The sequence below is a fragment of the Arvicola amphibius genome, chromosome 12, assembly GCF_903992535.2.
Source record: "Arvicola amphibius chromosome 12, mArvAmp1.2, whole genome shotgun sequence".
Classification (NCBI taxonomy): Eukaryota; Metazoa; Chordata; class Mammalia; order Rodentia; family Cricetidae; genus Arvicola; species Arvicola amphibius.
The window spans coordinates 72,606,127-72,750,305 of NC_052058.2; positions in this window are offsets into that span (position 1 = coordinate 72,606,127).

Consider the following 144,179-nt stretch of genomic DNA (forward strand, 5'->3'; position numbering starts at 1 on the left):
AGCATGATCTCATTGGCATGGCTATGGCTTCAGGGATACTGTGAAAGAGAAAATCAGCAACATGAAAATGAACAAACGAGTCTGACATAAGACAACTTGACATAAGACAAAAAGACATAAATGACATATGACAACTTGAATGGTTAAGTTTTTTTTTTTTTTTTCTGAGAAGTACACTCTATATTGCAGTCATTACATTACGGACACATTTTCCCCACTGAACTGGAGGCCTCCTATATGCCTTAGGAGAGTAAATCTACCGATTGCTATTTCTTTATTAATATCTATTGCACAGTAGGGTTTCTTATGGGGGTTGATTTTTTCAATTAGTAAATAAAGGAAAATCTCCATATAAAGGTTGTACTTGTCCTTTATTATTTCATATTAGTCACATGTATAGTATGCATATAAAATTTTAGCTAATTTTAAAGAGCAAAAGAACTTAGAATTTAATGCTTTTTTCATTGCATGGAGATTTTCATTGTCTTCATTAGCTTACAGTCAGGAATTTAACTAGACATTAAAGAAATAAAGCTATACCATGGTCTTGCTTAAGTTTTCTGTAATTCCCAGTAAGTGAATTTGACTTTTTTTAAATTTTTTTTTTATTAACGATTTCAATCTCCTCCCGTTTCCCTCTCCTCCCTTCCACCCATACCCCCACTCCACCCCTCTCCAAGACAAAGAGCCATCAGGGTTCCCTTCACTATGTTAAGTCCAAGGTCCTCCCAGCTCCCCCTAAGTCCAGGAAGGTGAGCAACCAAACTGACAAGGCTCACAGTGAGCCCGTCCATGCTGTAGAGTTCATGTTCATTGCCGTTGTCCTTGGTTTCTCAGTCCTCCTCCACCGTCAGCCACATTCAGAGAGTCCGGTTTGGTCCCCTGTTCCATCAGTCCCATTCCAACTGGACTTGGTGGTCTCCCGTTAGATCTGTTCCACCGTCTCAATGGGTAAACGCACTCCTCACGGTCCTGACTTTCTTGCTCATGATCTCCCTCCTTTTGCTCCTCCAGGCCCAAAAAGATGAACATGGGATGTACTCACTCATAATTGGTTTCTAGCCATAAATAAAGGACATCGAGCCTATAATTCATAAAAAAATCCTAGAGAAGCTATATAAGAAGGTGAACCCAAAGAAAAACATAGTTATCCTCCTGGATACTGGAAGTAGACAAGATTGCCGGACAAAAAAATGGGAACATGGGGGTGGGGTGGGATGGGGGGAGGGGGGGATGGGGAGAGAAAAGTGTGAAGTGGAGGATGGGAAGAGCTTGGGGGAATAGGATGGTTGGGATATAGGAAAAGTGGATATGGGAACAAGGAATTATATATCTTAATTAAGGGAGCCATTCTATGGTTGGCAGAGACTTGAATTTGACTTTTTAATTTTGTTCTCTCACTTGATATTCTATGAATTATAAATGGGAGAAAAATCTTCCATTTGTAATATTTTATGTGATATTTAGCTCTGTTTTTATTAGCTTTACAGTTTAACCTAGTTAGTATTTTGAAATCCAACAATATTTTAGAGAGTATTCTGTTAAAAAAAAGTAATTTACAAACTGACTCAGAGTATATAACTGATATACATTGGTGTGTGTGTGTGTGTGTGTGTGTGTGTGTGTGTGTGTGTGTGTGTCAAATACCAAGTACTTCACCAGGGTCACAACTAGGATGTCAGGATGCTGTTTTCATTTTAACACTGTGACATAGCTGTTCACATAGGATATGGTGCAATTGTTCAAAGTTTTGTTTTGTTGCAAAGATTAAACCATTTTTCTTAAGTGTTTTGGGATTAATTTCAAGCTTCTGTTTAATTTTAAGAATTGTGAAGCAACCAATTCTCATTTTCCCCAGTTTTATCATTGTTTATGCAGAGAAAATAATTTTAAAGATATTTTATTTGGTTTATGTGTGTATTTAGGTTATGTGCATGTGTGTGTGTTAGAGAAAAGCCATCAGTAATGGATTACAAAGTATTTGTGAGCCACCTGACATGGGTGCTAGGACCTAAACTTAACTATGTAAATTCATCTTTAAAAAAATTAGAGTAAAATACATTAGAGCATTTTACAATAGTATATTTGTATATTTACTTGATCTTATTCTTCACTGATAAATCTGAGTGGAAAAGGCTCAATTAAGCACATAATGAGACATTATATAGAATAAGGATATGATATCAGTCCCTGAATAGGAGAAGACCTTTGAAAAGAATTAAATGAAATAGTGCTTAAATAATTTCATGGGGTGTAATGTTATAGCTAATTTTTATGGATATTGTGATATTTATTTTTAATACATTGGTGCAGGATAACTGTCATCGTAGTGGAGATTATGAGATCCCTCACACAGGAATGAATAGAGTTTTCTGATTAGTATTCTTCTTATCTTTTCTTAGGCAATATCATAATTGCAAGGATTAGTTGCAGTCCATTAGGCAAGATTATTTATCACTGTCATTCATAGGGGAGTAGTCAATGTAGACTTTAGCAGCTAACATGGTCACTCACAAAGTCTAAGCAGGAATCCTGGCATTGCTGTTTAAAAAATTCTTATAACATTTGGTAATGACTAAAATCATTTAAATAATGACTGTTTCCAGTAATGACTATCTCCAGTGACCATCTACTTTTACACACACACACACACACACACACACACACACACACACAAAGGAGTATTGCTAATTGTGGGTCAGGAGCTAAATTGTTTCTATTATTGAACATCGTTGTTATCACGTTGATTTACATTAAAGAAACAAGAGCATATCAGCAATAGACCTCAGAGAGATAGGTATGCCCCCTGATATTTTTGATTATTTTATATTTCTTGGAGATAAATAACAACAACAATATGATACTACATGAATTTCAGTCAGAGGGGAACATAACTAAATGTAGGCTACTTGGCATCGTTGCTGACTAATCTTGCATGACTAGCTTTCTCAGCTTTACATTATCTAGCCGAGATCTTCAAACATAAAAGCTTTCAGCCAAATCTGAGTGATGTCTGCTTGCTCTAGCATCTATCTTATGTGTTTATATTCCTCCTTGATCTTGTGAGTCTGTTTTTTGCATGGCAAAATTATGAATGTGGGAGGCATTCAAAATCCAAATTGTCTTCCAAGCTCTTTCTGTAAATATTTCCATAGGAACAGAAGTAAATAAACCAAACTTCTAAGAAATTTCTAAGTCGAACACAAACTCAGCACAGTCTAAGTGAATGTTCTATGAGGAAATGGCTGCATGGATGTCAGTGCTCTAACCAGGTCCCAAGAAACACACATAGTCAATGCAGGGGTCATTTACCTTACTCATAAGGAGCACTGCATACAAGCAACTGAGAGATGTCAGCAAAATGTTAGAAAAACAATGTATAATTAACATCTTTCATAGGAGACTTTGAAGAAGGTACAAGAAAGCAGGGCTTTTTTTCTGAGCTAGATATTGCCAGGAAACAGGCATGATTCTGTCTTTGTTTCTTTTTTTTTTTTTATCAATTCTTCACGAAAAGAGAAAGGGGAAATATGAGGCTATTCTTCAAAGCACCTGTCATTTGTATTAGTCACAAGAGGAACATGTTTGCCCATTTTCTGTGTTTGAACTATGTTGTTCTTGTCCAAATTGAATTCTGATCATGACAAAGTGATCTCGCTTTTGTCTTGATTTATCCCAATCACAAGTTATACTAGCCTGGTGTTAGTTTGTGAGGAGAATTTTGTTGTCTATCAGAAGGAAAGCAAGGCTCATTCATGCTGGGAGGGCTTGTAACAACATCAGGAGTTGATAGGACTAGGCTAGCTCCCCAGATGTCGAAGCTGCTATTCTTCACTCATTATAAACAGTAATTCAATATGTCACTGAGACGGAGTTTATCTCTGTCAGATGTTGGAGCAACTTTTAGCATCCTGTTTATCCCTGACATTCATTATGTCATGCTTCTAAGGGAGGAAAGGTTTCTTACTGCTTACAAGGATAAGCAATCATCTCATTATTGACACTTTAAATGCTGATTGATGAGTTTTATGTGTTCACAGTTTTATCGCTCAATCTCGATAAATATTTCCTCAGAGCAAACATATCTGCACATATTTTCACCCCTAGTACATTGACAAGGTAAACCTTTCTAAATAAACATCTCTCCCATGATGTCATGCCCATATTTGCCAGATTATTTGTTCTCTTCATGTTTGTCTCCAAAGTCTTTTCTATGATACTCTTTCGTATTGCTAAACTCTGTATATATTTATGCAAAGTCAGATATATCCTGAGGGGATGTATCTTAATATAATTAAATACACTGTGAATGGATCTTCTTGAGTGCATTTCAAGACTTCTTCTACCTCATTTGCAAGTCTTCACTAGATTTAAACCCTTTTCTTCAAATAATTTCCTTGGTTTTAAACATAACTCAGTTTTTTAAAGAGTAATTTTTAGACAAAAACTCTAGCTAATTACTATGTTTCTTTTAGTGTATGTGATTTCTTATGTGGATGGAGGACATTAGACCCTGGTGGGATTAATATGAAGCTTGCAATGATGGCTAAACTAGACTACAGGTTTTTTTAATTTGGTAAGTAGAGAAATTATAATTATGTGAGGAGAGTTACTCAAAAAAAGTTAAGTGAACCAATCAATAATACAACAAAAGCCACAGCAGAGCAGAAGCTGGCCCTTCTGTTTCAGAGAAGCTGTAGGAAAGTAACAAAGCTTAGGTGTCAGATTCTGCCAACTGTGTGGCTCTGTGTACACCTGTGCACTAACACTTCCCTCTCCCCCATAGACTTGATGAATCATCTACAAAAAACCATTAGAGAATATGTAGATCAGTAGAGCCTTCATTTAATATGAACTTACCTTACTTTGTCATTCTCTTCTAAAAAACTTATAATATCTTCCTAATTTTATTTAAGACATAGAAAACTGAAATGACTTGATTTTCACTTCTATAAACATAGTTTTATTTTGTAAAGATTTCTAATAAAAATATCCATTATATAATCTGTTCTTCCTAGGTTGCTATCATAACTATGTCTACAGACCTTGCAGGATTTTATTTGGGCTTTTTCTTTCCTATCTTTTGTTATGTTTTGCTTTAAAAGTGTTATTTCTGGGTAACACTAATTATATTCTTTGTTAAATTTTGAATCTTACCTTTGTAAGTATGTAGCAATTTTCAATGAAATAATTGTCCTTTAAAGAGAGTTCTCCTTATCTTTATGCAACTCAAATATGTATTAATGGATAGAAAAGATATTTTAAAAATCTTTTTCAATGATCATTGTACATACTATCTTAAAACTTTTCTTACTAATACTATGCTGTAGATGAAAAAACTTGGGGTCAGGACACTAAGTTCATTTGTTTCCTTACTTTTTCAGTGAGAAATATTTTGAGTAACTATTTTCTGCTAGAAAACTGTCCAGAAAATGTGATTCAAGTGAAAAGAGTTTCGCTATAGCTCGATAGCAGAGTTTGAAGATGGTGATAGCTCCAGAAATCCCTTTGTTGTACAGAATTGTTTTAGATATTCTGGATTTTTTGTTGTAGTTTCCATATGAAGTTGAGCATTGTTATTTCAGGGTCTATGAAGAAATGTCCTGGGATTTTGGTGGAGATTGCATTGAATTTGTAGATTGCTTTTGGTAAGATTCTCAAGATTCCAAGAGCATGCGAGATATTTACATTTTCTAATATCTTCTTTAATGTCTTTCTCTTGAGACTTAAAGTTCTTGTCATACAGGTTTTTCACTTGTTTGGTTAGAGTTATTCCAAGATATTTTATATCTGTGTCTATTGAAAAGGGTGATGTTTCTCTGGTTTTTCTTTTGTTGACCCATTTATCTTTTCTGTATAGGAAGGCTACTGATTTTCTTTTACATTAATCTTGAATCCTGCCATATTGCTGAAGGTGTTTAACAGTTTCCAGTAATAAAAGAAGCTTGATACTGGCATAAAAACAGACATGTGGACCAATGAAATTGAATTGAAGAACTGGACATTAATGCATACACCTATGAACACCTGATTTTTGACAAAGAAGACAAAATAGTACAATAGAATAAGGAAAGTATCTTTAACAAATGATACTGGCATGATTGTCAACATATAGACAATTGCAAATAAATCCATATTTATTTTTGTGCACAAAACTCAAGTCCGAATAGATCAAGGACCTCAACACAAATCTAATTATGTTGAACATGATAGAAGATAAAGTGGGAAGCAGTAGCTTTGAAATCATTGGCACAGGAGAATACTTCTTAAATATAACACCAGTAATAAACACACTGAGAACAACAATCTGCAAATGGGACTTCCTAAAACTGAAAAGCTTCCATAAAGCAAGGGACACAGTCAATAAGACAAAATGGCAGCCTACAGATTGGGAAAAGTTCTTTATCAATTTGACATCCAACAGAGGGCTGATCTCCCAAATATATAAAGAACTCAAGAAACTACCCATTAAAATTCCAAATAATCCAATTAAAAAAATGGGACACAGTGCTGAACAGAGAATTCTTAGCAGAAGAATCTCAAATGGCTGAAAGACATTTAAGGATTGTTCAACACTGTTAATTATCAGGGAAATGCAAATAAAAATGACTCCAAAATACCATCTTACACTTGTCAGAATGGCTAGGATAAAAAATACTGAGGACAACTTACATTGGAGAGTATGTGGAATCAGGGGATCACTCTTCTACTGCTGGAGAGTGCAAATTTGTTCAACCACTTTGGAAATCAGTATGGCATGTTCTTAGAAAATTGGTAATTAACCTATCCCAAGACACAGCAATATGACTCCTGGAACTAGACCCAAAGGATACTCAATCATATCACAAGAACACTTGCTTAACAATGTTCATAATGGCATTATTTGTAATAGCCATAACCTAGAAAAAAAAAACTAGATGCTTCTCGACTGAAAAATGGATAAACAAATGTGATATATATATATATATATATATATATATATATATAATATTCCACTAATGGAATATTACTCAGATGTAAAAAGAAAAGGAGGAAATAAAATTTGAAGGATGGAAATAGAAAAAAACATTCTGCATGAGATATCTCAGACTCAAAAAGACAAATATGGTATGTACTCATTCATAAGTGGATATTAGACTTAAAGCAAAGGATACCCAGACTAAAATCCACAGTTCCTGAGAAATTGGGCAGCAAGGAAGGCTCTAAGAGGGACACATGGATTAGATGAGATCTCCTGGATAAATTGGGGTGATGGCGATGCTAAAGAGTAGAGGATGGAAAATGAGAACATGAAGGAATGGAATGATTAAGGAGGGAGAAAGCAGAAGAGGGAGAGCAATGAAAGAGCGATCTTGACAGAGAAAGTCACTATGAGGATAGAGTAAAATCTGATGCTAGGGAAATTCCCAAGAATCTGCAAGAGTAACCCCCAGCTAACACTCCTAGCAATAGTGGAGATGCTACCTGAACTGGCCTTCCCTTTAATTACATAAGATTGGTGAATACCCCAACTGTCATCATAGAGTCTTCGTCCAATAACTGATGAAAAAAATGTAGAGATACGCAACCAAGGACAGGTAGATCTCCGGGAATTCAATCCAAGAGAGGGAGGAAGAAGTATAGGTTCAAGGAAAGTCAAGATTATGATGGAGAAATCTGCAGAGACAGCTGAATCAAGCTTGTGGACACTCATGAACTCTAGACCCACAGCTGTGAAGACTCAATGGGACCAAACTAGGCCCTCCATAAGTGGGCGATACGGTGGGCCATGGGCTATCTGAAAGACTCCAGGTAGCAGGAACAGAATCTATCCTTTGTACATGAGTTAGGTTATTGGATACCATTCCCTAAGGTGAGATGACTTGCCCAGCCTTAATGCAGTGGAGAGGGAATTGGTCCTTCCCCAATTTAATATACCAGACTCTGTACACTCTCCATGGGAGCCTTTCCCCATTGGGAGGAATGGATGGAATGGGCTGGTGGAGGGAAGGAGGGATAACAGGAGCAGTGGAAGGAAGAAATATGGTTGGAATGTAACATGAAAATAAATAATAGAAAAAAGGAAAAGAAAATAGTCTTATGTACAGGAGCTATGTGTAATCATTTACATGGTGTAAGAGGTCCTTCTGCTTGTGTGTTGCTTTCATTGGTTAATTAATAAAGAAATTGCTTGGCCTAATAGGGCAGACTTAGGTAGGCAGAGCAGACAGAACTGAATTCTGAGAGGAAGAAAGCAGAGAGAGAGAGAAAGAGAGCCACCGTGGAGCTGCCAGGTCAGACATGGTAAAACTTTCCTGGTAAGTTACAACCTCATGGTGAACACAGATTATTAGAAATGGGTTAAATCAAGATGTTAGAGTTAGCCAAAAAGAGGCTAGAGCTAATGGGCCAGGCAGTGATTTAATTAATACAACTTCTGGGTGGTTATTTGGGGGGTAAGCTAGCTGGGTGGCGGGGACCAAAATCAAGCTCTCTCCTCACTCCTTTAACATTTATGGACTATGATTAAGTTCACATGGGTCCTATTTTAATTTTATATGCATTCTTACTTGGCTCTCAATACCAGGCCAGCAGATAGAATTAAAATCATGGCCTTGCCTTTCATTGTCATTACATTCATGTATGTATATACATTTATATTACTAAGTATAACCTGTTCAGTATGTATGAGGCTACTTGTATGTAAGGTATGGCTGACTTTTTGGTATTGGATAACCCGCTTGTATACTATAAGGAAAATGATTTCTCTTACTCTTAGCATTCCTTATTTGACTATAATTTTTGTGTACTGTTGAGGCCTAGTGATCTTTCCTCCATTAGCTTTGGCATATCTATTACTATTGTCCTTGTTCAGCTCATATTTAAGCAATTTTTCTCAGCATTCCATTTCTTACAGCAAGTGGCATTTTCCCAATCCTTTGCTCTAACTACTAACAAATACAAAGGACGTTCTTCATACCTAAATAATGTAATGACATCCAGAGAGAAATTACTTCTCCTTTCCACTCCCCAATTCATCTTAAATTTAAAATTATACAAATACTTGTTAATATGTCCTATCCATGCTTCAGAGAGCACCATGGGCTTATATTGCCCATGACAGCTAGTCCAAGTTCCTCTTCGTAAACTCCAAGGCTTTTTCTTGGTATTCTTCTCTCAAACACTGCTACTCACTACATAGTCTGTGTAAACTCTTTGAAGACCAGTTAGGTCTTTTTCTATCTCATTAATTACATTTCTTCCTCTTCTCCATTTGTGCTTATGAGGGCCAATACATTGCTTCTCAAGACATGTCTAAATTATATATAACTACTATGAGTCTTATAAAAGTTATACTTTAAAATGTTTCTCTTAACTCGTCACATCCTAAAAGTTTGGAATTAAAAGCAATCATAAACTATCTATTCTACTTCTTAACTAAATGTATAATGTGATAACAAATAATTTCAGTGATTTCCGTTATCTATCTTCTTGGGGAGATCAGGTTCAATAAAGACTTCTTCATTTCCAGGATAGTTATTTCTCTAGTACCATCTTTTTTTCCCTCTGTGTTCATTAATGTTCTTTAATGATTCTGTTGTTAGTTTAAAAATTGGAGGTAACATACATGGATTATTTAAACATATTTCAAGATATCTGTTGATGTAAATTGAGGATGTGAATGTGATTTTTTGCATTTAGTGTACTTGTTTTCCAAATAGGGCTTAATACATATTCTAAGCTGGCCTTGAACTTAACATCAACTTGTCCTAGCACCTTTAAGAGTAGGATGAAAAACATGCTCCAACATCACCTACATTGTATTTGTTATAAATGATAATATGTGTTAAATTACTTTCAAAATTTGATTTTATATATGTGTGTGTGTGTGTGTGTGTGTGTGTGTGTGTGTGTATGCTTAAGATAAAAGACATCCCAGACACAGAAAGACAAGTATCACATGTCCTCACTCATAAGTGGTTTTTAAACATAAAGCAAAGAAAACCAGCTCACAAATCACAATCCCACAGAATTTACACAATGAGGCACTAAGAGAGACATACATAGATCTAATCTATATGGGACATAGAAAAAGTAAAGTTCTCCTGAGTAAGTTGGGAACATGAGGACCTTGGGGAAGGTTTGAAAGGGATGGAAGGGTCAGGGAGAAGAGCAAGGAAAAATGTAGAACTCAATAAAAATCAATCAATCAATAAATAAATAAATATATTAAAGACCTCAAATTATGTTAAGTAAAAAATACCCGTATGTAATTATTATATCAAACAACTATCTGAAAATAAAAGAAGGTGTTACTAAACTGTTTCTAAATAGATATTTTAGTGTGATTTTAGCAGCTACATCAAAATACTTTGAGTTATTTTGTCCACATGCTGTAATTTTCTTGATATATAAAATTATACTATTAATAGTTACTCATTAAAATGTGGCAGCATTTGACAAGTTTAATATTATCATGTTCATAATATTTATTGACACTGCATATATGAGTACACATATACACTTAGAAGTTAAAATTATATTAGTCATTATTGTTTTAAATATTAACAAGAATAAAAATACTTAATGTTTTCTTTAAAAGTTATTATCACACGGTAAACTCAACATTGATTACATATTCTCTTGGAAATTTGGAAACCATATCAAATTTCCTCCATACAATTTCTTCTTGTTTTGAATTCTTGATAAAGTCAAGAAATGAATTCCTTCCTATATCACTCCTTTTTTTCATTAGGAATTATTGAAATTGAAATTAAATGAATAATTTAGTGTATGAAATAAACACTGGAATATAACACGCTTAAATTTCACTGTGTGCCATTTGCTAAAAAACATTTATTTCAAGGCTATGATAAATGCTTCCACTGAATCTTTAAGCACTTTTTTTAAAAAGAGGGATTTGTGGCCTCCTGTGTGACAGATGATAAGGCATTTTATTGTTCTGACTTTCCTACTTAGCTTGACCTATTCATCCTCAACCAGCTAATCCAAGAGAGCATTTTCCTCAGAAATAAATTAATCAACAAAGGGGTAGAAAATAAATCTAACATGAAGTTGCAAAACTTGCTCTATGAGTTCAAAGGAATATTCATAATGTTCCAGATCATACCTCACTGAAAATCCAGTTGTCCACATGTTAGAAACTTTTTCATCATTCACAACAGCACGAACATCAAGAATTAATGTTTCTTTAACTTTGACATGGTCTTGCTAAATATTATGCAATTGTTGATAAAAAGGTTAAAATTAGACAACTTTACAATAACTTAGGCACTGTAGTTGTTATAAACAACCCATTAAACAAAGAGTTATAAATCGAGATATTTAAAATATTCTAATTTATTTTAGTTCTTATAAGCGAAAACAAGAGTGAATTTGGGGCATAAATGCCTTTTTCTGGTTAAAAGTAATGACAAATAAAGAAGTACTTTTTAACTCAGAACATTACCTTAACTTTGCTATTATTAGGTACTTACTTTCTGGTATGAAGCTTCCATTAAATTTTTTCTGGTTTACTAGTCAGAGGAATCAAAAGTCTACTTTGCTGAGATTATTTTGATCTAGAAATTTCCTGCTATAGAGTCCAGCAACTTTTCTGAAAGACAACATCTAATACCACAATCACACTCAATAGGGAGATGAGTCAAAGCAGGAATTCAATTTATTACTGTGAGCATCAGTTTATATAGGTCAAGTGACATGTTGTGATGTGGGTGTACTTCCAGCCAACAAGAGACAGCCAAGCCCTCCCTTTCGTTGGAGAGGCATCTACCTAGTTTTTGCTGTCTCATCCTCACCCAAACTCAAGCCAGACTTTTCTCTGTCCTACAGGCCTCAAAGTATAGGCCCTGAACTCAAGCCAGACTTTTTTTCTGTCCTATAGGCCTCAAGGTACAGGCCCTGAGATAATTTTGGCCCAACAACAAGGCTCTTTAATTCAACTGAGCAAAGCATATATGAACTCACAAAGACTGAAGCCACAAGCACAAAGTATACATTGGTCAACACCAGGTCCTCTGCATATTTATTATTGCTTTCTGTTAAGTAATTTTATGGGTCTTCTAAAGGTACAAGTGAGTGAGTCTCTCATCATAGTGACTTCTCATGGGGATCTATTCCTTCTGCTGGCTTGTCATGATCAGAGTCATTTTGATACCTTTAGTATTATCTTATTAATTTTTTGTTAAAAATAATAAAAAATTATCTTTAAAATGGAAAAATAACAACAGCAAAAAGATTTTTTTCTCATATAATATATCCTGATTAGAGTTTTATTTTACTGCTCTCGGTTCCTCACCATTGCCTCTTCTATCTGGATCTATCCCCTTTCATTCTCCGACTAGAAAATAAAAAACTTCTAAGAGATTAATATAATATAATACAATATGATATAATACAATGAGATAAAATAAAAATAAAATTGTCATAATATAACAACAATAAAAAAATCCAAACTTGAGGAAAAGAGCCTTAGGAAATGCACAAGAAATCACTGTAAATGAAAAGACCTACTTGTTCACACACTCTAGAATCTCAGAAAAGCATAAAACTGGAAGCCATAATAGATACACACCTGGAGACCTGGAGAGTAATTTAAAAAGAATAAATAAGTAAGTAAATAAGTAAATCTAAAGCTAATGTCTCATTTAACTATTAAAATAGGAATAAGGAGTTTAATCTTTAAGTAGAATGTATAAATCTATGAGTTATTGATATACAGATCATAGTATATAATTATTAATAATTTAATTTATACAATTATTCAAAAATTGTAAAGTCAAGTTTACATTCCCAAAATTCATACTTTCACATAGAACCACATTCTACAGTCTTATATTTTTTATGAGCATAAAATAAAAAGATGATGATTTAATGTTTTCAATTTTAGTAATAATTTTTTATCTTAACTTGTTCTTGAGACAAGGATCATTTGAGTGACTTATTACAAAGGAAATGCTATATTATTAATAACTACTTTTGAATAATTGGAACTGGATGCTTCTTCTATTGCACTTCTAGTATTTATGCAGAAGGAAATATATATGAACTGGAGACTTGGAGAAGAAGCATCCTGAATTTTAAGTTATCAGCTAATCCTTTCATTGTATCTGAAGGCTTTAACTCAGCTTTAATGAAGTCAAATATTTCATCTAAAAAAAGAAATGTTGTTTTTATTTATGATGATCCTAGCTTTATAAGGAATGTGCAGGTCAGCCATGAGTAAAACCATGAGTCTTTTCATCAAATGATGAACTCATGATGCTCTTCTCCTCTAGTGAGCATCAAGCTTCAGAGTTTTGCTCAGGAACATGTTTGCTCCCTGAATGAAGAAAGCTCCAGTAGATCACAGTTTTACTCTGTGAGAACAGCAACAACAAAAAGATCCAGAGGTTTAAATAGGTAATTTTCTAATAAGAATGGAATTACTAGTACAAAACACTAAGCACAATGTCTTCGTCCATAAGGAAGAACACAGCCCTGTAAAAACAACACTAATTACAGATATATGTCATTTAAATTTTCCCTGAATCAGGGAAAATGACATTGGAAGAAGCACTGAAATGATTGACTAGGTTATCTCCTTTTTTGACATTAACACATTTATAAATCTTAATATATAAATAAAATTTCTTCCATTAATATTATCTAGATGCTTAATGTTTAGCTGCCAAGGTGAAGAACACCAACAAAATTGAAGAAATGTTGAAATCATCTATCTATCTGCTTAATGTTTCACTGCCAAGGTAAAGAACACCAGCCAAATTGAAGAAATGTTGAAATCATCAAGAGGTGAACAGATAAAAAAAATACACTTAGTTATATTAGATAAAATGCCTAAGGAAAATATGTTTTATATAAAAAAATCAGTGGTCAGAATATTAAAAATCAGTACAAGTTAGTAGCTATTTGAAAGGATCTGATACTAAATTGCAAGAGAACCGAGCTTTACTAGGGAAATGGTATATGCAACCATAAGATTCTTAATTAGGACTGAGGTGGGAGAACATTAAAAGAACAGTACATTATATCAGAGATAATATGATAGTGTCCTAATGGGAAAGATATGTTTCCTCTCAAAACCTAGAGTGAAACTTCATTGAAAAAAGAAAGTTTAAAGTAAAACATAGAGAACCTTCATGGGTATGATGATGGTGGAAGTTCAGACTAGAACTTTCAGGAAAATAGCCTGACTTAAGACTATTTTCATAGAATTGTAGGAAATTCCACACCATGTGATCTAGTCTGGAAGTGCCTGAAGCACAAGAAGAATAGAATAGAATAGTCAATCTACTAGGTAGGATCACAAATTAGATTCTATGAAGCGACAGCACAGTATGACTTTTTAACTCTGCCCCAGATACAGAGAACTGAATGAGTAAGAGACTGGTATTTAAGGCTCTGGATCTGGCCACTTACAACAACGAATCACTTTAATGAGCTGGGCCATAGCCTAACAATGAAGAAATGAGATCCCATGGTAGTCTTTAAAAAGAAAAGGAAAAAAAGAATGATATAACATTTTAAATTTTAAAATAAAATGCAGTAACATAGTTATTTATCCAGACGAACATCATTGTATGTGTGTGTGTGGGTTTGTGTGTGTGTGTGTGTATGTTTGTGTGTGCATTTGGAACATAACATAATTTAGCACTGTATGACACCAAAGTAGGAGATACTAAACATACAAGGTGCAGTTACATTCTTAGACATACAAATCAATATGTATTCACCTCCATAAACATTTTTTGGGGAAGGAATTATACAAAGTCTGAAGAAGAAGTTAGTGAGAAAATGGCATTGACACTGAGGGAGTAAACATGAGGAATACCAGATTTCAGAGTTAAATGAGTATAAGTAGAAGCAGGTGACATTTTCACCAATTAAAATTGGCTTGTGTCCTTTAGAAGGTTGTTTATTCATGATGCAGTGCTTACAGCAGTTGAAAAAAATGTAAAGTTCTATCCTGCAGCCATCAAACCACACACAATAATAGTTGGGGACTTCAACACTCCTCTCTCACCAATGGACAGGTCAATCAGACAGAAACCTAACAGAGAATTAAAAGACTTAATGGAGGTAATGAACCAAATGGACTTAACAGACATCTATAGATCATTCCACCCAAATAGGAAAGAATATACCTTCTTCTCTGCAGCTCATGGAACCTTTTTGAACATTGACCATATACTTGGTAACAAAGCAAACTTCCACAGTTATAAAAAAAATATTAGTAACCAACTGTGTCTTATCGGATCACCATGGATTAAAATTAGAAATCAACAACAATGCTACCCCCAGAAAGCCCACAAACTCATGGAAACTGAACAGTCAACTACTGTTGAACCACACCTGGGTCAAGGAAGAAATAAAGAAAGAAATTAAAGTCTTTCTTGAATTTAATGAAAACAAAGATACAACATACTCAAACCTATAGGACACAATGAAAGCAGTGCTAAGAGGAAAGTTCATAGCACTAAGTGCCCACTTAAAGAAAACGGAGAAAGCACTCATTGGTGACTTAACAACACACCTGAAAGCTCTGGAAAAAAGAGAAGTAGACTCACCTATGAGGAGTAGAAGACTGGAAATAATCAAACTGAGGGCAGAAATCAACAAAATAGAAACACAGAAAACAATCCAAAGAATCAATGAAACAAAAAGATGGTTCTTGGAGAAAATCAACAAGATTGACAAACCCTTAGCCAAACTAATCAAACCGCAGAGAGAGAACACGCAAATTAATAAGATCAGAAATGAAAAGGGGGATATACCCACAGACACAGAGGAAATTCAGAAAATCATTAGATCTTACTACAAACGCCTGTATGCCACAAAATTGGAAAATGTAAAAGAAATGGACAGTTTTTTAGATAAATACCATATACCAAAGTTAAACCAGGACCAGGTAAATGCTCTAAATAGTCCTGTTAGTCGTGAAGAATTAGAAACTGTTATCCACCAACTATTAAAAATGAAGAATAAATTGACAACAAATATACTTAGGAAAAAGACAAAATACATGTTATGATAAAGGAAATTGTGAAAGAATGTATTAAAAATTCCCTCAACTAATCTATTATTAATTAAAAATGATCACATGCAGTGAGTAAACCAGGATAATAGATGTCTTTCAAAAGATGCCTTAAGAAGCCGGGCGGTGGTGGCGCACGCCTGTAGTCCCAGCACTCGGGAGGCAGAGGCAGGCGGATCTCTGCGAGTTCGAGGCCAGCCTGGTCTACAAGAGCTAGTTCCAGGACAGGCTCTAGAAACTACAGGGAAACCCTGTCTCGAAAAAACAAAACAAAACAAAACAAAACAAAACAAAAAAAAAAAGATGCCTTAAGAGGTGTGAGAGCTGCTAAGTTGTTTCTGAGTGATAATATTTGATGTAGTTTATAAGGTGAGAAGGTTGTATTACTTTATTTACTATTTACCTTTCTTTAAATAAGGGCTGAATTTAAAATAATCATAGAATTAAATGTTTTATGTGTGTAATACATAATCTCCATTATGTCCCAATTAAAAAGAAACTTTAATTACTAGTATCAGGAGGGATTTTCTGTGAGTACTGAAAATTCACCCTCATTTAACTTCCAACTGCTTAAAATACCCTTGACCCCAAATGGTAGAGAAGTAAGACAAAAAACTGCAGTAACATGATACAAAGAAATGAACATACCAATTGAAAGTCACAGGCTACATTCATAGTTAAACATTCTGTTGCTAGAACAAAACAAGTCACCAAGTGTAGTAGGAGCAGCAGGCCTGCTTTCCCACCCGGCTCCCGGCCACCTGGCTAGCTTATGCCCCGAAATAACAACACACAAACTGTATTAATTTAAACACTGCCTGGCCCATTAGTTTCAGCTTCTTATTAACTAATTATCACATCTTGCTTTAACCCATATTTAGTAATGTGTGTAGCACCACAAGGTGGTGGCTTACCGGGAAAGATTCAGCATGTCTGACCTGGTGGCTGGCTTCATGGCGACTGGCTCAGAGAGGAGAGGCATGGCATCTGCCTGAGTCATCTACCTCACTTCCTTCTTCCCAGCATTCTGTTCTGTCTACTCCGCCCACATAAGGCCTGGCCTATCAAATGGGCCAAGGCAGTTTCTTTATTAACCAATGAAATCAACTCAAACAGAAGACCCTCCCACATCAACCAAGTCAAGTCACCAAGTCAAGCTCACACTCTAGACCAAAACACTGTAAGCAAACCACTCCCTGGGTTGAATTCCAAGTTATCTCCATAAAGGGAGCTGGAACTTAGTTGGATCCTTAGACTTTTGCTTGAGGTAGAAACAGATCTACTTCTCTATTCCTGGGGCACAAGATCGGTCTGGCAATTAGCCACACCTGTTGACTATAACCTTGATAGAGCAGAACTCTCAAATCACTATCTAGGTGGGGCCTTTGTTTGACTAGAAACACTATAACCTTGTAAATTTCAACTCTCTGACCTGGTCAAAGTAGAAATAGGCTCATAATTTCAGGCCTCCACATCCCAGCCTCCATGTAAAATACTAGATGTGGTGTTCACCTAAAGTTTGAAAACTTATAAGGCAGAGACAGAAGAATCTTGAGATGTATTGGATCAGAAATCTAGACAAATCATTGCAGACAGGTTCAATGATACACGGTGTCTCAAAAAGTGGAAAAATGAAATGATTGAGAAAGCTACTTGAAATCATCTTCTAGACCCCCAAACATGCACACATACACACAGAGGACACATGTACAGTAGATATAAGATCTTTAAGGCTCTTAGGTTTTCTGATATACTGAATTCATTTTATTCTTGTGCATGTGTGTACATGCTTATTAAATATTTTTATGTGAGAGAATACTTGTTGAATGTCTGCTTTAATTGCTCTATGTTTTATTTATTGAGTATTTCATGTTGATATATGGACACTCAGTGAATCTGGGGTTTTACATTCTACTTACTATAGCTACTCACCTTATGCTGGGGGATTTCCTTGCCTCTGCCTCTAGAATGCGGATATTGTAAAGGATCAATTTGCTCTCCTGGCTTCATATGAGTCATGGGGAATTAAACTGCAGTCCTCATACTTATGTGACAACTGCTTTACTTACTTAACTATTTCACCAGCCCCTATATTCATTTTTAATTTCCAAAGAGTATAAATAAAGATGTCCTATAGGGTACTTACTACACAAATATAGAATCTATTATACAGAGATATATTTCATTAGTAACTTATAAATTAATGCGTGCATATTCAGGCCCTTTATAACTTTAATACTCTAATAGCAAGAAGTTTTTTTCTCTTATTGTTACTGTTTTCATCATACATTCCAAGTAATTGCTATTCAAAAGGGCTAATTTATAATCTTGATACCATTTTGCTAATAAACTTATTCCATAATTATTGTATGTTGTAAATATCATTGGTTAATAAATAAACTACTTTGGCCTGTTGATAGAAATTAGGTAGGTAGGGAAAAGAAAATGGAATGCTGGAAGAAAGGAGGCATTGTTAGGAGAAGCCATGTAGCCCTGCTGGAGACAGACACCTGACAGAACTTTACCTGGTAAGCCACAGCCTCGTGGTGATGCACAGATTAATGGAGTTGGGTTAAATTAAGATATAAAAGTTGGCCAATAAGAAGCTAGAGCTCATGGGCCAAGCAGTAATTTAAATAATATAGTTTCTGTGTGATTATTTAGGGGCTGAGTGGTCAGGAAACAAATAAGCAGGTCTCCTTACAACAGGAAATATTAGTAAGTATTGGGAATCTGCTAAATGACAGATTTTTTCCATATATTATGTAATATATGTTTCTATAAATTTATTACACTTATTTGCAAGTCAATACAATCCATCCAATCATATTAAGATAGTGTAGTGATATTTCATTTGTATTTTAATAAACAAAACTTGCCTGAAATTAAGAGAGTAAAATAGCTACACTGATCTGCCTTAGAAACCAGGCAGTGGTGACCATTAATCCCAGTAGCCACACTAGTTTGCCACAGAAACTAGGCAGTGAATATCTTTAATCCCAGCACAAGAGGAATATAATAAGGAAGGAGACATTTCACAAACAGCCTCATTCTGAGATTTTAGAAGCAGGATAGCCATTTCAGACTGAGATAGGTAAGAGCTGGTAGCTAGCTCTTTTGCTTTTCTGACCTTCAGATTGAATGCCAATTTTTGTCTATAGGTTTTTATTAATTGTGCTACAAGATAGAAAATTTAGTAATGAGGAAAATAAGTACTATATTTGTTACTTCTTAGATACATTGTTTTTCTTTCTAAATTGTGACTCAGTGATTTACCTCCAACTTTTTTCCTTTTATATGCAACTGTGTGTTACCGAAATTCACTATAAGTAGTTATATTGATACCTATTTTTTCCTGCTTAAAGATAATATACTACAGTATTTATTAAAGTAATGAACAAGTGTTGATCAGGGTAATCATGCAAATCATCTTGCATGGGTAAAGGAGGACTGGGAGAAAGTCCCTCTAGCTTGGTGTGTTTATGGTAGGCATCAGCAATCCCAGCAGAGGTACAGAAAAGGCTGGCTTCTTTGGTCCGTGCAATAGTATTATTTTGAATCCTATTTCTGTTGTCTTATTCCCACAAAGCTTTTAAAGGCTTATTTAGTTACCTGCCTGCAGATAAGACTTGTTTTCACAGGTGGGTGGTAGGCTTTCTTCATTACCAGTTTCAATTCAGACTTTGAAAGAAATCATACTGACTTTCTCACAAAGTCAGAGTTATAATCTTCACGTAATATGTTGGGGGCAATTTATGTATTTATTTGAGGGTTATCTTTGGTTCTATTAGAGCATAAGATTTAAGTGGATATTTATAGATGAACATTTTCCCCATTATTTAAATGCTACGTTTCAAAATACAAAAATATAGATAAGTGTACTGTTTATTGGTTCTTGATTTTAAGCCGGTTTCTGAAATCTTTCTATGGTACTCACCTTTGGAAGAAATTCAGTGTTAACAGCATATTTTTATATGCTATATTCTATACAGTTTAAACACTACACTGTAGAAATGGCTCTTAATGCTTTAAAATACATGGTGAGTAGATAGATGATAGACAGATAGATAAATAGATAGATAGATAGATAGATAGATAGATAGATAGATAGATAGATAGATGGTAGAGAGATTATTAAATAAATAGATTTCCTCAAAAACAGTGTTTATTTAAAGTATTTAAAAAATTTTGACAAAAGCTAAATAATAAAATTAACATAGATTTTGGCTGAGTGGTGGTTGCCCTCATCTTTAGTCCCAGCACTTTGAGGGCAGAGGCAGGTAAATCTCTGTGAGTTTCAAGGTCAGCCTGGTCTACAAAAGCTGGTTCTAGGACAAGATACAAAGCTACAGAGAAATCTTGTCTCAAAAAAAGTTACAAGTATTTTAAAGGGAAAATTACTTTCTAAATAGCACTTTCATGCATAAAATAAATGTTATGCTTTCAAAGTACTGAAGCAATACTGTGGAACACATGAAGGTTAGACATTGTCTGTATCATTCACCTACTTAAAAAGACATCGAAATAAATGTACAGATAAACATAGACAAAATGAATTTCAAATCATGCAGTCCAGAAAGAATAGGAAGGAATCTTCATCCCCATCCCTTATTTTTCAGAATAGTAACAGTTGCCATATCTACTTTATCTTTCTGAAACTGTTTCCAGCTATTGTATCCTGTTACACTCTCCATAGAAAGTTTTCTTAGATTACATCTTTTTACTCCTCTTGGTGCTTTTGAGGGAGCTTCTGCATCACTTTCCTGATGTGGGATTTCCCTCTGTATGCTGTGATTACCATTAATGAATAAGGAAACTGCTTTGGATCTATAGCAGAGCAGAACTTATCTAGGTGAGGGAAATTAAACTGAACGCTGAGAAAAGGGAGGTTGAGTCAGAGAGAAGCCATGTAGCTCCACTGGAGACAAATGCCGGAACTTTATCTGGTAAGCCACAACAACAATGTGATATACAAATCACTAGAAATTGGTTAAATTAATATGTAAGTGTTAGTCAATAAGAAGCTAGAGGTAATGAACCAATCAGTGTTTTAAACAATACAGTTTCTGTGCGATTATTTCGGGATTAAGGAGCTGGGAACTAACTAGCAGCCTCCTTAAAGCAAATTGGCCAACTAAAATCCACTTAAGACATGAGAGAGTTTGGGAAGAAATTATAGACATAAAAAACAAAACAAAACAAAACAAAACAAAACAGAGTTAAACATTGCTTCATGCTACAGCTCCTTTAAGAGAGGTTTTCCTGATTTAGCAATAGCAGAATAAAGCAGCATCATTTTGAAATGCCGGCTTTCTGGACCATGCTACCAGCATGAACTCTCACTCTTTCTGGAGGTCTAGCTATGGTGTATTTAAATGGGGTTTTATTAGCAAAGTGTGACAAGTTGCTGTGTGATTATTTTAGAGCTAAGTCACCTGGAACTAACTAGTAGCTCCTTACAACACTTTGCCTTAAAAGTGGGTATTGAACCTGGCTCCTGAGATACACTAGCACAAGAATCAACGTCTTCAGTGCTGCAAGTCCACTGCTTCTACTATAAACTATGCAACTTAAACTATAATACTGGTATGCATGCATTGTATACATCATGTATATTCTTGAACACACCATTTAATCTTACCAGTTTCAAGGAGCCATTAGTATCTAGACATGATCTTATAATGTAGTTATTTAAACATCTGAGATAAGATTGCAAAAATGAGCTCTGGTAAAATTTAAGGTTCTCAAAACTTCCCATTGAGATCCTGGAATAGAATCACATGATGCCAGAAAAATGAAGAGACTCATATACTAGACAGTATTTTTTTTCTTTTTTTTTCTTTTTTTTTTTTTTTTTTTTTTGAGACAAAGTTTCTCTGTGTAGCCCTAACTTTCCTGGAACTCACTCTTTATACCACCATTGCATTGAAATCAGAGACCTACTTGCCTCTGCATCTCAAATCAAGCCTAGCCTTGATTGTATTATAATTTGAATACTGCAGTGTTTATATGTCATTGGAGAAGTCTGGCTATACTTATTCATGGAATTGCCATATCTACTCATACACATTTTAAAATCATTGTATTAAGACAGCTTTAACACACACAAACACACACACACACACACACACACAAACTGGAATGGGGGACGAAGAGTGAAAGAGGGAGGGTTGTTATCAATTTCTTACGTAAATTACTTTGAAATCCTTTGTTTGCTCTGATTGTATCAGAAATACAAATTCTAGGAATTTTTAAAGTTTTTTGTTCAGTTTTACTTACATTATTATATATATTTAATGGGAAATAATTAATTAAAGTGAGATTAAATAAATAATTTTTCCTTCAAACTTCCACTTCCCATTTGTATTTCCAGTAGTAAAATTGTCATTTTAGATTTGTCTACATCTTTGCATGGAAAGCTCCCCCCCCCCACCGCCATGGTTCACATTTAATCCCTTAATTCTTTAATTATTTCCATGGTATTTATTAAGTTTACATATAATTATGTTCCTTGAGATAAACCCATAACTGCATACAGACCATTTTGTTCAAACTCAACACATACCTCCACAATTAGTATCCGTTTGTCTCAACTCCGGGCTTGACCACAATAGAGAAAATGTAATACTGGTCTTTATCTGGGTATCTCAGCCAATATAATGTTCTCCAGTTTCTTCCATGTTCTTTAGCATGTATACCTAAGAAAATTAATTTCTTCTTCAAGCTGTCAAGAGTTAACAACCATGACATTATAACAAAGTTTGTCACTTGTATTAGAGTTATTTATTGCCCATAAAATGTATTTACATAGATCAGATTGAAGATACTGAACACACCCAATAAATTTAATAGCTAAATAATGAAATTATATTCATCACAATCTTTTCAATGAAGCATTTTTTGTGAATGAAGTTCAATGAACTGCAATGAAGTATAATTTATCTGTTCTTCTTGTTAAACTAATTCATTTTGACCATGTACATATAAAATCATTACTGACATTAGGTAATAATATTTTCACCATCACTATAGAGATTTCTCCCTTAAATTACACTAAAGATGCTTTCTTCTCATCACAGCATTGCAAAGAAATAAATTAGCTGGAACAATTGTCTTCTATGTCATTGGTCAGGGATCCTGTCACTGTATGAACAACATACTATTAAATATGGTAGTTACCTAGTAATGCTTAAAATGTAGTGTAATTTTGATTGGCAGTTAATTTCACGTCTTGTGGAAAACAATATGACATTCCAATCATGGACAAAATCTGTTATGATCAGATAAGTGTAATTAGTGTGTCTATCACCTCAGCCATTTATGAATATTTCCTGTTCAACATGTTAAAAATTGTTCACACTTGATATTTTTTAAAACAATTATCATAGTCCAATAGTTGCTTTATTATAATAGACAATGTTTGGAGTACTTTTTATTTTTCACTATAGTTCTGAATCTGTTAGCATTCATGTCTACATTCTTGCCTCTTCCAACTTCTTCTGAGCCACTCCTAACAAGTATTCACTAATTTTTATGAGATCAAGTTTTTAGTTACTACAAATAAGTGAAAATTGTTTAATTGTGCTTTTCAAGACATGAGTAATGCACTGAAGCTTTTCTGGTTTTATTTGTTTTCTCTTTATTTAAGTGTATTTGTATGTCTCTGTATAAGTCCATGTATGCCACATGCATGCAGTCATCCAATAAGGTTATAAAAGAGCACTAGATCTACTTGAATTGGAGTTACAGGCAGTTTTTAGCCACTATGAAGATGTTGGGAAGTGAATCGGATTTCTGCAAGAATAATTAGTATTCTAAAACACTGAGCCATATCTTGAGTACTTCTAAAGTTTCTTTTGAAAATGAAGCAATTTTATACTTTATGGCAGAATAAAATTTAATTATTACAGTTTTGTGTGTGTGTATGTTTTAAGCTTAATCCTGTACATGTGTGCATATGTATAGAAGTATGTGCACGTGAATATATATTCATATGGAGTCTGATCCATTTTCATCTACTGATAAATATCATCCTGAGTAAGTTTTTCTCATTCTAATCATTTTTATTCACTTTTATTTATGTGTATTTGTATATTTTTACATGAGAATATTTGATCGCACTGTGAAGCCCAAGAATGCATTATTTACTGGAAAAAACCTGCTTCTACCTGTAGTGTGGCTCAGTCCTACCAGACTCCTTTAGTCCAAGAGTTTTCTGCTTGAATATTGTAAACAGGATTAAATAAAATCAACCACAGGTCAGGAGGCAGAGCAAGCAACCACTTGATAGGAGAAAACAATAGAGAGTAAGAGGAAGTCAGGAGGACAGAGAAAAAGACACACAGGAAGTAGAATGGAGGAACATCTGGTAGGAGGAGTTTTCTTTGAGATAGCACAGGAAAAAGTTTAGTTTCTGAGACAAAGGAGAAAAAGGAGAAAGCAGCTGAGTTGTTTCTCTGCCTCTCTGGCTTAGCAGATTTTCATCCCAACATCGGACTCCTGAGTCTTTATTGATAAAATTAAACATTAGAAACTTAGTTAAAAACAACATATATGTAGACATTTAAATTGATTCCTTGTCACAGCAATCAAAAACAATGGTGTGGTAAATATGTCTGTATAAATGTTTTTCTGACACACTGATTTTGTTGGCTTTTCTGTTTTCCCACTGTAAGCCTATATGATATGCATGAGTGTATGTATAGGTATGTATGTAGGATCTTTTCAATGAGCATGTAGCATCCAGAGGTTAACATTGAAAGACCTTTATTCATTTCTTTCTATGTACATTGAAGCAGGGTTCCTTCTTTTAACCCAGAATTTTCTGGTAAGACTGATCTAGCAAGAGAGCTTGCTGAAAGAATATCCTGTGTCAACCTAAGCTGTTTATGCTAGGATTAGGGTTAGGTGACCATCACTCATGCCTGCTTGGCAGAAATGTGATTTCATCTCTTGTCATCAAGCTTAGCAAAAGAAACACTTTTAACTTCTAAACTACTTTTTCTGCCCTGTATTTTCTTACACTTGGTACGGGGGAGTCGTGCCATATTGCACTATTATATTTCTTGAATAAACTACTGTTTTCCATTATGCTTGTAGTAATTTACATCCTCATCAGCAATAATTAAGCACTCCCCTTTCTATATCCTCATTAGAACTTGTGTGTATTTATGTGAGTGTTGATCATAGTCTTTCTAAGTGGGATGCGAATATAATTTATCATGATTGTTACTTGTAAAGGATAATTTGAATAACTAAGTTTAAGTACTTCAATCATATTTAAATATTTATAATCATATTCACAAGACTGCCTTTTAAAAATCACACAATTTGAAATGTAGGCTTGTCCGTTTCAGCTTAGGTAGCATCTTCCCAGGGCCCAGAGATATTACTCAGTGACTTAGAAAAACTACTCCTTTTTCAGAGGGATCAAATCTGGGTACAATGCGCCCTATCAAGGTACCATACGACTGTCCTGCAATACCAACTCTAGGAGATCCAGTAACTTCTTCCGGCCTCTGCAGGGCTACACATATACAACCTATACTTATAGAAACACACATATACATAGAAAAAATAACAAAAATAAAAATTTAAAAATCTGCCTATGTGTATTTTTTTAGATTCTATAGAACTACAGATGTGTTTAAATACAAGTATGTGAGGCTTTAATATGAACATATTGCATTTTTACTATATTTCAAAAGCATAGAATTTCTACCATTGAAATTTGTTATTTGGCTCATCAAGGATTTCACATTTTATTGATTGTCTTGGAGAACATTGGAGATACCTATTTCACCTTTTAGTGGCTTTCAGTAAATTAATTGTAAAGTGGTGAAGGATTATACTTTTAATGACCTATTGTCTTTGAAACAAAGCTTTATTTATGGTTTCAGTTAAACATTTACATGTTTCCACATGTAAGTATATTTCTAAATGGTTTGTTCTTTGCCTGTGTCAAATGCATGTATTTAATTGATCTTCATTTTAAGAAACCAGCATTGATTTTTCACAAAGTTCCCTGATAGTCTCCTGCAATGTTCTATATTTAAATATGTATATTTCTGGTATTAAAAGTCAGCCTCTACCTACCTTTTTGTTTTTCATTGTCTAACCTGACAATAAGTTTCTTTGGAGAAACATATAGTATATGTATGTTCTTCTTACCTACATATAATATAGGTAAGTCTCTGGTATCAACTTAATGACATAAAAGAGCTATTTTGGATTAGTTTTAAAAACTATTTTATACTTTAATTGATCATACCATTTACTCTTTATTTCCCCACAATTACTTGTTTGAATATTAGGAGGGACTTCACTTTTTGTACCGGTCGCATGCTGGGTGTATTTGTATTTCACTTTAAGAAAATTACATTGATTTCCCAATGTGACAATAACAAAAGTAACACACACACATTGTTCTCATTTTGACCATATAGCTTATGCCTTCATTGGCTTGTCTATCTCCTATTGTCAAATTATGGAACAAGGCACAGCAGCAAAGGACAATGGATGGTCATGGAAGTTTGTCGCTCAAATACTAAGTACCTGATTCTGCATATAGAATGTTGTTTACTGAGTTCTTGAGCTTTCTCTACCCAGAAGTGCAGGAAACACTGTTTTAACTAACTCATAACCAATTAATATAAGAACAATCACTAGTGGGCCAGTTGGATGACTCATCAGGTAAAGGCACTTAATATCAAGCATGGTGAAGTGAGTCACATGGTAAAAAAAACAAAAGTGTCACACATATTGTTTTCTCAACACACACACAGACACACACACACACACACACACACACACACAATGTTATATAATATGTTAAAAGAGGATCCAATGAGAAAATATTCAGAAAAGCTTGCTCCTTATTGGGACAATTCTGATTTCTGTATTAGATAGTTTCTATGCCCCCATATCCAAAGGAAGTAATTCTAATTTTCTAGACTCATCATCTTCCTAATTCTCAGACTGTCTCTTGGATTTCTCAGATTCCCTGCTTCCTTTTTACCCACAATCCCTCCTCTTATTCCTTCTGAAAAGAAAAGAGCTAAATAACTTCTTGGGTGGCCTTCTCTTGCCAAAAGCTACAAAACCATTACATGATCCTTCCAAAAAAGTAAATGGTTAGATTCATCAAAGCAATATTCCACTCCAATTCCAATTTTTCTCTTAGTTTTTTTGTTGTTGTTATGATAAATACCATAAGGAAGAACAGTTTGACATGGAAAGGACTTATTTCCCCAAACTTCTTATACCCCTTATTGCAGGAAAGCCAAGTAAGGAGCTCCAGACAAAAACTTAGAGACAAGAACTGAATCAGAGGCCATGAAAGAGTGAATGAATGCTACTTATATTGGTTGGTTCCCCAAAATGTCTTCACTGGGATCACAATACCTATAGTTGGCTAGGCCCTGTAACTACAATCACTAATAGAAAAAATATCCCTCACAGACATGCTCCCCCCAGATCTATAGAGGCAATTTCTCAATTGAATTTCCCTCTTCCTAGATGATCCTCTTTGTATTACATCGACAAAATTAACCAGCATACTTACTATGTAATGTTCTTTTATATGTCACATTTGACATGAAGTGAGTGTGTAAAATAGTTATTAAGAGGTACAATGAGGTTCATGTTTGTGTGGGTCAAGGTGTAGGGAGCAAGCTTCTGTAAAGAAAGAAGTAGATTAGACCTGAGTCGGGATATAAGCAAGAATGATGACTGTAGGTACTTGGATCCAGAGTGTTCCTTCAGAGTCATTCCAACATGGATGAAACAGCCAGTCATATATGCAGTTAAATGGGTGACTTGAACTAGATGAATCTCTATACTGGGAGTCATATCAGAAGAAGGAACAATTAAAAATTGCCAATAAAATTATCAAGTAAGAAATATATACTTTTTAAAACCAAATCTTGATGATATAACATGATAACTACTACAGTTTCCTTCCTTTAATTCATTTTGTTTTTCCCAACATTCCTATATTATTTTCTAGTCTATACTTTTGAATTTTTGGCTAATGCAGTATTTATTTGCTCTGTATTTTCAAGTGAGAGTGACCTCACAATTTTATACATCTTATTTTGAACTGTTAATTTTTCTTAATTTATTCATATGATTTATTAGGTATATATTAACTTCTAATTCTGTCACCATCACAGTATTGAAGAAATTGAATTGAATTGAATGCCACCAACCACTTTGCCCTAATTTCCTGACTTATTTTATATTTAATTGATTTTAAATTAGCTCTTTTAGTGCATTTTTAATGATCATTAGTAGATTTGTTTGTATGTGTTTTGTTCATAAAACATTTTCTTGGGGCGGTGGTGGCGCACGCCTTTAATCCCAGCACCTGGGAGGCAGAGGCAGGTGGATCTCTGTGAGTTCGAGACCAGCCAGGTCTGCAAGAGCTAGTTCCAGGACAGGCTCTAAAGCTGCAGAGAAACCCTGTCTCGAAAAACAAAGAAAAAAAAAAAGTGAATTTTGGCCGGGCGGTGGTGGTGCACGCCTTTAATCCCAGCACTCGGGAGGCAGAGGCAGATGGATCTCTGTGAGTTCGAGACCAGCCTGGTCTACAAGAGCTAGTTCCAGGACAGGCTCCAAAGCCACAGAGAAACTCTGTCTCGGAAAAAAAAAAAAAAAAAAAAAAAAAAAAAAAAAAAAAAAAAAAAACATTTTCTTGATTTTCTAAAAGAACCAGCTCTTTGTTTCACTGATTTTTTGGATTGTTTTCTATGTTTCTATTTTGTTGATTTCAGCCCTCAGTTTGATTATTTCCAATCTTTTACTCCTCCTGGGTGGTCTTCTTTTTTTTCTAGAGCTTTCAGCTGTACTGTTAAGCCTCTAATGTGAGCTTTCTCCATTTTTTTTTTAATGTGGGCACTTAGTGCTATGAACTTTCCTCTTAGCACAGCTTTCATAGTGTCCCATAGGTTTGGGTATGTTATGCCTTTATTTTTGTTGAATTCAAGGAAGACTTTAATTTCTTTATTTCTTCCCTGACCCAGAGTGGTTCAGGAGTTGACTGTTCAGTTTCCATGAGTTTGTAGACTTTCTGGGGGTGGAATTTTTGTTAAATACTAACTTTATTCCATGGTGATTCGATAAAACAAGGTGGTTACTATAATTTTTTGTATCTGTTGATGTTTGCTTTGTGGAACAATAATTTTTACTTTGATATGGTAATACAAATGGTGCTGATTTGTTCTCTATGGCTTTTGGCTATGAAATTGAAAAACAATTTTTTTTTATTTTTTTAGAATATCCTCCTTCTTCTCTCTGCTCCCTTCTCTCCTCTTCTCTCTTATTTTCCCTTCCTGCTCTAATGGGACCTCACCAAATTCAGATGGACCCGGACTGAAGGAGCATGAGATCAAACCAAACTTTCTGAATGTGGCTGACAATGGGGGCTGAGTGAGAAGCCATTGATAAAGGCACTGGGACTTGTTTCTACTGCATGTACTGGCTTTTTGGGACCCTAGTCTATTTGGATGCAAAGCTTCCTAGACTGGATGTGGTGGGGGGCAGCCTTGGACTTATCACAGGGCAGGGTTACCTGCCACCTCTTAAGCAGGGAGGGGGAGGGAGGAGGGTGAGTGGGGCAGCGGGAGGGGAATGGGAGGAGGGGAGGAAGTGTAAATTTTTGAATGGAAAAATAAAAAAAAAGACAAAAACCCCATTTTATTTCTTTACTACTTTTGCTTTGGCAAGAAATAACCCCAAGGTTTAAACTGGACACTTGGTGGACTTTGATATTTGGATTGTCTCAGTGGCTTTTTTAAATCATCTTTTTACTGTGTGATCTAAGGAAATAATATCTACCATTTGCATAGTTCTGCTTTTATGAAGTATATATGAAAAATGGCATGTCAATACTATCAACTTTCCCTAAAATATTGATACCCAATCCAAATTCTACTGGATGACGAAGGTCTGGTAGCAAAGACAAGTGACTAAAAAAGGCATGGTACCAAACATGGATAAAAATAGTCAAGAGAAAAAATTATTGAAATAATTCAACAAACCCATTCATTTATGATAGCATGTATCTGTCTTCCCTTCTCCCTTTTATATATACTTTCCCTTTCATAGAAACTCATCACAAATGTTTTGTACTTTCACAAACTCAGGTTTGATTTCTAGGAACTTGCAATCAACTGTTTATTTTTATGCCCATATGAAGATTCCCTGTAATTGGAAGCTTTCATATGGTATAGAAAAGCACCGTGTTCCACGGTGAAAGTAGGGAGAATCACTGCTCTGAACACTTCTATCTTGAAAGGAAATCAACAGATGATGGAAGTCTCAAAGCAGTTACAGGCACTAAAGCAATTCTGAAATAGTTGCAATAACCCAAATAGTCCCTGATTTTAAAAAGAAGACATTTTATTTGATTTGGTCCTAGTTCATGTAGTAAAACAAAATTTCAAGTCCTTCTGTATCAATGGTTCTGGGATATGTACCCTGTGGTCTTTTGTTTAATTATTTTCCTGTTCACATCTGCCTTTCAGCATCCTAATTTACAGGGCTATGATTGTACATGCGGTATCTCCTTATACTGTATTGACATAGACTTCACACATTCTTTTGTCTCTGCCGTTTACTGTTTGCTCTGAAGAAACAATCCACTCACCAAGCTGTTCTCTAATTCTTTTCAACACATTTAAAAACATTTAAAAACACATGTTGTTATGGAAAGAATTATTTGTCTTTCCCACTTGCTACTCATAATATCTTTAAATATGTTTTGTATCCATTATTTTTATCTTTATCACTTACATTGTGCATTGCTCTGTTCTTTTTTGCTGAACTTTTAAAAATTATCACATGAGAAATGAGTCATGAATATGCACAATTAAAAATTCTACTGAGATATAGCCAGAAATGTGTGTGTGTGTGTGTGTGTGTGTATGAGTACACATGTGTTAAATATTATCTGAAGTCTATGTAGCTTTTTCTGATCTTTTTTTTTTCAGTGGTGCCTAGGTTGGAAACTTCTCTTTTTATCTTTTTCAATTTTTGTAAAATTCCTGATAATTTAAAACTCAACAATAACAATTTGGGTATCCAAATGCCCTTGACGTATGTTTGAGTTTTCATGTTCCACATGACATCTTAATGATAATTGATGATGTTGATTTCAGGAAAAATACATTTGAGCCTTTGAGCCAAAATGACATCTTTTGTCTTGGATATTTCCTCTTAGTAGTTTTCTAAGTACTCAGTAGTTTTCTAAGTACTGTGTATCACCTTCTTCCACTTGCCCTTGCCATGTTCAGAACTTAGTCATTATGAACTTATCTTTTCTTTCCTCTGTGGAAATACTAAAATGGTCCTCAGTAGAATCTGTGTATACTACAACATAGTTTCATTTCTAAATTTGCCCAAAAACAATCTGTGCATTATCCAAGTAATGATAAATTTCTTTCAGGGACTGAGTTTATTCAAATGCTAATATCACATACTTATGGTTATACACCCTGCCAGAGTACTGGGTTTATTCTAGATAGAAAATATTTGTTATAAACCTATGTTTTTGTTGATGCTGTTGTCATCGTATTTTAACCAAAATTAATAACTGATTCTTAATAGTGTCCCTTAGGTTCTAGAAGACACTTTAAATGGTGTGTAAAAATTACTCACAGACAAATTGAATAGCTGCCATTGCTACTTCAATAGACATGTGAAAGTTTTATGCTCAGGGACATCAAGTAATCTGTCTTCATTCACAGCTCTCAAAGTTCTCTCTGGCAAAAAGCTGTCATTCAAAATAGTTTAGAACTATTTAAAATAGTTCTCTCCTATGGGAGAGAAGACAATAGATATTCGAGGGGATTTTATCTTCCTTTTAACAGCATTTTAGGAAGAAATCCCTCAGGTGTACAAGACTGCTTTGATTTCCTAAATATCTACACGTTTTTCGGGCTTCTATCAGGTTGATATTTCTTTTACAGAAACACTCTCAAAAGAACTCACTGTAAAGTAAAGGATAACAAGTTTATAGTCCATGATCCTAGAGAAGCTAAGTAACAAGTTGAACCCTAATAAAAGCATACATAGATCCACCTGGAAAGGGGAAATAGACAAGATTGCCTGAAAAATTGGGAGAATGGGAGTGGAGGAAGAAGGAAGAGCAGAAAAAGAAGTGGAGGGAAGAAGAAGGGGGAGAACTTGAGGGAACAGAATAGTCAAGATGGACGAAGGACAGAGATAAGAGCAAAAAAAGATATTTTGATTGAAGGGATCATTATGAGGCTAGCAAGAAACCTGGCGCCATTCCCAGGAATTCCCAGGAATTCACAATGATGACCTCAGCTAAGACACTGAACAACAGAGGAAAGGGTGCTCGAACTGGCCTTAACCTTGCCCTGTAGTCATCTTAAATATTACCATAGAACCTTCATATAGCAACTGATGGAAATAGAGGTAGAGACCCGCAACAGAGAACTTGGTTGAACTCCCGAAGTCCAGTTGAAGAGTAGGAGGAGAGAAAATACGAGCAAAGAGCTCAAGACCATGATGGGTTCAGCCACTGAAACAGTTTACCTGAGCTAATGGAAGCTCACCAACTCCAGCTGGACAGGGAAGGAACAAGCAGCATAGGATGAAACTCGACCATCTGAACATAGGTGACAGTTGTATGTCTGGGGAAGACTGCTGGGGCCAATGTCAATGGCACCAGGATTTATTATTCCTACTGCATGTACTGGCTTTTTGGGGACCTATTCTCTTTGGATGGATACCTTCCTGACTCAGACTAAATATAATAGGGAGGGCATTGGGCCTTCCCCTAAGCAATGTGCCTTACCCTTTCTGATGAGTGGGAGTGGGGAGATTACATGGAAGGAATTGGGGGGGGGGGATAGTTCAAACTGGGTTTGGTATGTAAAATGAAAAAAAAAGATGGTTTCTTTTCTTTTTATAAAAAATAAAATAAAAATTTTAAGACACAACTTAGTCAGAACAATGATACTGTGAGTAAGGGAGGGCATCAGAAGAAGTTAAGAGACAAAACTTTCCTGAGAAGTAACAAACACATCGACTCACCCCAGATAGGAAGTTCACTGCAAGACAAAGTACTAACATCACCAAAGCCTAACTTGGTAGACCACGAATTTTATTGGGGTTAGTTATAGGAATATAGTTGAGCATACATATACATATGGAGATATATGTATATATGTATATATATTTTCATAATTTAAATAGACCTCTTTTGATTTTTCAATACTTTCTACATTTTTATTTACCATCATAAGAAATTAACCTATCTCCTTTATAACAAAGTTAACCACAGAGAATGTGAGTTTATTGTACCCTATAAGAAACAAATTTTGGTATTCCACGTATTATGTTAAGGGCAGAGAGTATTGTTCCTATGATGTTTTGTTAAGTTTTTTATATAGAAATAGTAAGAATTAATATTCAAGTCCATTACGGTGTTCTTAAGTTTTTATTTTTATATATCTAATTGAAATAAAATTATATTACTTTGCCTTCTCTTTTTGCTTCCCCAATCTCTCCATCCCTTCTAATATCTTCTTTTAAATTCCTCTTTTGCTACCTCCCATTGTAAAGTTTATAGACTCTTTTTCTTTGATTATCATTGTTTCACACATGTAAGTACACACACAGATACACACACAAATGTAAAACCTACTGAGTCATTTTGGCTATTTGTGTGTATATGTTTTCAAGACTGACCACTCTGCAATAGACAATCAATTCGAGAGCCCATCTTTGGGAGGAGATTATCCTCCAAATCCCTGTAATCATTAGTTGCCTGTAGTTATCATTAAAGTATGAACTGGACCAATAGACAGATGACAATCGTTTATAGTCAATATGCAAAACAAAAACTGTTTTAAATTTTAAATAGCATGCATAAACAGCATTCACACATTTTTTTTTCTTATTCCCTTGGTTACAAATAAATATTAGTTTCTGGTTTCTAGGAAATATAAGCTCACTGAAAATCCAATTTTTTTCCTAACACTAAGTTTCTGTAGAAAGTATACCTCCTGGGCAACTCCCAAGTAGTAATTTGACACTATCATTTAAGCTGTTAAACAAGCACAAAGTGATCCATTTATACTTTTCTTGTAGTAAGAAATTGTTTCTAAGTGTGAAGAGCAAAAGAGTCACATCCTTAAGTTTTATAGCATGCATGAATTCCATGAGTTTATATGCTAATCCAACAGACCTTAGATAATACCTTATTCTTATGCTCGATAAAGCATATAAAAGGTAGAAGAAAAATACATATTCTTTAAATCTTAAAGAAAAGTAGGTCACACTAAGAGGTAAAATCTCCACATCTAATTAGCCAGAAAATGTATTGAATATTTTGTGATTTTGTTATCTCCACTGAAATAATGCTTACTTTTAAAATTAATTATTTCTAAATTGTAATTATCTGGTAATGTTCTAAATAGGATAAATACAATAGACTATGTTCACAGAAGTCTAATTTTATGAATTAACTAATATGAGTGGCTATTGAGTGTTTAGAACTTGATAAAATATTAACATTATTTAAAGCAGCATTGGCAATTTCTACTATTATTATTCTGCATTTCACTAAAAATTTGTAGATTTACAGCAGAGCCCTGTCAGTGATGTCTTATTCTGACAGAGACTGGGCCCTGGCGTTCTGTTAACATCAGAAAGTATACGAAAGCAGGGACTCATTTTTATCTCATTGAAATGTAACAGACTCCTTCTCAGTAAGCAATTACCCTGTGGTTCCCTCACCTTCCCCTTTTTCCAACAGACTGGCTGAGATCAGCTCTCTCCTTGTATGTAAGATGTATGTAACCGGGAGTTATTTCACCTTCATGATTTATTTACACTTGATTATCTATAGGACATCTCAATATAACAGGATGTAAAGGCAGATAGATCTTCACGGTCACCTCTCAGTTTTGTCTTGTCAGAGTAAGACTCATTCACATTTGTCAGTTGTTCATACTAGGAACAGTTTCGGTGTTTGTTTTCATTTTTCAAAGGTGATTCATTAAGAGTTGTTAAAACCACCTCCCTAAATTCTTCTCAAGGCTTTCCCAAGCTGAATCTAACACCCTTGCTCACAGACTTACCACTATTATAGGTATTTGACGATAGCCTTGGGCATTCAAAAGTGGACCTTACCATGGGTTTTCAGAAAATCAACTTAATTTGCTGCACTTTTCTTGGTTTGTTTCATTCCTACAAAGATTGTCTGATGCGTTGAAGATTAAGCCCATCCTCTTGGCAGTGATCTATATCCCTATAATTATACTAGTTAGCTTGTAATTTTACTTCACTTAACAACACCAGGTTTCCTTAATCTTTTTGGAATACTACAATCTAGTACCTCTTCCCAGTGTGTGGATATCTGCTCCCCACCCACACTTGGCATGGTTCCAACTTAATTGTTTGGATGTCTCAATCACATCTTTATGTAAAAGCCTGAATGTCATCTCTTTAGATAATCCTTCCTTGGTTATCTTATTAAAATATGCTTCCCTTTTAACTCTTTTCCCTGCAATTTATTGATTTTCTTGATAGAAAACAACATAATCTGCAAGTGATTCAACTTTGTTTTTAAAATGTGGTCATAATTTTATTTAAATATATACTCAATGAATGAAAGTCTTAATCTGTTTTTTTTCATTGCTAGTTTCTAGGTGATCTATATGGGATCAGGAAATATTTGCTGCATAACAGAGCTATTCATAATAGTCAAATTACTCTTAAAGCAATCTTTAGTGAATTACAAGATTATTATTAATATTTGTCTTCAATTTTTACATTTTATATTTTCCCTTGCTCAGCTTGCTCCTTTTCATTAGAAACCTTCATTTGACTTAATACTATTAACCATAAAACATAATCTATAGTAGGCTCTTTTGATACCTCCTCTACCAATGGAAATAATCCAAAACTCTTCACATTAGTCTCAGGCATACTCTTTAGATAAGGTCAAAAAGCATCCTTATTCTTCACCAAAATATTACAAAAAATAACTCTAGACCACATAATAAACTTCTTCTCTGAAGCCTCTTGAACCAGGCCCCTACAGCTCAAATCATCCTCAGAACGACTGTCTTCCATGCTCTTACTATTAAGGTTCATTATGCAATACTTAAAGCATTCCATTGCTTTTATTAATTTGGATATTCTCTCTCTGCCTTTTGGTTAGTATGGATAAAAATTTATCTATTTTGTTGATTTTCTTGAAGATCCAACTCTTTGTCTCATTGATTTTTTTGTATTGTTTTCTTTGTTTCTAATTTGTTGATTTCAGCTCTCAATTTAATTATTTCCTGCTCTCTAGTTGTCTTGGGTGATGTTGTTTCTTTTTGTTCTACAGTTTTCAAATGTTCTGTTAATTCACTAGTGTGGGATTTTTCCAGCTTCTATATGTATGCATTTAATGCTATGAACATGTGTTTTATAAGTTGTTTGCCATTTAATGGATTGATAGAGATGTTTGGTAAGAAAATATACCTGTACTCTATATTATCCAAAACTTTCAGGAACTGGAGATATGACTCAGCGATTAAATGTCTTCTGTTTTGGTAGAGAATCTGAGTTCAATTCCTAACATTCAAAGCAGGAGACTCACAGACACCTGTAACTCCAGCTCCAGTGTATCCAATATCCTCTTGTGGTTTCCATAGACACTGCAATCATGTGCACACACACACACACCAGCATGTATATATATACACATGCTACACCCTTGCTACAACCTTGCTTCTGTTAAATAAATTTATAAAGTCCTCAGAGAAAATATTTCATAATAACACTGGTCTATACACATGCACAAATCCAGTTCTAGACCTAAATTTTGAGCAAGACTTTTAGACTGTGTTAGGTAGTTGTATGTGTTATCTCAATTAATACAGAAACATCGTAAAGTAAACTTCTTTAACCTTATTTTACAAATGAGAAAATTGGGCCTTAGAAAAAAAATTCTGTATGGTAAAACTAAAGTAATTGAGAGTCTATCTCAACTAAGCTCAAATTCTATGTGATTACTTTTTAATATTTATGCTTGTCCACTTTATCATAATAAATTGCATATATATGTATAATATAGCATGACTGTATTGGAAAACATAATTACATGTGTATTATATAAAATGAAATACCTGTAAACAGACAAAATAAGATTTATTGGAAGAAATACTAAAAACACATCCTACTGTATTAGTAAAATACTGGATAACTTTGGACCTTGTTAAAACATCTATAAATAGCATCCTTTGTCCATTTCAGTTTTTATCTCAGGGAATAAATGCAGCCTCCACAGTGCTGTCCTTGGGCTTCAATTATTTTGCTCCTCAACAACTACACAAACTACTTTGAGCATGTCATGTGTCAGGATCATGCATAACAATTAGACCCTAAATGTGAATAAAATATTGCTTCTAGTTTTAGCCATATCACAAATACGTAGTGAAAATGGCAAATAGACATGCATTCACTGAAAAGAAGTATTAAGTAAATAATTGTATATGGTATTTGCTTCACTCCATGCTCCTCAACAAAAGAAGGAGAAAAAAGAAACCAAGGAGGGATGGAGGGGCAAATGAAGAGTAGAAGGAGGATAGAAGTCATAGAAAGCAAATAACAAGGATGTTACGGTCTAACATGCATTTGGTCTTCAAGTTAAAGAATTAATAGGATTAAGAAAATCTTAGGTTAACCCAGTAGCAGCAGTGGACATCCAGACATGAGAAAGAACCAACTGATGAAGAACAGAATTTAATAGTGGTGAGAAAACACACACAGGAAGATAGAGAGAAAAATCATCTTCAAAAAGAGTAGAGTAGGGGATTCAGTAGCCTGAAGACCAATTTTTCATAAAGGACTGGATATTTTAAGAGTGAGTGAGGAGTCTCCTTTCCCCAATTTAGAGCTAGCCACTTTGAACAAAGACTGGTAAACTGATAGACCCTCAGCTGGTACAAAGATTATATATATATATATATATATATATATATATATATATATATATATATATATGGCCTTAAATGTTAGCCCCAGCCCACCATCAGAAGGGCACTAATGGGTGGAGACAAAGCATACAGGCCCTTAGGCCTTTGTCTTAGGTCAGAATTGTGAGGAAAAGTTATAAGTTTGCCATCTATGGTATCTATTTATGGTTCTTTCTGTCTGTTGATCTGGGATCTATCTGATTCCTAGTTCTTAAGTGCATCTATATTATGAAATACCTTAAGGAGTATAGGTATTAGGTCTTCTTGGAAGTTCTGGTAGAACTCCGCATTGAAACCATCTGGTCCTGGGCTCTTTTTGGTAGGGAGGTTTCTGATAACAGTTTCTAATTCTTCGCGACTAACAGGACGATTTAGAGCATTTACCTGGTCCTGGTTTAACTTTGGTATATGGTATTTATCTAAAAAACTGTCCATTTCTTTTACATTTTCCAATTTTGTGGCATACAGGCTTTTGTAGTAAGATCTAATGATTTTCTGAATTTCCTCTGTGTCTGTGGTTATGTCCCCCTTTTCATTTCTGATCTTATTAATATGCGTGTTCTCCCTCTGCCGTTTGATTAGTTTGGCTAAGGGTTTGTCAATCTTGTTGATTTTCTCCAAGAACCAGCTTCTTGTTTCATTGATTCTTTGGATTGTTTTCTGTGTTTCTATTTTGTTGATTTCTGCCCTCAGTTTGATTATTTCCAGTCTTCTACTTCTCCTAGGTGAGTCTGCTTCTTTTTTTTTCAGAGCTTTCAGGTGTGCTGTTAAGTCACCAATGAGTGCTTTCTCCGTTTTTTTTAAGTGGGCACTTAGTGCTATGAACTTTCCTCTTAGCACTGCTTTCATTGTGTCCCATAGGTTTGAGTATGTTGTGTCTTTGTTTTAATTAAATTCAAGAAAGACTTTAATTTCTTTCTTTATTTCTTCCTTGACCCAGGTGTGGGTCAGTAGTTGACTGTTCAGTTTCCATGAGTTTGTGGGCTTTCTGGGGGTAGCATTGTTGTTGAATTCTAATTTTAATCCATGGTGATCCGATAAGACACAGGTGGTTACTAATATTTTTTTGTAACTGTGGAAGTTTGCTTTGTTACCAAGTATATGGTCAATGTTCAAAAAGGTTCCATGAGCTGCAGAGAAGAAGGTATATTCTTTCCTATTTGGGTGGAATGATCTATAGATGTCTGTTAAGTCCATTTGGTTCATTACCTCCATTAAGTCTTTTAATTCTCTGTTAGGTTTCTGTCTGATTGACCTGTCCATTGGTGAGAGAGGAGTGTTGATGAAAGAAACTGAAAAGAAAGAAAGAAGGCAAAGCCCTCACTCAGTCTCAAGCCATGTTCTAAAATGAAGGTTAAGTTCATCTCCCCAACAACATTTCTCTGGCCTCAGCAATTGGACATAAACATTCCTTTTCATACAATTTCCATATTGTGGAGTTTAAGTTGTGTCATTTCTATTTGAAATTATTTTCTCTTAATGATAACAAAATACATTATAAACAAAATAGGTTTCATAGTTAATTAACATAGCTGCCTTAATTCAACATGTTCAAAGTTTTGATAAGCTTAATATTTTTTTTTTTGGTTTTTTTCGAGACAGGGTTTCTCTGCAGCTTTAGAGCCTGTCCTGGAACTAGCTCTTGTAGACCAGGCTGGTCTCGAACTCACAGAGATCCGCCTGCCTCTGCCTCCCGAGTGCTGGGATTAAAGGCGTGCGCCACCACCGCCCGGCTAAGCTTAATATTTTTAAGAGTGGAAATACAGTAAAAAAAAACAATACCTTATTTTCTATCTGGTTCCTCAGCTGCCTACACTGAAGCATACTCCTTCCATTACTGAGACATTCTGTTTTCTTATCTTTTATCTATTTCCTTGTCTCCCCTTTCTGTCCTTATCAATGCATGTATATCCCTCTAAAGTCCCTCTATGATTTGGCTTGTTATATTCACCTTTAATAGATTTTTAAAGTATGTTTACGCTTAATATGAATCTGGATGGTACTTTGATCAAACATTTGTCACTGGTGATTGTAGTTGTGCTGGTTTTTAACCCTCTGGGAATCATGTCAGAGCTATGAAATGATAGGCTTGTAGTTGAGTAAAATCATTTTTCTTTCCCTAGAATAATGATGATAATAAAAGCCATAGCTTTCCTTTGATAGTTTTTAAATCATGTTTATGTTTATTTCTAGATTTACCCTAATGAATAGAACAAAGAAAATTGTTTCCAGATTGGCAAATAACAATAATGGTTTCCAACTCTATTTAATGTTTGCTACATATATTTATCATTTTATGTGTAACCCACACACTGTTTTACAGATCATTATTTAGAACAGTAGGTCGTTCCCTCCCTGAAACAGAATAAACTAATTTCAATTTGCCTTCTAACTAGAAACAACTGCTAATAATATGGAAACATAATGAGCAAAAGCCAAGAATCTTTCTCAGAAACTATTTCCATTAGATTCACATAATATTCTTTAAAAACTACTGCATTCCCGAGTTCTTTGGTAATGGAGGAAACAAGTTATTATAATTTTATATAATCATGCTGTTTTCCTAAATTGTGTTTTTTCTATGACAGGTCATTTTTAATCCAAGTAGCTTTTTATACGATATTAATGTGAAAAACCCAAACTGCAAATTTACAAGCTCTTGGTGTTGAAATAATGTCCTTAAATAGCTTGTTTCTTGATTCAGCAGTAAAACAATTTTAATCAGTTTACTGCCTACATCAATGGTAGTTAACAGCAGGACAGAGTTGGTCTTAACTTTTTCCAGTATGTTTCCTATTTTGATCCTGGGAAATGTAAAATTAATAACTGTACAACTGGAAAACTTGTCACAGCATTGCCTGATCAAGAAGGAGAAGAGAAAATACATATTATCTAAACAGGAACTAGTACAAGTTGAGAAAAAGAATTAGCAATTCATATAATACTTGGGAAATTGTATAGCCATACAGACTTCTAGGAACTTGGGTTTTTTTGTTGTTTTGTTTTGTTTTTTTTTAAATTGGTACCTGTTTAAGAAGGCCAGCAAGTGGATTACCTGTACCCACCTCCATGTTAGGAAACGAGCTCAGTCCTTCCTCAAGTTGGTGTGCCATGCTTTGTACAAACCCATGTTCTTTTTTGAATGGACATGGAGAAGTTGATGGGGATGGGGTAGATGGAAAATGAGGGGACAGGAGGAGAGGAGGGAGGTGAAAATGGTTGGTATATTAAAAAAAAAAAAGTCAGCAATTTTATGGAGAAATTCCAGCCACTGTTTTTTTTTTTTTTTTTTTTTTTTTTTTTTTTTTTTTTTTTTTTTTTTTTTTTGTAGGCACATGTCTTCACATTTTTAACTGGAGGTGGTAAACACAGCTGTGTGCATACACATATGCACAATTCAAATTCATCCTGCACTGCTAATATTGTTCATTTAGTCTTTCTCATTTGTGCACTGTAAAATTAAGATATAATCCCTACTATTGGTCATTGTTTTCTCTTCCCTCTCAACAGCTGGGCCCAACAAATATCTGGAAAAGAAAGTGAATTTGTATGACTAAGATAAACTGAATCAATATCTTAGCCTTCTTTCTGAGATTTTTATCACTGGAAATTTTTCAATAGTACTAGATTAAAAAGAATTACAAATATGAATTACACCATCTCAATAATAATCTTAATTCTATTACTTTCTTCTTTTCTCTTTCATGATGATATTACATTTCAAAATGTGATACCAATATATTGTTCTCTATAAAACTATGTATTCATACAAATGTAAATGTACAAGAGAGGTTCTAATACACTATGTAACTTAAAGCTGACATAATTGCTTAAGTTAGTTATCAATGTCTTAATAAAGCTACCTCTACCCCATAGCTTCAATTTGGAGAATTTAAGTCTGTCCATTAAAAAACTTGAGACTATCCTTGCAACGACTGAATATCTCAATAATAATATCTATTCTGAGAAACTATTACATATCAATAGCACAAATTGTAGTATTCAAATAATTTTGCTAGACATTACAGAATCCAGTAAAAATACGCATTTAGCTATATTCAAATTGCATGAGCATAAATAGATTTTAAAAATTAAAGAAAAATATTGCCCAATAGCACAGATGTTAGAGAAGTGGGGGAAGACCATGCTACTTAGATTGCATATAAATAACTGTTCTATTAGCTATATTGATTACTTGTCTTTGTACTATAATAAAACACCAAAAGAAAGCAATTTAAGACAAGGAAGCTTTATGTGGGTTATGCTATGCTTCCAGAAGAAAGTTGTGGCAGCAGAAAGAGAACATCTCATGTGTCATGGTCAGGATGTAGAGACGGCTGCTTCTGCTCCTCTGGGTGGCTTCATTTTATTCAACTTGCAAACCTAGCCCAAGGAACAGTGCTTACCACCAATGTGACTTTCTAACCTCAATTAACCTAATCTAGATATACCCCCTATGGATAGTCTCAGAGATTCTTTCCATGGTGATACTTAATCCCAACATTTCTAACCAAGTTTAAGCATCATAAGATGTAGTTTAAGCATCATAAAATGTCATTGGATAAGATTTGTCTTCACCACAGTTGCTGGATCTCAAAGAATCACTGAACTGAGTGAGGTGTGTAAGATTCCAAGATGCAGTGCTTAGAAAGAGCAGTTTGTATTAGTGATAGGATGGGATAGGTATGACAGAGATAGTGTTTCATGCTTTAAGACACCTGGGACTCAAGCTGGAAGTAGAAGCGTAGGGTCTCTGATGCCTGCAGAGTGAAATAATCTTGACACACCATATATTGTTGTGATTCTGATAATCAAATTTTAGCATGCTAAATCTTAGACATAAACCAGAATGCCCACATATGCTCAGTCCAGCTGTGTAGACTTCATCCCTGCATGGTAGTTGGCCATGAGGGCTTTTAGAGGGGGATGAACCCAATAACTTGTAACAATTTGATTCAATATTTACTATCTTTATCAAAGATAATAGTCAGATGGCCTTTGTTAGCATGTCAGTGATTGTCAAGTAGTGTTATTCTTACTGAGTTTTATTGGTCACAAGAGGGTTAAAATTCACAACAAATAAATACAGGCATTGCCTCAAAGGATCTGGGGTTATAATCTGGTTTCTGTAGTCAATTAAGCATAAACTAAAGGACTGGTGAGATGACTCCATGCTTAAGCGCACTAGCTGCTCTTTCAGAGGACCCAGTTTAGATTCCTTGCACTCACATGCAGTTCACAACCTGTAATAACCATCTGTAATTTCAACGCCCTCTTTTAGCTTCTATGGGCACTGAATACATGTGGTGCACAGACACACAAGCAAACAAAGCAAACAAAGAAAAACCATAAACTAAATAACCCAATATTTCTAAATTAAAGTTAACAGAGAAATTTATAACCATTAAGTGCACATTTTCTTTTTATATTATTCTCCTGGGAACTTTCTCAAGTGACCTTGCCTCAGTCCTGCTCTTAAGCGGCTCTTTACACTTTGATCCAGCACTTCCTATTAACTCTAAATCTGTGGGGCTATCTCAACGGTAGGATAAGCTTTTGAACAGGCTCATGGACTGCCCAATTCCTTGAACATTAATAAGCTTTATTCTCAGAGCTTACATTAACACTCTTTCTAACAGAGACGCACCTTTTCCTTACAGATTTGAAAAGCTCCAGTAATGTTTCTAGGATCTAAAAGTCAGGTGAGAAGAAATGTATCATCAGGCATTAGGCTGCCTTGAAATTGCCCAGTAGGATACAAGATTTCTGAGAAAATGTCTGAACTTAATTGCACATTTTTATCCCTCTTAACAAGGAAAGGTAGCAATACCTTAGGCAGGTTAATACTTTCACTTTAGAGCTAAATAAAAGGAAAATCTTTTTGAACTTGGCAAAGTACAGCAATTAATTTGGCCTGATAAGGTGTAAATCACATGCAGAGCTATGGTTACACATAGACTGCAGAAGGAAGTCAGTTGTAGACTGTGTAGGGCACATATTAAACTTCAAATAAAATTCCATTTTCTCATCTGAATTAAAACCCATTTCTAAATCTGTTCATAGTTTCAAAGTCCCATTTAAAAGTCAACTCCTATACAGCACCTTCCATATTAGCCTCAGTAGTCATTCTGAGTCATTTTCCTCATGGACATTTTTTTCTGCATCCCTGCTATGGTCCCAGGTAATGCCTTGCAACACATCTGTGATTGTTGTGCAGTTCCTCTTCATCACTGAACTCATTTTTATAGCTTTGGCCGTTTTGGGAGGTTAAAATATATTAATCAAATGAAAATCATTATAGAATATTTCCTCTTTGTGCAAGTCTGTATTTGATAATGTACTCTAGCATATTATTTATAATATCCCTTCAAATAAAAGTCACAAGGAAAATATAAATATTTGTAAGTGTATATCAAATACATCAGATAGCTTCTGGGATACAGGAACAATAGAAGATTTTTTTTAAATATTTTAAGTTTTAACTTAAAAATTATATAATTTTTCTCTTTGCCTCTTTTCCATTCGAGTTTCCTACTTGTTTATTCTAAATATCAAAATATCTTTTTCTTTCATTTTTTAAAATAGAAATACATTTTTTTCCAGAATATGAAGCTACCTACCTCTGCTAGAATCTTCTTAGGAAAAAAGTAAAGGTCATAGTAAAACCCACACCAATTCAATCTAACTCTCAATTATACATTTTGAATAAATATATAACAGAGATGTAAATACAAATCATAGAGATAGAGTCATTAACATGCAAAATTCATAATAAATATTACTATTTATTATGTGTCAAATTAACATAATTCTTAATACACATTTTAGTATTCTGCTGTCCACAACTGTTTGACTTGTTCAGATATATGATGTGTAATACAATTATGACATTAAATACTCATATTTCAAAGAGAATTTCTGTCTGAATTAATCACAAAGAACTCCCAAGGAAAGGGCCCTCACCTCACACCTTGGCTTGGAGGTTGGCAAGCCTGCACATCTTTTACCCACTGACTATGAAGTGGAGTAGGGATTTTCTCACCTTGTCCTTAGGTTTGACAATCTATTAGCACAACTGTGAACTCAGGTAAGCACTACGTTTAGTGATTAAGGTTCTCTTATAGCCAAAATAAAATAAAAGGTTAGCATTAAAATGAGAAGCATGAGCCGGCACGGTGATGATGCAAGCCTTTAATCTCAGCATTCAAGAGACAGAAGCAGGTGGATCTTTGTGACTTTGAGGTCATAGGGGTCTACAAAGCTAATTTCAGGACATCTAGGACTGTCTTGGAAAACAAAAACACAGAGAAAGAGATGGGGCGGGGAAAAGAGAGAGAGAAACCTAGAGTGGGTCTCATAGGGCTTCAAATTTGAATTCTATATCTGCTACTCATCACTTATGATGTGTCACTACCCAAACAAATCGATGTGGACCAAAAGAAATGAGTTTTGCTAACCAGGAACCCTACTTTGAATATTATTTACCAAAGACTTTAGTGAGAATTCATACAAAGAGTTGATCAGTTTATTCACTGGTCACTGGGATTGGACTCAGTCTCTAAACACTTTGCATCTTGAAGAACAAGATGATCCCACATGGTTCACAGCCTTCCCTTCTCATGGCATAGTTCATTACTCTGATGTTTACAGTCCTCATTCTGAGTCATTAGTTAGCAGAATTAGGAGCCCACGTTAAAGAACAAGAATTGTTTATGAATGTAGTTTTAAATTGAATACAAAAGCCAAAAGAAAAGCCGTTTCTTACATAACAATCACATATTTCTTTGATTTGTCCACATCTTCATCAATTTTCCCAGAATCTTCTTGATAACAATATACTTGAATGCGAAACCACCCATGTAAGTACCTGTCCCCGTTTTCAGGGTGTTCAGATTAAAGACATGTATCACAATGCCTGGCTACACTGATTGATTTTGACAGAATCTAGATTCGTTGGAGACAAATCTCTTAGCAGATCTGTGAGGAATTATTCAGATGAGGTCAATTGAGATGGAAAGATACATTCTCTTAGGAACTTCATTTCAAGTTATGAGGTCCCATAGTGCATTAAAAGATGTAGAAAGTAAGCTAAGCACCAGTATCTGTTCCTTTATGTTTAATGCATATGGATGTAGCATGATTACCTGCCTCATATACCTGCTGCCATGATTACCTAGATATGCTGGGATATACCCCCTCGAACTCTGATCCAAAATCAACCCTTTATTCCTTAAATTGCTTACATCACCTGTTTTGTCCAAATAATGAGATGGGTAACAATTATGACACTTAAAGATTAAAATGTATTTGTCACTTGCCATGATAGAAATCTGTTTGTTACTAAAGGGAAAGCAAGGAAGGGATGATTGTGATTCTTAGTGGCTTTTTTGAGCTCGTTGATTCATGCCACTACCTAACTACAGCATGAAACTGAAGATGCAAAGCCCATATTTTAATAAATTTCAATGATTCAACTTACAAAAAGACTTAATCAACACATATTTTAATACTCACCAAAATATAAATCTGCCTGCATTTTAGCTCAGCCATTTTCTTTCCAACTAACAGCTATGATCCAGCTGGCTTTTAACTGCTATATATAAAGTCAATGTTTCAGATTCTGCTTTACAAGAGTAAAACTGGAAAGTAGCATCTATAAAAGATTAAGCTTCTTTCCATGGAATATGAAAAATGGGCTGCTAGTTTATAGCTCTACTTATTGGATCTCTAGTTTCAAATCATAGAATTTGCCTCTATCTAATACAGAAGATTTTTTTCATATTAACTGTAGTATTTATATTCTTATCTGCAGTACATGTTATGAGGTATAAATGAAGATATGTTGTCTGTAAGTGACTTATGGAAGAAAAGATACTTCTGGAATAAGGATTTAAAGTAGATTTTGGGAGAAAGAACAGGATGAGGTAGGAGACTATTAGAACATTCTTGACTATCAATTGAATATCAATTGTAAAATTAGTTGCTTTCCACATCTCTGAACCACACCTATTTTCAATACTCCTCAATTTGTTTGATTTTAAGACTGTTTTATGGTATAAATGTCCCAGGCTGAATAAATTATTTACATGGCTTCTGAATTTTACATGCTTATTTTCTCCTTCATATAAGGTTAATTTGATGTCAACCTAACTAGCCCCATGTATGCAGATGTTATATAAATGCGGGTTTAGATTTCATTGCAGAGGTGTAGTTTGTGCGAGGATAACATTTAAATCCTCATATCTTTAGGAGCTATATATATTTATGGTCTCTTCCCTAATGAGGATTTAATTCATATAAGGACTTCTGAGCAAAGAATGAGGTCACCTGAAGGAGAAAGTATGCTTTTGGAGTGCTTTTGGACCTACACTGTCCCAGTACCCTTCCCTATGTCTTCAGCCTCTCATCCTGCCATGCCAACAGTGTATCTGCCAAATCCACAATCATGTGAGCCATTACTTAAAACAAATCTCTAAATGTGTGCACTGGCACATACTGTCACTCCATTTCTCTGTGTAACACAGGGCTCATGACAATGCCCCACTCATGAGCAGTGTCGTTAGACAACAGTCAGAGGCAAGGACCACATAAAACTGTAACATGTGTACAAGACAAACCTGTGTAGACAAAAGATCAAACTTCTGTCTTGCATGCAATACTCTTTTTGTATTTTTTTAAAGAGAAGAGTAAAATAAAGCATAAAATTCTGCAGAATAAATTCTATCTAAACTCAATGTAGCACAAATGTGTCACTAACAACTTATATAGAAATACGCAGTCTGTGGAGAGATATTTCTAAAACTGACCAGAAACATTCTACGAATCGTATAAATAGAACACACACAATTTTCTACCCTTGATCAGCTCCCTTGGATTATCTGAAACACCTCATTGTCTGCCAGCTGTCAGACATATTTTTAATTAGGCACTAATGCAGTAATATATGTGTGTAAACCATTTAAATCGTGTTCCCGTTTGCAAGGACATCTGTGAGGTGGGAAGGAAGAATCCTTGATCTTTGCCAGGCATTACAAATTATAAAACTATAAAACAGGAAACTCAGGTACTCAGAATGACTCAATTTAAAACAAGGGAGGGTGCTTTTAAGAAGGTTAAAAAGGACATTTTACCCTACTTAGTGAAAAATAAGTAATTTATTTCCCTCTTGTTATTCTCTGAGGTTATATTTTATGCTGACTTAATGTCATATATAAGTAAATGTCTCTAAATGTGCTGACATCTTCAAATTTATATTTAAAACTCAACACAAAATATCAATGAGAGAATTAGATGTTTTATTTAATATCAATATCAATTCAGTATGGATCTATCCTTTTATTTATAGCACTGAATATTTTTCTTGAACTTAGTTTTATGAATCTTAGTTTTTTTACATTCATTATCGCGTGTATTGGTGTTTATTGTTCAGATCACTGTAAGTTTTATAGTGAGTTTCTTAAAAAAATATTGACTTTGTTTTGTAAAAGAGGGCAGAAACGTTGTGCTACATTCTTTTTTGGTTTTTTGGTTTTTTTTCTCATTTTTTTATTAAAAATTTCAAGTACCTGTGTGTGGATAAGTGTATAACGTATATGTTTATGTGAGCATATGGACATGTGTATTCCTCTGTAAACTCTTATGCGTGGAGACCAGAAACTGACGTTGGATGCTGTTTTCTATGGCCCTTTACATTACTTTCTGAGACACAGCTCAGAGCCTGTCGATGATTCTTGGATGGGAGCTGGTGAATGAACTTTGGGTTTTCTTTTTTTTTTTTTTTTTCTCATGGTTTATTTTTATTTTTTTTTATATTTAAAAATTTCCATCTCCTTCCCTCCTCCTCCCCCCTCCCTCCCCTCCTCCTCCCCCTTCCCTCCCCTCCTTCTCCCCCTTCCCTCCCCTCCCCTCCACCCATACCTCCCCTCCCTCCCTCTCAAGGCCAAGGAGCCATCAGGGTTCCCCACTCTATGCTAAGACCAAGGTCCTCCCAACTCCCCCCAGGTCCAGGAAGGTGATCGACCAAGCTGAGAAGGCTCCCACAGAGCCCGTCCATGAAGAACAATCAGAGCCCAGAGCCATTGTCCTTTGCTTCTCAGTCAGCCCCCGCTGTTGGCCACACTCAGAGAGACGGGTTTGGTCGCATGATCCATCAGTCCCATTCCAACTGGAGTTGGTGATCTCCCATTAGTTCTGTCCTACCGTCTCCATGAGTGAACGCACCCCTCTCGTTCCTGACTTTCTCCCTCATGTTCTCGCTCCTTCTGCTCCTCATCAGGACCTTGGGAGCTCAGTCCAGTGCTCCAATGTGGGGCTCAGTCACCTTCCCCATCTGTCGCCAGCTGGAGGTTCCCTCACGGTCCTGACTTTCTTTCTCATGTTCTCTCTCCTTCTGCTCCTCATCAGGACCTTGGGAGCTCAGTCCGGTGCTCCAAGGTGGGGCTCTGTCATTTTCTTCATCTATCGTCAGGTGGAGGTTCTATGGTGATATGCAAGAAATTCATCAGTATGGCTATAGGAACTGGCCTTTTCAGGCTCCCTCTCCTCAGCTGCCCAAGGAACTAACTGGGGGCGTCTCCCTGGAAACCTGGGAACCCCTCTAGGGTCAAGTCTCTTGACAACCCTCAGGTAGCTCCTTAAATTAAGATATATGCTTCCCTGCTCTCATATCCACCCTTCCTATATCCCAAGCACCCCATTCCTCCGAGCTCCCCCCCGCTCTCCCCTTCACACTTTTCTCTCCCCATCTTCCCTTGGCCCAGTCTTGCCCAACCCTCAAGTTCCCAATTTTGCCTGGCGATCGTGTCTACTTCCAATATCCAGGAAGATTACTATATCTTTTTTTGGGAGTTCACCTTCTTATTATCTTCTCAAGGATCCCAAATTTATAGGCTCGATGTCCTTTAATTACGGCTAGAAACCGAATATGAGTGAGTACATCCCATGTTCATCTTTATGGGTCTGGGTTACCTCACTCAGAATAGTGTTTTCTATTTCCATCCATTTGCCTGCAAAATTCAAGATGTCATTGTTTTTTACCGCTGAGTAGTATTCTAGCATGTATATATTCCACAGTTTCTTCATCCATTCTTCCACTGAAGGGCATCTAGGCTGTCTCCAGGATCTGGCTATTACAAATAATGCTGCTATGAACATAGATGAGCATATGCTCTGTAACCCCAGTTCTGGGTGCTCAGCTTTTATGTGTTTTTTGGTGTTTTGTACTCAGACTCTCCTACTTGTTCTACTTGATCGTGGCTGTCTTTGAATGCCCTAAATTATCTCGATAAGACTGCATGCTTTCTCTGATACACAAATTAAGCAATTTTTATGTATTGTTATTGGTGTTATTTTATAATGATATCTATCTTTTTACACATGCATCACATATAAATGCATATTTTATGTAACAATAAAGTAAAATTTCAAATTGAATATACACAGGTATTTTAAAATAACAATGCATATCACAAAGCAATAGAAGTTTTGCAGTGATGCACTGAAACAACATTCCTATATTTTTATCTCATTAACTTTCATGTGATATTCTGACATTTAAAATGATCACCCTTTCCTAACCAAAAGAAGGAAAGAAAAAAAAAACTGGAGCTTACGCTTAACATATTCCTGAAGAGTTCTGAGTTTGATAGAGTAGAGTAAAATTCATGAAAAAAAAATCATTCAATAAAAGAGTAAGAATTGGTTTTTGAAAACTTCTTCAAATATTACGGTGTACATTATGGATTGATTGTTGCTAGATTTTTCTTTGGGCCTCCAACCAGCTCTCAAATAAAGTCATGGAGACCTCTTGTTAATTATGAATGATCGTCCTTAGCTTCGGCTTCCCCTGCTAGCTCTTTTAACTTAATTCAACCTGTTTCTGTTCATCTACATTTTGCCTTGGGGCTTTTTACCTTTCATTCTCTATGCCCTACTTTCCTGCTTCCTCTGTATCTGGCTGACTGGCTCCTGGGTCTCTCTTTTATTTTTTACTTCCCTCAAGTATAAATTCCTCCTGCAACTTACTCTCCCTACCCCAATTCCCACCACTACCTACTCCCTTGCTACTTGCCTTTCAGCTTCTTATTAGACTAATATCGGTGTCTTAGACATGCAAGGTAAAACACCAACGCATCTTTCCATACATAAAAAACATACACTACAACTTTACATTCCGAAACATCATATTTGACTGAATTGCACAACAATTGGAGAATATATATCAGGACCTGGATTTATTTTCTACATAATACAACCAAGTCCAACGTGAATATTTTGTTTCCTAAAGGGATAAATATTCTCTTGCAATCTACATGTGTCTACATTTGCATAATTGCTGTTTGAACTTCATTGTGCTGTCTTGATGACCATAAACTGGGGGAGGGGAGTTCTGTTCTCACAGACAATAGCTCTGCTGCAGCCACTAAAGGTAGTTCAGGCTAAATCTCTATCATTCTAATAAAACTTGAGATTCAGTTGCATGGATGAAAACCTTTGAGCTTAAAGATTTGGAAAAGCAACTGGCTAACTTTCTGTATTTGTTGGCATCCAGGATGGCACAAAAGTCCAAACCACTTCGACATTGTTCGGTTATACTTTCATGCTACTGTGAACACAAAAATTAGCTGAAACATAGAGGTGATCTTTATCCTGGCTTTACGTTCAGAAGGTATAGGACATCCTCATGCGACATGCATAATAAAGCAGTTCATCTGATGATGGCAAAAATATATGGTAGATCGTGTCTACTTCCAATATCCAGGAGGATTACTATATCTTTTTTTGGGGGGGGTTCACCTTCTTATTATCTTCTCAAGGATCCCAAATTATAGGCTCGATGTCCTTTATTTATGGCTAGAAACCGATTATGAGTGAGTATATCCCATGTTCATCTTTTTGGGTCTGGGTTACCTCACTCAGAATGGGAGATCACCAACTCCAGTTGGAATGGGATTGATGGAACATGCGACCAAACCGGACTCTCTGAATGTGGCCGACAATGGGGGCTGACTGAGAAGCAAAGGACAATGGCGCTGGGCTCTGATTCTTCTGCATGGATGGGCTCTCTGGGAGCCTTCTCAGCTTGGTCGATCACCTTCCTGGACCTGGGGGGAGTTGGAAGGACCTTGGTCTTAACATAGAGTAGGGAACCCTGATGGCTACTTGGCCTGGAGAGGGAGGGAGGGCAGATATGGGTAGAGGGGAGGGGAGGGAAGGGGGAGGAGGAGGGGATGAGATGGAAATTTTAAATATAAAAAAAATAAACCATGAAAAAAATATATGGTAGAGATTTTATATATCACGTTGGTTCAGGAATCATACACCGAGGGAGGGGCTAGTGTCTGTTTTTAACCTTTATAGGCATATAGCTAGGCTCAACATCCTAAATAGCATCACCAAAATAGTCTTTCCAGCTGTGGGGAAAGCATACAAAACAAGGGCCTGTGTGGGACATTTCAGAGTTAAGCCATAACGTTATGCTCCTGTGGCCATCTCATAGTGCGCAATGCATTCAGTCTAACTTAAAGACTCTCAATGGTCCCGTTCATTTCAACAGTGTAAGGAAGTCCAAATTTGAATGTCTTTTCTGAGACTCAAAGAGAGCTTTTAACAACTAGTTCCTGTAGATTAAAATAACAACAGCAAAGAAACAAATACAAAATTTTGAGTTTATATCGGCAGACTAAACACATTCTCATTTCAAATGAGAGTCATTCAATGGTTCAATAGGAGCCAATCAATACTGAAACACATTGGAAAGTTCTTAAGTCCTTTAGCTCCTTGACCAGCATCTAAAGTATATAGTGCTGCAATGTCGTCTTCAACTGGCTTTAAATTTCCTACTCTAACTTCATTGCCACATGTAGCACACATGACCCAGTTAGCTTAACACACTTAGTGCCTTTGGTTGTCACGAGCAGGTAGCTCATTTTTCTGTCTTCTCCATTATACTGATACTTCCACAGCAATGGGACTCTATCCAAAAAGATTCATACATTATTTCTCTAGGGGTTCCTAACAGAGAATCTGTACAGCTCTACATTGCTTGTTAGTCCTCCCATGTTTCTCTTAAGAAATGTTGTGGAGCCGGGCGGTGGTGGCGCACACCTTTAATCCCAGCACTCGGGAGGCAGAGGCAGGCGGATCTCTGTGAGTTCGAGACCAGCCTGGTCTACAAGAGCTAGTTCCAGGACAGGCTCCAAAGCTACAGAGAAACCCTGTCTCGAAAAACAAAAACAAAAAAAAAAAAAAAAAAAAAAAAACAAAAAAAAAAAAAAAAAAAAAAAAAAAGTTGTGGAAACTTTAATGATACTTTAATTCTGCATGGCTAGAGACAGTATTGCATGAGAAAAAGGTCAGCTGCTAGCTAGAGAAAAGAGACACTTCCTTCAACTTTTTCATTGTTGACTTCTGAGACTCTGGGTATCTGTGCCCAGATAAATACTTCTCTAGCTGGCCCTGCTGAAGCAGAGAACGTTTGAGGGAACTGTCTTTTAAAGAAAGTTAACTAAATATGTTTTCAATTTTGTAACATGACCATTTAGGGTGTGTTCTGGGAAGTTCCTGATATGCCCTCAAAGTATCTTTCCTACCGCTCTAGTGCAAAGTTCTTGATGTGTTCTTAATAGAGACATTCAATATTGCTAATAGTTGTTTTGTTCACAACTTTAGGCAAATTCCGGTTTTTGGCCAACTCAATGTTTTCTATACATTTCTGAGGCCCCCTCTGTTTGATCCTAATTCTAAAAAATTTCTAAAAGTAATCATTTATAACCATGTCACATCCTGAATGTCTGTTATTTTAAAATTTACCTTACCAAATTAATTTATGTGTTGCTCCAAAACTCACATCTTTAGGGTATGAGCAAATTAAATAGATGCGATAGATAGATAGATGATAGATAGATAGAGATATATAGATGATAGATAGATAGATACATAGATGATTGATAGATGATTGATAGGTAGATGATAGATAGATAGATAGATAGATGATAGATAGATAGATAGATAGATAGATAGATGATAGATAGATAGATGATAGATATCTAGATATAGATAGATAGATGATGATGATGATAGATAGATAGATAGATAGATAGATAGATAGATAGATAGATGATAGATATATATATAGATAGATAATAGATAGATAGATAGATAGATAAATTAAGAATATGCCAGAATGCAGCACAAAATGTCAATTAGCCAAAATTCATATGGAATTCTTTTTCTCATCTGAAACCTAATCAATGCAGGCTTTGTTAGCCATATATCTTCTGGAATTACTGCCTTCTGAACTCCCCTGCCCTGGGAAATCTTCACTGAGGTCTATTTATAGCATTCTAAGACGTCTATGCAAGGACTTTCCATGTTTAGGGGAATCATCCTTACAAGACCATTTCAAAGGCTTACACATACAGAGTTAGGTCTATTTGTCACACATTAGTTATTCCTACATCTCGGTGACAACAATACAAGCTCAGCGATTTAAGACAGGACTAACATATTTCTCCTTGTGCTTTTAGATAATCAATTATGGTGGGTTAGACAAAGCAAGACAGCTTGTTTCAGGGCAGCAGGGTGTGTGGCAGAGTTTGTTCTTGACGTAAGAAGGTAGGAATTGGAGACAGCTGGAGGAAACAGGAATCAGCTCTACCCTTTATAGGACCACTTGTAGTGACCAATTTGTGCCAATTAGTACCTACTTATTAAAGTTTTCTCAGCTTCTCAAAATAGTGTTGGCTGAAGAAAAGCAATTAAAGCATTAGCCTGTGGGGGACATTTTGGAATCAAACCATAACAGCTGTGGGAAAGCTGGATCATATGTTAATTTTGCTTTTATCATATTTAAGAGCCTCTGTGGTATATATCTATTTTTTTCACTGTGGCTAAGCAATTTATATTCTTGCCAAAATGTACAAGATTTCCTTCCTCTACAACATTCTTGGCAATGCTAGCTACATTCAAAAGTGACTTTGAATATGTGATCAAGTATAATAAACAAGAGGAGACTTTCTTGAATATTTCCTGTGATCAGAATGGGTACTGGACAATGTTAGGCCACAAACTAAGAAATGTTGTAAGTCACCAGAAGCCAGCATCAGCAAGGGAATAATTTTTTCCATAAAGTTTTTGGAAAAAGCTGGGTTTATGGATACCTAAACTGTGGTCCATAGACATTGATTTCTGACATCTAGATTCTAACTGTGAAAGTATTAATTTAATCTGAGTCCAGAGTTATTCTAATTATATATGGACAGTCTTACAATACAAATATAGTTCATATTTATCTGTTATTTTTGTCTTTTTGGTATTCTTTTGGTTTCATGATAATTTCTATTTTCATGTTCTGTGACTCTGAGGACTTAAAAAGTTTTCCAAACTATTTTTAAATTAAATTATTTTAAAAGTAAATCGTTACTAAGAAACTATATTGTTTTTGCAATTCAAAAAATAAAGAATAGTAGTTTTATCATGAAGAAAAAACAGTGTATGCCATTTATGTAATTGAATTTATATATACTAATATGAATTTTTTAAAGTACAAAATAAAAATTTAAAAAATAACTGAAAATATTTGATATAGCAAAATATTTTAGATTGAGTTATGTAACCTTCATAAAGCCAAATCATTTCATGGTTTATTTAAACATGTTATCTACAATATAATATAATTCACAATCCATAATGAAGTAAAATAAATTTAAACAATGACCATGTCTTGAAATTTGTTATCATCAAATTAAAATAAACATAACTTCATGTGGCTCTTTTGGGTACATATGGAGTCATACCAGTTATATTAATATTTGTTAGTACATAACTTGTAAATATTATGTTCAGCAACATGTAGAAATACATTGAATTATTAAACAGAGGGTCTAGAGAAATGACTGAGTGGATATTGGTGTCCAGATGATCTACGGTTCCTTTCTTGAGCTTAAACTGTGATGCAGATGTGATGGCAGACACAGGCATCAGATAAAGTCTAGAAGGAATGTCTTCCTGGGTGAAACAAGACCACAAGAATAAGGAATGTATAAGGAAGAACTCAGATAATGGTGACAAAAACATTGTTGGTTCAACCTCTGCTTGTAGTGCATTTCTAATAGCTACATAAACAACACTAGGAAAAACCAAAACAACAAAAAAGTTCATTTTTGAAATGAACACTGACTCTTGTGGATCTTATTACCCTTTTTTCCATGTCCCTGTCATTCCCACAACTGTCTTGGCCAAAGCAAGTTAAATGAAGAAGATTGACATGTAGATTCCCTTGACATCAGTAATCTCAATATGTCTGCAGCAAGATAGAGGCAGAAATGGGCTAATCCCCAGAATCTTGCAGAACAACTAGCCTCATGTGTCCAACAATGAACAAGACTCACATCTACAAATATGGTGGGCAATAAGGACCAACAGTTGAGGTTGTCTTTTTACCATTTTCACCAAAGAAATAAAGATACCTAGTGATGTACATTATTCTTTAATGTATAGAATAATTAAGACATACTTTGTTTATTTTTATATTTATTTTATTTTATCTATTGTTATGTATCTGTTTGTCTGGCAGAAGGTTGTGTGTGCTTGAGGCGGCCATAAAAGCTTTTTGTTTGATCACCTGTATCTGGAGTTATTGGTAGTTAAGAGTCATCTGACTTGGTGCAAGTAACCCACCTCAGGCCTTCTGGAAGAGTAAAAAGTGTTTGAAAACACTTAGTCATCTCTTGAATTCTTAACATTGAGTTTAATTGTGCATAAAATTTCCTTGCAAGCAACCATGGGATAAAAGGAATTAAACAGTCCTACCTAGCTGCAGTATTCATGAGCCATGATAATCATCAACATGGCAAAACATGCATAAAGGTGAAGTAAGTCACACTTATCAGTAACAGCTAAGGAACTATATAATTGGACTTAAGGACCACTCAACAGAAAGGAAATCCTGCCAGGTCCTTGCCAGCATAACCAGGTCATAGACCTTAAAAAAGAGTCTTCTACTGCCACTGGTTTGTTAGATCAGTGTGATTCCTTATTACATTCTAAATCTCATCCATTCTTGTACATTAAGTAGAAGAAAGTTAAAGTTGAGGGGGAATCCTTTACTGATGGGAACTTCAGCCAATCACATTCCATTTAGGGTGTGTCCCCCCTGTGGCCACAGAAAAACAGATAAAACATCCAGGTGGTGAGCTTGCCTCTGTCCTTTTGTTTTTTACTCTCCTGGATCGCCGGAAGCCTGGTTATGTAAGTTTTCCTTTCTTCTGTTTATTAAAGCTAAATATTTTATATTAAGCTAGTCTGGTTAATTCTAACTACTGATCGACCATGCCCCTTCACTTTACACACACAAAGGAAATTTTCGCTGTTGCCTATTTTTCTTTTCAAATTTTATTAGTTGGTATTCAGGAAACTTCATTTGACTTTGTTTCCTGACACTGTTGTTTATAAAGTAAGTAAGCATAGTCCTAAATTGTATTATAAAAAGATCTAGATAAAAATGAGGCCAGACCTGCATGAGTCAGAGTTCTTTAGGGGATCAGACCTGATAGGGTTAATTTTTCTGTATAAAAAGGGCCATTTACTATAGTGTCTTAAATGCTGTGGTATAGCTAGTCCAACAATGCCTATCTACCATTAGGAAGTCCAAGAATCCTGTTCAGTCCATGAGGCTGAATGTCTCAAATGGACTTCAGTATATGTGAGAATTCTGGAAGTAGGCTCTCATGTCCATGATGTGAGGGTGAGGGCAAGCAGGGAAGAGCAAAAGCTTCTTCCTTTTATGTCCTTTATGTAGGCTGCCATTACAAGATGTGATCCATTTCAGTTGGGTTTTCTGACCTCAAATGATCCAGTTAACTAAAAAATCCCTCACAAGTGTGACTAGGAGTTTGTGTTTTTTTTGTTTATTGCAGGGGTAGTCAAGTTGACAAAATCATAGTAGCAAAAGGAAAACCTCGGTCTTCATTGTTTTTCAGCATTGTTACTCATATATAAAATAAATTATCATAGTCTGAAATTGTGCTGTGAAAGACCTAGGTAAAAATGAGACTTGGTCTTGGTTGCAATTATGATGCTAATTATAGCATGTGAGCTTGCATAGTCATCTATCTGTTTTTAATCATAGTTTCCATCTTTAAGAAGATTTCCCTAGATATTCTATATGGTTGTCCTTACTTGTAACTAGTGAGGAATAAATTTGTACACTGAGTATAATTGGGTTTCCTAGCTTAATCTCTTTGTTTCAAAGCATGTAATTATCATATAGCTATGAAAGGCAATATACAGACACTTCTATAGGAAGCAGTTCAAATTGATTCTTTGCTTGCTTGCTGATAGAAAACTTTCTTGTTCCGGGTTAATGTGCCCATTAATGTTAGTGTGTTCGCAATGTTAATGTGTGTGTGTGTGCATGTGTGTGTGCGTGTGTGTGTGTATTAATAAAAATACAGTGCAGCACATTCTCCCTCTATTGGTAATGAAAATATTTTTCATGAGTCAAATGGATTTCAAAGTTATATCGCCTAATAAAACTATTAGATCTGAACAAAATATTTATAACCAGCAGAGATGGCAGTTAATGATTCTGGTCACTTAATGCTTCTTTTTTTCTTTCAAATTACAATGGTTTTGTGTTACACTTCCCATTTCTGATTATAAACACTACAGCTTGTAGACGATGTTAGGATATCACACAGATTGAAAATACTGTTGAAAAATCAGAGAGAATGTGATACAAATTGCAAGATTCTCCTTTTCAATTCTCCTTATTCATTTGAATTTTATTTTATTTAAAGGTTTTCTCTTTGTAGGACTGTGTTTGGCATTTTTATCACTTATTTATTTTCCTTTATAAGAACTATATTTTATGCACACATTTGGAAAACAGCAATTTTTGCTGTCATTTAATTACTTATTATCATATTGTGGATATGTCAATAAGCTTCATAGGTGTTATATCAAAAATCAAACTATAACCCATAAATTAATAAAAAACGCTTTTTGAGAGATACAAAGGAAAAGATGACATAATATCTTAAATTGATTGAAATTATTTGAGAATACTAAGAGCATACATACTATCTTGAAAATGCTTTAAAAATAAATCGGCTATGCAGACATTTAACTTCAAGCCCTACAATCCAGTATTTTTCTTTGTTTGAATTTTTAAAAAGACCATATATTAAGTTTAAAACTTGAAAAACATTATCTATGTGGACGTATTAAATAATCTATACATAACCTATGCTCGTAGATGGCAATTTTAAGTTGAATTTTATTATTAATAAACTTTGGGTATTACAGCATTACAGATTGACAGAGGACAAGTATGTATAGTAAAATGATAGCTGTATTTTTAATTTGTGTAGGACATATGAATAAAATCAATTAAAAGGTTCTACATATTCAATTGTTTGTTGTTACTGTGTATGTGCATGGCATGTGTATGGGGGCTTGTTCATGCCACAGTATAGACATGCATAAGTCAGAACACAACATTGTGAAGTAGGGTCCTTCCCCTCATTCCTCTGTTTTTCAGAGATGAAGTTCAGATCAGCAAGTATTCTGGGATAGCTCCTTCACTCACTTGTCTCTCCAGCCCTTTACTGTTTTAATATTGTTGCCAACTCCATAACTTCCCCAGGAAAGCATGTCGCTTATGCACAATTCTTTCCACTGGAGTGAATGCTTCACACTAAGATTACTGAAATCTGCCTCAGTTTGGTCAGTTATTCAACAACCTTCTGTTAACAGGATAATTTTGGTGAAATTTCCAAATTTTGTGGAACTTCCATGTTTCTAGTTATTTCAAACCACCGAAAGAGAATGGAGGTGTTCGTGTCGCTGTTGCTGCATTTACAGTTTGCTATATGATAGAAGCGACTGACACAGTAGGCTGGGAAAATCATGAGAGAGAGAGAAAGATAAAAAAATCTCCAGCATAATTAGGAAGCAATATGTTTTCCCTTGCCCTATTTTTTTCTTGTACTTTAAAATATCCTCTTGAGTTCAATTATACTCACCTAAGCTCACAGCAGGTTGAATCTTAGGAACATTTATAAAGGGAGAGTAAGCTTCATCAGAATCTCACAAAATTACAAACCGAAAAATTCAGCCAAGAATATAGAGGAGGATAGGAAATTAAAAGTAATTTGTTTAATTAAACACATTATTTGCTTTTTATATTAATACTGAAAGTGTTGTGCTATAAAAAAGTCATATATCAACACATTAAAATGGAGATTTTGAAGCTAACCAATAATTAAATTCAAATAGTTAAAGAAAGACACAATGTCAAAAATATGATACATTAATGTTGATGAATAATATAGCTTTCACTTTAAAATTTGGATCATATAAATTAATTAACACATTGAAATATCCAGAGCACTCCTATCAACAAAGATAATAGAAAATGGAGCAAATATTTAGGAAACCATTCCAAAATCAACTGGTAACTTTAATAAAAATAGATATTATTACCGGGCGGTGGTGGCGCACGCCTTTAATCCCAGCACTCGGGAGGCAGAGGCAGGCGGATCTCTGTGAGTTCGAGGCCAGCCTGGTCTACAAGAGCTAGTTCCAGGACAGGATCTAAAGCTGCAGAAAAACCCTGTCTCGAAAAACCAAAAAAAAAAAAAAAAAAAATAGATATTATTTTGAGAGATCATGCCTTCTTATATTATTCCAATAAATCTTGGTGATTTGTGGAAGATCTGTATTTTCTGATAGAATGTTTTAATTGAACTCTGGGGCTGTGTCTCCAATTATCGACTTAGTAAAATGCAATCACTCTTGAACAAAGTGATCTTTCATTGAAATAGTCTTCTGCCACAGCATCTTTTGCTTCATTACGTTCTATGTATTTCTCAGCTTTCTTCCTTTGCTTCTCCATTGGTAGGTAAGAAGTCATTTGTGTAAACTACTCTAGTGGTATCGCTGGTGTGAGACAGGCTTCCAAAATCCTTGTGCACCATGTTTTTTTTTGGTTCTTATGTGCCTAAAAATCAGTGAAAGCATCAAAATTCTCCAAATAGCATCTATGGGCTTACATCATGTCTTCCAATCCGACATTGGGAAAAATAGTTTTTCTTCCTAAGAGTTGAACAAGTTCTGATTCTAGGCAAGTATGACCTCTTCACTATTTAGCACTCCTAATGCACACCAATTTTCAAGAGAATCTTTACCCCTCCTTGAATTTTCAGACATTGTGTCAGAAAAAGCACGAATTTTCAACTACAAACATTTTATCCACTTTCAGAACAGGATTAGATACCAGAACCCTTTTAGAAAGTGCTCCTTACGCCTTCATTCAGTTTGTTTTTCTGTCATGTAGTCAACAAATATAAAATGACTGACTCCAGTGAACCAGGCTGCTTTGTTGTTGTCATGAGATATACTTATCATAGGGAATGAAAATTGTGTTTTAGCAACTGTCTTTGCTGACATAGATTTTTTTTTTTCCTTGCTGGAAACTGCTTAATATTCTAGAGTTTAGGATTTCCATTTCTTCTTACTTACTAATTACTTTAATGACTTCAAGCCCTTCTATAAGCATGGGATCTATGTACTGGAAGAGACCATATGACCTTCATATTTTATCTTCCCTCCAAAGCACAAAGCCTAGTACACTGCAAATATAGGGTAATGCCACAAATATTTCATGGCTAAATACTTAGTTACATTGCTAAGATATATTATGAAGAGAGTAAAACATTCTATCTTCTATAAGTTTCTATGGGCCAAAGGGATCTAATGGATCATGGAATACTTGTGTATCAGTTATTAACCCTGATTCAGGCTCAAGTGAGTAATCAGAACCACAGTTTAATTCCAGAAGGGTCAGTTGATGGAGTAAGAAGCAGATCTTTGGCAGCATAATGGTCTCACCAGAGGAGAGAAAAGTGCTTTGAAAGGATAATGGAGCATGAAAAATATCCCAAACCGAATGAAGGAATGAAATTGTCAAAAATTAAAATTAATTTGGTAAATTAGCTAATTAAATTTAAAGGAGTAGAAAATTTGTATTTAAAGTGTGATATAGGAATTGTCATTTCTAATTTCATCTGCATAAGGAACGCACTCAAAATTACAAATATTCTCATTATAAGTTAGAGAGGAGAAATGGAGTATTAGGGTTTTTTTTAATATATCTACGTGCATGTAAGGGATGCTCATTAAACGAACTCAGAGCTAAGTAAAAGCTAATTATCTGGATTTTAAAAATTACCAGAAGAAAATGGTAGCCATATGTAAAAGGGCAACTCAACACAACCACATGAGTGAAGTTTTACCTCTCATGAAGTATTTTTTAGGAAGTCTTTTTTATTAGCTCCTTCTAGTCTAAAACTCATAAATGGATGGGAACAATAGAGTCAATCTGCCTAAGTATCTATGTTTTGCATGATGATATTGCAGAGAGAAATGAAACCACGACAACAATATTTTGGCTCTCAAAGTCTCTCCAGGGACAGGTTAGAGAAACTGAAGATCACAGCAGATGCTTTCAGCTATCTAGTTAGCTAGGGTTATGATGCAAATAATTGTTACTGCCATTATCTTTGAAACCAGATGTTTGATGTCCCTGTGAGAGACAACGAAATAATAATGATAATGGTAGGGATGATTTTCAAGCCTATCTCTGTATTACAACTTCATACAGATTTGTCTACAGACTGCTGACAGGAATGTCAGAATGGTGAGATTATAAGAACCCCTAAACACACTCACACACATAGTAAATTTCAATGGAACTTCATTTACAAAGGAGATTCAATTTATTAGCAATAATTTTAATGTCACAATCTGCTAAAATGTTTATAGAAATAGGACTATGGACAAAGGAGTCTCTCCAGTAAACCCTGAAAAACTGATTTAAGCTTTAAAATCTGTTAATCATATGACAGGCTTTCCCTAAATTTCTCTTTATACACAGCATAGCTCTTTTTTTTTTTTTTTTAAAGATTTATTTATTTATTATGTATACAACATTCTGTCTCTATGTATGCCCGCATGCCAGAGGAGGGCGCCAGATCTCAGTACAGATGGGTTGTGAGCCACCATGTGGTTGCTGGGAATTGAACTCAGGACCTCCGGAAGAGCAGCCAGTGCTCTTAACCTCTGAGCCATCTCTCCAGCCCCACAGCATAGCTCTTGGCACTATGTATTAGACTCTGAATCTGTGGCAATCTCACTCACACGCCCAAACAAATGAATTAAAAAGAAAGCTTTGAGTAATGTTTCCTCAAGGACTGAATTTACTTAGGAATGACACCTAGTTTTCTACTTAGAATGTACTATCTGAGATGTAAAAAGATACATTTATCTGAGAAAGGACAAAAGATTCCAGTGGAGAAAAATGTCTTCAGAAATGGTTGACTGACAAATGACTGTCTAATGACATCACCTGGAAGACAGACTTGCACAATAAAGTTTACAAATATGATTATCATTTTACATGCCACAAATTAAAAACTTGTAGTGCAGGATTTTACATGTCCATTGTAAAGTGAATCTTATGTATGTTTACTTACGTTGTAAATAGAAAACAGGGCATGCAAACTTATTTTCAAATGAGTAAATATATGACTGCAATATTAATAAATGTCCAAAGTAATGTAGAAATGCTAAAGCCTGCCTTCTGGAAGCTACTGCTAATAATCACAAATATCTTACACCCCAAAGATGTCAATGTCAAAGCACAGAAAATTATCTATTTTTCAAAAATTTTAAAATGAACTAATGATGTCAGATAATTTATGGATTTATATTGCAACATGATGACAAGTACTGTCTCCCCTCTCAATGAAATGCCCCCTTAATAAGAGACACATTAAGAACCATACCCTTTTGCTGTGCTATTATTGGAGATGAGTTCTTACATATATTATTTATTTCACTTTTGCATAATTTCTGAAGCACATTCTTCACATCTAATTTTATGTGATATTACTGTTTACATTTAATGTCACGAACATAAATATATCAGACCGTTAAACAGCATGTGCTTACAAAGAATAAATGCCTGATTAAAAGTCTGGGTGTAGTGAGATTGCTCATCAGATAAAGACTTTCTGCCAAATGTGAATATGTCTGTTTGATCCCTGTGACTTGTAAGGTGGAAGAAGAGAACAGAGTATCTCTTACATTATCCTCTGATCTCCATTATGCAGTGACATGTACACGTGTGTATGCATGCACTCTCACAGATGATTAAATTAAAGTGTAATATTTTAAATTCTAATTATCTAACAGGTATGGGATCCCACCTGAAATCTGACAAATAGCCACATTTTGCAAATGAAAACTTGAACCTCTAAAAGGTTAATTATATGCAAACAAATTGACATTCTTCCACAAAAACTATGCAAAGAAACAACAGGTACATCAGGGAAAAAATAAAGCTCTGTAAAGTAAGCATAGTTCTGCTTCTAATGTTACTTTTAATATTGGTTAGTAGGCAATTATATGATTTGGACAAATAACGCATCTCATTGAAACTGTGTTTTCCTATTTATTTATTTATTTATTATTATTATTTTTTGTTTTCCTATTTAAACGGGAGGCTGAACTTCATATTCAAACATCAATGTGAAAGGAATTTAATGCCCTCATCATTGAAGATGAAGGTGAGAATAGATGACTCTGGAACTATAATGAGGCTCCTTGCACAGCCCTGTATGCGTATTGCCTGAAGCTTACTGAGATTTTATGATTACTTGTCTTAAATGTATTTAAGAATAAAAACCTTCTAACAGCTGTTGTCATGCAGGGGAGTAATTTCTCAGGAGTCTTCGAGTACTGAAGTAGTTAATTTGATTTAAAAAAATCTGTTCTGAGAGTAGCTTCATATATTTATTTATACCCTGCTTTAAATCCCAAACCACACACAACATTTCAGTGCTTTCCTTTACAAAATGGAAACATGGAGGATGGTGAAGCCTGTGGTGCTGCTGCAGCTTCTTCAATTAGGAAGCATCTTGATTCTAATAAATGTTAGAACAGAAGAGCCTTGCTAGCTGGATATTTTCCAAACTCATTTATACTCAATTAAGAACTTTATTTTTAATCTACAGAACCATTCAAATCAGTAATTAGAAAGCAGGGCTGTAAAAGAAAAAAGCCCACTTGCTTAGCTCTGTGAGAATCAACAAGAAAGGAATGAGCCGTTTCTTTTCTCCAGCTGGGCTTTATCTCCTCCCTCCCACATCTGAACACACTGAACAGAAATGAGCCATCAGGATCTGGTAATGCGTGTCGCATCACAACACTTATGATAAGAAAAACAATTATTCTTTCCCACTTAGAAACAATAGTGAGAATATATGATATTATGAAGTACATACAAACGCCTCCTTTACGTATTCTTTTCAATCATATTTTATCTGTGTGGAAGAGAAATCAAATCCCACGGTGCAGTCGTCCCCTCAAAAATCTCCAAAAAATATAAGGCAGCTGGGGAGATCTTTAAAATGGCTGACACATAAGTATGAAGCTGTGAGATCAGCATGTATGTCCCCAGATGAAAAGGCTAATCATGCTAGTGCGCTGTGCTGGGAGGTTAAAAAAAACAGGTGTCCCTAGACATCCAGGAACAACCAGCTCAAGAGTCACTGAGAGCTTATGTCTCTAAAAACAAAATAGAGTGCAATAGAAGGACATATCAGTTATTGATTTCTGGCCTCTACTTGTATGCACATGAACACTTTCCTGCACATTCATACATACACATACACACAAATACACAATCTGCATACACATGTACACTCCTGCCTTCTCTCCTTTTTTACACACATGCAAATTGTGAGAAAAAAGAAAAAAAGACTCTCAGTTTTTTAGTAAAAAATCATCTGATAGGTTTGCACTCCAAGCTGATAAACTATATTTATCATAATTTAGTTAAAGTATCACACTGTGAGGGCTTTCTTCAAGTTGTTCACATTATAAAAATAATTTTATTAATTCCTTGAGAATTTTATTCAAAATATTTATTCACCTTAGATCTGTTTACACATACCTATTGCCTCACCTTACACCTTCTTGTTTTATCTTTTTATTAAAATTCAATAGCCCACTAACTCCAGTTTGTGCAATCCATATGTTTGTGGGTGTGGAGACATTAACTACAATGTCGTTAATTTACAACATTGTCCAACTCGTTTTATAAGGCCATGGTTACCCTGATACCTAAATCACATAAACACACCACAAATACAGAGAATTGTAAATCAATTTCCCTTATAAACATAGATGAAAATTACTCATAAAAATATTTGCAAATTTAACTCAAGATGATATCAATAATAAAGTAGGCTTTATCTTAGCAATGTAGGGATGGTTCAAAATACATAAATCAATAAAATAATCAACCATATAAACAAACAGACATATAAAACATAATGCTATTAGATATAGAACACACCTTTGGAAAAAATAAACACTCTTTCATGAAGAAAATATTAAATTAATTAACATAAGAGAAACAAATTCCACTACAGCCAAAAACAATACAATGTTGTCTCCCCTTTCCATAACTGTTAAATATAGCACTCAAAATCTTAGAGCAATCAGATAACTGAAGAAGAAAATGGAGATACAAATTAAAAAGGAAGGAATCAAAGTGTCGTTATTTGTGATTATATGATAGTATGTGTGTGACCCTAAGAAGTCCACCAAGGGTATCTTAAAAATACCTATATCAAAGTAGCTAGATACAAAATAAGCTCAAAAAATAGAGTTAAAAAGACATCAGGAAAACACCTTTCATAATAGCTCTGAACTAAATAAAATATTATGGAATGTCTCTTATGAAACTAGTCAAAGTCTTGTATGATAAAAGCTCAAGACACTGAAGACATAAATTGAAGAAGATATCAGAAAATTGAAAGATTTCCCTATGCTCATAGATTGATAGGAATAATATAGTTTAAAATATGACCACTATGCCAAAACTAATCTACAGATTAAATATAGTCAACATCAGAATTCCAATAAAGTTTTTAATAGATCTTGAAAGGAAAACTTTCTGCTTCATATACAAACACAGCTACCCAGGAGAATTAAACAATTGTTGGAGGTATTATCATCCACAATTTCAGATTGTACTCCAAAGCTACAATAATAAAAACCACATGGTATTGGCACAAAAACAGACATGATGCACAATGGAATCAAATTGAAGAACAAGTCATAAATTCACACACATATGGATACCTGATTTTTGATAAATAAGCCAAAAATACATAAAAGTAAAAAATGGTGCTGATGAAATTGGATAGCTGTTTGTAGAAGAATCCAAATACACAGCACAAAACTCAACTCCATGTGGATTAAAGATTTCAACATAAACCAGATATGCTGAATATAATGGAAGAGAAAGTGGGGGAATAGCGTACTCACTAGCACAGGAAAAGACTTTCTGAACAGATCATCATTAGCACAGACAATAAAGTCAACAATTAATAAAATAGTACCTCGTGAATATGAAAATTTTTTTGCATGGCAAAGGACACTGTTACTTGGACAAACAGGCAGTCCATAGAATGCGGAAAGATTTTCACAAACTGCATACCTAATACAGTACTAGTATGCAAAATCTATAAAAAACTAAAGAAACTATATAAAAAACAATTTAGTTTAAAATAGAATATGTATCTAAACCAAAACTTCTCAGCAGAGAAAACTCACATGGTGGAGAAACACTTGGAGAAATTTTCAGCATCCTTAGCCACCAGGGAAATGCAATGAAAACATTTTGAGATTCCATCTTAAACCAATCAGAATCACTATGATCAATAAAACAAATGACAATTCATGCTGATGAAGATGTGATGTGCTCTGGGACAATAGTTTTACCCTGTAAACATTTGGTTTTTGTACTTGTTTAATAAAATGCTGATTGGCCGGTAGCCAGGCAGGAAGTATAGATGGGGTGACCAGGCAGAAAGTAGAGGCAGGGCAATGAAAACAGGAGAATTCTCAAAAGAGGATTCTGCATTCTGCAGTTGTGACCCAGTCGCAGATGAAGCAAGATGTGACTACCTTGCCAAATAAGGTAACCAGCAATGTGGCTAACATAGACAAGAATAATGTTCTAATATAAGTTATAAGAGTTAATAAGAAGTCTGAGCTACTAGGCCAATCATTTTATACTTAATGTAGACCTCTGTGTATTTCTCTGGGACTTAACGACTGCAGGAACTGGGCAGGACAGAAACCTCTGTCAACAGGAAGAACCGGGCAGGACAGAAACCACAGACAACAGTGGTGTAAGGGGAACACTGACTAATTCCTCTTGGAACTGCAATCTTGTACAGCCAGTAGGGAAATTAATGTAGTGGTTGCCCAGAAAGATGTGAATTGATCTAATTTAAGAACCAGCTATACCCCTCTTGGGCATATATCCAAAGGACACTTCATCCCCAGGGGTAGCCCTGAAATCCCTAAACAACCCGAGCTGTTGCCAAGACTCTAATTTGCTCTCCACAAACTGACAGCAAGGCCATATTTCTGAAGACAACTATATAACTCATTAAACATGGGGAAGTTGAGCTGGTACCTACATAGAACCTTCACCCTAATGTTCTAGACTTTTTGGTGTGGGAAGGTACCCTGAACACTACCAAAAGTGTAATATAAACACCAACCCAGCCACAAAATCTTTGATCTTAAATCGTGCACTGTCTGGAAGATATGCTAGGGCAAGGGCAACATAAAACTGATGGGAGTAATCAACCAATATCTGACATGATTTAATTCATACTCCAGGAGATGTACCATATACCCAACACTGATTAGGTGACCAAGAACCTGAGACTACACTCCTCATATATGTAGGGTTAAATACTACAGTTATAACAACAACCACAGCAGCAGCAACAAACTGTAGCATTAAAGGACTCCCAATGACTTTCTGTTATACTCATCTTTTAGTGTCTTGCTTTATCATAGAAAGAGAAGCTTCCTCCTGCAGTAGTAGGGAGCGAATATAAAGACCTATAACCTGCTATGCAGAGAACGAAAGAACTCCAAACCCAGCCCTAAATGGGAGGTCTTCACCGAATTCCTTCCTCCCCTTCAGAACTCAGGTTACTCCAAGGTAGAGAAAAAGCAGAAAAAGGGTAAGACTGAAAGAGATGAAGGACACTAAGAAAATAAGGCACTCTGAGTCAACATGCTGAAGGCTCACATGAACTCACAGACTGAGGTAACATTCACATAGCCAGCACTGGTCTGTGTCAGGCCCTCATTGTATATATTATGGCTTCCAGGTGAGTGTCCTTAAGGGATTTCTGAGTGTGGAAAAGAGTGGGTGTCTGTTTCTGGTGCTTTCTCTTGGGCTCTTTTCTTTAATTGTTTTCCAGTTCCTCTGTGTTAGTTTTTGTTTAGATTAATCTTAGTGTATTTAATTTATTTAAAATATATAAATAATTAAAAGATCCTTTTTCTAAATATCTGGAATTTTCATGATTAAATGTAGGTCTGCATTCTATGCTATCAGTCATGGTATATGAAGGGATTTGTTCAGTTTTTAAATGATTGGAGACAAATGAAGAACATTCTCTTTCTGTAGAACATCTATGCCCTTGTTTGACAAATTTTTTTTCAAAAGAAATGATATGTAATAGTATTATGAATATGTTATCTTCAATTTTTTATTACAACAGAAAAGGCAGAAGTTAAATAGACCACAGATAAAACTATGCTCAGTGGAATAAAGAGTAATGCTCAATCTGTATTTAGTCATTAGTTGTGAAGAGAATCTATTTTTAAAAAGGAGTTTCTGGCTGACATGTTCATTGGAATAATTGATAAGAATTTTCCAGTTGGAAACAACCTGTAATTACAAAGTGCACATCACCATGTCAAGCAAATTCCCAAATAAATAAATATCTAGTGCTCTCAACTGCTACAAAATTTACATGATTCTATTATTGACAAAAAGGCCAAAGCTAACAACTGACTTATATTTAGAAATAAAGTAAAAGTGATGCACTTCTAGGTTTTGTCTGAAGATGAATTATATAGGTTTTTCTGCAGTTGTTTAGACATCTATTATTCTTAAATATTATTCTCATTTCAGTGTAAAACATTTAAGAAATGACCTTCTGAAAAATAGGAACATAGCCACAGGAAATGTGACCAGTAATTCAAACCGTTCTTATTTGCATATTCAAAGTCTGTCTGAGTAGACTTTAATTTAACTGGATACACATTTAGAAATTCTATAAATGTCTTATTATCATTTTGTTCCCTAAAATCCTTTGACATGAAAACATTTGTGTGTGTGTGTGTTTGTGTGTGTGTGTGTGTGTAAAGAACAATCGAATATGTCTTTTAAATGCAGCAATCTGTCAGGCAGAGGGCACCACGCTCCAACACTCTTCTGCTGTCTTATTGATGTGTTCTAATGCAGCACCGGAATAAAGGATCTGAGTTAGGCTAACAGATTACTCCCTTTCTGTGTGTTTTCCAAAAGATGTTTTGATTAAATCCTCTTGGTTCCTTCGAGTATAAGCATAAGTTAAAACATAAAACACTTTGTGTCAGCAAAACCAATTAGTGTCCAGTCAACTAAATTTCAACTTCCTTCTAATCATGTGTTCATTGGCCCTATCCTTTTGTTTCCTGGTTGTGTTAACACAGCGGAGTTTCTATTTGATTGGGGTGATACGACATTCATTCAGGAAAGCCAAAGGCACTTTAGCTTTGTCTCTGTGCTCCAAAAAAACATTGCCTTCATTTCTATCACGGATATTTTCCTGTCTGAAAGATGAACAAGTAGGACACAGCGGAATAAATTGTCTTCTTTGTTTGAATAAGGTTGCTGGAAAGAACTGCATTTCCTAGAGGCTGATTAACTGACTAGAACTTTAATGATCATGGAGAGGGTGCAATATTGTAGCGCCAGTGTCTAATTACTATTTATCTTGTGCTTCCTACAGTCCCCTTGATAACCACTTATTACTCTCCTCTGTATGTCATCTAACGTTTTATGACTATTGAGTAACTACTTTTGAATATTTAGCCAAAAGACTAAGGATTATGTTGCATATCATTTGAATCCTACAGCTAATATTACCCTACGATTCCTGAAAGAAATAACTTGACATATGATTTTCTTTATTATATTAGTATAAAGCTTCATGAAACTTATGTAAGAACATGGGATTTGTTGGAACATGAATATGTGTTCCCATGTCCCTGTTACTTATATCTCATTCTAGAATGAATTCTCTCTTACTGCTTTTAAGGTAAGAGTTGAGTTCTTGAGTTAACATGTGCAACATTTTCAAGTTACATAGTGCATATCCTGTTTTATAATAAAAAATTTAAAATGCCTTAAATAATTCTACTCTATTATTTTAAGTCTTTTAGATCATTTGATAAAATTTATAAAAATTCTACAATTCCTTAATTATGATAATTCTAAGTTTGTTCTTAGAAACAAAGTTTGAAAAGAATAAGCAGTTGATTATATACATAGCCACTGCAGGACAGGCTGAAGATTCATATCCAGGTGATCTGAATCTAATGACTGTGCTATAGTCAATGAACAGAGATATCTTGACAAAAATTCTGAGGAAACATTTAGTTGAATCTATCACAAAATGTCCTTGTATAGTTTGCTTCATTATTGTATATGCTAAAATTGTTTGAGAAAAAATAGATACTTTTAAGTTATAAGAAAAATAATGCACTGTGCAGTAATGTTTATGTTATGAATGAACCATATAAGATTTGTCAGTAATTATGACAAATCAAGTAATATTCCTAAAAATATTTTCCATGCTGTTCACCACTGTCAATGTTTAATATCATCCAAAGGGTCCCCTGGATGAAGTTGATGTCATTGTTACCATCTTCTCTTTGGTACCTGTGTGTAACTTTTGTTTTGACTTGTTTTCAGGTTTGGTAATCATTCCACTTTCAAAAGGGCTTTCCTTCTGGTGACTTCTTTTTTACTTTCTTTAGTGAAATGTGTGCCAAACAAAATATGTTGCTCTGGCAAGAAGCCATTTTATTCTATTTCTTTCACTCCTGTGTCTGTTTCCTTCTCAGAATTTTTATTACATTAACTTGTTGAGGAGACTTGATTACTCCTGAAGCAGATACCCTCAGATTTTTTTTATTTGTTTGTTCATTTCATGATGTATTGTAACTATCCATTTGGGTTTTATTTCTTTATTCTGAGTAACTATTTTACTGTTCTTCCTAAATATGCTGCATTTAAGTAGGTTCTCAAGCATGATGGTTCTCATGATCCCTAGAAATAGTTCACAATTACCTTTAATACTGCTTGCTTACTTTTCATGATAAAGTTTGCTACATTTCTTGGCCTTGTGTGGACATATTCCATTGATATATGCCAGCCTTGTCTTCGTTTAACTTTAGTTGAAATGACACCAAGTTTTCCTTAAGTTGGGTAAATTGGATATAGTGTCATCACGTATATGTTTTATTATGTTGAGATATATTTCTCTAATTTATATAGGACTTTTATTATGAAGAGACACAGCTATTATGATTTCTGTTCTTCGGTCTATTTATTGTGCTCTGTTACATTTGAATGTACTCATTTCCAAACATTGTATTATTCCTGAATCATTCTTCTTATGTTCCATTGAATAGGAGATGGCAACTACTCTTACTGGTAATCTATGAACTACAATTTCTCTCATCTTTTACAATTAGAAATTAACTGGTATATTCTCTTTGGCACCTGTGGCTTAAATATTAGACTTGCATTTGGTTGTAATCTTTAGGGTTTGTAGGTCCCAAATCAAGGTACTGTCTGACTCAGTTCTCATGATAATTCTAATTCTAGCTACATATAGCAACTTCCTGCTGTGTGATCATGACATATATGGGCTGAGTTTCGGGGACAGGAAGCAGGTATGTGTGAACATGGTGTCTTTCTCATCTTATAATTTCATTGTCCCTGAAAGGTTATCGCTCTATCTTATCACTAATTAAGCTTCCACACCCTCTTCACATGTCCTGTCATCATAAGTTAGTTTTGAGTTAGTACTTCAACATAGGAAATTAGTAGAGAAGAAAATATTCAGCCAACTGTCACATACATTTCTCTATACACTCTGTACCTTATCCTATACTCTGATTATTTCATTTTATGTTCTATTATTTAGCATTTGCATTATATCTGTACTTATTAGATGATTCCCTCTGATATTATAACACTAAATACCCTTCATCAATATCTGGTTTCTATTATGGCCTCGGTGATAGTCATTAAAGACAAATTTGATGTATTCCATCACTTCTGTGGAAACAATGAGGGATTAATACTGTGCAGTATCTGGGCTAAGGGTTATGATATTAGCTCTACCACTTATTACCTCTGAGGTCTTGACAAGTTAATTACTTCACCTCTCAAAGTCTTGGTTCATTTCTCCATAAAATAAAAATCATGCTTGTTCCTGCTTCATAAGGTTAATATGAGGATTAAATGAGAGAAATGAAAGACACTTAAAATAGTGTTGCTCACATAAACTTTCAAGATAGTTGGCTGCTATTATTATTGAACAACATATTATGTGAGTCTCCTCAGCTCTCAAGATGAACTACAATCTCTTTCCTAACATATATTACAGTTTTTGCAGTAAGCTCTCTGAACACACTTTCAGATTTATTTTTCTTCCCAGATTTTCATGCTTTTTCCTTCAGTGAATTACAGTGACCACTTTATATCCTTCATGGATTTATCTGGCCTTTACTCCTAAAGGCAAACTTGCACTTTCATAAAGCACACCCAAACCATTTTTGCAGCAGGTGCCATTTATCTAATGGTCACTGAAGACTCAATATTCAGGGGTCTTCTCGTCTAGCAAACTGTGTCTTCCTTATTTTACCCAGGACAAGCTCGCGTCTACTCAGCAGGACTGTGATGGCAGGAGTAATTATATTTTGCTGTTTGCTCATTAGACTACATGGTACTTTTCCTTTAGTTTACCTACTTCATTTCTAAATTGTGTCCTTATGAAGATTGTATAATATACTACATTTATCCTTTTATCTAATTTTCTTCACTCGGATTTTAAACACTAGATGCCAATAAAAAGCAGTTAAATAAATAATTATAACTCCCAAATTAATTCTCTGAATCCTTAATACCTATGTTCTCATATTTATAAGAATATAATAATAAAAATTGCTACCCTGAAGTGGCTTTTGGGTCACAGTTGTATTTTGTTATTTACAGGTAGATATTAGATGAGGTTCCAGGTGAAGCTGAAAGTCCCCAAGGAGAGCTGGTATAATCTGAGTCAGCTAAAAATAACTGCGCATTTGTTGTGTGTTCAATATAGGATCAAAGTGGAGAGTGGAGAGAAGTGACCTCCAATCGAACAGATCTTACACTGCTGTTTGTCAACAGTAAATTACATCTGATTTTAAACAAGAGAAGGAAAAACTGCTGGCAACCTGTGAATGTGCTTCGTAGAAGGATCAATACAAAGGAGAATAGCCTTTTGAGCTCTTTCCAAGTTCTCAGACTTGCTGGAGCAAATAGGCAGTAGTTTTTGGTCATTCTCAATTAACAGCACTCTCCCCCTAGGCCACAGAGTCTATAGTCTTGGGGTAAGGGTGGGATAGAGTCTCAAATAACATATCAGGTGTTTCCTAGGCTGTAACTTGCTTTGATTAAAGAAGAAAAGGACTTGGTTTTCACCTTCTATAACCAGAATTAGAAACTAAGAAATGTGTTCGGCAAAAAGAGGACAGAGAGAGTCAAATATACAAGGTAGAACACTTTAAGATGAGGACACAGAAAGGTTAAAACTTTTAACCAGTATTTGTAAAACATTTTATACAGTGTGTGTGTGTGTGTGTGTGTGTATGTGTGTGTGTGTGTGTGTGTGTTTGTAACCATGATAATTACAATCAAGTAATATCTTTATGTAGCTAAGAACATATTTCTTTTGTTTTCCCTCTGTCTTTTCTCACCAAGACGTTTTGTGTAAAGAAATAGTATGTCTTCAGTATAACTTAACACTTGATTTAGAAGCTAGTTTTAAAATTAATCATGGGTCTGAGAGATGAAACAGTGGCTAAGGGTGCTTGCCACCAAGCCTGATCACTTTAGTGTGTTCCCTAGAGTCTACATGGTGTAGGGAAAAAACCCTCTTCACTGACCTCCGCGCTGACATTCCTGCACACAGATGACCATAAAAATACATATAAAATATCAAAATGTTCTAATGCAATTCTAAAATAATAGGTCTTTTAAATATCTTGTTGTTCCAGCTGCCAAGCTAGTTCACTGCTTATTTCAGTCTTGTGTAAAGGAGAGGGGCATAAGGCAGGAGAATAAGAGAACAGCAAAAAGAGGGCTAAATATAGTTGGAAAAACAAAGAGGAGAGAGGAAAATCAAAGAAACCTGATTGTTAAAAATATAACAGCATAGCATAGTGAATAATATGTTTTGATGTAAATTTTGTTCACCTTATACAAATTACGTAAACCATGATATTTTGGGGTAAAATACTTAAAAAAACTGTTACTACTCAGTAAATATTTGTAGCTACTTACAAAATAATACCCAGATGTTGACACTCGAGATTTCTAAGCCAATAGCAAACATGCCCTGGGCCCTCATGCTCTGACTTTGTTTGGGCAAGACATTAATTTTCAAAAATACCTGTTACAATGTTCCAGCCCATTTGGGGTACTGCATCCATCAAGTCGAATAAAATTCATTTGTCTCTTGAACTTTGTTTTTTGTAATGGTGCCTTCCTTAGACAACTTAATTTATTATTTTAAATAAGAATTAACTGAATCAATGAAATAAAGTATTTATTTTCAAATATTCCAGAAAAAAGCAAAGAAAATTTCAGAATTTATTCTTGTATCATTAAAAATATATCCCAAAAATCTAAAAAAAAAAAAACAATTAATTACTTAAAGGCTTATAACTTTATCTAGAAGGATAATTGATGACTTTTCTATAGCAGGGATTGTGTCCCCTCATATTAAGTGATTTATAAAGCATTCACTGATTCTATTGTTAATAGTTTATTACTTGGTGAAATAAATCAACTATAAAATAAAGAGATACATTATTTACATGTATTTGTTTATTACTTAGAAAATGAATTTGAATTCATGTGTAATACTAATGGTAAAAAGCAGCTTAGATAAAAGTAGTTATGGAAATCAGGTGTTTTGAACAACAGGAGTTGAAACCTGAAGGACAAGAAGTATCAATGAACTGTTAATGGGGTCTGAGTAGAGGAACTTGAGCAGAGAAGAAACTGTTGTGAGTGTTGAAACTTAAAGCTGTCCAGCACAATTAAGGTATTGGAATGAGAACAGTTAAAGCTCTCAGGAACTACTGTGATAACCTATGAGTTTAAAATGGGTAAAAGTAAGTTATGTGTTGTGTAGTTCACCTCTAATTTCAGAATTACAATCTTGAGACAGAGAAAATGGGACTTTGAAACCAGCCCATAGTGAGACTGTAATAAAAAATAAAAGTATAATGTTTATGTTGGACTTAAAAGTATGATGCTTATGTTGGACTTGTGATACAACAAAATGTCATGCTGGTTCATATACTTGTTATTACAATTAAGATCCCAGGAGACATAGTATTGTTGACGATGATTTGAGATGGAATTTTCAAGCTATATTTTATAAATTACTTAATGTGGGATAATGATCTAAATAATTCTGAATTGATCATATTAATGGAGTTCTGAATGACTAGGTGAGGCAAATATTTCATGGGCTACTCCCCTTATCTGAAGTTTTCCCATTCAAACTAATATAGATAGCTAACTTTTGGATGTGCAGTTAAAGTTAACATTTCAGTTTGGCTTTGTTGTGCCTGAGTCCTAGGACCCCAAAGAAGACCACCACGAAGCCACACTTCCAAATGCAAAAGCAAGGTTTCCTTTATTAAGTACTGCCTAGCATGGGTCCTCTGCCTCACAGTCTGACACAGAGATGGAGGGAGAAGGACCTGTCTATTTGTGTATGGGGTTTATAAAGACAGAAACTACAAGACAGTTATAAGATTACAGTCTTAAAATACAGAATCACTTATCCTACATCACAATTGGCTAAAGATTAGGTAAAGTTTAGCTGTTATTCTCTGAGAGGCTGTTGCAGCTTGGAGGGTGGATCTTCACCACCAGCAACTGTCTCCTGGTCACATACTCAGGACATCTGCTAACCCTTTCTTAACATAGGGTCTGTCTGGAGACTTATCTGATTGGTCCATTATACTCAACAGATAGGGGAAGTTGGGTGGTCAACATTCTCTATATGACTATGGGTTGGGGAATAGGCTACAGTCAGCAACTTTGTTTAACTTAGGTTTCTCAGTTAACTAATACTTCCTCTAAAGAGGGGTCCAGCAACCTTCAGCTTCAACTGGGGATGGAGGGTCAGCCTTTATCTTATCCTGGGGGCTAGGGTGTAGTTCAAGGTCCCAAAAGGGCCCAGAATATAAATGGAATCTTGTCCAGCCTTTCCACTTTATTGTATGTTTTTACTTTATTTTAAATTTAGAGACTGCTTGGTACAAGCTGTGTTGGGCATTTCAGCATATTTACTCCAGCTTTCTACACTTTTATGCACTCTTGAATTATATTGAATATAGAGATGTAACACGTGACAAACACACGAGATATACAATAGTAAGAATTAAAACCATGATGACATTGTAATCTGGAAAATTAATAGAATTATTATTATTATATATTTCACATTTAATTTACATTATATTTAATAAAACATATTTACAAATAATTACAATTTATATTATAATTAAATTTTATTATGTTATATAGTTATATTATAATAATAACTATTGAAGTGTCTATTTAGTCACCAAGAAATACTAGTCTGTTTCTGTGTGCTGGCATTGACCTCTGTAAAAGAGAGAGCAAATAAAAAACTCGGCTTCAATTGTAAAAAGCAACTTGTACTGGAATTCAATTTTATACATGGGGGAAATAGGTCAAAGGCTCATGTTTTTCTAATTTGCCCCGTCCATCTTTCAGGTAAATATGCACTCATTAACTATATTCAAGCCGTTGAGTCATTCACACCATGATTAACGCAAAAGCAGCAGTTATCTACTTGCAAATTCGGTCCTCTGGAAAATGATGAAAGATGGAAGGGTTATTGGAAAATGCTACCAGCTGACCTATTACAAGCCTGGATGAAAAAAAATGCCATTGCTGAGAGTGTTACAACAAAACAAACTCATAATAGCAGAAAATGGGAGCTCAAGGCATTCACCTTTACAACAGCTGCCTGGTGCAGATGAAGCAAAGCCCGCCAGCCATAAACAGATCTGGTCAATGTCAATTTTCCCCAGGCATCTGGTATTGTCACTAGTGATTTGACTGAAGATTATCCATCAGTTAGTGCAGATTTGTTTTTTAATTGGTCCTCAGTGCACCTGCTACGTTTTTCTTGTTCTTAGTCCCAGAAGCTTTTGCAGAGAGGAAGCAGCTTCCTACCTGGAGAATATTCTTACACTCTTGAAGTACATTATGAAGGACATTGGTTAAGAACAATTAGGTTTTAAGCACAAGAGGAGTGGGGGCTTTTTTTAATATGAGGAAAAGAACTGACAATGAATTAGAAAGAAACAGTCAAAGCATGTTAAATTTTATAAATCTAGGATTGAAAGTGATCATTTCAACAGTTGTTTTTTAATATCATAAAATAGCCAAATATGAAATGCTGGAAATAAATTATGAACAGGTGGGCAGGGTGTCTGGAGGGCAACACCACTCATCAGGTTGAAAACAGCATGAGAGATCACAGGATGATCAGCAGGTGGGTGAGGAGGCAGCAGGCATGATGATGTGCTACAAGATTTTCAGCATTAATTACACCTGTCGGGATGCTGGTGACGCTTTCCAGCTAAGGCAAAGGAAGCTGATGCTTCGCATTGTGCAATGCTTTCATGAGGCATCTGCATGCAGTCACTTTATGATAGCATTCTCTTATACTGTGAGCTATAATTATAATATAATAGATAATAATAACTAATCAATGCCCTTTTGACTTTCCCATAACTGTAACAAAAATGGTATATAATAAAGAGAACTTAGATGACTTGGAAAATATCATAATAGTTTTTAATTTTGTTGGCTTTTATAAATAAACCAAGCATTTTATTAGACTATAGATATTGGTCTTATAACACACTGGTATTGAAACTTTGAACCAGTTATAACACTGAAAATATGATATTCAACACAACACTAACTTATAGTAAAGATTTTTGAGGAATTTGTCACTTTTATATATCCTCAGCGTTTCTCTCTCTCTCTCTCTCTCTCTCTCTCTCTCTCTCTCTCTCTCTCTCTCTCTCTCTCTCTCTCTCTCTCTCTCTCTCTTTGTGTGTGTGTGTGTGTGTGTGTGTTTGTGTTGGGGGCTTACATGAGTGCAGTGTCTGCTGAATCCAGAGGGCATCAGCGTTTCTGTGTGTGTGTGTGTGTGTGTGTGTGTGTGTGTGTGTGTGTGTTGGGGGTCACATGAGTGCAGTGTCTGCTGAATCCAGAAGAGCATCAGTCTCTCTCTCTCTCTCTCTCTCTCTCTCTCTCTCTCTCTCTCTCTCTCTCTCTCTCTCTCTCTCTCTCTGTGTGTGTGTGTGTGTGTGTGTGTTGTGGGTCACATGAGTGCAGTGTCTGCTGAATCCTGAGGGCATCAGCGTTTCTGTGTGTGTGTGTGTGTGTGTGTGTGTGTGTGTGTTGAGGGTCACAAGAGTACAGTGTCTGCTGAAGCCAGAGGACATCAGAGCCCAGGAAGCTGGATTTACAGATGTCTGTGAATCGCCCTCTTCTGTAAGAGTAGCTAGTACGATTAACCACCAAACCATCTCCACAGTCTATGTACCCTTTTTATACAAAGAAGAGTATATTATTTGTGAGATAAACCTTTTTTTGTTATATAAATATCTTTTATATGTGCTTTCTAACCACAGAAATACTGTTGAGAAAATTTACTATATAATAATTTCATTAGAATTTTATCAATATAAAATGCAGTCACTCCGCTTTGATGGAAGACCTTTTTGTTGAATACCTTATGATATTCTAGTTCTGTTTTTTTTAAAAGATCTCACTATTATAAGACTTTTGTCCATTACATATATGGAGTTTGGGACTATGATTCTTTCTTTCTGTCTGTCTATCTGTCTGCCTATCCATCTATCTGTCTATCTATCTATCTATCTATCTATCTATCTATCTATCTATCTATCTATCTATCTATCTATCTGTCTATCTGTCTGCCTATCCATCTATCTGTCTATCTCTATCTCTCCTCTTGTCTAGCTCCAGTTTTCACAATTAACTTGTACATTATTAAATGATACAACTCACATGGATGTTATGTATGATGGCCTAACTTTTCCCAGTTTAAAAATTATATCCACTGGAATATCAATGCTCAAAAGCAGCAATTTGGTTTCTTTAATGACTGTTACTTAAACTGTTTTTTATGACCTAGGATTTTATCTTCATTTTCTTGCTGCCTTAGTAGTATACGTTATCATGATGAGATTACAAAATCATAATGACTTATTCATAACAGTTTTTTAAGCAGAATAGGGAGAAATATTTGGGGGAAATTCTCAGTTTTCAATAGCTGCCACACTAAACCTTTGGAGCATAATATCATGCATACTCCTCGTCTGAATTTTAATAATTATCAGTCTGTGTGTTTTTTTTTAACCTTGGCCTGGATCCCAGACTTTAATTACTATCCCTTTCAACTTGTCCTGAATTTTGCTTCAGAGACACATCTCTGCTGAGGCTTTTCTGCCTCAGAGTATCCCAGCCAATTTGGCGCAAGTGGGCTTTGTGTGTGTCTCTGATGTCTCCATGTTATCTACAACCATCCTCTCTTCTCTGGTCTGCTTGAAGAGCAACTGTTCCAAAGGTTGCTCCTGCAGCTCTCCTATTGTATAAAGGGACTTCCTTTATGTGCACTTAAAGTTGCCCTATACTCCTGCGAATTCTGCTATTGCCAATGTTAGCTAAAATCATTTCTAGGTCAGTGTACATTGTTCAAACAACACAAGGGCTTCCTAAGTTCCATAAGAGAAACTGCTTTAAGATGAGAGTCTATTAAAAGAAAGAATGTAAAAGCTTAGGAAAAATGCAATTTTTTTCTGGAAAAAATGTTTAGAAATCTTTTTTAAAAACTTAAAGAATATATCAACTTTAAACCATTAACTTACACAATTGTAGTACTAGGTTTAAAATCAGAATTTATCAATCATAAAAATATTACTTTCTGATTATCCAATATAGAATTTACTTAATTATGTGATAGTTGATGTCAGTCATGTCAATATTCACATAAAATATGTAGGGAATAATAATCAGCTGAAAAGAGAATTTTTAACAGTTAACACATTCCAACATTTTGTAAGAATATTATCATTCATAGCACACTTTTAGTTGTAGCATGTGGGAGGCAGAGGCAGGAAGATCTCAGAGTACAAGGCCAGGATTGTCTAGAAAACTAGTTCCAGGACAGCCATGGCTACACAGAGAAGCACTGTTTTGAAAAATCAAAAAATAAATAAATAATACAAGTTTCCTTGGTAAAATTGTGTCCTCACAATAGCAGAACAGTAACAAAGACAATAAAGCTCATCTGAAAAAAACTCAAAATGTGCCCCCATTTTTACATATATGCTATCAAATGGGTGGGTTTTAGTAAGGTCCTACTTATGTTTTTTTCTTTTTATTTTCCTTTTTTTTTAAATTTATTTTTAATTAAAAATTTCCACCTCCTCCCCTCCTCTCATTTCCCTTCCCTTCTCCCCATCCCCCTCCCCCTCCCTCTCCACTCAAAAGAGCAGTCAAGGTTCCCTGCCCCGTGGGAAGTCCAAGGTCCTCCCCCCTCCATCTAGGTCAAGGAAGGTGAGCATCCAAACAGGCTAGGTTCCCACAAAGCCAGTACATTGAGTAGAATCAAAACCCAGTGCCATTGTCCTTGGCTTCTCAGTCAGCCCTCCTTGTCAGCCACCATCAGAGAGTCCGGATTGATCACAACACATTGGAGCACTGGACTGAGCTCCCAAGGTCCAAATGAGGAGCAGAGGGAGGGAGACCATGAGCAAGGAAGTCAGGACCACGAGGGGTGCACCCACCCACTAAGACGGTGGGGCTGATCTACTAGGAGCTCACCAAGGCCAGCTGAACTGGGACTGATATACCATGTGGTCCTACTTATTTTGAAGAGTAGAGCTGAGGTTCTACTCAAGTCTTGTGTATTCAAAGATGTTTGCTTAAAACCTGATGCCTATGTTTTGTTCCTGACTCAGTTATATAAACCAGTTGCTGTAGTATGAATTCTAATTACTTTTAATATCAAAAACTCAAGAGTTTCTTTCTCATGTTCTCCCTCCTTCTGCTCCTCATCAGGACCTGCATGGACAGGCTCTGTGGGAGCCTTCTCAGCTTGGTCGATCACCTTCCTGGACCTGGGGGGAGTTGGCAGGACCTTGGACTTAGCATAGAGTGGGGAACCCTGATGGCTCCTTGGACTTGAGAGGAAGGGAGGGGAGGTATAGGTGGAGGGAAGGGGAGGGAAGGGGGAGAAGGAGGGGAGGGAAGGGGGAGAAGGAGGGGCGGGAAGGGGGAGGAGGAGCGGAGGGAGGGGGAGGAGGAGGGAAGGAGATGGAAATTTTTAAATATAAAAAAAAATAAACCATGAAAAAAAAAAAAAACTCAAGAGTTAGCTATCACAGGGTAAAAGATGAAGGATCAGAGAAGCAGAGTGGCCAGCCACTCTAGTTCTTACCACTACCAATACTCAGACCAAACAGGCAATCCTATCCTCAGACCACCTCCTAAGACCACCTCCTCACACTGGATCCTCAGACAGACTGCCTTCTCACACTGACTGCTTCACACTGACTGTTTCAGACTGACCGCTGCTCAGACTGCTGTCTCAGACTGGCTGCCTCAGACTGCCCTGCTCAGACCACCTTGAGCTCTTGTTTCCTCCTGCCTTATATTCCTCTCTCTGCCCAGCCATATCACTCCTGTCTCCACCTCCCTAGTGCCGAGATTAAATGTGCATGATCCCAAATTCTGAGATCATCTTTGTGTGATTTCTGTTTCTCTTATAGATTGGATCAATTTAGTGTAGCCCAGAATGGCCTTGAACTAACAGAGATCCATGTACTTTTGTTCCCCAAATTCTGGAATTAAAGGTATATGCCACCACTGTCTGGCCTCTAGTGGCTTAACTCTGTACTTTGATCTTCAGGTGAGCTTTATTTATTAAACCACAAACAATATATCACTACAAGTTGCTTCATTCCTTATTAGTCATCTGCTTGTAAATTATGTTCTTTTTTTGCCTCTACTTTACCACCTGACAATGTTCTGTTGACATGATCATTCAACAATCTCATCTCATGAATTTCAAAACCTATATAAAAGAATGCCTTCCCTCTCTCTCTCTCTCTCTCTCTCTCTCTCTCTCTCTCTCTCTCTCTCTCTCCCCACACACACACACACACACACACACACACACACACACACACACGTCAATGGGTTCCCTGTAATCCACTAGGTAATCTTCTAGGAGTCCTTTAGTAGATCGTTGGCTGATGTCATGTTTTATTTGAGTGTTTAAAAACAATGATGTTTGTGAATATGAACCCTATAAACAGGAACTCCCATTGTGCCTTGTGTTGGCCAAAATTGTTTTGCAAATTTTCTCTCCAAGTTTCACACTCTAAATAAGAGTATAAGATTAAATTTCTTTTGACAGGATGATAGTTTAACAATCTAGTCTTAGATATAAGGTAAGTCTACATGACCACATTCTGAACGGAGCACCGAACATATCTGCAAAGCAGAATAATAATGTCCCCATGTGGCATCACACAGACTCTTTCATTCTGGAGAGTTTCATTGCATGAAGCCACTGAGAATATGTTTGTTAATTCCTCACACATATGAACACAGTAAAAGAAAACAATGAAATGAAGATTAAAAACTTAAAGGAAAATAAATTAAGAAGAGATAGTTACAAGAGACAAAAATACAAGAATGACATGTAACTGTGTGTTTTCATGTCCTACATATACAAGCAAAATCAAAGCTGTCCCAGTCTAGTTAGATAGCAGTGATTCAGTGACCTTGGCTAACTAGGCATGGTGTGATCTTCACAAACTGTTTCTGATGGATTGCTTAAAATGTTATCTGTTCACATTGAAAAAAACCTCTCCAAACGTGTTTTCTATTTTAACCAATGATGGAGCTCCAGGGTAGAACTTTTGCATAGTTGTAATAAAAATGAGAATGCAAATGTATCCATACACACATGGGCACATGCATATTAGATTTTTAAATCCCAGTAATATATAGAACTGACATAAATTCTTTACTCTTGATTTCAAGTTGGTTTTTTTTTTTTTTAAGTTAATAGCACTGATTTTGCCTATGCTCAAGCTATATAAAGCACAGTGCCATTCTTATGATTCATGGCACCTTTAGTATAAGTTTCTGAGCAAGTTACTGGTGAAAACACAATATTTTTCTGATTTCACACCCATTGACTCTTTGCAGATGACTGCCCTCAGCTTATGACAATCACTAATATGATTTTTGTCTCTAAGGAAAACATGTTTTCCGGGTGTACTAATAGGATAATAACACAACATTTAATCTTTAATTTTTGGCTTCATTCCCTAAGTATCATACTGTTGATGTTCATTCATAACATAACATGTTTTTAATTAATTTTTATGGCTAACAGATATTCTATTACCTATGCAGGGCATTGTTTATCAGTATATTTATTCACAGATAACCGGAACATTTCTACTTTTTGCTTAATAAGAAGAGTGCCACCGTGAACATTCATACAGAATCATTTAACTATTTGAAAGTTAATAGAGGTACATATCTGATAGTTCAGAAAATCACCAAGCCTGTTTTGTTGCTCGTTTTTTGAAGCAGCCATGTCGCTTCACCTTCACGGAAGAAATTCTCGTGTGTTCATTTCCCCGTGACTTCGCTCGTTCTCACTTTTAAGACAGCCACTATAGCTTGACATCTTACTTTTCCTGTGTTTGGCTTCCCTCCTCTCCCAATGACTAATGCCGTGAAGCACATTGCCATGCATTGCAATCTCTTTCCACACATGATCTGAGGCAATGGACAGTTCTTGGGATACTTTTTCACTGGGTGTTCACTTCTCTTGTTGTGGAGGTGTAAGAATCATCAGTACCTGGCACTTAACACTCATGGAAGAAAAGCAATGACCACCACATGAAATGGTTTGCAATACCTTTCCCAAAGCATTCTTGTTAGAAATTCAAACTCCAATCAGTAACCCTGAAAGGTTGTTTATACTCAGAAGCAGATGTGGTAACTCCGCCTTTGCTTTATGCATCCAGTGTCTGTTTTAATCATAGCGTCCTTGTGGCCTCTCCTTGTTGACCTCTGAGGCCTCCCAGCATACCAGCATCTCATGCAGAGGAATAAAGAGGCCACAGCACAGTTGGGATAGACACACTCCGCTTGGTGTAAGTTGCCAATGATTCTGCTCCAACATGTCACTTAACTCCTCGTGACTTCACACTATAGCTTGTTTCTAAGCTGCCTTGATTATCTCCTACATAAATTTTATTTTACAAAACTAACAAACAATAAAGTATAATTCCATCAAATTTTGATTAACAAATAAATGGAAAAAATCCATTTCTAGCAAAGTCCTAAGGAGAAAAACATCTTTTCAGCTTTGATTTTTCTCCTATAAATGAATGTATCACAAACAACTAAAAGTCTCCCTTTATTTGTATGCATTCCCTAGCTTTTTCTTGCCTCTCTGAAGATACCAAGTGTGGAATATAATCATGTCCCTGACTCAGCAATGTGAGATTTCTGTTTTATTAAAAGGGATCTGGCTACTTATTCCACATGACAACAAAATTATTTTGGCATGCAAAAAGCTCAATAAACTATGAAAACCACACTCAAAAGTCCTTCCCCTGAGAATTTAAGTGAATATCATGGTATTTGTTAATTAAATATGAAGCACTAGATTTCAGTAAGATGGTTATCACTCACTAGTTCATTGCAAAAAAAAAGCAGAAGCAGAAACAAACACTACAAGAAAGAAAATACCAAGTATATGACTATATACAACTTTTCATTCTTGCCTCTTATGAGTGATTCTGTATTAGGTTTTTCCCCCTTGATGAATTAGTTAACTTGTGATAGTCCTAATGTTTTTCTTGTAGAAATGAAACCTGTTATTCTTATTCATATGCCTTTAAGAAGAGCAATATGGACTACAAGTACCTTGCATCTGGAAAAAATCAGCTTTGCTTCCTCCCTAATGGTTTCCTATCTGTCTTTTTTGTTCTGGAAAAACTAGTCTTTCAGAAAAACATTAGACATTCATGCAAAACTGTTAAATTAACAGTTCATCATTTTATACTGTACTGTTGAAGAACTCTGTTCACGCGTGTGCTTTTGTTCACACTCCTGAAATCTTATTATAGAATCAGTCTCAGACATATGGTTGCATCTACAGACACTTTCTTAGCAGACAACACTCTGTCTCTCTCTGCTTCAGTTCTCAAATATGCATTCACAGTGTGGTATTAAATGATAACTGTTTCATTTCTTTTTCTTTGTTCACTTTTCTTATCCATTCTCTCATTCCTTCTTCCTCTCTCCAAAGTCTGCGAGTTTAAGGATACTATGACAGTTTTAAGAAAGTATTATAGAGCTCAAACTCATACAATTCTTTGGGTGTAGGGGGACTGAGGAGAGGGTATGCATGCAGGTTGCTGGAAACTGAGAACCAGGGCCCTTTTTGTGCTAAGTAAGCCTTCTGTGTCGGAATTACATTTCAATCTCATATATTTCAAAGACTGTAATCTGTATATAGAGCTTGGTTCCCCTGAATCTGGGTTCATTGTGAGCTGGAGCCTCTGACTGAGGCTAGTCACTGCTTGTTTGACTGCTGACAGAAGGTGGAAAATGCACTTGAAATGAAGTATACTCCTCGTAGTCATGCCTCCCATCACCTATTAACTAAGGCCCTGTAAAATAAATTCTAATTGTTCATAATAAAAATCCAGGGTCAGATATTAAGGGGTGAAATGTGAGAGATCAGAGAAGCAGAACAGCCAGTCACTAGAAAGGCCTTTGACTTCTACCAATATTCAAACCAAAGGAACCATTTTATCATCAGATTCCCTTCTCAGATTTCATTGCCAGACTGCAAGAGCAATCCTCAGACTGTCTCCAGCAATGCATTTAGCTCCTGTCTCCACACACTTTATATTCCTCTCTCTGCCCAGCCATATCACTCCTGTCTCCACCTCCCTAGTGCTGGGATTAAAGGCATGAGATCTCAAGTGCTGTGATTACCTTTGTGTGATCTCAGTTTCTCTTTTAGACAGATTCAGTTATGTAGCCTATTTTGACATTGAACCATCAGAGATACTTCTACTCTGTCTCCTGAATCCTGGCCTTAAAAGTGTGAGCCACCCCTGTCTGACCTCTGCTGGTCTAGCTCTGCACTCTGATCTTTAGGCAAGCTTTATTTGTTAAAACAAATAAGATATCATTACACAGCCCAGCTCCTAGAGATTAAAAACCTTCCAAAAACCGTGTCAACATGTGGGAACCTAGTGTTCAATCTCAGACCTGTAGGTAATACTTCATACTTAAAATAAAACATTCTTCTCTAGACCGGAACATTTGTTACTGCTTCATAGTTCAAAAATATTAAGTCATTTCCATAAGTTCCTAAAGTTTTAAGAATCAAAAGTTTAAGATTAAAATTTACCCTGAAATTCAGGGGGGAAAAAGGAGCACAGCTTATTTCTAGGCTCCTGCAAATCAAACAATAAGTTATAAGCAGGAGCCATTTTAAAATAAAAATAAAGTCAAGATTATGCTCTCAAGACAGAATTTCCATTTCAGACATGACTTATTAGAGAATAGTAAGGGAAGGGGAGGCATGAAACAAGACTAAGACCCAGCAGGACAAACTCTAAATCCATGTCTGGCATCCTGGTGATGTAGCTGCTGTTTAATGTGAGTTCTCAATCAAGTCTGTCCCTATAGCTTTGTTGTATGAAGTCCAGATGGCCTGAATCCCTGGCTGGATTTCTTCCTGCCTACAGCTTCCCTTGACAGATAGTCCTCATTGTTCACAGCTCCAAATCCTTTGACATTCTCAGTCGCACCTTTGGCTTCTTTCCTGTACCTTCATTTGCTGTCGTTATATATTGTCTCACCTTCCAGACCTCTCACTGAACTTCAGTGACACCTTAAGGACTGTGTAAGAGGCTGTTCGTTTTTTGGTGAACTTATATCAGGCATTCTATATCTTGAAAAATTAGCATTTCACGAATTGAGCCAAGGTCTGTACCAGGTTGAGTAGTATTGAAGTGCTTTGGACCATGATTACATGTATTTCTGAATACCTGTGGAGTTGAATTGGGTGAAATGAGTCTTGAGGAAAAGAGTGTTTTAGGCAGCACTGTGTTGAGAAGCCACCCCAGAAGCATTCCATTATCAGTGCAAAGTCTTTCAGGAGTTGACTATTTAATAACCTCGGGCCTCAGCTGAGTGGGATCTACATAGTACCTCATATGCCCTCAAAGCATCTTCACTGTTTTCTTAATGCAGTCTCCTTGGCTTATTTTTAATAATGCTAATCTCTTCAGAAACTAAAACTTATTTAGTTTCAACTTTATCCAAGCTTTTAGGTAGGACTCACTCATCTATGATTTTTTTAAAGTCTTCTACTCTTATTGTTGTTCTTGATTCTAAGCATATATCTATATCACAAACTAATGACTGTAGAACTCTAAAATAACTCTAAAGCCATTTCTAACAATTCTGGGGCATCTCAGCATTACTGCATCCCCCTTCCTGGGAACCAGGACCCTGGTAACCAACCACGCATGCACTGGAGTTTTGAGTTGTTTCCATCCCCTTTGTAGTATTTTCTTCAATAGACCCAGTCTGTGAAACTCAGGTGAGATGACCTGCAGATAACCTGGGGTATTTCTCCTTGTTCAACCAACCCAGCAACTGTCATAGCATTGATAAATTAGAGTTAGCTGACCATTAAATGAACTAGTCAAAATAGTTGACAAATGATTTCTGGACTCTCCTCTTTGATTCTGTACTATCCCCCTTGCTTCTGTGGCTTTTTCCTTTAAAAGTAGCGCATACCACCTATTCAGGGTCTTTCTGGCCTCTATAATGCTGAAAGACCCTGTCATGACAAATTAATAATCCTCATGCTTTTATATCAGCTGTGGTGTGAGAGATGGTCTCTTGGGGCAACTCCTCCTTGGTGATTGGATTCTAGGATCCAACAGACAAACATACTGCAAGCTGATTCTGGACTGCTTGGAAATTTCCTTCACCTGGTTACTTCATATGACCTTTAAGTTCATTCTCCTTCAAAGTCTTAGGGCCCAGACATAAAGTAGACACCTTCTTTAGCAGAAATGAATTTTCATGGTCTCTAGTTAATTTCTGATGGAGCTCTTTGCTATGGTTTTGGTCCCTGGTCCCTGTAAGAGACAAGCCATGCCCACTCCCTCCCCATCCCCTGAGGCAGGCTGATCTTCAACTTCTGGCCTGAGCTTGCTCTCTTTCCCATCTTCCTCTCAGAGAGGCAGCTTCGCTTCTGCCTTTTCTCCCCACTTCTCTGCTTCTCCCCTCTCCCCTTTCTCTTCTCCCCCCTCTCTCTCTTTCTCTCCTCTAAGTAAAAAATGTCTACTTTTATGTCTGCCTACTGTGTCTATGTGCCTTTTATCCGCCAAACGTCCACACCTGCCACTGGCTCTCCCAAACCCGCTGAAAGCTGTCTCTCCTGCTCGCCACATGGTAGGACCAGCTTACCTTCTTGGGACCTGCCACGACCTGCCGGGGATCTTGGGCGACCCGCTCTGGGACGGGCAGCCATCTCTGCCTTGGGACTGGCTGCTCGCAGAGTCCGCTGCCTGCCTACAGCTGCCACCTGGGACTTTATAGCATTTAGAAAAAGAACATCATTTGGTGCCATGACTCAGATGACCCGCCTGCCCTGGATTTCCACCCGGGACCGGAGCTCCGGCTTCTGGCACTGCCTGGGGCACCGACCTCCTTCATGGGGCACGGTCAGGACCAAGGATCCTCTCTACAATGACCCACGTGTTCCATCTGCCTGGACACGGCTCCACGAACAACACTGGCTTGTAATTGTGAGTGTTTCCCTTCCGGCTAGCCTAACCGCTCCTTCTAACCTGGGAATTGACTGTTGAGCTTCCAGCAACCTCCCGGTGTTTCTAGGGTCGGGGAGACTTCTCTGGTTGTCCCCTTCGCTGGCATTCACTCCTGCCTTGTCTCCTGTGCTAAGCCTGTGCCTGGGATGGCGCAGCCTCCCAGCCCACCTGCAACTGGAGGCCTGGGGTCTCCAGTTCTCTCTCTCTCTTTCTCCTTTTTCCTTCCTTTTCTTCCTTCCTTTGTTGACAGATGCTACAGTGTGGCAGGCCGCTACGGTGCAGCTTGGCCTTTGCTGCATTCCTCCAGCCTGAGGATCCATCCTCCTCGTTGACTTGAGGATTCAACCAGGCCACCTAGCACTCCACTCATGAGCTCGGATGTCTGTTCACAAGTCTTGAGTGTTTGAACCATCTGCATCTCGCCTAATGGGGAGCCGTCCTCGGGAGGCTTTGATTGTGCCATTGTTTTTGCAAGTGTTTTCACGGCCTTGGCTATGGAAAGCAAACCGTCCAAGTCTATTCCTCCATCATCCTCACTGGAACGACTTTTGGAGGCCCTTCAGCCTCACGCTTTAATGCCTTCCTTACAGTTATCTACACTCATCCATCTCTTCTCCAAAAAATGGCCCCAATATTCCTTAGAGGGTAATTGCAAATGGCCACCTAAAGGCACACTGCCATCATCCAAGCAAATATGTAGGCACTAAGACGGCTTCTAAAATTCCAGCCAGCTTTTTCAATTCCAGCCAAGGCATGGTGCAGTTTTTTCGATTTCAGCCTTTTGCCCCCCTCTGCGGCTTGTGTTATGGAATAACACAACAGAGCAGATCACGCCTTTAGGTCCCTCTCTTTAAGACAACACGTGGCTGTCACCATCTTGGCTGAGGGCCAGGTGGGTCAGGTGACTTTGTCGCCATCTTGGCTGAGAGCCAGGTCACGTGACCAAGCTCTCCCAGTTTTATTTCTGCATACCCTGCCTTTTCACCTGGTTTTCACTAAACTCCTCATGTTAACCCTGTTACATATGTTTTGTGCAATGGTATGTCTTTGATAGGGCCAATCAAAGACATCCATGTTGCCCAATTCCTGTTCACTCTTCCTGTGTATAATTGTTCATTGCATCTCATTTTAGATTACAAAATTATATTTCATATTTAAATATGAGATATTTAAATATCTCATATTTAAATAAAAATTTAAATATCTCATATTTAAACTGGTATGTACTTTTGAGTCTCTTACAAAATGCCTTAACAGTCATTACATGTCTAAAACTGCTGTTTTCACAAATTCAAGGAGTTCTTGTGAATTCCAGGGAGCCAAATTAAGAAATCCATCTTAAACATGTCAGATACCCCTCAATTCCCTGGTCCAAATTTTTTTCCTTAATTTAACTTTGTTCTGCCAATACCTTAAACAGGAATGAGACACCAGATATTTCTATGCCACAGACACCGGGTCAGGAGCAAAGAGACCAGCTATGCCAGGGTGTGGCCAGTACCCAGCCTTCTCTCAGGTTCCCCCCAAAAGACGATGCCCACAATCAGCTGGAAGCAGTCTTGAGAATTCGCCACCCCAATTCCTTCAAACTGTAGTGTCTAATCTCCTGCTTTTTATTATAAGGAAGACCTGGGAATATTATGGTTTTGGTCCCTGGTCCCTTTAAGAGACACGCCATGCCTACTCCCTCCCCATCTGCTGAGGCAGGCTGATCTTCAGCTTCTGGCCTGAGCTAGCTCTCTTTCCCATCTTCCTCTCAGAGAGGCAGCTTTGCTTCTGCCTTTTCTCCCCACTTCTCTGCTTCTCCCCTCCCCCCTTTCTCTTCTCCTCCCTCTCTCTGTCTCTCTCTATCTCTGTCTCTCTCTCTTTCTCTCCTCTAAGTAAAAAATGTCTACTGTTATGTCAGCCTACTGTATCTATGTGCCTTTTACCCACCACACATCCACACCCACTGCTGGCTCTCCCAAACCCGCCACGTCTCTCTGTCTCTCCTGCTTGCCACATGCTGGGACCAGCTTGCCCTCTTGGGACCTGCCGCGACCCTCAGGGGGATCTTGGGCGACCTGCTCTGGGACCTGCAGCCATCTCTGCCTTGGGACTGGCTGCTCACAGAGTCCACTGCCTGAGCCAGACTGCATTGCCTGTGTTTCTCTCAACACCTGTCTTTTGAGCTGCCATTTTGGTCACCTATTAAACTCCAATGGTAGCATTCTCACTTTTTGATAGCATTCTTCAATATTTTCCAGACTCCCTCCTCGAAACCAGATTCAAACACAGATCAATAGTCCAACTTCTTTTTTGTTTTTATGTTTTTAAGAAATATTTAATTGCCAAACGCCAACCACTAAGAAAAACTGCCTTTTATCTAAACTGAAGATCTCCAGACAGTGGACATAATCACCGGGATCAGCAGTCCGTCTACTTAGGTCAAGGTAGGCTTGTCTTTGTACAGATTTCTTAGCCCACATGATCTTTTGGAGCCTGTCAGGCCCTGTGCTAAACAGAAAAACAAAACAAACCAACCAAACAAACAAACAAAATCTATAACCCTCAGTGACAATGGAGGACCCTGAGGAGTATCTCTAGGTGCCAACCAAGTAAGTTCTCTGTTATTTTTTAATCAATAACTCAAGTAAAATTTTATATATTTAATTTTCTATATCTGCTTGCTCATACATATGCCATTGCATATGTATGGTTATTGAAGACTACTTTGAGAATTGGTTTCATCTTTCTATTTTGTGAGTCCTGGGTATTAGCTCAAAACTTCCCATCCCCCAAATACCAATGCTGATGATATTGTCCCAAACAAAGGGAATATTACTGGATAAACATGTCTAAAGACAGGGTTCTGTTTACTGGAACAGCAAATATCTTAAGTGGGTTTTGCTTCTCAGAAACCTCTCATAATCTGCCCAAAGATCAGCTACACAGAGTTCAAGGTCAAAGACCCTCCCCCTACTTTTGTTATTTAAAATTTAGTTGCTCTTCCACCATTTTGCTGTTCTTTCTCCCACAGGGGAGTTAGGCTTACAAGTTCAATTCCCCAACACACATTTCTTTCTGCTCATGAAGTGGTCAAGTCCATTAGTTTCACTGAAATTTCACCTACACTGGAGGCATTGAACCAAATTTCTCAATCTTGACAGCCAGATCCCTTTTCTATGAAGCTGTCACATTTGTACAGTCAATGGCATATATTTATATTAGACCATCTAATTCATTTTCCTTTTGTACTATCAAAAATAAACTTTCAAGGTTGTTGTAATCAGGCATGTTGAATAACAAAATAAGGCAAGTTAAAAACACTTTCTAGAAATGGCTGTCTACATCCTCTGAGAAGATCTCTCCTCCCCCTTTGAAAGACCTGGATAAATCCAGGTTCCCCCATGAAAGCCCTAAATAAATCCAGCTCCCCCCCCCCCCCCCAGCCGGAAAAAGTATAGCCAAAAGTCTAAGCAGGTAGAGAAGAATCAGAAATCTAGGATTAGCCAGTTCAGTAACTGTATTTCAGGAACTAGCTGAAGATAAAGTTAGATTGTAATCTTGAGAATAATCTTGAGAAACAGGGAGTTTCCCCCTTGTGATTATCATTGGTATTTCTGGAATACTCTGTTTCAGGAACTAGCTGATTATGATCTTGAGAGCAATCTTGAGAGGCAGGGCATTGTCCCCTTGTGATCATCAATGGATTTTCAGAATTTTCAATGACACCCTCCCTACCACTTTAGGATCACTGGGCTGTGGTTTCTTCCTATAAAAAAAAAATGCTTTCTCCCTGCCACTCAGGGTCGAACTCCTCCAGTGTGTGGGTTATGAGTCTCGGCCCCAGTGCACTGGTTTCCGTCTTGTTGATTAAACCTCCTGTGATTGCAGCAAGGATGGTCTCTCATGAGTTACTGGGAGGAGTGTAGTGTTATCCTGAGACTTGACACCACACCAGGGGTCTTTCACTTTCACTGACTCACAAAGGATTGCTTGTACCAAAGCCCTCATCAGGACCTTGCAAAAGAAGCAGTAGGCATTATATTAGCCTTCTGAAGCATCTCATTTATTTTATTGCAACATAGCTTTCCTTGTTCTAGCACAATAGTCAATACCATTCTGCTTGTCTACTAAAGTAGCTGTTGCAGCTTTGTTGCAGATAGGAAGATCATGGTTTCTTTAATTAGAAAAAAAATTGCTTTAACTGACTTAATATTCAGAAAATACTGCTTAGTTACTTACTTATTCCTTTCCTATAACACTCATTTATCGGGGGCCAGCCTCGACAAAGATACCTCTCGCCAGCATAAGGGCATGGGGATTTATAAATATAGTAGATAATATGAAGATGCAAATGAAAATAATAAAATGGAGAAATATATAGGATAGTATTGAGAGAGAATTTTCCAGTGGGCACTGAGAATTCATCTGCTTTTAATTTCCAACTGCTTAAAATACCTCTGACCCCCAAAGGAAGGAGTAAGACAAAAGACTGCATTAACATGATACAAGAAAATGAACATACCAATTGAAAGTCACAGGCTACATTCATAGTTAAACATTCTGTTGCTAGAAAAAAACAAGTCACCAAATCATGCTCAGGCCTTAGACCAAAGTATTCTGTAGGCAAACCATTCCCTGGGTGGAATCTCAAGTTATCTCCATGAAGGGAACTGAAACTTAGTTGGATCCTTAGACCTTTGTTTGAGGTAGGAACAGATCTACTTCTCTATTCCTGGAGCACAAGGTCTGGCAATTAGCCACACCTGTTGGCAAAAACCTTGAGAGAGCAGAACTCTCAGAATTAAAACCTAGGTGGAACCTTTGTTTTGAGGTAAAATCACAATAACCTTGAAGGAACTGAAAGACCTGGATAAATCCAAACCCCCCTGGCAGGAAAAAATAAAGCCAAAAATCTAAGCAGGGAGAGAAGAATCAGAAATCTAGGATAAGCCAGTTCAGTGACTGTCAGAAACTAGCTGAAGATAAAATTAGATTGTAATCTTGAGAATAATCTTGAGAAACAGGGAGTTTCCCCCTTGTGATTATCATTGGTATTTTTGGAATACTCTGTTTCAGGAACTAGCTGATTATAATCTTGAGAATAATCTTGAGAAGCAGGGAGTTGCCCCCTTGTGATCATCACTGGATTTTCAAAAATTTTTATGATGCCCTCCCTACCCCCTTCAGATTACTGGGCTGTGGTTTCTTCCTTTAAAATCCCCTTCTCCCAGTTATTCGGGGTCAAACTCCTCCCCTGCATGGGAGTCTTGGCCCCAGTTCACTGGTTCCTGTCCTGTCAAATAAACCTCGTGTGATTGCGGCAAGGATGGTCTCTCTTGAGTTACTGGGGTGGGGTTGTGTTATATTGAGTGAGAGTCTCCCTACACTGGGTGTCATTCAGAACTAAAGTAAAGTTCCAAACTCCCTGACCTTTGGTTGACAGGGAAACACATTTCTGGGCCTCCACACTCATTCTTCAGTAATTTATTTACTTAATAGAATCTTTCTAGAACATATCTGAATTTGCAGACAAGGAAAATTTTATTGAAGGTTATATAAAGCAGATTTTTGCCAGTTTTTATGGCGGTTTTATTCTGGGAATCAGTGATATTTCTGCACATATGACTTTTTGCTTCCCCAAAACACAAATAACAGTTGAAAATATTTTAAACTCTGTACTCTTTAAAAAATTAAATGAATATAATTTTAGAAAACTACAGTGAAAGATATGATCTATCTTTGAGAATTATCTCATTTGTGTTGAAATCCTATTTTAAAAGTTAATATTAAGTATAAAATACATTTTCAAAGTTTTATGTGACAGTTAACAAACCATATAAACACATGACCCCATATCATTTGGTAATATTATGTATGTTATATATATATGTATATATATATAAATTTTTAGGGCCAATGTTTTTTAGAAAGAAAATTGTGTGTTCTGAGCATATAAAATAAGGTATATGGGATTTAATTACAATGGTCTATGGTATCAGGAAGGAGTTTGCTACATCCATGCTTATGCTGATGCTTTGGAAATATTCTACTTACCTAAGCAGTCCTGAATTTTATACACATCCTTATTGAAATACTCTCAATTTTACCGCAATAAAAAAGCATTATGAATGGCTAATAAATCAGAAGCAGGAGATTATAAAGAATCAGTCCTAGTGGATAAATTCCATTTGTATTTCTGGGTTTTCTTTTGTGATTTTGAGACGTTATCTTAGTATTTCATCCTAGCTGGCCAGCAATCTCTGTGTCATGAAGGGTTGCCTTGGATTCATGCCATTCCTCTTTTTTTTTTTTCATCACCCTGACTGGCTTTCAGGCATTTTTCAGAACTCTAAGCGTCTCATGTATTTATTTTTAATAAGTTTCTGAGAAAGGTATATGATATTTACAGTGCTTCACGTACTTAACAGACTTTCATTCTATTACTTTAAGAACTTAAAGGTAACCATGGAAAGATTACCACGAGCAGCATCCTAAAGCAACAACTGATGAATGAAAAGTCCCTGCTGATTTCCAGGCATTGTATTAAATTATTTATTTTGATATTCTTTCCAAAGTGTGACCTGAAACACTAATATTTAAACTTATATGTACATGTGGTAAGGTATAGAGTATAAACACTAAACAGGATATCTCAAATAATAAACAACACCATTATCACTGAAATTAACATAAAAAGTCAATAAAGTAGATAAATTTTTAAAAATATACCTTGTCAAAAGAAAGATGACAAAATTGAAGGTGAAATCACATTGTAACTAATTGGAAATAATTTCGATCAATCAATTCAACATCAAGAAATGCAGATGTAGTTAAGACTCATAAATAGCAGGACGGTGGTAGCACTTGCCTTTAATCCCAGCACTAGGGAGGTTGAGGCAGGCAGATCTCTGTGACTTCCAGGGCTTTCTGGGCTGCAAGAGTTAGTTCCAGGACAGGCTCAAAGACACAGAGAAACACTGTCTTAAAAAACAAAGCAAAAAACAAAAAGATTAAGGAAAAATTGCAACACTAACTTATTTTTTTCTACTTCTCTAAGGTATAAAACATGACCTGAAGAGCGATAGAAGTTCTGAATAAATTTTTTCAGAATTTCATGTATGTGTATAAGTAATATGAGTATTCTATTTACATAATTATCACTCCTCCCTCCCTTCCTTCCTCCCATGTTTCCCATGCTCTTCAATCCTATGGCCTACACTGTAATTATTACTGGGAAATCCATATATTTTACCTATCAGGGGACCATTCCAGGCTGGAAACATGAGTCCCCAATGATGGCTTTCATACTCGAGCTGATGACCTGAGTTCAAACCCGAGAATTCACATGGTAGAAAACTCTTGTAGACCAGGCTGGCCTCAAACTCAAAGAGGTCTACCTTTCTCTGCCTCCCAAGTGCTGGGATTAAAGGCATGTGCAACCGCTGCATGGCTAAAAAAAAAAAGAGAACTTTCTTATGTCTATGGTCAGCTTGTAAACACACACATAGATATACACAAAGTTAATAAGTAAATCAATCAATAAATGAATAAAAGTAATATTTATTTTAATCAAAATACATTTTCCTGTGTTGCTATAGAAGTTTATTTTTTAATTTGCTTTTGACAAAGCCAGCTACATTTTCATCTACAATAAACACAGAGACATGTGTCAAAATAATCAGGAACACCAAATTAACTAATATTAAAATTATACACTAGTTTTCCATTAGATTTTAAGTAATATATAACCTTATCTAAATCCCTATGATATGAAGTGCTTTTCTTCAATACATTTACAACATAGCTCTACCATCTTCCTTCTGAATCATTGCATCTAAATAACCCTAATCAAATTTTAGTGCTTCAACACTACTTCTATTTTCAAATACTTTCTACTTATGATTTTATTTTTATTATTATTCCCTCAAGAGCTCATTTATTTCAAATTTCTGCATCTGAGTTTATTTCAGAATTCATAACCCTCAATCAATGTAGTACATGCTATTCCTTGGGGAGATATTACTCTTTTATTCTATAACATGCTCAGAAAATGTACAAATTAGGTAACATAAAATAAAATATGTCACACATATTTAATCATTTATTTGTTCTTCTAGAAAAACTGTAAAAAGGATGATATTTTAGAACATAAGATGTCCAGTCAAATTTTCTATGTCCTGCAAAATGCCCTACATTTTCTTTGGTGGAACAGGAACTCTTCAGTACTATCCGAGCTTCTTTTGGTAAGCTCAGCAGTCATTTTTCTGTGGATCCTGCATGCCCAGTTATACAGCACACCATCAAGTAGTCTAGGCAAGAGCAGTTTTTTGTCCAAATGCCTAGTCTTGCCACATTGAGGCAAATTCCATAATGAGTTTCTTCAATATCCATCAACCTCTCTGAAGTAATTGGTGCTGACAGAAGCAGACATGTATCATTGTTGAGAAAAGTCTAAGTCCTTAATACCTTTTAAATGCCATATTCTGTAGGTCTTTGAAGTGTTTAAGATTATCTAACTGAAATGTATCTCTGTATATCTAGGAAACACAACATGACTACAACAAGTTTAACTATCATGACTATGAATCTACAATTTCTAATTGTACATTACATTTTAACATGAGCTGAAAAGCATAATACCTTAAATAAGAGTATATATACATATACATATGTATATATATGCACAGTATAACGAAATGAACCTGAAATTTATATCAATAGACCAAGATTTATACTAATACAAAGTATTCATCTCTATAATATACCCCTTATTATCTTTTCTTTTTCTTAAAAGAAATTGACTGTGGCCATTGCCATTTATAACCAACTCTTTTAAAATTAAAAGAAACACCTATAAACGATCATTTTGGGAGTTTGGGTACAGTTTCACCAAACTTTTTTCTGCTGTTTGTTGGGCAATACATATTTAGGATTCATGGAGACTTTGGGGGGACTCTGGTTCCATCAAACCACATTAGCCTAGAAGGAATCCACAGGTTTTCATCCTCTATGGAAACAAAAGCAGAACCTCTTTTCCAAAGTAACATATACTTAGACCCAAATTTTGAAGTCAAGATACCTTTAAAACATATATGTTGGTTTAGCTCAGCAGCATCCAGAATCAAGTGTTTTTAGCAGTTAACTCTAGCAGTCCAAAAATATAAAGAAAACACAATAATATACCTAAACCAGGATCTCTGTGAATATTCTAGCTTTACATGATTTTACTCTATTACTTTTTAATATTTATTTTATTATCTTTACTCCATTAATCTATGACTGACTCTACTCTTTCTTCTCTCTCTCTCTCTTAAGCCCATGTACATTCATCTAACAATGTGACCCATTCATTGGTCTTTTTCATCTGAATCTGTCTTTTTGTATATCTGTAATTATTTTCTGTCCATGAGAGTATTTTTTTAAATGCTAAGTAGGTGTGACTAGGACCAACTCCTTGTGCCCACCTGTTGACTCCATGCCATCCAACATGGCAGATACATGTTCTGTGCCTCTATGAGCCATGCTCACCACCACAGCTACAAAGATGCAGTGATCTGTGTTGCTATCAAGCAATTTGTAGCACATTGTTCACAAACCATAAGTGCTCTGTAACAAGACCTCCTGAAAGAGACAGAACCATTCATGCTGTTAGCACAAACCAGGAAGCCATCTCCTAAAGGAGCCACACCTCTGTTTATGGCCTACAAACAGAGCCTATCTGAAAAAAAATGCAGCTTCCAAGAAGCTGAGCTTGGATCCCATTTTTATGAGCCTAGAGGACCTCCTTTTTAAAAGATTTATAGGTCTCATATGGATCCATGTCCCAGATGGTGGGTACCATTTGGTAGATGGAGAATGCTCATTTGTTTCCCAGCCACCCAGACCCAAATAATCACATAGAAATTATATTAATTACAACACTGTTTGGCCAGTGTCTCAAGCATATTCCCAGCTAGCTTAAATTAACATCTTGAATTAACTCATTTCTATTATTTTATATTTTACCACAAGGTTCATGGTTTACCAATAAGGTTCTGGCATCCTTTTCCTTCAGCAGCTACATGTTGTCTCCTTGACTCAACCTACTGTCTCTCTATATTTCTGTTCAGATTTCTGACTTTCTATATTCTTCCCTGCCATAGGCCAAAGCAGCTTCTTTATTAGCAAATTGCAATAAAAATATTCAAGGCATACAGGTGGGAATCCCACATCAACAGACCACAGTCTCATGGGACTACAACTATGGAATTTATGCTTACTATCATTAATTTCAGTAAAATCCAGACATCAAGAAGGGGAGTTCAGATAAGATCTGCAAGTACAGTGCTGGATTATGACTTGCAATTCCAAAAATTTCACAAAGATCAGCAAGAATATTGAGAATTTCATATCAACAGAAATGTGCCAAGTTGGAATGAGACTAATACCAATGAAAGAAAAAAAAAAGAATAATTAGTTCTAAATGTAGATCAACAAACTCAGGGTCTCAAAAGGTGCCAGTTCAAAGGATTTAGGAAACTTTCTATTCAGTTTCAGAAAACAAGTAGTTTAAGGAAAAGGGTTTAAAGTTGCAGCCTAGGCTTAATTGGATCAAGTTTTTCCTTTCAACTCACATAAGAGGTTAAGTAATGGTGTATTATTCCAACAATTTGATCAAACATCAACAAGAAGGACACCATACACAATACTGGAAACCTAGCTAGTAAAATAATGGTTATTTAAGGAGAATCTACAACCACTAATTTACTAAACCAGTAAAATTTCTAAATAAAATCTGTAAAAATAGAACACTGGAGTCTTCACCCCTCAAAAGGAAACTTTTCTATGCAACAGATTGAGATCCACAATCAGAAAACCACAATCAGGTTGAGGACTCAGTTCCAAAGGATACATTGAGCAGAATATTGCAATGAATATTATCACTATAGTGGAAAATTATCTCTACCTGAGGAACCTGAACAGAAAGACCACAGTTTGAACCTTTTCTCAGCCAAATATATTCAAAAATGTATTTGAGAAAGTAATGTTTTTCATTATACAACACTGTAAAAATTCCATAGAAGCACTGATTTAAATATACTGATATGTGTAAAGAAGTGTGAAAACATAATGCATATATTTTAAACAATTGAACATACTGTTCAAGAGCTGAAAGACAACAAAAACTGTAATTTATTATAACTCTAATCTTCATGAGAAAAAATAATAAGAAATATTGTATCTAAAAACAAAAAAGTAAAATAATCTAAAGATTGAATTTTACATTAAATTATAGAAATTGAAATGTAAACTATAGAGATTAAAACCACCCTAAGAAAAATACACAGGTATAGGAACAGGGAAGAAGATATCTACATTAAGGGAGCCATTTTAGGGTTGGCAAGAGACTTGGCTCTAGAAGGGTTCCCAGGTGTCCACGGGATGTCCCCAGCTAGGTCCTTGGGCAGCAGAGTAGAGGGTGCCTGAACTGTCCTTGCCCCACTATCACACTGATGATTATCTCGAATATCACCATAGAGTCTTCATCTGGCAATGGATGGAGATAGAGACAAAGTCCCTCATCAGAGCAACGGACTGAGCCCCCAAAGTCCAGTTGAAGAGCAGGAGGGAGAAGATGAGCAAAGAAGTCTGGACCACGAGGGGTTGGTCCACCCACTGAGACAGTGTGCCTGTTCTAATGGGAGCTCACCAAATCCAGCTGGAACGGGACTGAATGAGCATGCGATCAAACCAGACTCTCTGAATGTGGCTGACAATGGGGGCTGACTGAGAAGCCATTGATAAAGGCACTGAGACTTGTTTCTTCTGCATGTAAGGGTTTTTTGGGACCCTAGTCTATTTGTCTATTTGGATGCAAAGCTTCCTAGGACTGGATGGGGGGAGGGCTTGGACTTCCCACAGGGCAGGGTTCCCTGCCCTTTCTTAAGGAGGGAGGAGGGGGAGTGGGGGAGAAGGAGGGGAATGGAAGGAGAGGAAGAAGTGTAAATTTTTTAATGGAAAAAAAATTTGGACAAACAAAAAAAAGAAAGAAAAAAATACACTAGTTAGAATAAACACCAGAATAACCACTGCCAAGATAAAGATATAGTGAGCCTTTAAATAAGAAAAGGAAAGTTTCTAAAATCAAAATGCAACACATATAAACTTGAGTATATCTATGAAATACAGTATAGAAAACATATCCTACATGCAACAATAAATTAAGATATAGCTGATCTTCATGCATGTCCCTGGGGTATGTAAGAGCACTGACAAATATTTGAGTAAGTGGTCATTAATTTGTTTGCAATTTGATAATAGCTATAAGCCTAAAAGTTAAAAAAAATAACACCATGTACTGTAAATATAAGAACACTAAAGAAAGCTTCATCATAATCACATCCCTCAAAGCAGACCAAAATAGAGACAATAAGCACAGGGCTAAATATTTAGTACTGAGTATTTATAAACACCGTGTTCTCATTGGAAACAGCTAAAGCAAGAAATAATGTGGGAACATTTTTAAAAATTCTTTAGGAAAAATTTTAACCTGTAATTCCAACCATAATTTTATGAACACTAGAGGTGAGTGGTGCTACCCATGCAGTTGGGTCTAGAAACCTGACTAGAAAGGCATTGAAAAATGAGAGGGACACTGAAAAAAAAGACAGAAAGGACAGGCATACAGAAAACCTGGTGTCAAGGGGGTGTGCACACTCTGATGGAGCCTCACCAACTAATCTCACAACCCAGAACTGCAGCTTGTTTATTATGGCCAGCAGGGTGTGGAAATTATCTAGGCTAGGTAGGAGATCTCTGCAGGCCAGCAGTCTCAGTCTGTATACATCATAGGGGAGGAAGCTATAGAAGCTAGATTTTGAAATACTGGTCAATCATTAGATTAGAAGAGAAATGCTTTGCTAAGTTTGACCCTAACTCCTACTCATACAGAAATCTTTCGCTGATACCTCCTGAGTTTGAGTCATTGAATCTGGTCATGATTATACCCATGTCAACAATACACATTCATCCAGGAATTCCCTCACTCAGGGCTTCCTCTGCTCCCTTCGTTGTCTGACTGAAATAGAGCAAAACCTTCTCCAGCTTCCTTACTCCTGCAATCATAGGAGGCAATGCTTGTAGGAAACATAAAATTTATCTTGTGGATTGAAGGTTGACCTTCACTTGATATTTCATAAAATCAGACCATATTGACTCAAGTTAATCTTCTGTTATCGTCACAGCTGTTATGAGGAATCTAGTTCCTGGAAAGCAGACGTGATCATCATGCAGAGGAATTTATATCAACTTGAGATTCCTATGTAAGCACAAATTAGCTATTTATTTGCCCTTTTGACAGATAGAATATATATATTTCATATTGAGTATGGAAATAATGCTAGATATTATTATATAATAAAGAAACTTCTTATTCCAAATACTGGGGTAAAAATAATATTCATGCCAGAACTTCAGGACATCAGGACAAATACAGTGACTGTCATATATCTGTGAGGACTGATACTTCAGGGATCAGCTTCATCTCTCCTCTTCTTAGCAGATTAATGCTAATTATATAATTTGTCTTGTGCAATTATGAATGCCAATGGAAAAAATAGGTTTAACACCAACAGTACATTATAGAAATATGTAACTTGTATATATGAAAAATAGTTTAGTTACACTATGAGGATAGCAAAGCCCAATTTTTTATTTCTAATCAAGCAATTCTGATACCCTCATCCTCTTATTAAAACATGAATACACTGCACTAAATTTAATTGACATAAACCCTTTTAATTGTCATGAGACAAATGGATAGCAGGAGCCAGTGTACTGGCTAACGGGGAAAGCTCATGGTGACACAGGTGGAAAAGCTGCTGTTGCAAGTGTCACCTTGTGAATAGTGTGACATTGCTGCCCATTAGGAGGAAAACACCTGCATGAGAGTGGGGGCAGTGAAAATGAATATCAGCAGAAAGACGTAACATGAAATGTGTTAAGAGAAGGTCAAGAGAGACAGAAAATAGTGACTGCAGTCTAGTTTATAGAAAGAATAAGCAAACTATTTCATGTTACAATTACTATTGATCTTTTTTTCATTAGCTCAATGGACTCTACTAGCAATGGCAATTTAAGGGATAATAAAGTATCATAATTCTGCAATTAAATTGATAATTCTGATGATAATTCTTCAAAGTTGACTTGATAGCTTAATCTTTTTGTTATATCGATAGCATACTACTGCCCTGTGTGATCCTTAAGTAGTTCAGAACACTTCCGAGATTGCAACACATGTACACCATTTTTCTCTGCTGCTTTCTTTGCCCACAGCACAGCAGGGTGCATACTGAATCTTTGCCTGCACCATTTCTTGTCATTTGGAAGTGTCACTTTAAAAATGCATTTTATGTCATCTCTAAATGGTAATTCAGTTTATATCTCTTTTATTTATTTTCTTTGCTTAAATTTATCACTGCCATACTCTCCAATGCAGCGGCCTAAGAGATTTTGGTGACACACATAAAAGATGGATACAAAATCAGAAGGAATATTAAATTTTCTATTTTTAAAAGTTTTTTCAGTTTCCATGACTCCTGACAGAAATCCATGAAGAATATAAGGTATGCATTATGATCCCAGTTTCACAAATGAAGATATGAATGCTCAAGGAAATGATGCTTTCTGTAAAGAAAGTATGCAAGTTTTTCTGAATTAATATACAAAGTGAATAGAATCAGTAGGCGTGTCAGAATGAGCTTTTTCTTTTAATCATTTGATGATTTATGATATGTATATAATCTATTTTAATTAAATCTAGTTCCCTTCTCTCCTCTTCACTTCTCTATACACTTTCCTTCCCAACTTCTTGTAAGGTCCTGATGAGGAGCAAAAGGAGGAGATCATGAGCAAGGAAGTCAGGACCGTGAGGAGTGCGTTCACCCATTGAGACAGTGGGACAGATCTAACAGGAGACCACCAAGTCCAGTTGGAATGGGACTGATGGAACAGGGGACCAAACCAAACTCTCTGAATGTGGCTGACGGTGGAGGAGGACTGAGAAACCAAGGACAATGGCGATGAGCATGAACTCTACAGCATGGACGGGCTCACTGTGAGCCTTGTCAGTTTGGTTGCTCACCTTCCCGGACTTAGGGGGAGCTGGGAGGACCTTGGACTTAACATAGTGAAGGGAATCCTTATGGCTCTTTGGCTTGGAGAGGGGCGGAGTGGGGGTATGGGTGGAAGGGAGGGGAGGGAAGGGGGAGGAGGAGGGGAGGAGATGGAAATTTTTAATAGTTGGAATGGGACTGATGGAACAGGGGACCAAACCGGACTCTCTGAATGTGGCTGACAGTGGAGGAGGACTGAGAAACCAAGGACAACGGCAATGAACGTGAACTCTACAACATGGACGGGCTCACTGTGAGCCTTGTCAGTTTGGTTGCTCACCTTCCTGGACTTAGGGGGAGCTGGGAGGACCTTGGACTTAACATAGTGAAGGGAACCCTGATGGCTCTTTGTCTTGGAGAGGGGTGGAGTGGGGGTATGGGTGGAGGGGAGGGGAGGGAAGGGGGAGGAGGAGGAAAGGAGATGGAAATCTTTAATAAAAAAAAAATGAGAAAAAAAAGAAAAGACAAAACTAGATTCCTCTAGGTGCTGCCTGTATGTTCAATGTAGTTCCATCTACATGAGAATAAAGAGTCTCTCACAGGTTGATTTTCATTCATGGGATTTTATTTATCATTATTATTACAAGCCCTGCTTTCATTTTTCAGCATTATAAATAACAATCCTGGGAACCCTCAACACTTGTCATTATTAAAAACATTGAGACAATGCTGGCCACTGGACCCAGTGACAACTGTCTGAGCATAAATGTCTCATTATTATAACATTAGATCCCTGAACTATTGTATACACATGAATGTAGACATACAAATATAAAAATGCTTGTAACCACACATTTAAGTGCAGTTGGAACACTCATTGCTTTATTTTTCAAAAGGACACCTCCAAAGAGCCATATAGGATGTATTTCTTTAGGGAAGACTCTTATATACTTCAACAACTCAGCTCTGCTTTTCTCTTGTATGTGCTATAATTAAAATTTAATTGTCAAAAATTTTCCAGCTAATTACTCATTTTTCAAAGTTCATCCAAAATATAATGATTGTACACTAATGGTATCAGGAATTAGATTGCAGCTGAATTGGATATGTCATTTTTAATACATCAAAGGAAATATGTTTCCTTGGGGATATTGAAATGCTAGTGTAAAAATCTTAAGAAATGAAAGATATGAAGTTTCCATGCTATTTATATCTTCCTTTCTGTAAAATGGCTTTCTTAGAAGTTGTAGATCTGTTTTAGGTGCACCGTAAAATATCAAACACCTATCAGTGAATTAAATCAAAGCCAAATGACCATATGGCTAAATTATTCACCATGGAATACTGCTTTTTACAATTTCTTTTAGTTGGCTACTGTAGTCCCTTGCCAATCCTGCTGCACTGAGAATGTCTGACACATTAGCATATTTTATAATTGAGCTGAGAAATGATGTTCCTATTAATTTATTTTTGAAATATTAACTTTCTTTTATATAAAGTACAGTGAATAAATGTCAGAAGTATTTATGACAACACACTGTTCTCATAGGTATGCCCTTGAAATTACAGGCTACATTAACATGAAGATTACCGTGCCTTTGAAGAAAGTTCTCTTTGGATCAAAGAAAGTTGTACCTTGTATCATTCTGTGGTGCAGGAGCATATAAGTAATTAAAAATAAATAGATAGATGATAATTAACTATTTCTATGTGATATAGCTAATCTAGTATTCCTCTTATAATTGTAAAATTCAGAATAATTTATAGTTAACAATAGATTTTGTTTTCTATGTAACTCTTAAACTTTTATATTATACAATGATCTATGGTATTTAACTATGTAGGGTAACTTTCAGAAGCTAGTAATTTTGCATAAATATGGTTTGCCAATGAAATTTCAAATTATGCATGATAAAATGTTTACTACATTCTATAAATTCTCTATATTAAATACTTTAAGTATTTAAATTATATTTTAAATTGATTCTTTAAATATATTTTGAGGTGAGATACATAATATCAGTAGTTTATCTATTTATACCCCCAAATGTTTGATGCTTGTAACAGATTTTACACTACTAATAAATCACTGATCTACATGAGAACTTATGTTTATTATACACAAACCTGGAGACTTGACATAGAATTTATCAAATTTAGTAAATTAGATTAAATAAATATACATATTCACTTAAATCCTAGATAAAGTAATTCAAAAGAATATGAAAGAAAACAATATTTAAAGAAAATAAACATTATATATATATTGATATTTGCATTGTGAATCTTCAGGGAGAGTTTTAAGGTGAAAAAAATAAAGGCAAACATTTTGTGATCTTTATAAATACAATTTAAATTTCTATTTTTAATAACTATTGAATTTATGTTTCTGGAACATATTTAAGCACTTGATAATTCTAGAGCATTTCCAGAAATGCTTCACTTTTTGAAAATCAGTCCTTCTATTTTATCAGCTCCTCCAGTTATATATTAAGTTCTTTGCACAAATGAGAAAGTTTCTCTTAAATTATATTCTGGAGTGACAGACCAGTGTGTAGACAGATGGACCAATAGATAGGTTGCAATGTACCTTCTCTTCTGGTTTTAGTACATTTTGTTTTTCCAACTGCCCATAGGTTTATCTAACAATCTTTCAAATGCTTAAAGAAAAGTAAATATTAACTCATACTATGTAGTTGTACTTAAGTTACTTAGTAAAATTTGCTTTACATTTATATCACAGAGTTACTATATTAAGGATTTAGAAGAGGAAACAATTAAAAAAGAATAAGAGATTTACAGACCAACTTTAATGGGTAGGTGGCTTTTACCTCTCCCTGCCCCTTCTTGAAGCAGCTGCCATCGGCAACCCATAGACCTAATTGCAAACCTGCTGCCCTCCAATGCCCTTTGTATCTGAGACACATTTGCCTAGTCAGTTGCTACTTCTTTCTTTTCCCACTCTCCTCCATCTCCACCACTTGGCCATGCCTGTAACCATTTTCATATATATATATATATATATATATATATATATATATATATATGCACGTGTGTGTGTGCGTATGTATATGTCTCAGTCCAGATTGGTGAACTCAAACCTTCTTAGTTCAAGAGCCACCTTTGACTAGTGAGGCACTCCTTCCTTCCTGCATCCTTTCCTCAGCCTGCTGGCATCTCTGCACCCACAGGCCAAGGTCCAGACCTCTGAGTTGGGAGCAACCTTCGGCTGATTCAGTTAAACAGTCCATCTAACAGCTTTACCTGGCTTAGCTCAGCTCACAGAGTGCCTGCTCTGGCCCAATCTAGGGAAGTTCAGATTATCACATCTGACACAGGCAGTGAAGACCATCACCTAGAATGACAACTAAAAATGGTCAATACATCATGAGGCGTCCAAGCCGAATATTTACATCTATATAACAACTCTCCATCTATCACTCAAGGAGCGTCATAGAAAAGAAGGCAGAAAGCTGTAAGAACCAGAATACTAAGAAATCTCTAGTGTTAGACAGCCTCTTATAGAAGTGTTGCATAAACCAGACCTGAAAAATGCTGTACCAATAGACATGGTAAATTGAAGAGAGAAAAATCTCAATATGCTAACTCTGGGAGGAGTGTCTACATGCAACTGATGATTTCGAAGGGAAAGTTAGCTCTCCTAGAGATGAGCTCCCTAACTCATTGTATGAAATGTTGTCAGTCTCTGTGACCATCAGACTCCTAATCCTTCATCCTTTCAACATAGACTTGGTCCATCAGTCTCAGACAGGGTGGGCACACACTGTTTCTCTTGTTATGTAAAATTATATATGCAAAAACAATAAAAATAATTTCAAAAGGCCTTATTTTATATCTGTGAATATACATACATATGTGAATATACATACATACATACATACATACATAAACACACACACATATGTATGGGAATATGCACATGCATGCCTGTGTTTATGTGTGTTTCTAAAACAATAATTTAGGAGGAAGAGGTTATCAATTTGGGAGTAACGATAAGGCATGGAAAAAATGAAGTGAAGGATCATAGTAGGGCAAAGGGCAATAGATTGAAGGGGGAAATTGATGTCATATTTTAATTAAAATATAAAGATAAAAATATAGAAATAACAATAAAATAAACATTTTGAAGCACTAAAATAATAGATGATATATTAGATCAATACAAATAGAGTTTGAATTGTTCAATAATTCTTCCCTTCATGTTTTCGAGTTGTAGAGACAGTAGTTACTTAGCTCAGAGCCCTAAATCACATAACAAGAGAAACATTGTGTGCAAACCCTGTCTGAGACTGATGGACCAAGTCTATGTTGAAAGGATGAAGGATTAGGAGTCTGATGGTCACAGAGAATGACAACATCAAGGCAATACACACACACAAATATTGAACCATCACCTCCAGAGTCATCCTCTACCCAGAAGTATGCATTATCAAGTTTCTATAAAATTTACTTTTGTCAACATGAAAATTATAGTCAACTATCAAAAAGTTGTTGGAAGATAACAATTTTTTCCTCTTTAGAATCATTCTAACATAAAAATTTTATATTCTGAATATCATGGTATTATTTAGATTGTGAGTTGTTATCAGAGATTTCTATTTTTTAAGGTATTAGAAAAGAAAATCCTGAGAAAAGGAGTTCAGTTAAAAATTATTTTGAAGGCAGAAAATAGGAAGGAAAGTATTTGTAAATATAACAGTGAAGGGAAATTATTGTGGAATATTCCTTTACACTGTGTGAAGATGTGTCACTGTGATTGGTTTATAATAACCTAAACAGTCAAGAGCTAGCAGGAGGTATACCAAGGTCTCTGGAAGAAGAAAGATGGAATTGTCAGCCAGGTAAAGAAGAACCAGGACTGGCAGTACAGAGTAAAAGTAACTGAGTCACACAAAAGAACGTTTTTTAATGGGTTAATTTAAGTTATAAGAGCTAGTTAGAAACAGGTCTCAGCTAGGGCCAAGCTTTCATAATTACTGTAAGTCTCTGTGACTTTGTGAGCTGACAGTACAAAAAGGAAAATTCAACTACAGGAAACAGTAATATATGATGTTTCCCAACCAGGTAACTTCTATTGTGAGTGTTATAAACTCTTAAAGAAGTTAGGGAGCTCTGTAAATTGTATGGGTCAGCACTATCCAACAGGGAACAGGAGGGAGCTAAGCTCTCAACCATCAGCTCCTTTCATTATTAGCTGTAGTGTGGTCTATGGATCTTAATTAGCAGACAATTAAAGCTCTCCATGCTCAGGAGTATCTTATGTGGTTGACTTATGTTCCTGGGCATCAAGAATATGATACTGACCATTGTACATTTACAGACTAATATTAACTGCTCCATTCATGAAACCATGTGCAAATGTATAGGTACTGGTATTAGATCACACCTTGTATTCAAAATCTATGAAAATCGTTGAAATTCTCTTTTCTCTACACAGTGATACTTTAAAAAAATAAGCTTTACATAACATATTAAATTTTAGTGTTATCAGGACACTTTCAAAGTTACCCAGGCTCTACATAACATGATAAACTCCATATCTGAAATATATTTAAGGATGGTAAGTACTCATAGGCCACGACTTTTATTTGGTATATATTTTATGTCATGGAGTTTTGAATTATTATTCTTACTGTGTGTATATATGTAGGTGGGTGTTTGTCTGTGTTCATTTGTGAAAGTGCACACATCCCATGGCACATCTGTGGATCTCAGAGGAAAACTTTTGAGAGTTGGTTCTTTTTAACATGATGAAATCATAGGATATAGGGTATTTTGTCTGATGAGCATATTACTGTCTCTAGGTCATATAATTTAATCAAAATTTTTGATAATGTCTTATATTTCTAAGGATTTCAGCTATCTTAGTCATTAGCACAGATCCCTGAAGGTCATTTTTCCCTGTGTTCTATTCTGCCTCTCATGGTAATATATCTGCCTTGCTCTGACAGTATAATGTAACCACTTGGCCTCCACCACTAAATAACTCCTCCAGTACATTAATATAATGATCCCTACAGCATCACTTCAGTGTCTCAGTGACTCTGTTTTACTAAGTCCTTGCTTTAGTGTTTGCTGAGATGCATGAATAGCTGTCTGTTCTTTGGTAGTGTGCAATACATTCATATTAGCATATTTACTTCATGGAGCTTTTTAGCCTTATTTTCTCAATACATTTTCATAGCAATTATTACCATTTCTACTTCAATAATTGTAGGTCATTTTTTTTTGTTTATGCTCCAAATAGCAGTTCCAACTCTCTTATGATTCTGTCATGGAGTTGTTGCTTGTTTGTAAAAATCATGTTTCAGAAGAATGTAATCAGGATATCTTTTTGTTTGGCATGGTAGTTCAAGCTTTAATCTCATCATTTGAGAGTCAGAGGCAGGATATTTCTATTAGTTCAAGGCCAGCCTGTTCTACATGTTGAATTCTCCTCTCCCTCCCACCCTCCCTCCCTCTCTCTCTCTCTCTCTCTCTCTCTCTCTCTCTCTCTCTCTCTGGGTGTGTGTGTGTGTGTGTGTGTGCTTGTGTGTGTAACTGTCTGTTTCTGTCTCTCTTTCTCACTCTTACACACAAACACACATACATACATGATATATATATAGAGAGAGAGAGAAAGAAAGAAAGAAAGAAAGGAAGAAAAAGAAAGAATAAAAGAAAGAAAGAAAGAACATGAAGATTTCTCTGTATATAATATTTTCTCTGTCATATCTTAATTGTTTTCTGTTGTCTCAGGAGACTCATGGAAGATATAAATTGTAATTGATTTTTGCTTCTATTGTTTTAATACTAAGATTTTCAGGTTTTTAGATGAAGTTCCCAAGCCTACTTTCCTTTATCTTGTAGGAGACTTGTGTCATTAACATGGAGCTCTGAGGGGATTATTAATAAATGTTAACTGCAATTTTTTACAAGGTACAAATAACATTTAACAATGATAAACCAGTCTGACCCTATCTTAATCTTGAACGCCATCTTATAGTAAAAGCAAAGTAAATGTATTCCTGGTTTCTCAAGGTTTGTGCGATACTTCACCTGTAACTATAAGCACAAATGGTTTTATATTGTCTGTGCCAAGAAATAGCAACCATGACTTTGTTTCCAAAAGTTGTTATGACCAGTTTGCAAAGACTTATATGTTTCAATAGGTTCTTATAACCAATTCCTTATTTTTATGTTTTGCTAATATAATCTCACCTATTTGCCTGCCAAATTCCACATTTGGAGACCCACTACTCCCAAGATATAAAAATTCTTATTTTCCCTATGTCTATTGAACTTCTCCTTAGAGAGAGACAGCACCTGCACCTGAGTAAAAAAGCTTGTTTTAATTAATTTGGCCAAGATTTGGATCAATAATCATTTTCCTCACACCTGTAGGGGTAAAAATAATAGAGAATGGCATCCAAACAACTCTATGGTTACCAAAAAATTATTTTTATTATATCATCATACTATAAACAATTTGAGGATTTAAGCGATTTTGAAATTCTAGCATAATAACATAAACACAATGGGTTTGTTTGGTGATTTCAAAATCAAATGTAGAATATTAAACAAAAGGGAAAGAGAGCACCAAATTATGACAATTAGTAAGCTTGTATAACTGAGTGACTGGAACTAATTTCCAATGGGACATTGGTGAAAAGAACAACTTTCCATGATAACTATGTATAGAAATGCAAATAATGTTTCCTAAATATGTTCTTGCTACTATAGGAATATTGCAGATGGATTTATATAGGAAAATGTCTTTCTTTTAGCAACACCATCTTCAACAAATGGTGCTGGCATAACTGGATGTCAACCTGTAGAAGAATGGAAATAGATCCATATCTATCACCATGTACAAAACTCAAGTCCAAATGGATTAAAGACCTCAATATTATTCTGAACACACTGAACCTGTTATAGGAGAAAGTGGGAAGTACTCTACAACATTTGGGCACAGGAGACTGCTTCCTATGTATTGCCCCAGCAGCACAGACATTAAGGGCAACATTGAATAAATTGGACCTCCTGAAGCTGAGCAGCTTCTGTAAAGCAAAGGACACTGTCATTAAGACAAAAAGGCTAACTACTGACTGGGAGAAGATCTTCACCAACCCCACAACAGACAAAGGTCTGATCTCCAAAATATATAAAGAACTCAAGAAACTAGATTTAAAATGCTAATTAACCCAATTAAAAATGGGGCACTGAACTGAACAGAGAATTTTCAACAGAAGAAGTTCAAATGGCCCAAAGATGCTTAAGGTCATGCTCAACTTCCTTAGCGATCAGGGAAATGCAAATCAAAACAATTTTGATGATGTGGGAGGGTCTTCTGTTTTAATAAAGAAACTGCCTTGACCAGCCCTTAGGTGGGTGGAGTAGACAGAACAGGAAAAAGGAAGTGAGGTAGATGGCTTGAACAGATGCCATGAATCTCTTCAGTTAGCCAGACTGCAGTGCCTCTCTTCAGGGAGAGAGAGGCGATGAAGCCAGCCACCAGGTCAGACATGCTGAATCTTTCCCGGTAAGACACCACTCATGGTGTTACACAGATTATTCGATATGGGTTAGTCAAGATGTGAGTAAGAGGCTGAAAATAATGGGCCAGGCAGTATTTAAAAGAATACAATTTGTGTGTTGTTATTTTGGGGCATAAGCTAGCCGGTGGCTAGCCGGTGGCTAGCCGGTGGCTGGGAGCCGGGCAGGATGAAAAGCAGGCCCTGCCCGCAGCTCATCACTACAGAATGGTGCTCAACGTGGGGCTCGAACCTACGACCCTGGGATTAAGAGTCCCATGCTCTGTTTCTCTGTGTAACAGCTCTGGCTGTCCTGGATCTCATTTACTAGACCTGAGTGGCCTCGAACTCACAGAAATCCACCTGCCTCTGCCTCACAAGGGCTGGGATTACAGGTGTGCACTACCATTGTCCAGCTCCAAAGTATTTCTTAATCAGTAAAAATATTAGACAAAATATGCATAATGATTTTCATAGAAAAATGTATGGTCACAATACACACAAAATGCAAATATAATTTTTACTATGTGCTCTAGGCATTTAAGTATACAGTACTAGGATTATTACATTTTTCCTACTATGGCATTATTACTTATTAAACATTATACTTACATTTCTGAGATTTTCTTTATAAAATATATGCAGTTGAAAATACAAGTCTATGAATCTTTTATATTTATTTTCTTTAGGATAAAATAACGTTGGTATATACAGTGAACAGTTTAAAAAATCCCATTAATCTAAAATATATTTATTATTTCTAAAATTACTGTAATTTCCTCATTTTTTTGACAAATGGAAAGAAAATACTGAAGTAAATTTTTTAACTTGAGGTTCATGTCAGAAATCTTCCAACACATTATACCATTAAGAAACACTTTCCTTTTAGTCTCTGAATTTTAGTTTTATGATAACAATATCTGAAACATTTTGACAATAATCAGGAAGGCAATTTAGTAGCTGTAACATTTTATACAGTGGGAAAATCTTCAGGGATTTTATCCTAAAATGCCTTCTTTATTGATATCCTTAAGCACTTCAGTTCTCCACAGTTAAGGCTCTTATTAAAAAAGTGAAAAATGCTGGTGTCTGACCTTGAACCTATTTCCACTGTTATAACTGAGAACTTTAATTTTAAAGTTTTAGTAATTTTTAAGGAAAGGTTAAGGCTAGGACAAATCTCAAGAATGTTCAACTTTTCCACTTATGTTTTTATGCCAAGTAGAGTGGCTTCCAAGTAACGCTCAGAAAAAGAAACAAATGTGATATATTACTCTAACGTGGGCTTCTTATTACAACTTAATAAAGTAGAAAGTTTTATGAGATTCCACTACAAAGAGTTCCTGTGGCAAACTTTGATTCATTTCAAAGCAGCAATTATTTCCTGACAATGTAATTATAATACTCCATTTGATTTTTTTGGAGAGTATAAAATAGAATAATTAGAAATACATGAACAAATAATATAACTTTACAATAAAGAGCTTTATATACACGAAAAAATTTTAAAAATCTGCAAAGCAAGAATATGTAGAATTATTGTACTGAGAAATTTGCTAACCTTTTTAAAAAACAAAATTTACATTTTAAGTTTTAGTTACTATGGCTAAGAGATCCATAAAACAAAAATGCCTCTGATCTACAAGACCCTTGCCCAAGGACAGATAGTTCCTGAAATACTTGAGGCTATTGTCTATGGAAGATAGTAGTTTTTTTTTTTTTTTCCCCCTAAAACAGTTTGTTTGACCCACCTACCTGAGGTGCTTGATCACATGTGGGTGGGGGATGTTCACAGGCTAAAGGTACTTCAGGATGTATGCTTGCTCCTGATTGGACCTGAAGGGGAATGCAATGATTTATGGGTTTTCCTTCTTAAGCCCTTGCCATTCTTGATAATGGGCCATTTCACAGAAACCTGTGTGTGGACCTGGCAAGAGCCCATTCATTTGGTAAGTATTTAGTTAAAGGTTGTTTCAAATCTGTCTTTAAACTGTGATAGTGGTCTTATTCTTTGTTGTGGGATTAATATTTTCTTGACATGATAGTCAAAACTTCATTGCAGTTCCTTGAAAAATGTATTAAATGACAATGATGCTCTTTATAGGGACTTTACTAAACATACATAAATATAAAAACTCATAAAATTCATGGCATTTAACCTCTTTTCATATATTTTCCCTGTGTCAGAAGCATTCATGTAACATTTTAAATAGAAATAAGGGGAAATTTTTCTTTTAGTTTGGATGACGATAGTTATCTAAATATTATTTTATATATACTGTGATAATATTTAGCAAGCAGAACCAGTTAATCCGGCACTATTAAATATAATAATCACGTGAGAGTGTATAGATTTATATATTCTGGGTAACAGCATTGTTATTGGTCTCCACAAAAAAACACAGTCTACAGTCAATTCAAAAATCTTTATTCAGGTATTCAGGACCCAAAAACAGCTCGAAACATTTAAAACATAGGGCTTTTAAAGAAAACAATAGCAATAAATCCCTCCCCACCACAAACAAAAGAAAATCCACACCCTTTTATCTTGCTTGGCAGATGCAGGAGAAATTTTACAAAAGCAAAAAGTTTAACACAAGCTAAGTTAAACAATTAGCTTGGGGGGGGAGACTTAAGGAAACAGGCAATTTAACAGACAATAAATTAGCTGGGGCCTCATAACCTCCAGTTCCTAGAATAGAATTTGGTAATTTTCCACAGGACTTCCAATCAAGGAGATCAAATCTTAGTTAAACCTAAAATGGTGTCAGCTAGAATTCAAAATGAAGAAATCTCAACATTGTCTTGCCCTGTCACAACATATTACCATTTACCTCTTTGGAAACAAGCTAAATTACATTTCCATTTATTTTATTTTTGTGCATAATGGTTGGTAATAGGTAGATGAGAATAAGATAAATAGTTAAAAAGATAAAATCTGGTTTTTTTTTTTTCAATTTCTGTCCATTTCTTCCTTTTTTTCCTCTTCAATTATCTGTATCTTAATAGTAAATAAGTCCCAGTGAATAACTGTCTTAGGATATCTATTGCTATGATAAAACACCACGACCATAACTTTTTGGAGGAAGGGGAAGGGTTTATTTGGCTTATACTTCCACAGAACTATTCATCATTGAAAGAAGTCAGGACAGGAACTCAGAGGAGGATTCTGGAGGCAGGAGCTGATGGGGAGGACACAAAGGGTCTGCTTACTGCCTTGCTTTCTTTGACTTGTTTATCCTGCTTTCCTTTAGGGAGGTGGATAGCATATGTGAAGAGTTGTTTGGATGAAGAAAAAAAATGATGAAAATATATTCTATGAAAAATTTTAATACAAAAATATTTTAAAATGCAGAGTACCGACATCTAAGGAATGCTGACTGATGAAGCAGTTTTCTTCCCCACAGACAAGCCCATCAGTTGGTTGCCTAATAGCAAATGGTCAGCCCTGAAAACATACATACAAGCAGCATTATATAGCTTGAACTGATTGTATTTATGTGTTTTGGAATATATGAAAATACATAGGCATGTGTGTATATAATGACAATTAATGAAAAAAGGCCAAATATTTGTAAGAGAACAAGAAAGGGTATTTGAAGGTGTTTGGAGAGAAGAAAGGGAAGGGAAAATGATATAATTAATATAATTATTATATATATATAATTACAAAGTATAATATATAATTATACTATAATCTCAAAAGATTAAAGGAGTGTTGTTTTAAAGGTAAGAATGTTGTCAGACAGTTGTCTCTGTTTCCTTTGAGAAGTTCCTTGATTCATGATTCCCTATGGATTTATAAGTATGAGATGTTCATGGAACTGTTATCATGTTGTTACTTAATATTTAAAGCAATGTGAATCTGTGTTGCTAGTTACTCATAGATTGCTGCAGAATAAAGAATCTCCTATTCCCTTTAAGGCAAAAGATGCATTTTTGCAGAAATGACCAAGTGGTTTCTGTTGTTTTTTAAACTTTGTATATGCAATTGAAAACAATGATGTAGACTCACTGGAAGATCCATAGTTTCAAAATTGCTTCTGAAATTTTAGCTGAGTAGAAGAGAGAAACCAGAACCTTGACAGTCCTTACTGGTTTCCTGTACTGATGCTCTTGCCACTAGCTGGTCCCCCACTCCAGAGAGGTGCAGTGAGCTCCTATTCTATTTTTTTTTCCATTTCTCAGTTCTTTCTACATTACCACAGGCCCTAGTAGCAACACTCATGACAATTGCATAGGTTTTACCATCTTTAATATGTGTGCTACTCAACTACTCTGATGGCGTTTCCTGCTTTGCTAGTGGAAATGTTCACAAGTAAATGCTTCAAGTTACTGGGTCCTTTCTCTCTATGAACGTGCTGCTCAGACGGCACCATCAATAACTTTGGAGTTCAATGGCAATCCTTAATAAACATAATTTTAACATGAAAATTCTAATAATTATTGTTTCCACTTAAAATATAATAGACATTTTCCTAACTAAAAAGTTTTCTGTCTGAGGTTTGCAAAAGGAAGAACTGCTAAAAAGCAGTCCCGGTAGGGGACATGTTTTCTACTTAGGGTTTTCCCTCTTTTCATCTACCTCCCAGAGCTACTTTAGCATCTCTAAATGAGTAATTAGCACTCTCCCTGCTGATTTAGAATAATGGGAACCTCTACTCAAAAAGGTCAGAATTTGAGAACAGATCATATTAGATTCTAACCTTTCCTTTGAAAAGCTTCATTCTTTAATTTGCACTAGCTTGTGGAAAAATTAACTACCTTCATCTCCACTATATTCACAGGAATAGAAAAATAAGACTGAAAGAACATTGAAATTAATAATTTTTCTTTAGATAGCTGGCTTTTACAGAAAAGATTAAGTTCAGTTTTGTACATTTAAGATTTATAACTAAATTACTGTGATAAATAAAAATTTTTAAAAAATATGCCACACTGCTTATCATTATGCAGTGCTTATGATTGACTTAAATATTTTATATAGTAGCAAAGAAATAATTTTGTTTTATATTACATATGAATCCAAAAATGCATTAATAGTTATACATAAACAAGTGTATTATACATGGTCATTATACAAAGATAACAAATGCTTCTATAAAATGAATTTGCTTGAAATTTATTAATGTATCATGACTTCTACTATCTTCATGAAGTAGTTTGGGAAATTCATTTTTTAACTCAACAAATAACAAGAACAGCAACAAAAGTAAACCTAGATTTCCCAAGCAATAATTACATACATACTTATATAATAGGGGAAATACATTTTTTCTAAAAATTAGAGAGAGCCCAAGTGGAATCACCACAAATTGTAGGAGTTTCAAGTTCCATGTTGAGGTTTTTACTCTTATTAATAAAATGGTTTAAGAATATCTCACTGCTGCTAAGTTAAATTAATTGGAAACAATCATTCTGAGTGAGGTAAACCAGGTCCAGAAAGAAGAAGATGGGTGTTTTCATTCATTCCTGGATATGAACTTTGAAACTGAAGATACTTGAATACAATAGGCCAAGGCACAGACAATACATCAGTGAAGGATGAGCAGCTGTAAATGGAATGTGCATATTATATACATCTTTCCCCTCATTGTCAAGGATCTTCATAGAAGCACGTAAACAAAGAGTACTTGAGCAAGAAGTGAAAGAGAATTACAATGAATAAGAACTGTGACACTGCCTGGAGGTGGTGGCACATGCCTTTAATCCAAGCACTCAGGAGGCAGAAGCAGGCACATCTTTGTGAGTTCAAGGCCAGCCTGGTCTACAAGAGCTAGTTCCAAGACAGGCTCCAAAGCTACAGAGATATCCTGTCTAGAAACAAACAAACAAACAGAACTGTGACACTGTGCATAAGACCTGTGCAATTTGAAAAGAGACCTAACCTATCATGGAAAGTGGAATCAATCAGGAATTTTTACCTCTTCCCAGGGTTATATTGGCAATTCCTGGATACTTGGAAGGGAATTATACATTTTAATTAATTTAATTTAAATGCTTAGCCTCTGAGAAGTAAATCTTTCTCTATTGGATTGCCATATGATTAAGAAATCCAGGGGGAATAGAAATTGGATTTGTTGGAAGAAAAAGACTCTAGGTTGGATGAGAAGAGAAAAGTAAGCTACACATGATCTAGATAAGAATTGGGAAGGAATGTTGCACATAATTAAAACAAGTTGTATGTAATTCTCAAAGAACTAATAAATAGATGATAAATGGATAAATAGATGATAAACAGATAAATGATAATAGAAAGAGATAAATAAATGACCCATAAATAAATAGATAGATGATAAACAGATAAATGATAGTTATAGATGATAGATAGATAGATAGATAGATAGATAGATAGATAGATAGATAGATAGATAGATAGATAGAGTTCAAAAGAAAAAGTTCCATGGTAGGTGTGCTGGATAGTTTTATGTCAACTTGATGCAAGTTAGAATCATCAGAGAGAAGCGATCTTTGATTTAGAAAATCTCTCCAGGTTGTAGGCATGTCATTTCCTGCCTCTAATTCCTGACTTGGTTGAGTTCCTGGCTAAGCCACTTTTGATGATGAACTATTATTTAAAACATTTAGCAACAGAAACTTCTTTTTTTTCTAAGTTGCTTTTGGTCATGGTTCTTCATCATGGCTATAGTAGCCCTAAGAAATACAGTAGGCAAGGCTTAAATCTTCACATCTACTTGTAGGAAGAGAATGAAAAAGACATAGGGAAAAACACATTAGTTATCGGAAGTTCCCATATAAGTGAGCCAAATGGTAGCAAGCAGCAAATGTTTCCCAGATAGCTTTAGAGAAACAGTAAGTATGCCAAAAGTCCCAGGGAAAGACAATATTCATCAGCATCCAAAAGAAAAATGAGAAATGAAAAGTAAATTATTTTATTAAGGGGCTGATTACTGCTCCTATTTCTTTAACATTGCTTTAAGTGAACCTTCATGAGAGGTTTTCCATTGGTAAGGTGATTGACCTGCCCAAATAAATTTGCTTTTAAGGAGACAATGGCATATCTCCACTTAAAGTTTGCCATATACTTTACTGTGAGACAATTGGTTATTTGATTAGCCAGAACATGTCTACAATATTTAAAGAAATACATAGAATACATATTACTATGCTTTGTTTTTCTGCCCTTAAATTCACTATTTATTATTTTGTTTCTTCTAGTACACAAAATAATCAGCTGTGACATTTAATTTCCTGTGGATTTTACTGGGTCATTCATTATTTAAATAAGTTCTTAGGTTAGAACAATTATTAATTTTGCTTCAGTAACATTTAGAAAACTATACCTCCAGGTCAGCTATCAAGTCATGAGTATTATCTTTCATTTTACAGGTGCAAGAGTGGAGACTATACAGGCTGGTGAAGTAACAGATTCAATTTGGAAGAGAGGCATTGCACAGTTATTCTTCTGCCAGGTGCATGCATTTTTCCTGTGCTGTGCTGCTTGGAAGAGGAGGACTGGAGTCACGGCAGTCTGAAGATAATGGTCCTCAGCACAAAACAAGAGCAAACATGAATTTCTAAATTAGGAACGTCAATGATCTTTGAAAAGTTTGAGAAATATTATGAAAAAACTTTGCAGTTCAGATGTATTGAAACATTATAAATTTTATTTACAAGATTATACATCAGCTTTACAGAAAAGGAATTTATTGACTAAAGGGATCTTTGCTGTCTTTCAGGAGTAGGAAAAAATTGATGTGAATGAGCCATGTTCCATTAAAAAGCAAAATTTCTATCCTGTTCTGTGACGATAATGTCCAGAAGACAGGAATGAGAATGGCATAGTGTAAAATACTATTAATGTAAACATATGACAGATTCCACTGTAGAATTACACTACACAGAAAAAATATGCACACAGCATGATGATGAAGTAGAATATAGGATCTTGATGATTTATGGACTCTAGTAAATAAGGAAGAGAACAGCAAAGTCCAATTCCTTCTAGAATACATTGAAAAGCTAGGTAAAAGTATATTGTGTGAAAAGGGTATATTGACATAGTATGCAATAATGCTTTAAATATTTTTAGTATGTTGCATTTGATATGAAGAATTGAATATTGTTAATAAACGAGTGCTGTTTATACACATGCACATGGATTCATATGTACAGATGTGTAAAAATACATTTCTACATTCAAGATTCATTTTCTAAAATGATTAGGAAATTATTTTAAAGAGATATTAAGAATTTGTAGTCTGTTTCATTCAGGCTTATTCTAACCGGGAAAGTGACTCAAATTCTCATCTTTAACACACTGTCCCTTTGCAAACTACCTTTTCATGTTACAATGAGAATTGGAAAGACATGCTCCATGAGCTATACTTTATACAGAATCTGACATAAGTAGTAAAGTCATTATTTCCACATAACTGTTACTATCATTTTATAGTATATTATAATTAAGATAAAGTAAGCAAGGTAGGACACAAAGTCATTTAGAAAGCTAAAAACTAAATTCATATCTGTTGGCAGCCAGTACACTCTTTCTAAATAACTTTTTCCTCTGGATTCATGCTACTTTCAGATGAAACAAGACACAAGGTTCTCAGGTTATTTTGCCTCTTCAGAAATGCATTGTAGAACAAGAGATTGTATGTGTGTGTGTGTGTGTGTGTGCGCACACACACACACACACACATACACACACATACACATACACGAGACAGAAATCATTGAAAGTCCTAAATTTGGGAGATAAGAAGAAAAAATTGGGGTGAAACGCTATGACACCAAAAACTGGTTACAAAATGCTTCCTGAGTAATGACAGAGAGCATAAAGGCAGGGCTGCGCATTGCATTTGAGATCAGGATTACTGCCAAGTAGCCAATCTTTAATTACAATGAAGAAGAACACTTGAAAAATGATTGTTCATATGTCTGAGAGCAAGTTCAACAACAATTTTATCCACAAAGCATGAAAATGCTAATGTTTCATACTTATTATAAAGCTTCTAATGAAAAACTGAAAATGAAATAACAAGATTTCATTCCAATGATAATGGCTGCAGCTAGTATGCCACATAGCGATATCACATTCCCAATTCAAGTTTCTACAAATTAATATTGCATTTTTTGCCGCCCTCTGCAGAAATTGAGTGGCTCAACTTAATAGACTTTGTGGAATGTGTTGTACATGTTTTTAAGTTCTGATAACATTTAAATTCTTTTATCAAAAAATAGAGTACTTAAAACTTACAGTTATTCAATGAATTGTACAGGTTATAGATTGACATTCTTGGGAATTGGGATTATAATTTATGTTCAGAATTTTCACAGCTTTATTTGTTCTGATATTTGGATTTGTTTATTTATTTTTTGTTTTGTCTGTTTCTCCATCAAATTTTAGTTGTAATTTAGCTGAGGTTATGACTTCTACAGGAGTTTGTAGAATCCTCCTCATTGGACGTATAAATTCTTCACGTAACACCAACCCCTGTTCTGCACTCCTTTAAGACAGATACACCTGTGACCAGCGTCTAGGGCAGTCATGATGTTTATCACTCACTGAAATGTTTCTCAAAAGCAACGTGACCAATTTTTTTTCAAAATAATTGTGATTAGACTTATGAAGACTGGTATAATGTTGATGTCAAAAGGTAAGTCTGATGTTAGTTTTAAAAGAACCTTTAAGTTATGGGAATAGTTCAAGTTCAAGATTTACAGAGAAAATCAACACTACAATAAACTGTCTATGTCTCACTGAATTTTATCTATCAAAATTGTAATTAATAAGGTGTAATTAATAAAAAATTAATTTATTATTAAAAATAATAAGTTTTATCTACTTATTTGCTTCAGTCACATTCATTTAATCACAGTAAAATATGTTTTTTATCTTCTTTATGATAACAGTCAGTATTGTGTACATCCTTCAGTTGTCATTTGTTCTTAAGTTTCTCTTCTGACAGTTTCTAAGCTGTTTTTGTTTGTGTTGTTGTTTTCTTTATAATTTTGAGTATCACTGTGTATCCTTGGTTGGTCTGGAACTTAATATGTAGATCAGGTTAGACCATAACTCACAGAGATTCACCTATTTCTGACTCCTACGATGAGATATAAGGAATAAAACAATGCCCCTGGCATGCCTTTTTAATAACTCAATAAAATTTAGAATCTTCTTGGGAGATATTGTAGATTCTACTTAACTAATATTAATTTGATATTGATTTTTTACTGTATTAGCTCGGGACATTTTGTTTGATTGTTTTATAAAAATTCACAGAAATAATGAACCATTTTTATCTCATCATGTAAACTTATGTAACAAGAACATGAAATCAGATTTGACATTCACTTTGAGATAATTTATCAGATATATCCACTGTTAACTTACTCCTCTCTCTTCCAGTGTCCCCTGGAAAGAAAGTGCTATGTGATGTGCACAATTACTTAGGAAGGTACAGTTGATTAGCTACAATGCTGAAATTTTTTAACAGATTGTGCTGGTTAGAATAAGACTTGTTCCTATAGGCTCATATATTAAAATGTTTAGTCATCAGGGAGTGATATTACTTGAGAAGGATTAGGAGTGGCTTTGCTGTAGTAGGTTTGGCTCATGGAAAGTAATGTGTCACTGAGGGTGGGTTTTAAGGTTTCAAAAGCCCAAATGAATCTCTATCTTCCTCTCTCTTCATGCTGCCTGCCTTTCTGGGTGTCAGCTAATTCTCCAGTACTATGTCTGCTTGCATGCAACCATGCCTCCACCCATGTTGATAGTGCTTAAAACCTCTGACACTGCAAGTGAGTCCATAATAAATGCTTTCTTTTGTGAGAGTAGCCAGGGTCATTGTTGTGGTATACCTCTTCTGTATGGCATGGATATGTATTGCTCTCTTTGATTAATAATAAAGTTAATGTGGCCTATAGCAAGGCAAAATAAATCTAGAAAGGAAAGTCAAACTGAAAATACAGAGAGAAAGAGGGCAGAGTCAGATAGATTCAAGCCAGCTGCCAGAGGAACACGATGTGCTAGAGAACAGGTAAAGTCATGAATCCACATGACAAAATGTAGACTAATAAAAAAATGGGTTAATTTGAGCTCTAACTGCTAGTCAATAGTAAGTTTGAGCTATAGGTAAAACATTCTATAATTTATATAAGCTTTTGTGTGTTTATTTGGTACTGGACTGTTGAAACAAAAGAAAAGCCCCACCTCCTTTTATAGGTCATGGTGTCTGTTCAGTGATAGAACACTAAGATAAATATATTTATCTCATTGCATCCATTTGTTGACTTGTCTAGTAATTTATATATATAATACATAATTTATTTACATAAACCATGGAATAATTTTTTGATACCAAGTTTGAATCCAGACAATTTCAGTTATTGATAGTGTACATTGCCACAACTTTTGCCACACTGTAATTCTTTTAGTTTTGAATTTTTTTTGATGGGTTACTCCTATTTTTTTCTTTTTTAAAAGTAGTATATTACTTCTGACTCTTGCTTTATATTTTTCTTCCTCCACTCTTATAGTGGCGAGTTTCTTCCAGGAGACACCAATTCCTTTATTGGAGAATGCAATCATGAAACAATAGCAAGGTGCATGGGATTGTCCTTGATACTTGTCATATGTAAAAGAATCAAGTTCCACATCCAGTATCTCACTTCTAGAAAGACTTCACAGTCTAAATGTTCCACAAGTTTCCAAAGAAAGTCCTCACCCGAGGACCAAGTGTCCATAAATATAAGCCAATGGGGTATATTTTTTTCCATGGTTTATTTTTTTATATTTAAAAATTTCCATCTCCTTCCCTCCTCCTCCCCTTTCCCTCCCCTCCCCTCCACCGATACCCCCCCTCCCTCCCTCTCCAGGCCAAGGAGCCATCAGGGTTCCCTACTCTATGTTAAGACCAAGGTCCTCCCAACTCCCCTCAGGTCCAGGAAGGTGATCAACCAAGCTGACAAGGCTCCCACAGAGCCCGTCCATGCAGAAGAATCAAAGCCCAGCGCCACTGTCCTTGGCTTCTCAGTCAGCCTCCACCGTCGGCCACATTCAGAGAGTCCGGTTTGGTCGCATGTTCCATCAGTCCCATTCCAACTGGAGTTGGTGATCTCCCGTTAGTTCTGTCCCACTGTCTCCTTTTCATACTTTTTTTGATCCTGGTCCTTTTCACATAGCAAAGTCTAAGTATTTCATGTGACTGTCTTATTTATTTCATTACTGAATTACTTCATTTTAAGTATAATATGTATCAATTCTCATGTTTTAATTTTAGAATTGTATTTGTTTCTTTTTAGTTATTGATAGCATATCAATATTTCTGTTTAATTGAAGGTATGCTATTTTCAATAGAGTACAATATAGTTTTCCAAGATTTTTATAACAAAGAATCACAAACTGAATGGCAAGTCCGTGGCAGTTCATTTTCTCCACGTTGTGACATCAGAAGTAGAGATGATAGGGGAAGGGCAGGTATGATGGCACAAACCCTTAATCTCAGCACTGGGGAGGCAAAGGTAAGCAAATTTCTGTGAGTTTCTGTCCAACCTAGCCTACATAGGGAGTTCCAAAACAGTTAGAACTTCATGGTCTCAAGATAACAAAAGAAAAATAATGCAACAACAACAAATGTGTGGAATTATGTTATCCACAGAGTCATGGTGACTCCATTGCAATAGGGCATGACTTTTCCATATTTCTCGTAAGGTCCAATGTATTTGATCCTTGTTGGCATCCCTTGCCTATCTTCATATGATATTCTTTCTGTGTCAATTTCCATCATGTCTACTTCTTTATCACTTTACATAAAGAAATGGCTCATATTGTATGTAGAATCCCTATCTCCATCCATATAGCCTCATCTTAATGTATATATTTTTCATTAAAAATCAATATTTATTTTAGGGACTAATAATTGTCCCTAGTTTGGAGTACTAAGTAAAAATGCTTTTAACATTGGTAAGCAGCATGTGCCTATGTAAGTGTTCATGTTAGTAAGGCAATCTTTCAGAGATATTGTGGTAAAATACCTTTGACAGAGATAAGAAATAAAATTATGTGTGTAATTTTCTCTTTAGATAGAACTTCTATTTAACATTCAGATACTGGTTATTAGGATCCTTGGTGTGCCATGGATGATGTTATTTAGATACCAAAAACACATAAACGTTAAAATTTGGGATCCAAGTAATAAATGTAAAATGAAAACCTAGTGAAGCAAGGTGAAAATCATACTGTGACTTTTTAAACCACAATGTATGATACCACTAAACTTGACATTGCTGTATCTAGCATTAAACAAGTGAGGCAAAACAAAGCAAATAAATAAGAGATCAAGAAGAAAAATAAAGCCCAGAAATCAAATGACAGATTGACAGATTCTACGTTGCCCTAGAGTTTACAGAAAACTTTTCCAACTAATGCACACACTTAATGGAAAGCTAGTAAATAGCCAGAAAAGGAGCTTTTTGTGCTGAGCAAAACATAAGAAAGTTCACTTCTTAGAGGGCAAACCTATCCTTTTCCAGATCCTTGCTCTTAAAAGGGTTCATTCTTCTGAATAAATCTTTCAAATATTCTGGCCCTCAAAGAATATTTCCCAACCTTTCACTCAAAGCTGATTTCATTAGGAAAATATATCTACACAGAGATAGAACAAATAAACCACATATGGCTGTGTTAGTTACAATATTTTACTTATATGTTCACAACAATTTCCAAGAGTAGAAAACACTTTCTAAAATATGTCAATAATAAAGAAACATAAATCCCAAGGTAACAGATGGAGTTGGATATATTCATTCTGATGTAGCCTAGATCCAGATCCAGAAGGACAAACTTGCACATAGTCTGTCATTTGTGCATTTTAGATTTGAATCTTTAGATATGTGTATTTTATTTGGAATAAAAGCCAGGAAATTAGTAGGAGGCTACAGTGAGGGCAGTTTTCAAGAACCCGGTGGTATAATAGGTTAATGGGGGAAAAATGGAACATGGGTGGCTAATTGTGGTCTGAGATAGAAACATGGTGTAGACAAGGGGTTCAGAGAAGGGAAAATTAACACTAAAGACATTTTAAAAGGTCACATTTAAACCTACTATTATAGAAGCTTCCTAAAATAAACATATACTGATATATAACAAGAGAGTTTTAATGGATTTACACTGCAGTAGGGTGAGGATGCCCATAATGGACACTAGAGGCTAGCAAATAAAAATCCCATTGTTAGTAATGGGTTACTTCTTTAGGCTATATTGGCTGATAATGTTTTACAATCACTCAAACACACTATTTTCAGTGGTCTTGATTTTTCATTTTACTTGAGAGCAAATCCTACTTGTGAAGACATAAATACTTGAGTCCTAGACCATGAAGAACTCAAGCAAGAAATCCCTTGCAAGTTTCATCCCTACAAATAAGCTTTCTTGGTACTTGAAAATGCTGTGTGCTCTTATTTGGGATGACAAGTAATCTTTCGCAGCTGTGAACATTTTTAGCCACAATAATAACTGGCAAGATATGAACTGAGGTTCAATATCTATGTTGGTAATAACCTAATAGTTTATGAATGGATTTAAGATCTACACCAAGTGTTGCAACCCATGCATAAGACATTTTATGAACCAAGAATTTTGGCTAGTCAGGTCATAGGCCTTCAGGAGAATCTACTATTATTTGGCTAAATGTACAGGGAATACTAATGACTTACCTTTAGTGAATCTGGTGACTTTCATCAAAGAAGTTTGTTTTCACAGTAGAAAGAATGCAAGAACTAGAAGCAGTGGGTAACTATAGTGTGATAATATACATGTACAACAGAATAGTTGTATATATGTAAACTCTAAAATGTTGTGGTATCATGTGTAAGGCCTGTGCAAGCTCAGACCAAATTCCAGAATGAAGAGGGAAGGTAGATATGAAAATACATGCTGCTGAGGAACTTTCTTAATCCAAAATTGCAGGGACAGTTTTGTTATGGGTTTACCCCTAGTAAGTTGACCATGAAACAGTAGAAGGATACAACTCAAGAGTATGTGCAATTCGAATTTGATTTAACCTATTCTTTTATGTTTGTTTATTTTTGTAAATACACTCTTGGGTGGGGAGGAATGGGGATTGATCTGGGAGTAGTTGGAGGAGGGTCATTAATATGATCAAAATAATAGAAACTGTATAATATTGGGGCCAGAGAGATGACTCAAGGGTAAAGATCTCTTGCTCTTGCAGGAAACCTGTGTTCCATTCTCAGAACACACAGGGAAGATAACAAACACTTGGAACTCTACTTCCAGGAGTTCTCAGTCCCTTTTCTGACCTCTATGAACACCTGTATGAATGTGGTTCATATTTACACTCTCAGGCACATATATCTCCATTCTGCCTCTTAGATTATTGATAGTGATTGATTCAGCCAGCTTTGCTTAGCTTTACTGAAGAGCACATGTTCAGTTTCCTCAGTAAAAATCTTCTAATGCCCGACAATAATCATTAAGATGCTTCCACTTTTCCCCCCCCCTCATACACAGGAGGAATATCACCAAAGTAGACACCCTTCTGAGAGCTCTACACAAGGCAGTCATGGTCAAGTTTCATCCATCTCGTGAAATCCTATCTCAGTCCTTAGAAGGATGGCTGAGAACAATTTGAATCATTTCATTCTATAATCACATAACTGTCAACCTGTAGAAGAATGAAAGTAGATTCATGTCTATCACCATGCACAAAACTCAAGTCCAAATGGATTAAAGACCTCAATATCAATCTGAACACACTGAACCTGTTATAGGAGAAAGTGGGAAGTACTCTACAACATTTGGGCACAGGAGACTGCTTCCTACGTATAGCCCCAGCAGCACAGACATTAAGGGCAACATTGAATAAATGGGACGTCCTGAAGCTGAGCAGCTTCTGTAAAGCAAAGGACACTGTCACTAAGACAAAAAGGCAGCCTACTGACTGGGAAAAAATCTTCACCAAGCCCGCAACAGACAAAGGTCTGATCTCCAAAATATATAAGGAACTCAAGAGACTAGATTTTAAAATGCTAATTAACCCAATTAAAATATGGGGCACTGAACTGAACAGAGAATTCTCAACAGAAGAAGTTTGAATGGCCAAAAGACACTTAAGGGCATGCTCAACCTCCTTAGCTATCAGGGAAATACAAATCAAAACAATGTTGAGATACCATCTTACACATGTCAGATTGGCTAAAATCAAAAACACCAATGATAGCCTTTGCTGGAGAGGATGTGAAGTAAGAGGTACACTCATCCATTGCTGGTGGGAATGCAAATTTGTGCAACGACTTTGGAAAGCAGTGTGGAGGTTTCTCAGGAAATTTGGGATCAACCTACCCCAGGACCCAGCAATCCCACTCTTGGGAATTTACCCAAGAGATGCCCAATCATATTACAAAAGCATTTGTTCAACTATGTTTATAGCAGCATTATTTGTAATAGTCAGAACCTGGAAACAACCTAGATGCCCTTCAGTGGAAGAATGGATGAAGAAACTGTGGAATATATACATATTAGAGTACTACTTGGCAGTAAAAAACAATGACATCTTGAATTTTGCATGCAAATGGATGGAAATAGAAAACACCATCCTGAGTGAGGTAACCCAGGCCCAAAAAGATGAACATGGGATGTACTCACTCATAATTGGTTTCTAGCCATAAATAAAGGACATCGAGTCTATAATTCGTAAAAAATCCTAGAGAAGCTAAATAAGAAGGTGAATCCAAAGAAAAACATATACTAATCCTCCTGGATATTGGAAGTAGACAAGATTGCCGGACATAAAATGGGAACTTGGGGGTGGGCTGGGATGGGGGGATGGGGGGTGGGGAGAGAAAAGTGTGAAGTGGAGGATGGGAAGAGCTTGGGGGAATAGGATGGATGGGATATAGGAAGGGTGGATATGGGAACAAGTAATTATATATCTTAATTAAGGGAGCCATTGTAGGGTTGGCAGAGACTTGACTCTAGAGGGGTTCCCAGGTGTCCAGGAAGACGCCCCCAGCTAGTTCCTTGGGCAGCTGAGGAGAGGGTGCCAGAAATGTCCAGATCCTATTGCCTTACTCATGAATTTCTTGCATATCACCATAGAACCTTCACCTGGCATTGGATGGAGAAAATGACAGAGCCCTACATAGGAGCACCGGACTGAGCTCCCAAGGTCCTGATGAGGAGCAAAAGGAGGGAGATCATGAGCAAGGAAGTCAGGACTGTGAGGAGTGCGTTTACCCATCGAGACGGTGGGACAGATCTAACAGGAGACCACCAAGTCCAGTCGGAATGGGACTGATGGAACAGGGGACCAAACTGGACTCTCTGAATGTGGCTGATGGTGGAGGAGGACTGAGAAACCAAGGACAATGGCAATGAACATGAACTCTACAGCATGGACGGGCTCACTGTGAGCCTTGTCAGTTTGGTTGCTCACCTTCCTGGACTTAGGGGGAGCTGGGAGGACCTTGGACTTAACATAGTGAAGGGAACCCTGATGGCTCTTTGTCTTTGGAGAGGGGTGGAGTGGGGGTATGGGTGGAAGGGAGGGGAAGGAAGGGGGAAGAGGAGGGGAGGCGATGGAAATCTTGAATAAAAAAATGAGAAAAATAAAAAAAAACTAAAAAAAATAATTTTAAAAAAAGAAAAATAATTTCCACATAAAGTATTGTTCTGACCTGTACTACACAGAATTAGTTTGGAAGATGCTAATTCTAAAATGGTACTGAAAGCATAGCAGCACATGCCCTTAATTCCTATGCTTGGCTGAAAGAGGCACACGAGCCTGCACTACATAGAGATTCCAGGACAACCCAAAGATACACAGACTGTGTCAAACAAACAAAAAGGTACTGAGATGTATTGGTTGGTAGAAAGAGCCAAAACCACACATATTTAATTCTCAGTACTCTTAATATTTGTCTCACCATAACCATAAAAATTTACTTTGCTCATGGAATATTTATAGAATTATATTCTGAGAAATAGATTTTAATGACTCACCTCTTTCAGGAGATAATAATAGTATGTGTTTTGCTCTCCTATGATAAGAAGTTAATAAACCATAATGAGAAAAATGTATTTGAAAAATATAAAGAAAAATTAACTTAAATGACAAATAATCAATTATGATATTATTTACCTGAATAGCATTGAAAAACAGTTATATCCTTCTGATTGCTTTATAAATACTCTTTATTGCATGTATTTTAAATGCTTAATAACAGCTGAAACTGTGGGGAAAGTTAAGAAAAAATCGCTTGTCACAGAGAGCAAAATTCAAAATGTTTGGATTTTGCAGTTTATAGTGTATATAGTAGAAAAAAAACTAACTGTGGAAAGAAATAATGCAAATTATTAATTGTATTAAAAAATTGCAATTAAGTAACTGAAATCTAGAACTGTAATTCAGAGTATGTGCCATTTCCTCAAAGAGTACACATTTTAATCAGCATGTTGTTTATCTCTCTGCAAATTGCCTTTCTTAGTCTTCCAACTGTGGTATTAAAAATAAAACACAAACATAAACATCAGTAAGCATAACTTAAAACAGTGAAAACCTAGATTGAAATATTTCAGAAATTGCTTTTGCTTTATTTCACATAAAATGCTCTTTAATTCTACTTCATTGCATTTTGAAATGTACCCCAGTGTAACTATTAAAAGGATTCATAATAGATATCGAACTGAATAATATTGGAAGTGCTGATTCAACCATCCTTGTCATTCATGACATTTTATTACATTCTGGATGATTAAAAAATGGACATTAGTCAACAAGAGTCTAGTTTGATACACTTATTGATTTAAATTTTCATTATGTACAAATACATTTAAACTGCTTAGTAACTGAAGTTTCATCGACATTACTGAATATCTCTTATTTAAAATAACAACCATTAAAAGATTAAACTAGTGAAAGAATATATTCTCTGAATAAAAATATGCCCAGGGAGAATGAAAGTATTCAACATGAGTTAACAATTGTTGAATGTCTAAAAGCCAAAAGGTCAAAGAAATTCGGGTTTAAAATTTTAAAATGATGAGCACTTGGCCAAAAAGGTGTTATTTGAAGGCTTTAGTAAAAAAAAAATTGTACATTTATTTTAGAGATTTTAAATTTACTAAAAAGTTTTGAAATAGTACAGATGTTTTCTGTGAGAAACACATATTGTCTGGGATGGATAGCTTTCATTATCCAGTGTAGTATGGAGGCTGCTTGTTCATTTCCTGGCCACCCAGAGTCCAAAATAATCACATAGAAAGTATATTATTTAAATCACTGCTTGTTCTATTAGCTCCAGCTTCTCATTTTCTAACTCTTACATCATAATTTAACCCACTTCTTCTAATCTGTGTATAGCCATAATACTGTGGCTGACAGAATTCCAGTGTCTGTCTCTGTTGGGACTACATGGTTTCTCTCCTGATTCTGCCTTTTTACCACACAAACCATGTAAAAAATAAATTTTGCCAACCCAGGTGTCCAAGGAGATGTCCCCAACTTGTTCCTTGGGCAGCAGAGGAGAGGGTGCCTGAACTGACCTTATCCCATAGCCACACTGATGAATATCTTACATATCACCATAGAACCTTTATCTGGTGATGGATGGAGATAGAGACAGAGACCCACATTGGAGCACTGGACTGAGCTCCCAAGGTCCAAATGAAGAGCAGAAGGAGGGAGAACATGAGAAAGGAAGCCAGGACCGTGATGAGTGCGTCCACCCACAGAGATGTTGGGACTGATATGATGGGAGCTCACCAAGGCCAGCTGGACTGGGACTGGTGGAGCATGTGATCAAACCAGACTCTCTGAATGTGGCTGACAATGAGAGCTGACTGAGTAGCCAAGGACAATGGCACTGGGTTTTGATTCTACTCCATGTACTGACTTTGTGGGAGCCTAGTCTGTTTAGATGCTCACCTTCCCAGACCTGGATGGAGGAGGGAGGACCTTGGACTTTCCACAGGGCAGGGAACCCTGACTGCTCTTAGGACTGGAGAGGGGAGGGGAGAGGGAGTGAGGAGAGGGGGAGGTAAATGGGAGGAGGGGAGGAGGTAGAAATTTTTAATAAATAAATAAAATAAAATCTTATGTGGAAAAAGTCTCTATTAAAAATTTATAAATTATGAATAGAAAATTGAGACTTTGTCAACTAGTAGATATAAGCCCAGCAGAGATTATAGTGCTTTTTACTACTGATGAAATTAAAAAATTAAAGGAAGATGATGAACCTTGGCAAAGATCTTGTGCTCATCTTTTAGGGGAGATTAATAGCAATTATCCCCAAAGTGACAGAATTAACCTTATAAAGAGAACTACTTGGATCCTTCCCTGCATTGTTCAGAACACACCAATAAATGGAGCCCATAAATTCTATACTGATGCAAATAAATCAGGAAAGGCAGGTTACGAAGAAGAAAATTTAAGTAAGGTAGAACAAAGCCCTTATAATTCTTTTCAAAAGGTAGAATTATATGTTATTCTCATGGTGCTAGGGGATTTTAAAGAACCTCTTAATATAGTTACTGATTCACAATATGTAGAAAAAAAGATTTTTTGAATATTGAAACCACTGAATTATTTCAGATGATATAGAATAGACTTCATAATTCATACAGGTTCAAGATATAATCAGGAGTAGGCTCTGTCCCATATAACATACATCCAATTTCATATGGGCCTGCCAGGTCCTCTAGCAAAAGGTAATGCAGAAATTGATCAATTGTTGATTGGAAGTGTGTTGAAGGCCTCAGAATTTCATAAGAAACATCATGCCAATATCAAAGGTTTAAAGAAAGAGTTTCAGGGCTGGAGATATGGCTCAGAGGTTAAGAGCACTGGCTGCTCTTCCAGAGGTCCTGAGTTCAATTTCCAGCAACTACATGGTGGTTCACAATCATATGTACTGAGATCTGGCACCCTCCTCTGATGTGCGGGCATACATCGAAGCAGAATGTTGTATACATAATAAATAAATAAATAAAGGGTTTCTATTACATGGCAACATAGACTAGCTGTATGCCTAAAAATGGGCCTGTGAGCTTTCCTTTTAATAAGACAGTCCACTGGTACCTTCTAGTAGGCTGAGAATTATTATAAGTAGGCACTGTGAAGGCATCTTTTTATCTCTCCTTTTCTTGTAAAGGTATAGTGAAGAAACAATATTTTAAATCAATAACTATAAGAGATCCTTTTGATAATAGAGAAGGCAGAGGAATTCCAGATAGTGGAGGGCCCATAGGTTGAATTACCTTGTTGACAGCTCTTAGATCTGTCATCATTTTCCATTTACTAGATTTATTTTTAACAACCAATATAAAAGAATTCCAAAGGCTGGTTGATTCTTCAATATGGTGAGCATCTAGCTGGTACAGACCAGCTGTTCTAAAGATTGCAGTTTGTCTTCTGTTAAAGGCCACTGTTTAACCCATATGGTTTCTCAGTTAACCATTTTAAAAGTAGGGCCATTGGCACCTTTTAATTTTTGCTAGTTTCTTTATGTTACTGTACAGCCTGAATGACTGGTGACCTTTATGTATAATACCTTATAATATCCTTCCCAGAATTATGAGTTTCTGGGATTATAGGAATGTTAATCTTGGTATTCCATTGCTGCAGCTGGTCATGACCCCATAAAACTCACTTCAATATTAGTCATATATGGCCTCAGCCTTCCTTTCTGTCCTTCTGGATCTATGTATTCCACCCACCTCATGCTTTGTTTCACTTGAGATAGGGTACCAATTCATAGTAACTGAACATCTGCCTCTTGAAGAGTCCAATTTGGATGCCAAGATTCTAGAGTAATGGTACTTATGTCCTGACCCGTGTCTATCAAACCCACAATTACTTGTCATTTATATGAACTCTTAGCTTTTGTCTTTGATCATTTATATAGATCTGCCAGAATATATGTTTCCTATTTCCTATTGGAATTTTTTATTCATCCTCCATGTTTATTCCATTATCCAGATCAGTATGGATTTTTACAGAAGGCTCTGTATTTTTTAATTTTTTCTGGTGAGACATGTTCTCCACAGTGATTGGGAATGACCTGACTACTTTTTACTTGGGGTTCCTGCTTCATGAATGAGTTTGCCAGACATTCTACAAGATACAAAAGAAAGTGACTGACAAACTGCCAATATAGGTGGAACTGTCTTTAAAATTTCCTGCTTCCTGGAAAAGACTGGAATATGATGGGCCTATAAGCTGAAGATGGATGTCCCAATGGTATGGAAGAACCTTTGGTGACTGTCTAGGCAGTGAGATATCTCTGTCAATTCTAGAGTTTTGGAAGTTGCTTATTATGCACATCCTGTTAACTTAGGTAATATTATACACTTTTCTTAAATTTAAATAGAAAAGGGCAGGTATGTGAGATTTCCATCTGTATGCTATGATTACCATTGATTAATAAAGAAACTTCTTTGGACCTATAGCAAGGCAGAATTTAGCTCTGCAGGGAAAACTAAACTAAATGCTGGAGAACAGAAGGTGGAATTAGGGAAATGCCAAGTAGATACCAGAGGGGAACAATGCAATCTGCCAGATAGAACCATGCTGGTAGGCAATGAACCTCATGGTACAATATAAAATAATAGATATGGGTCAATTTATTATGTAAGAGGTTACTAGGAATATGCCAGAGTCATTGGCCAAGCAGTGTTTTAAATATAGTTTCTGTGTGATTATTTCAGGTCTGAGCTGCTGGGCAGTAGGGAAGTAAACAAACAGTCTCCCTACTACAATCCAGTACATTCGCAACAACTAAAAATTTTTTTGAAACATTATTAATGAGAGTTTCTATTCTAAGCATATTTCCACAGATTTCTTAGTATATGTATCTGGTTACATTACACCAGCCACAGAGAAATCACATGTTATACTCACATTTCACTTGGATTTTGTCAACTGACTGGTTTTTCTACTTTGCTTAAGAATTTTGAAAATAATGGTTTAGATATTCTGGATTTAATTTATATTTGCAATTCTAATACTGTAACTAGACTAGATTATGCATTTCAAAGATCAGAATGATAATGGAGGTATTTCATCACATTAATAGTAATGATAGAATTGTGTCTTAGTTCTCACTTTAACATTCATTAGTAAAGTATAGTCTGTAAGGCTACTTACCTGCTTACCTGTAAAGTTAGCTTCTATTATTTAGAGTGGAAAAAAGTAACACTGTGTAAAGTTCAAAATTAAGAAGTGATGTGTACCAGAACACATTTTTGAATTATGCATGAATCTTCTATTCAATCAGACTTGTTAATATATTTAAATATTTGTTTACACGGGCATTGAATATTTATGTTGATTTATAGTTTGGGTTGTAATATAATACTAGTTTAATTTGCGGTTCAATTCCTCTTCTAGTAATATAAACATTTTTAGTTGGACACCAAACCCTTAAGATATGTATGTATGTATGTTTGTATTATGTATGTATGTATGTATATATGTATGTATGTATCAATTAATCTATCTATCATATATCTGTCTATCTATCTATCTGTCTATCTATCATCTATCTATCTATCATCTATCCATCCATATATCTATCATCTGTCTATTTATGTATTTGTAATCTATCATTTCCTCTTGCTCTCTTTGTTATCTCTCTATTTCTCCCTGTGTCTTTCTTTGTTGTTCTTTCTCATATGTGTGTGTGTTTATATTATTAATTTGTTACATGAGAAGATGCTTAAGGATATTTCAGACCAACACCTAATTATTTGTCCAATGATCCTTTTTCTCTAACTGGTAAATAATAGTTTAATTCTTAGAGTCTCATGCAGTGTATCTCAGTGTTTCTGAATCTACATACAGTAATATACATTTGAGCTAAAAAGCCATAAATCTATATTTTTTGCACATATCTATATGATTTCTCTCTAGTTGCATAAGAAATGTTAAAATATATCCCTGTAGGCAAAACATTATTGATCTGATGTTGTTATATACAATTTCTTACAATTATAATTTTCTCCTTCTCCTTCATTCTCCTTCTCCTCCTCCTCTTTCTCCTCCCCCTCCTCCTCCTCCATTGTCTTCTTCTTTTTCTTCTTCTTTTTTGGTTTTTCGAAGCAGGTTTTTTTTTTGTTTGTTTGTTTTTTTTTTTTTTGCTTTGGAGCCTGTCCTCGAAATAACTCTTGTAGGTCAGGCTGTCCTTGAACTCACAGAGATCAGTCTTCCTCTACCTCCTGAGGGCTGGGATTAAAGGTGTGCACTACCACCACCCAGCTGACAATTTTTTTCTTATCCCACAATTTGCAAAATTATCAAGGACAACACATCTCCATGAATTCATAATATACTTAGTCTCTTTAGATATAATTTACATCTCAACTGCAAGTCTAAATCTCCTGTTCATTAAATTTTCACTCACTAAAGATTGATTTATTCTGTAAGCATCTGCATTTTCACTCATGCATAGTGTCAGAACACAATATTACAGTGCCAAAGGGATGCAGTCATAACTTTCAGATAATCACTTGATTTTACTTATTTAATTATCCAACCATCAATAAGAATGCTTTCTTATTAATGCCCAGTTTTAGTTTGGCTTATTTCTAGTCAGTTTTACTTAACTTAAATTTTCTCATCTATCTTTTGCTTCTGGATTTTTATTTTTATCTTTCTCTATTTTATATATCTTTCTTTACTTCTTACTCTATGACTGGCTGTGTAGTTTGGTGGATTGGGCCCATTTATCCTCCACTTCATCCTTTTTTTGCTCCTCACTCCTCTCTTCCCATATTTCACATTTATTCCTTTTGCCTGCAATTCCTACCTATTCTTTCTCCTACTTTGCTATTGGCCATTCAGCTCTTTGTTATACCAATCAAGTGTTTTATATAGGCAAAGTAGCATAGCTTCACAGAGTTAAACAGGTACAGCATAAAAGAGTGCAATACATCTTTGCATCAAAAATATTACACAGCATAAATAAATGTAACATATCTTAAAATAATGTTCCACAACAAAATGATATTTTGAATATAGATTAGGCTTCTGGACATGGTTAAAAACATCCATACTAAGTCAAAAGCTATATTTTAATAACTTATAATTATCTGGATAAATATCAAAGGATATTATGCTGAATTTTGTGATACCACTACATTTGGATTCTATTCATACTTAGAAGTAGACACTTGTATCTTATTACTTTTTTAATTGTTAATTGTCTAAAGTTAAATAACTGATAATAATCTTATGTAACCAATAGCACTGTGTTTCCTTTGGTAAAGATATTTCAACTACTTTTTATTTGGCTGGTTTGCCGTTTTCAAGTTTTGATGAAATATATTTTTACAATTTCCAAATATTATTTTATCATTGGTGTCTTGTCTTTTTATTTTTAAATGATTTCTTGTGAATACTAGAAGTTTTTAATTTGTTAGAAGTCTAATGTGCCAGTTTGTTGTGTATGAATCTCATCCATGTATCCTATAATTAATGTTATCAATAGACCCAGAAAAGTTTGTATTTCTGTGTGTCTCCAGATATTTTATAATATGCATTTATGTTAAATGTGTGAAAAATTGGGAGCCTTTATGTGAAGTGTATAAAATTTGTAAGATCCTTTTTTCTTCTTTGTATTTATTTACATAGTTTTGTTTTTGATGGATACCCACTTGTTTCAGCATAATCTGTAGAAAAAATATTTTTGAAGACTGCAGAGAGGATAACGTCTGTTGCCGCAGATGTTAAGTCCCAAAGAAATCAAACAGAGGTCTATATTAATGATTAGCTTAGGCTTCTTATTAACTCTTACAACTTATATTAACCCATTATTCTTTTTTTTTTTTGTTTGTTTTGTTTTGTTTTGTTTTTTTGGTTTTTCGAGACAAGGTTTCTCTGTGGCTTTGGAGCCTGTCCTGGAACTAGCTCTTGTAGACCAGGCTGGTCTCGAACTCACAGAGATCCGCCTGCCTCTGCCTCCCGAGTGCTGGGATTAAAGGCGTGCGCCACCTAGTGACATGGCTGGGTACCTTTTTCAGCGGGGCAGGTCACATCTTCCTTCTTCTCTTGTCGGGACAGTACTGAAGAGGAATAGGTTTCCTCCTTCCCAGAATTCTCCTGTTCTCATTGACCCACTTCTACTTCCTGTCTGGTTGTCCCACCTATGCTTCCTGCCTGGCTATTGGCCAATCAGCATTTATTTAAAATATAACTGACAAGCCGGGCGGTGGTGGTGCACGCCTTTAATCCCAGCACTCGGAAGGCAGAGGCAGGCGGATCTCTGTGTGTTGGAGGCTAGCCTGGTCTACAAGAGCTAGTTCCAGGACAGGCTCTAAAAAAGCTGCAGAGAAACCCTGTCTTGAAAGACCAGAAAAATAAAAAAGAAAAAAGAAAAATAAAATATAACTGACAGAATATAGACAATTGTCCTAACCAAAGAAGTACCTGTAACTATAGTACCAAGGGATCTGATGTCTTCTTCTTGCTCCTAAAGATACCTACACTCATGTGCATACAACACAGAAAAAAAACATACACATAATTTAAAAATAAAATAAATTTTTGGTTTGAGAGATAGCTTAATAATTAAAGGCTAGGCTCAAAATCTAAAGTAATACAAACAAAAAAAGTTTAAAAAGAAAAGTCTATTATTTATCCAATAATTCTCATTGCTTAGAATAAAAATCATTCTAATATAATTGTTAGTGGACTTTAACTTCATTTTAGCTTAATTCCATCTACAAATGAACCTATATTTTCTGAACAATATACTATATTCATATTGATATAGACTGTAATCACATAGATTTATGATCTTCCACTAGGGTTTCCTTCTGAATATTGAGTTTGATTTGCTCAATTTTTAAAAGTTAAAAATATAGATTAGATATAGATATAGATTATATAGATATAAACATAATAATTGAGTAAGTTTGTTGATACTTAAGAATTTTTATTTTAATAACTCTGACTCTTAATCTTTAATATTATGACTCTGAGATTATTGTATATCTCTTTTTATAATATCTTGGACTCTTAAAAATCACTGATTCTTAATTTTCTGCAGATAGATTCTGTGTGTACTTTGCTTGCTATAGATCAAACTTTTTTGTGTAACAGTGAAGCTGTTGATGCTGAAATTTCATTATGTAACTTGAACTTCTGGTCATGTGATTTTTTTATTTCATTTAATTTTATCAGATAACGTTTTTTATTTTTTGTAGAAAAATGATCAATTGTCATTGTGAAATAGAATATTTTAAGTGAGTAAAGAAATGTTGCATTTACTTATGCTACATTTGTTTAACTATGTAAAGATGTGTTGCTGTTTTACTTTGCATACCTAAGGCACCTGCTTGGTTTCATAAAAAGCTGAAAGGCCAATAGCTAGGCAGAGGAGGTACAGGCAGAATTGGTGGGCAGAGAGGAATGGAAACAGCTGGCTGGACAGGTGTCAGCCGGCCAGATTTAAAGGAAGCATGAAAGCATACCTACAGCATGTAAGTACCATAAATGAGTCTTGGGGCAGCACATACAATAACAATAATTGGTTTATTAAAGTTACAAAAGCTATCTAGAAGTCCAATTTTGAATACTTGGACTGAGTTTAAGTTAGGTCCAAGTATTCAAAATTAATATTAATTTCCATGTCATAATTTTGGGGCTTGCAGTCCAAGAAGGCCTGCTATAATTTGCTAAATTAAAATATTAATGATGAAATGAGATTTTTATTTATGATTTTTATACTTTTCCTGTTCATTACTGACATCACATATTTTAAATCAATTTATCACTTTAAACTTGTAGATAGTTGCACACATGGACCTCATATTTATATAGTAAAAATATAGAAGAAAATATATTATGGTAAAATCTGTATAAAGAAAATGAGCATATTAATATTGAATATTTATGAAGGAATCATTTATATCTCACACACAAATATATATATATATATATATATATATATATATATATATTTCTACACTTTTTAAAGTATACTCTATACTGCAGTGTTGATCCACCACACTTTGGGAGCTTCAGTTCTAGCAGGATAAAAAATACTCAATGAAAATTTTGAAAATTTATAGAGTTTGAGAATTTTGAATTCAGTGAGGTCTTCTGTTGTTTTTAATATTATAACGTATTTTTTTATTGTTTTCTTATTTTAAGGAGTGAACATGATGATTTTATTTAAAGTATAAAATTATACTGTCTTTTCAGAAACATATAATTTATAATTTCATATTTTTAGTATGTATTAAAGTGTAAATGCACTGCTCAGAGAAGGTAAAACTTCAAAATTAAAAATTAACGTTAGACATAAGGATAAATATTCTAAGTTATCATAACATCTCTACAGTTGTATTCACTGAAAAAGGGGAGTGTAAGCATAAGACAAAACTGGAAAAAACCCTGAAAATAACAGAGGAATCTTTTACTTGAGTTGACAGCTTTAGAACGCTTTTCATTAATTGATAGACCATGGAGGCAGAAAATCACTAAAGGAGTGCTTGACCTTAACACACCATCAATCAAAACGATAGGCTTGACACTTTAAGAATATTCTGTTTGACAACAGCAAAAACATGTCTTGTTAAAACTAATAAGGATATTTTTCGACACAGATGAAAAAAAGGGCCCATTGGACCCACTACAAAAAATTAAAATATCAACATTGTATTTTGTTTTATATGATAACAATGAGAATAAAGTAGAAATAGATAACTCAGTATTTGTAGCATAAAAGGGAAGTCCTATCAATATTTATAATCAGGCAATACATAGTTCAGGAAAAAGAGTATATCTCAAGGAAAATTAAGATTTTGAACAATGTTAATATGCTTATATCTTTTCATATTTTCTGTGATTCAGAGAAAAAATAATTTAGAAATTTATAGCGGTAAATTGGTATGTATGTATGTTTGTTGTGTGAGTGAGTGTTTATTAGTATTTGGAATGAAAGTAAGTTAAATAATTTAATTTTATGTAACAAATAAAATGAATTGAAAAATACAATTTAAAGAATAAATATAACAAGAAAATAATAAAGAAAATCTGTAGTATCAAAACCTGATTAGCTTCTTCCTTAAAAAGAGAAATAAAATTGAAGCAACAAAGAGAAATGATGGATAGTAATATCCAAAATATAGAGATGTTATCAATAATAATTCAGCCCATGAATTTTAAAGAAAAACAAAGAAAGCAAAAAAGATTCATATATTTGATAACTTAGACAAAATAAATATTTTTACAGTACATAAACTAGAAAAATGCATAACAGTACTATATTAGGTAAATAATACTATACTATTAAATGATTGACTAAAAAAATCTAAGATGCTTCCTTTCAAAAAATCACAGTGACCAGGTGAAATCATTGTGAAATTTTTTCAAACACGTAATAAAAAAAGAAATCAAACCATCTGTCAGACAACAGAAGCCAGGGAATACTTCTAGTCATATTATAAAAAAAAACACATCATACTACAAAAAACAAAAAATACCTACAAGAAAGAAAACTTTTTGAAGAGTTCCAATGTCAATTTGTGAACAAAAATCATTAGAAATCTAAGATTAAAGAGGAATTTTGTCAATGGATTAAGACTATCTAGAAAACTAATATACTAAAACTAGGTAAGTCTTAACCTTGCATTTAATTATAAAAATCAGTGTTGGGTTCCTTTTAATTTGGAGAATTTAAGTTCTCAAAACACACTGTAAATTTTATTACTATGGTAAGACTGAAAGTGAAAGAAAAACAATTTAGAAAGAAAAATATAATTATCTGTGGGCACACATCATTGTCTATGTAAATAATGTCAAATGATGAAGTGAGACAACCCTGAAAAACTAAATAAAAATGTATATATGAAATCATTATGAATATTTTAAGTACACGAGTGAATATTTCCCACAAAAGTCACTTTATATGACAAGATTAAGCATGTGTAGAATTTGCATGAACCAAAGCTCAATTTCCATTTGCAACCTTTATTTTTTTAATTTTCAGTAGTTCAAATATAAGCTTAAAAAACAGAGCAATTAAAACATAAGCCATAAATAGAGGTATGAGATTAGTAGAGGTGTTAAGTTCTTTTTTGAGAAAAAGAAAAAAATCTCCATCATAGACAGGTTGTGAACATGGCAACGCAGAGTGTTTGAAGAGTACAACATCTGTTACCAGGATAAATATTAAGTTTCCTATTTTATCAAGCAATCCTCTTTAATTTGCAATCATTTCTTACACACACAGAAGGGAATATTAGTGAGTATTACACTCATTAATCAATAATCAA